Genomic DNA, 141,835 nt, shown 5'->3' with positions numbered 1-141,835 from the left:
TTATTTTATGTCCTGGTTTCAAGTGAGGCTCTGAGTTTCTGGCCTTAAATCACAGAGGACAAATATTCTATCAGCACAACCTTCCTGCACAGTGATTAAAAGTCTGTGTACCTCTTCCCTGGATGGTGACCGGAAGTCCATCACCCGGTCTCGTGGATTCCTTAGATAGGCACTGGGTGCTTTTGATTAAGATGAAATTTTGTGACTAGGCTCTTTCAGACCCTTCATTGTTTCAGATACTTGTGAATTTAACCTTCTTTCAATCAGACCCAGTGAGTGATGGAAATAATATTTATTTAAAATTCCTGTTTGTTTTAAAAAGGAGAGTGGCCCTTTTGATCAATACCAAGAGTATGTCAGGTTCTGTGCTTAGGAGTGAGGCCACCCACTGTGAACACAGTCCATCCTGACCCTCCTCCAAATTCCAGTCTCCCGTGGAAGATGGGCAGTTTTAATTGTGAGGAGAGAAAAGATGAACTAGGAAGACATGATGGGGACTCCTTATACAGGGCCATCAGAGAATGGCTCCAGGAAGGAATAACATTTCAGTTAAGTCTGGAAAATCTTTCTGACAAGGACCAGCCCTCCATACCCTCTTGGACTCTCTTCCCACCCCACCTCAGATCTTACCACTGGGTCTTCACCTGTCAATCAAGCCCCCAGGAGGGACAATTGTGATGTATACTGATGTTCCACTGGGACCCTGAAGAAGGGAAAGGAAGACAAAAAGATCCTGCCTGGTTAACCTAAGCACAATGAGACCCTCCCATTTGATACACAGGTTTCTTTGTGGGACCAGGACCACACCTGCAGAGAAAGTGTTTATTGATTGGAACCACGCACAGGGGAACATGGTGGAGATGCTGGGAAAGTATTTCACCTCTGTCATCAGAGCATCACCTTCATGCTTGAGAGTTCTTAATTTTCTTCACCGATGTTTCAAAGTCTGAACTGCACCCTGGTCATGGGTGGATGCACTGGACCGTCACAGCGTGGGCCTGGGGTCAGTGTGAACGAGTCTACTTTTGTTTCTTAGTCAGTCCCACAGAGGGCAAAGGTCCTTTTCTCCTTGCTCTCTGCTCATCCCATCTCAGCTCCTACTGTCTCACGCCTGCTCCAAAGACTCTGTTGTCCTCTCTCTGCCCCTCTTTCACCTTCTCTTCCACCTTGCCTTGGCACCGATCCTCTCCAGATCCTCCTCCTTCCATTTGTCATCCTGCAAACTCTTTTTCTCCTTCCCTCTGGGACTCTCCTCTCTCCATTGTTTGCATTTTGCCTTTGTCTCTCCCTCTGTTTCCATCTTTTGTCCCCTTTCTCCTCTTCATCCTCTCTGCATGTTTCTCCGTGTGAACCTCTGCTCCTCACTCTTCCTCCTGCATCTTTCTCCCTCAGCCCCTCCCTCCACCTGCCTCCTCCCTCCTCACCGGGCATCTGACTCCACCTCTTTATCCAACTGTGTCTCTTCCCTGCTCAGCCCTGTCTCTTCCCACCCTCCCTGGGCATTCTTACTTTTTTTTTTTTTATTGCTAGCAATACTTCCAAGCTCTATCCTCCTTGAAGTTTGGAGAGAGTGAGCACCAATACCTTTTAGTAACACTCCCAGTTTTTGCGCAAGTCTGATAAGACTTGTTTCCGTGGATAAAGGGGAAGACACATTTAGCACAGTCTGAAAAACAGAAGGAATGGGTGAAAGCATTAATTGTGGGAGGGTCATTTTTAGTCTCATCAAGAGAAAGGGAGTCGTCCCTGGTGGTTAATGGTTAAGGATGCCTTGCAATGCAAGGGACATCAGCTCGATCCTTGGTCTGAAAGATCCCATAGGCGGAGGAGCAGTTAAGCCTGGGCATCTCAAGTGCTGAGCCAACCTGAGGTACCTAATGAAGCCAGCACCCCTTTAGCTTGTGCTCCTCAACCAGAGAAGCCATTGCACCGAAGCCCACACACAACAGAGAGTAGACCCCACTCGCTGCAACTAGAGAAAGTCCTTGCACAATGAAGACCCAGAGCAGCCAAAGAGAGAGAAAGAGAGAAAGGGATGTGAATAGAACACACGGGGCTGGGTCAGAAGATGTCTGAACCTTCTATCTAGGAGGCAGTTTTGACCTTCCCCCTTCATCTGGAAGCCATGGGCTCCTCCTATGAGAATAGTCTGCACACTCACCTGTCTTAGTACAGTATTTCCATCTCCCTGTATAGTTTGCATTGAGAGAACACCAAAGGAATATTGAATCGTGGAATGTGCAGTCAAAAAACTTCATGGGATTACATAAAAATACCCCTATAGATGAACGGAAAAACACATCTCATATCTGAAGGAAGAAAGAGATTGTTCGGTTCTTTGTCTCTTAGGGTTTCATGATCTCCGTGGTAATTCTGGTAAAGTCTCTGTTTCGGCCTCCTGGGTACAGAGCTCCCTGCTAAGCATCGGGGATATCAAGGTCAGTATGGTGTGGTCCCTCCCTCAGGGATTAGGAAGGGTTCTCTAACTTTGGGCAGTGTTTGCTTTATTAATTTTTTTTTGACAGTGAAAAAATTTTACTTAAAAATATATGCCCGTTTATAGATACAAAGAGCTAGATGTAAAGAGTGACTAGCCGACATGTTAAAAATATATAAATTGTGAGGTCTGGTGTATAGATGTGAGATCAGGCAGTTTCTACTTTAGCACTTTAGTGACACCAGCTCTGAAGCCCTGACCCTGGGTTCAGATTCCCACCACACCATCTACAGATGCCTCCACCCTGATGCTGTCTGGGGATGCCCCCTTGGGGGACATGCACACCTGCCTCCTCCTGTGACTGAGAGGGTACTATTAGCTCCTGCCTGTAAAGTATCTCTGGAGAATCCCCATCACAGTTACCCTGCCCACATGTTAACTTGTTGCACTGGGTTGTCGTTTGTTGTCATTCTCTCCTGTTGTTGATTACCTTTGGTTTCTGTGCCAGAAGCAGTGTCTTCCATTTCTTCAGGAAGAATGAAGTAGTCCTCAGACAGCTGCTGATCTGGAAGAAAAGCGGGAGCAGAGGAGATGGATGGAGGAGGAGCAGGAACAAAGCAGAGTTAGGGTTAGGTGGGACAGATCGAGAGGATAACTTCGATACGCACACACCATCCTGTGTGTGCTAGTGGGAAGCTGCAGTTATAACACAGGGGGCCCAATGGCCCACTCTGTGCTGTCAACATAGAGGGGTAGGATGAGGGGCGGGGTGGGAAGGAGATTCAAACAGGAGGAGATATATATATCCCATATGTATATATAATATATTCATATTTATGTATACATATATGTATATATATATTTAAGGGTGATTCACAGTGTGGTATGGCAGAAACCAATACAACATAGGAAAGCAATTATCCTCTGATTAAAAATAAAAAACAAAACAAGATAACAGAAAAAGAGCAACAACCAAATAGAGCAAAGCAGGCCACAGCCAGAATACCTTCTGTGGTGGGACCTGCCCTGCATCTTGAACTTTGATTTTGTTTTATGTTTTGAAGTCCTTGTTTACCCTGACAGATATACTCAAGGACTAGAGGGCTAACAGAACAGGGGAGGGAGACCCTGACCTGCTCTTACTGCTTAGCTACGGACAGACATGAAATCAACCACAAGGTCAGACTCCGCTGTGTCACGCTGTTCATAGGATGTGCCCTGAGTCCACACTGCCCCTCTTATTTTATACGATGTTAAGGGAAAACACAGACTGAACCCAATATTTCAAAAGTGAACTCTTCAAACATCAAAAACTCTTTACTTGAACAATGTAACCAACCCTGGTGTGGGTTGCCCACGTCTGGGACAGTGCCATGGAGATTCAAGGGTGAGACAGCTCTAAGAAAGGCTTTTGTCTCTGCTGCCAAACCCACCTGGGTCTCAATTTCATAGAGGTGCTGGAAAATCAAATAAAATGTGAAGCCCTTCATAGCATCTGGCCCTTCCAGCATACTTAAGCAACAGTAGATGTATTTGCCATCACCATGGCCACCTGATGTGAACAGCCGACTCTTTGGAAAAGGCCCTGATGCTGAGAAAGACTGAAGGCAAAAGGAGAGGAGGATGGCAGAGGATAAGATGGTTGGATAGCATCACTGATTCAACAGACATCAACTTGGGCAAACTCCAGGAGACACTTAGGGACAGGGAGGCCTGGCAGGCTGCAGTCCATGGGGTTGCAAAGAGTGAGAAATCACTTAGCAACTGAACAACAACAAGATTATTATTATTATTATTATGACTTTTGCACATCAATCCACATCTGGGGCAGGGTCTTTCCACCAATTCTAGCCTGTCTCCCCTCTCTCACCTCCAATGACAGAGTCCAGTTGTAGAAACATAGACGCACCAACCCAAACCACAAAGGTTCCCAAACACAGTGCCATGATAACTTGCTATCCTGTGGCTGACCAACGTCGATCTGCTTCTTATATAACCAGTGACCCCAACATTCCTTCAACCTGATAAGAATCAACTTCACCTGGACGGGGCTTGATCATTCCTCAGCAGGAGAGCATGCTGTTCAAGTTTATTTCTCAGATGGAAAGTACAGGATATTGGCTGGCAGTTTAATGTCTCCAAGCCTCAGTGGTTTGAAATACATTTAAAAGGAGACTAAGGTCCAGTCCTTTTGATCTCAAGGAGGCAGCAGAGAGTGCCAGCAGGAAGTGAGATCTTAATTCCCTGCCCAGGAATAGAAGTAGCCTGGATAAGAACCTGGAATCCTAGCCATCAGACAGCAAAGGCTAGACTCTAGCAGCAAATTTTCCCTGGATTTTTGCCCCCAGTGAAAAATCCATTTAACAGAGGCAACTATAAATGTGGGTGCAAAGTGTGTTGTTAGAGACATAGCACAACAAGTGGGAAAGCACTCAGTGAGAAACAGTTTGTTTAATTAAGACAGAAGCAAGGCAGAGATGTACACCCAGAGAGAAAGGGTGTGGGTGTCCCCCTTAGTGAGGAGGACTGCAGTAAAGAGGCGGTTAAGTCATTTATATAAGTCAGTTCTTCAGGGTCTTTGTCTTTTGCCAGTTATCCGGTTTCTTTTCCTACACATGACCTACCGTGGGATCCTCCTCTGGGAGCGCATGCATCCCTCAACCAAGACGGATCTCAAGTGAAGGCTTCCAGGAGGAGCAAGACTCATTGTGGCCTGCTGTTATCCCCTGATTTTTGACCCACAAGGAGCACTTTTGCACAGCTGGAGTATCTCCCTTGTCCCAAAAATCAAGGGGGGAGAAATCCCTTAATTCTGTACTCAAACAGGGTTTTTCCCCTTTTTGTCCTTGCCTTGATTATTACCTTGATGATTGCCATGACTATTTTCTCAAGGTGTTTACAAGAGACAAAGACTTTCTATTAACCCTATCTGTTACTTCCATTGTAGAGAGCAAACTGGAGGCTGATGGTAAATACTTAGGAGTCCATCTATCTCTTGTCTCAGAAAACTTAACAGTTCTAAATATCCAGCCTGAATCTCCTGCCTGAGTTAGGGCTCCATGCTTCCACTGCAGGGGGCATGGGTTCAACCCCTGGTCAGGGAAATAAGATCCCATGAGCAGCATGGTGTGGCCCAAAAAAGACTCTACTGACTTCCCAGTCATAAACAGACCACTGATAGTCCATGGCGTGAACTGTTTTCGGACCAGGCAAAATATCTGTTAGATGTGTCTAATCAATCACTTATAACAAACAGGGTGTTATGTGGCTCTGTAGATGATAATTTTGAACGTTTTGGGGGAAACTAAGGAATATGATGACCTTGGTTTGTTGCTCCTGACATCAGCACACAAAATGGTGAAATAAAAAGATGAGCTCAAGAATTCAAACTTTCAGCCCAAATGCTGCCTAAATGACTTGGGAGTTTCTTGACCCCTTTCTCCTAGAGCTGTGTTTCATTTCAGCTGGAAATGAAACACAGAACCTCATCTGGCCATTGGCTGATTTGGCAGCTTGATTACAATGCAAGTTGAACCCTCAACCTCTCAGGGTGCCTACTCTCTTTTGTTGATTGTTGTTGGTTGGTCCTTTTTGGCCCCCCTTTGTGGCATGGGGGTTCGCTAGTTCCATGACCAGCGATGGGACCCAGGCCTGCAGTGGAATCCTGGAGTCTTAACCACTGGACCACCAGGGAAATCCCTCTATACTGTTTTTATTGTTAGTGTGTAGGATTTATGATATAAATCTTATTTATTTTTTTATTAAATAATTTTTATTGCAGTATAGTTGCTTTGGTCTTCTCTAGTGGCTGCTCAGTGGTAGAGAATTGTCCTGCCAACGCAGAGGACACAAGTTTGGTCCCTGGGTTGGGAAGGTCTCCTGGAGAAGGAAACAGAACTCAGGCCAGTATTCTTGCCTTGGAGATCCCAAGGTCTGAGGAGCCTGGCAAGCTACAGTCCATGGGGGTCACAAAAGAGTTGGACATGACATAGTGACTAAATAGTAACAACATAGTTGGTTTGCCATGTTGTGTTAGCTTCTACTGCATAGCAAGATGAATCAGCCATACATATATGCATCCCCTCCTTTTTGAATTTCCCTTCCATTAGTCCCTGTCTCCTGTTTTCCTCTTTTTTTTTAATTTGTAATTTTTCCTTATTTACTTGTTTTTGTCTGTGATGGATCTTCATTGCTCCAGCAATGAAGAACAAAAACAACAAAAGGCTTTTTGCTAGTCATGACAAGCAGGGTCTACTGTCTAGTTCTAGTGCTCAGGCTTCTCATTGTGGAGACTTCTCTTGTTGCCATGCACAGACTCTAGAGCACAGATTCGACAGTGGTGGCACACAAGCTTAGTTGCTCCGAGGCACGTGGGATCGTCCCAGATCAGGGATCAATCTCGTGTCTCCTGCATTGACTGGCAGGTTCTTTACCACTGAGCCACTTGGGAAACCTTTCCTAGCATCTTTGACTGTTAAATTAAAAAAAAGACAAACTTGTGAAATTCCCTGGCGATGGAATGGTTAAGACTCTGCACTTTCACTGCCCTGAGCCGAGGTTCAACCCCTGGTCTGGGAACTATGATCCCACAAGCACCGAGGCAAAAAACAAAACAAACAACCAGACCAAAAACCACCCCAAACAAAAACAGCAACAAAAACACTCTTGTTTTTTTGTGAAAACCTGGACTCATCAAGAAATTTATACCAGATCTGAGCAATAGAAACAGATGTAGAGAGAAATAGAAACAATGGGAGTAAGGGAGAAATAAAAAGGAAAAATAAGGCAGGTGTTTTTTTTTTTTTTTTTAGTGTGGAATGTGGGAATAGAAACAGTGAGAGGCATAGCAGATTCCCAGTATTAGGAGGAGGATGGAGGTATGCCGGCTGCCAGAGAAGTGAACCTTCTTGCCGCTTGCAATTCAGTAGTACTGGTTACATCATGAGGGAAACAGCCTTGCTGTTCTGATCAGCTTCTGTTCAGTCCACCTTAAATATTAGGAATGGACCACACGTACAACACCAAACACTGCACAGATGAGGTTGACAGCAGTGTATGAGCCACAAAGATCCACAGTCTGGGAGAGGAGAACATTCCACATCACGTGGGGCCACCCAGGGTTTGCACTTAGGGGCAGAGTGAATAAGCAGGAGCTGCAGGAGGCAGGCTTTGTGGCAATAAGAGGAGGAGGTGTCCCCTGGTTCTCTTAGTTTGAAGGAAAAATCCAGTCATGAAAATTCATGAGGTTGATGCAGGGGGGGTAATATGCATATAGATGAATCCCTGGGAGATGTCTAGGACTTTCTGATTAGTATCAAGAACATTCAATCTGTAAAAGAGAAGAACTCATTGTCCACCTCTCCTGCTGACTGGATAATGGTCCGGGCCAGGGGACCCAGTGTAAACACCCTCGGAACTTCCTTTTATTCTTTCTTCTTTTAAGTCTATATTTTTTCTTTCTTTCTTTTTACTTATTTATTTGGCTGTTTTGGGTCTTTAGTTGTGGCATTCAAGTTTAGTTGCCCATCGATATCTGGGATCTTAGTTCCCTGACTAGGGATTAAACCAGTACACCCTGTGTTGCAAAGCAGATTCTTAGCCACTGGACCATCAGGGAATTCCCTATTCTAGTTTTTAAAAAGAGCGTTGCTGAGTATAGTTTGCATGCCTATCAAAAACCCACCTGTTTGATGTGTGCAGAGCAGAAAGAAATTAAGAAGATGTAAATCCATAGAAAGACATTCCATTTTCATGGATGAGAGGACTTAACATTGTTATAATGGCAATACTCGACAAATTGATCTTACTATCATTTCTGCCCCTTTCTTCTCCTGCTGATATACCTATGTGTGCATGTTGCTAAATGGGATAGTGGCCCATGGATTGCCCAGGCTTCACTGAATTTTCTTCATTCTTTTATTTTTTAAAAATTGTGCTTAGTCGCTCAGTCCTGTCCGACTCTTTGTGACCCCATGGACTGTAGCCCACCAGGCTCCTCTTTCCATGGGGACTCTCCAAGCAAGAACACTGGAGTGGTTTGCCATTTCCTCCTCCAGTTTTTCAGATTGGATTATCTTTATTGATCTATCACCAAGCTCACTGATTCTATTGTTAGCTCAAGTCTGCTGTTGGGGCCTTCTAGTGAGGTTTTTTGTTTTTGTTATTGTGCTTTCCAACTAAGGAATTTACATTTGGCCTTTTGAAAAAATTTCTAATTATTAGTATTCTCTATTTGATGTATCAATATCATTAAATTTTCCTTTAAATCTATTTGTTGTTTTGTTCAGTTACTCAGTCATATCCAACTCTTTGTGACCCCATGGATTGCAGCATGCCAGGCTTCCCTGTCTTTCACTATCTCCTGGAGTTTTCTCAAACTAACGTCCATTGAATCGGTGATGCCATCCAACCCATCTCATCCTCTGTTGCCCCCTTCTCCTCCTACCCTCAATCTTTCCCAGCATCAGGGTATTTTTCAGTGAGTCAGCTCTTCACATCAGGTGGCCAAAGTGTTGGAGCTTCAGCTTCAGCATCAGTCCTACAGATGAATATTCAGGGTTGATTTCCTTTAGGATTGACTGGTTTGATCTCCTTACTATCCGAGAGACTCTCAGGAGTCTTTTCCAGCACCACAGTTCGAAAGCATCAATTCTTCAGCACTCAGCCTTCTTTATGATCCAACTCTCACATCTGTATATGACTACTGAAAACCGTAGTTTTGACTATATGGACTTTTATTGGCAAAGTAATGCCTCTGCTGTTTAATACACTTTTATAGATTTGTCATAGCTTTTCTTCCAAGGAGCGAGGATCTTTTAATTTCTTGGTTGCAGTCATCACCCACAGTGATTTTGGAGCCCAAGAAAATAAAGTCTGTCACTGTTTCCAGTTTTTGCCCCATCTATTTGCCATGAAGTGATGGGACCTAATGCCATGATCTTCGTTTTTTGAATGTTAAGTTTAAGCTAGCTTTTTCACTTTCCTCTTTTCACCTTCATCAAGAGGCTGTTTAGTTCCTCTTCATGTTCTGCCATTAAGGTAGTGTCATCTGCATATCTGAGGTTATTGATACTTCTCCTGGCAATCTTGATTCCAGCTTAAGCTTCATCCAGCCTGGCATTTTGCATGATGTACTCTAGCCTCAGATATGCAGATGACACCACCCTTATGACACCAAGATGCTTGTTCCTTGAAAGAAAAGCTATGACAAAGCTAGAAAGTGTATTAAAAAGCAGAGACATTACTTTGCCCACAAACGTCTGTATAATCAAATCTATGGTTTTTCCAGTAGTCATGTATAGATGTGAGAATTGGACCAGAAAGAAGACTGAGTCACAAGGAACTGATGCTTTACAAGTGTGGTGTTGGAGAAGACTCTTGAGAGTCCCTTGGACTGCAAGGAGATCAAACCAGTCAATCCTAAAGGAAATCAACCCTGAATATTCATTGGAAGGACTGATGCTGAAGCTGAAACTTCAATACTTGGGCCACCTGATGATGAAAGGACTGATTCATTGGAAAAGACCCTGATGTTGGGAAAGATTGAAGGCAGGAGGAGAGGGCGATATGGTTGGATGGTATCACTGACTCAATGAACGTGAGTTTGAGCAAGCTCTAGGAGATGGTGAAGAACAGGGAAGCCTGGTGCACTGCAGTCCATGGGGTCACAAAGAGTTGGACATGACTGAGTGACTGAACAACAAAAACTTTGCATAGAAGTTATAAAAGCAGGTGACAAAATACAGCCTTGACATACTCCTTTCCCAGTTTTGAACTAGTCCATTGTTACATGTCCAGTTCTAACTGTTGCTTCTAGACCTGCATACAGATTTCTCAGGAGACAGGTCAGGTGGTCTGGTATTCCCATCTCTTTAAGAATTTCCCACAGTTTCTTGTGACCCACACAGTTAAAGGCTTTAGGGTAGTCAATGAAACAGAAGTAGATGATTTTTGGAATTCTCTTTCTGTTTCTCTGATACAACAGATGTCAGCAATTTGATCTCTGGTTCCTCTGCCTTTTCTAAATCTAGCTTGTACCTCTGGAAGTGCTCAATTCAGGTACTGTTAAAGCCTAGCTGGAAGAATTTTGAGCATTACCTTGCTACGTGTGAAATGAGTGCAATTGTGTGGTAGTTTGAACATTCTTTGGCACTGCCTTTCTTTGGGATTGGAATGAAAACTGACCTTTTCCAGTCCTGTGGCTACTGCTGAGCTTCCCAAATTTCCTGGCATATTGAATGCAGCACTTTCAAAGCATCATCTTTTAGGATTTGAAACAGTTCAACTGGAATGCTGTCACCTCCACTAGCTTTGTTCGTAGTGATGCTTCCTAAGGCCCACTTGACTTCACACTCCAGGATGTCTGGCTCTAGGTCAGTGACCACACCGTCGTGGTTATCTGGGTCATTAAGACTTTTTTGGATAGTTCTGTGTTTTCTTGCCACCTCTTCTTAATCTTCTGCTTCTAGATTGTATGTCATTGGTATTTTCTTTATGTCTAATGATGTTGAACACTTTTTCATGTGTCTATTAGCCATTTGTACATATTCTTTGGGGAAGTATCCATTCAATCACTTTAGCTCATGTTTAAATTGTGTTGTCACTTTATTATTGAGGTGTCAAGTATTCTCTACAAGTTCTAGATTCAAGTTCTTTATCTGATACCTGACCTGCAAATACTTTTCTCCCATTCTGTCAGTTTTCATTTCTCTGAAAACTGAAGCATAAATTTAATTCTGATAAAGTCCAATTTGTAAACCTTTTCTTTTGTCATTTGTCCTTTCAGTGTTACATATAAGAACTCATTTCTTAACCCAAGGTCTTGAAGATTTATATTTTTTCCAAGAATTATATAGATTCAACTTTTAAAATTAAGCATATGACTCATTTTGACTTTACTTTTGCATACGGTATGAAGTAGGTATCCAGTTTATTTAGTTTGCGTGCAGATATACTTGTCTTCTGGAGAAGGGATTGGCAACTCACTCCAGTGTTCATGCCTGGAGAATTCCATGGACAGAAGAGCCTGGTGGGCGATGGTCTATGGGATTGCAAAGAGCAAGTGATGTGACTGAGCAATTATTACACACACACATATGCTTGTCTCAGAACCACTTGTTGCAAAGAGTGTAATTATTATTGCCATGTTGAACTATTTTTTTTTTTTTCTTGACCACACCTCGTGGCCTATGGGATCTTAGTTCCCTGATCAGGGTTAGAACTCGTACCCTCTGCATTGGAACTGCAGAGTCTTAACCATTGGACCTCTAGGGAAGTCCCCACATTAAACTATCTTGATGTGTTGTTGAAGATCAATTGCAAATGTGAAAGATTATTTCTGGACTTTCAGTTAGAGTTCATTGATTTAAGAAATAAAGAATGAAAATAAGGTTCATTTTTTTATATAACATTTTCTATTTTTTTCTTTGTCATGGCCAGTGATATCTAATATACCAATTATTTAGCATGTATTGTCTGAGATGTGCTAGTTTTTTGGTTTGTTTTTGGTAGAAGCATGAAGATTGGTTTTATTTGTGTTTGTTTATTTATGTTTTGGCTGCACCAAGCAGCATTTGAGATGTTAGTTTCCCCACCAGGGATCGAACCTGACCCTGACAGTGAAAATGCTGATTCTTAACCACCAACTAACTGCCAGGGAATTCCCTTAGTGATTGGTTCTAAATCTTTTTTTCTGCCAATGCTGTAGACTTTTCATTATTCTTCAACTGGGAATGCATGTGTCTGTGTGTGTGTGTGTGTGTGTGTGTGATCTTTCCATTTTTCAGTTGTGTGATTTCAGTGCCATAAACCACTGTGTGAAGGGTTTGGGAAAAGACTTCACCCAAAGGGCAATATTTCTATAGAATCTGTTCAGAGAGTCAAAAATGGAAGCTTTTTTGCTCTTTCTCTAGGACCAGGAGAGATCTTCTGATCCCTATTAACTGCATAGTGCTTACATTGTCTGGCTTTCTTTCTTTAAAAAAATTTTTTAAATTATTTATTTTTGGTGAGCTGGTTCATCCTTGCTTCGCAGGCTTTTCTCTAGTTGTGGCGAATTGGGACTGCTCTCCAGTTTCGGTGGGCAGGCTTCTCAGCGCAGTGGCTTCTCTCGTTATGGGCACAGGCTCTTCTGCGGTTGTGGGGCTCAGTAACTGCCTCTGGGGCTCTAGAGCACAGACTCAATAGTTGTGGTTAGGCTTAGTTGCTCCGAGGTTTCTGGGAGCTTCCAAGACCATGGATCAAACCCACATCTCCTATATCGCCAGGCAGATTCTTTACCACTGATCCTCCAGGGGAAGCACAGTTTTTTTTTCTTATTTGTATATTTTTATTAAGCATTTTTTAACATCTTAATTTATTGATTTTTAATTGAAGTATAATTGCTTTACAATATTGTGTTGGTTTCTGCCGTACATCATGATTGTTTCCTTTTATTTGTTTTTATTAAAACATTTATAATGAAAATTTTTTATTTATTACCTTAACAATTATTTATTTATTTTTATGTCCTGGTTTTAAGTGAGGCTCCAAGTTTCTGGCCTTAAATCACAGAGGACAAATATTGTATCGATACCTCCTTCCTGCCCATTGATTAAAAGTCTGTGCATCTCTTCCCCAGATAGTGACTGAACATCCATCACCAGATCCCGAGGATCCTTAGATAGACTCTAGGTGTTTTTGAAGAGGATAAAATTTAGTGTTTAGGCCCTTTCAGGCCCTTCATTATTTCTGACACCTATGAATTTGACCTTCATTCAGTCAGGCCCTGTTAGTGATAGAAAAAATATTTGTCTAAAATTCCTATTTTTTTTTTACAAAATTCATATCAAATTTAATTCTACCACCCAGATTATTCACTTATTTTGCAGTATTTCCTTTTAATTTTTTAAAATTAATTAATCAATTAATTTTAATTGGAGGCTAATTCCTTTCCAATATTGTAGTGGTTTTTGCCATATATTGACATGAATCAGCCACAGGTGTACATGTGTCCCCATCCTGAACTGTTCTCCCATCTCCCTCCCCATCCCATCCCTCAGGGGTGTCCCAGAGCACTGGCTTTGAGTGCCCTGTTTCATGCATCGAACTTGGACTGGTGATCTATTTCACATATGGTAACATACATGTTTCAGTGCTATTCTCTAAAATTCTTATTTGTTTTTAAAAGGAGAGTAGCCCTTTTGATAAATGCAAAGGATGTTAGGACTGAGGCCAGGGCAAGCACAGTTCTCCTTGTTCCCTTCCTGTCAACTATTGTCCACCTGGAAAGATGGGCAGTTTAACTGTAAGCAGAGAAAGGATAAACTGAGAAGACTCGATTGGGCCTCCTTACACTGGGGAGTCAGAGAATAACTCCAGGAAGAAATAACATTTCAGCTAAGTTGGGAAAAGAAAAATCTCTTACGACAAGCACAGGCCCTCGGTGCCCTCTGGGACTCTCCTCCCACCCCACCTCAGGTCTCATCACTGGGTCTCCATCTGTCAATCAAACCCCCAGAAGAGACAATTGTGATGTGTATTGATGTTCCATCAGGGCTCGGAACACTAGAAGATCCTGCCTGGTTAACCTGAGCATGCTGAGACGCTCCTATTTGATACACAGGTTTCTCTGTGGGACAAAGAAAGACCACACCTGCCGAGAAAGTGTTTATTGATTGGACCCACGCACAGGGGGAGCATGGTGGAGAAGTTGGGAAAGGATTTCACCTCTGTCATTCAGAGCATCACCTTCATTCTTGAGAGTTCTTGATTTTCTTCACTCAGGTTTCAAAGGCTGGATTGCATCCATGGCCACGGGTGGATGCACTGGACGGTAACAGAACATAGTTTTGGGGTCAATGTTAACGAGTCAGTTTTGTTCCTCAGTCAGTCCCACAGAGGGCAAAGGTCTATTTCTCCTTTGCTCTCTGCTGTTTCTATCTCGATTCCTGCTGTCTCATGCCTGCTCCAAGATTATGTTGTCCTGTCTTTGCCCCTCTCTCACCTTCTCTTCCACCTTGTCTTGGCACTGATCCTCTCCAGATCCTCCTCCTTCCATTGGTCATCCTGCAAACTCTCTTTCTTCTTCCCTCTGAGACTCTCCTCTCTCCATTGTTTGCATTTTGCCTTTGTCTCTTCCTCTGTTTGCATCTTTTGTCCCCTTTCTCCTCCTCATCCTCTCTGTATGTTTCTCCTCCTGAAACTCTGCTCCTCACTGTCCCTCCTGCATCTTTCTTCATCATCCCCTCCCTCCACCTGCCTCCTCCCTCCTCACTGGGCATCTGACTCCACCTCTTTATCCAGCTCTGCCTCTTCCCTGCTCACGCCTGTCTCTTCCCATCCTCCCCAGAACACTCTCACCCTTTTTTTTTTATCGATCACAATACTGCCAAATGTAATCTTGCTCAAAGTTTGCAGTGAGTGAACACCAAGCGTAACCATACACACTCCCTTCTGTTGTGCAACGGAAATATCATTTCTTGCGATATGTAAAGGGGAAGTGACATTTGGGACGGTCTGAAAAAAGAGTGGGTGAAAACATTAACGGTGGGAGGGTTATTTTTAGGCTTATCAAAAGAAAAGGGGGCTTGCCTGGTGGTCCAGTGGTTAAGAATGCCTTGCAATGCAAGAGACATTGGCTCAATCCCTGGTCCAGGAAGAAACCAATGCTGAGGAACAATTAAGCCCGGGTGCCTCCACCACTGAGTCCACACATGGCAATTACAGAAGCTGGTGCACCCAGAGCCTGACCTCCTCAAGAGAAGTCACTGCAATGAGAAACCCACACACCGAGGAAGAGCAGCCCCCACTTGTTGCAACTAGAGAAAGCCCACAGGCCACAACAAGTCTCAGCACAGCCAAGAAAATAAGACTCAGAAACAGGCATGAATGGAACTCATGGGGCTGGGTCAGAAGCTGTCTGAGGCTTCCATCTAGGAGACAATTAGGAACCAACCCTCTTCATCTGGGAAGACACGTGCTCGTCATATGAAGACAAGCTGCCCGCTTACCTTCATGACTACATGTTTTCCGTCTTCCTACATAATGTTCATCGAGAGAGCACCATTCAGTTGTGAAATCTACGGACGTGCACTTATAATACTTTACGCCTCTATAGATGAATGGGAAAGCACATGGAGGACCTGGAAGAAGAAAGTCCTTGTTCCCTTCTTTGACTCATAGGCTTTCATGATCTCTGGTAACTCTGGCAAAGTCTCCATTCGAGACTGTCACGTACAGAGTCCCCCGCTAAGCCCTGGGGATGTCAAGGTCCATCTATTGTGGTCCCTCCCTCAGGGACCAGGAGATTTCTTTAACTCTGGACAGTCTCTACTTTAGCATGTGGCACCAGCTCTGAAGTCCGGACCCTGGGTTCAGGTTCCAGCCCCACCATCTACACATGCTCACTCCTGATGCTCTCCGGGTTCGCCCCCTTGGGGAATGTGTACACCTGCCTCCTCTTGTGACTGAGAGGATAAAATTCACTTTGCCTGTAAAGTATCTTTGGAGGATCCCCATCACAGTTACCAGGGCACATGTGTTAGTTTATTGCATTTGATTGTTGTTTTCCTGTCATTCTATTCCTTGTTGATTACCTCAAGGAATTGAACAAGGAAAGTAGACTTTGGGATACGTACTTTCGTCCTTATGCGGCTCCTCCACTAGAAGAAAAGCAGGTGTTGAGGAGGTTGATGGAGGAAGAGCAAAAACAAAATAGGGTTAGGATTAGGAGGGAGGAATTGCGAGAGTAACATTGAGATATATACACCATCTTGAGTAAAATAGCTAGCTAGTGGGAAGCTGCTATTTAACACAGGGATCCCAGCCTGGCGCTCTGTACTGTCAACGTAAAGGGGTAGGATGGGGGCTGAGGTGAGAGGGAGGCTCAAGAGAAGGGCAAATGGATATACTTATGGCTGATTTGTGTTGTTGTGTGGCAGAAATCAACACAAGATTATAAAGCAATTATCCTGCAATTAAAAATAAAAACAAAACCAAAATAAGAGAAAAATAACAAAACAAAAGAACACAGCAGAGCCACAACCAGAATATCATCTGTAGTGGGACCTGCCCTGCATCTCTAACTTTTATGTTCTCATTGCTCCCGGAGGACACACGGGATTCAAGCACAAAACTGGGACGCACTGTCTCCCCTATGCCCTTGCTCTTCCCACGTCGACTCCTGCTCTGTCATGCCTACACCAAAGATTGTGCTGTCCTCCCTGTGCCTCCCTCTTACTTTCTCTTGCCACTAATCCTCCCCAGAGTCTCTTCCTTCCATTTATCTTCCTTAGCATCCAGCTATACATTTGAGATGTCAAGGTCAGTATGATGTAGTCCCTCCCTCAGGGACTAGGAAGGGTTCTCTGACTGTAGGCAGTTTTTACTTTGTTTTTGACAGTGTTAGAGATATACATGTGTCTATAGATACAAAGAAATAAATGTGAAGAGTGGCTAGTTGATGTGTTAAAAGTACATAAGTTGTGAGGATTGGTGTACTGATGTGAATCTGGGGAGTTGCTACTTAATCATGTGACACCAGCTCTGAATCCCGGACCCTGGGTTCAGATTCCAGCCCCACCATCTACAGAGGCATATCCCTGATGCTCTCAGGATAAGCCCTCTTGGGGAATGTGCACACCTGCCTCCTCCTGGGACTGAGAGGTTAAAATTAGTTCCTGCCCTTAAGTGTCTTTGGAGGATCCTCATCACAGTTACCAGGACACACATGTTAGTTTGTTGCATTTGATTGTTGTTTTGTTGTCATTCTCTTCAGTGGTTGATTACCTTTACTATCAGCAAAGGTGCCAGGAACTTCTGTAGTGTAAATTTAAGGAAGAAGGTGGTACTCATCCATCAGCGGCTTTTCTAGAAGAAAGGCAGGAGCAGAGGAGATGGATGGAAGAGGAGTAAGAACAAAGCAGGTTTAGGGTTAGTTGGGATGAATTGAGAGAGGAGCATTGTCATATATACACCACCAGGTGTAAAACAGAGAGTTAGTGGGAAGGTGCGGTGTAACACAGGGAGCCCAGCCCGGCGCTCTCTGCATCAACCTAGAGGATGGGGTTGGGGGGGAGGCTTGAGAGGGAGGGGATGGATATATATATATAATATATATATATATTTGCTATACCATAGACTGCATAAATATATATATATATATATAATACATATATATATGTAATGTGGCTGATTTGCATTGTCTTACAGCAGAAATCAACACAACATTGTAAAGCAGTTATCCTCTGATTAAAAATAAAAAACAAAATAAGAACAACAAAAAAATAGCAACAGCAACCAAAAAAGCCCAAAGCAGAGCCACAACCAGACTATTGTCAGTAGTAGGACATGCCCTGCATCTCTTTTATTTTCTTTTATATTCTGAAGTCCTTATTTACCCTGAACAGGTATACTCGATGACTAGAGGGTAAACAGAACAGGTGAGGGAGACCCTGACACATTTGCATTGCTCCCCTACTGAGACACATGGATTCAACCACAAAGTCAGACACTCACTGTTCTTTGGACCTGCCCTGAGACCACGTGGTCCCTGTTACTGGGTTGGCCCAAAAGTTGGTCCTGGTTTTTTTAATACAATGGTACAGCAAAACAGGAAGGAACTTTTTATGGCCAACCCAATATTTCAAACAGTCAAGTCTGCAAACATTAAAAACTCTTCATTTGAACAACATAATCAACCCTGATGTAGGTTGCCCATGTCTGGGACAGTGCAGTGGAGATTTAGGAATGAGACAGCTCCCAGAAAGCCCTTTGGCTCTGTTGCCAAACTCACCTGGGTTTCAAGTTCATAGAGTTGCCGGAAAATTAAATAAAATGTAAGTGTCATAGCGGCTGGCCCTTCTGACACATTCAAGAGATGGCAGTGGTATTGGTCACAGTATTATTGTCATGACTTTTACTCATCAGTCCACGTCTGGGGTGGGCTTCCCTGGTGGTTCAGCATTAAAGAACCCACCTGCCAATGCAGGAGGCGTGGGTTTGCTCCCTGGGTCGGGAAGACCCCCTGGGGAAGAAATGGCAACCCACTGCAGTATTCCATGGATGAGAACATGGGAAATTCCATGGATAGAGAACCTGATGGGTCACAGTCAAGTGGACTGCACAATCGCCGTGTCTGGGGCAGGGTCTCTCTCACCAATTCTAGTCCGTCTCCCCTCCCTCACCTGCATTCACAGGGTGCAGTTGTAGAAACACAGATGCACCAGCCCAAATCAGAAAGAGCCCCAAAATGCGGTGCCATGGTAGCTTGCTCTCCTGTGGCTGACCAATGTCAATCTGCTTCTTATTTAACCAATGACCCTTATCAACCTGATAAGAAGCAGCCTCACCTGGTTGATGCTTGATTATTCCCCAGCCTGAGAGTATGCAGGGCAAGTTTATCTCTCAGATGAAAAATAGAGGACATTGGCTAGCAGTCTAATGTCTCCAAGCCTCAGGGGTTTGAAATGCATTTAAAACAAGGCCTAGGGCTCCGTCTTCCACTGCTGAGGCACAGATTTGATCCCTGGTTGGAAACTAAGATCCTGCAAGTCGCACCGTGTGACCAATAAATAGGAAAAGACACTAATGAACTCCCAGGCTTAAAGCAACTGATCTCGGAGGGAGAGCAGTGAGGAGTCCTCTGGAGAGACCTTAGTTCCCTGCCCTGGAATTAAATCTGGGTCACCTGGATGAAAACTAGGGGTCCTAGCCACTAAACCAGCTTAGGCTAGGGTCTAGAAGCTAAGGAGCCCTGGTTCTTGCCCCTGTTTGAAAACAAGAAAGTTTCAAGGAATCAAAAACTGTAAAAACAAATACCAAGGTTATTATTAGAGACACTGCACAACAGATGCGAGACCACACAGAAAAAGTGTGTTTATCCAATTCAGAAGTTAGGCAGAGATGCACACCCAGAGAGAGAAAGGGTGTGAGCATCCTCTCTAATGAGAAGAATCTAGTAGGTCAGAAGTCAGGCAGAGATACACACCCTGAGAGTGTTGGTCCTTTAATGGACCGGAACTGTTGGGGGAAGCACACTGATTGAAACCGCCCACCCTGGCCAGGCAGCATAGTAACCATTTGCATGAGTTGTTTTATGACAGGAGATCCTGATAAGGAATACGGAACTAATAAGCCACCACCAGCCGGAAGAGTTCGGGAAAGGTCAAAAGGAGACACCGTGTGTCTGTCCACTTCCCAGAATCCCTCTCGCTAGCTTCCATCTTGGCTGAGCGATGCGTGCACCACCAGGAAAGACTCTGAATTAGAGTGATTGGCCAAAGACTACCCAGAAACTAATCCCATCACCATAAAACCCAAGACTGCGAGCCACACGGCAGAGCAGTTCTCCTGGGTTCCCTTACCTCCTGCTCTCCACCCGGGTGCCCTTTCCCAATAAAATCTCTTGCTTTGTCAGCATGTGTCTCCTCGGACAATTCATTTCCGAGTGTTAGACAAGAGCCCAGTTTCGGGCCCTGGAAGGGGTCCCCCTTCCTGCAACAGAACCTGCTGGTCCGGAGTCGACGATAAGAAAGTAAGAGAGAGAAAGAGGCTGATAGTGCTTGTTGGTCTTTTAATGGACCGGAACCTGAAGGTCCGGAGAGTAAGAGAGAGAAAGAGGCTGACATCCCCTGGTTTATGCGGAAAGCCAATAGAGTCCTGTTCTTAGGGCGCTCGCTGCTGCACGTAGGCACCGGGCGCCCTCTCGAGTGGGTGAAGGCGCAGTGTGCCTTCTCGAGAGGGTCTTGGAATCCCGGGCAAGAAAGTGAGCTCAGTGGGCCTCTGCACTCCAAGGAATTAGCCAGAAAGAGAGAGAGAGAGAAAGACAGGAAGAATAGAAAGAAAGACACAGGGACCAAAGCTCTGATGGAGCAAAGGTGTTTTAATCAACATGGCGTGGGCATATATACTGTCTTACAAGGTGGTTATTCTCAGCAAAGACAAAGATTAAAATTTCAGACTTACAAAACATAAGATGATCCCTATCAAAGAGATAGTTGCAAACAATCACCTTTTACCATTTGGCTCATAAAAAGGAAGAGGGTACTTATCACTAATGAGAAATGCCTGGATTCCTCAGCCCCGGGAAAGGCAAAGGCATGCCTCTCCTCTTAATTCCTGAATATTCAGGAATCAATAAGGGCCAGGGACTTCCTGACAGATCCAAAACAGCACACAGGAAGCCTCTTGTTAAAGGCTTCCTGACAGGAGAGGAGCGCAGGCAACCTGAAGGAGGAGGTGTGAGGTGAAGAGGTGATGTACACCACTTTTATAGGACAGTCCTTCCGGGCCGCTGTTCACATTTGGTCAATTATCTTGTTTCTTTCTTCACAGCTGTCTGGTCCATGGACCCTCTGCAAGATGTGTGCTTAACATTTTGCTAAGATGGATCCCAACACAGAGGCCTATGGCTGCTTGTCTACACTTATTCTGGAGTGGGGCCGCTTCCCTCTTTGACTCCAAGAAGCCTTTCTGGACAAGTGCGGATGGGGCAGTCAGCCAAGACCTCTTGACCTCAGGAGTGGGCACCTTATCTCTTTGTTTAAGCAGAGCTCAGCTCCTGCCACTAGCTTTGTCCTTGGACAAAGGACTAGCTTTGTCCTTGGAGTGTCTGAATTCTACTTGAATTTTACTCCACTTCACGAACACCAGGTGTCCAGCCCAGAGACCCACTATCTCCTAGCTTGAGATGACTAATAGTCCATGGTGTGAACTCTTTTAGAATCAGGCAAAATATCTGTTAGATATGCCTAATCAACCACTTAGAACAATCAGGGTGCTCTGTGACTCTGTAGGTGGTACTTTTGAGCATTTGAGGGGAACCTAAGGAATATAATGGTCTTGGGGGCTTGCTCCTAATGTCACTGGTGAAAGAAAGAGGGGAGCTCAGGAATTCCAACTTTCAGTCCAACTGCTGCCTAAATGGCTTAAGAGGTTCTTGATCCCTTTCTACTATAGCTGCTGGGCTGAAACTGCTAGAAATCAAACATAGAACCTCATCCTGCCATTGGCTGATTAGCCAAATTGATTCTAAGGCAAGTTGATCTGTCAGCTTCTCAGGGTACCTACTGGTTTTTTTGTTTGTTTGTTGTCACTGGGCCTCGCTGCCTGGTGGCTCACTAGTAAGGAATCTGTCTGCCAGGCTGGAGACATTGGTTCCATCCCTGGTCTGGGAAGATTCCACTTTTCCCAGAGCAACTAAGCAACTAAGAGTGGGATTTCTTAGTACAACGACCAGTGGAAGCTCAGAGTGTTCACCACTGGACCACCAGGGAAATTCCTGTCTACTTTTTTGTTGTTGTTAGCATACAGTATTTATGATATAGAGCTTATTTATTTTTATTAAATAACTTCTATTGCATTATAGTTGCTTTAGGCTTCCCTGGAGGCTCAGGGGTAAAGAATACCCCTGCCCACGCAGGGGATGCAAGTTCGATTTGTGGGTTGGGAAGATCCCCTGGAGAAGGAAATGGCAACCCACTCCAGTGTTCTTCTCTAGGAAATCCCGTGGACAGAGGATCTTTGAGGGCTACAGTCCATGGAGGTTACAAAAGAGCTGGACAAGAGCTGGTGACTAAACAACAGCAGCAAAAACATACTTGCTTTACAATCTTATGTTAGCTTCTATTGCATAGCGAAAAAAATCAGCCACGTATATCTCCACTCCTTTTTGGATTTCTCTCCCATTAGTTTTATTTATACTTTTTATTTATTCATTTAATTTTTTTCTCTGTTGGGTCTTCATTGTGGTTCAGGCTTTTCTTTAGTTGTGGCAACTGGGGGCTAGTCTCCAGTTGTGGTGCAGGAGCATCTCATTGTGGTAGCCTCTCTTGTTGCAAGTCACAGGCTCTAGGGCACTCAGGTTTCAGTAGGTGCAGCTCCTGGGCTTTAGAGCAGGCTGGGTAGTTGGGATATGTGAGCTTAGTTGCTCTGGGAAAAGTGGAATCTTCCCAGACCAGGGATGGAACCAATGTCTCCAACATGGCAGACAGATTCCTTACTACTGAGCCACCAGGGAAGCCCCTGGTTTCCTTTTATTTATTTTTATTAAAACATTTTCGGTTAAAACGTTTTATTATTTAACTTAAAAATTATGTTTTATTTTTACCTCCTGGTTTCAAGTGAAGCCCTGAGTTACTGGCCTTAAGTCACAGAGGACAAACATTCTATCAATACCTCCTCGCTGCACAGTGATTAAAAGTCTGTGTATCTCTTCCCTGGATGGTGACTGAAAGTCTATCACCAGGTCCCAAGGAGTCCACTGAGTGGAATAGGCCCTGAGTGTTTTTTTTTTTTTTTAATTTAAATTTATTTCTTTTTGACTGAAGGACAATTGCTTTATAATATTGTGTTGATTTCTGTCATACCTCAGTATGAATCAGCCATAAGTATACATACGTCCCCTCCCCTTGAACCTCCCTCCCACCTCCCACCCCATCCCACCCCTATAGTTTGTCACAGAGCCCTGATTTGAGCAATTCCCACTGGCTATCTATTCTATATGTGGGAATGTATTTGTTTCCAAGCTACTTTCATTTGTCCCACCCTCTCTTCCCAGACTGTGTCCACAAGTCTGTTCTCTAAGTCTCCATTGCTGCCCTGCAAATAGGTTTCATCAGTACCATCTTCTAGATTCTATATATATGCATTAGTATACGATATTTGTTTTCCTTTTTCTGACTTATTTCACTCTGGCTACCTACTCCAGTATTCTGGCCTGGAGAATTCCATGGACTGTATAGTCCACGGGGTCACAAAGAGTCGGACACGACTGAGTGACTGAACCACCTTATTAGAACCGACTCAAATGTGTTCCTTTTTATGGCTGAGTAATATTCCATTGTATGTATGTACCACAACTTCTTTATCCATTTATCTGTCAGGGGACATTAAGGTTGCTTCCATGTCCTAGCTCTTGTAAATAGTGCTGCAATGAATATTGAGTTATATGTGTTTATTTTTTTTTCAATTATGGTTTTCTTTGGGTATATGCCCAGTACTGAGATTGAAATGGAGCAGGACTCTATGATCCTTGTGCCCACCCCCACCCCCCAATGCCTTCTGCCTGCCTTTTGCCTGTGGAAAACTTTAGTCAAAGAACAAGTTTAATCAGATAAATAAGAAATGCAGAAACAAAGGGAAACAGTCTAAGGAGACTAAATAATAGTAACGTAGTCATTAAGCATAGTCAAGGACCTTTAGTTCTTTCTCAAGGGCTCTAGATAATATTCTGAGCCATATCCTGTGGGCTGTCTTATAGATATGAAAACACCAGGTGGAGAGGTTCACTGCATGATGACCAGACTGTACCCAGGACTTGAGTTGGCACAATTTCGAGAACCGATCACAAAGAAATGGGAACAAACGGACCCTGGAACTGAAGATTAACTGTACCTAAAACATTCAAGATGATGCAGGTCAGACCACTGATGACCAATTTGAAGATGACTCTTAGAGATGACTGTACAGTTTCTGCATGTAACCCACACACACACTTTGTCTATAAAACTCTCACCCCTTGCTTGTCAGGTAGGGAGTCGGCCTTTCAACAGATGTCCACCACGCTACCACCCCCAGTTGCCAGCATCTGAAATAAAGCAAACTTGCCTTTCCACCAACCTGGCCTGTTTACTGGCTTTTGAGCGGCAAGCAGCCAGACTCCCCATGCGTACCTTTCGGTAACAAGATATGGAAAGGTCATATGGTAGGTTTATTCCTACTTTTTCAAAGAATCACCATACGGTCTTCGATCGTGGCTGCGTCAATCTACATTCCCACCAACAGTGTAAGAGGGTTCCCTTTTCCCCACACCCTCTGCAGCATTTATTGTGTGTAGAGATTTTGATGATGGCCTTTCTGACCAGTGTGAGGTGATACCTCATTGCAGTTTTTATTGGCATGTCTCTAATAATGAAAGAAGTTGAACATCTTTTCATGTGTTTGTTAGCCATCTATAGGTCTTCTCTGGAGAAATATCTGTTTAAGTCATCTGCTCACTTTTTGATTGGGTTGTTTGTTTTTCTGGTATTGAGTTGCATGAGTTGCTTGTATATTTTGGAAATTAATCCTTTGTCAGTTTTTCATTTGCTGTTATTTCCTCCCCAAGATGAAGGTTGTCTTTTCACCTTCTTTTCTTCGCTGTGCAAAAGCTTCTACGTTTAATTAGGCCCGACTTGTTTATTTTTGTTTTTATTTCCATGACTCTAAGAGGCATATCATAGAAGATCTTGCTGTGATTTATGTCAGAGAGTGTTCTGCCTGTGTTTTCCTCTAAGAGTTTTCAAGTTTCCAGTCTTACATTTAGGTCTTTAATCCATTTTGAGTTTCTCCTTGTGTATGGCATTAGGAAGTGTTCTAATTTCATTCTTTTACATGTAGCTGTAAACATTTCCCAGTTCCACTCATTGAAGAGACTATCTTTCCTTCATTGTCTAGTCTTGCCTCCTTTGTCAAATATAAAGTACCCATGGGTGCATGGGTTAATGTCTGGGCTTTCTATCGTATTCCGTTGGTCTATATTTCTGTTTTTGTGATAGGCACTGCGTGATTTTTCAGGGTAAAATTTAGTGATCAGGCCTTTTCAGGCCCTTCATTATTTCTGACGCCTGTGAATTTAACCTTCTTTCAATCAGGCCCTGTTAGTGATGGAAAAAATATTTGTCTAAAATTCCTATGGATGTGTTAGATTCTGCATTTAGGACTGAGACCAGGGCAAACACAGTCCATCTTGTCTTCCCCCACCCCAATTACTGTCCCCCTGGAGAGATGGGCAGTTTAATTGTAAGGAGAGAAAGGATGAACTGAGAAGACATGATGGGACTCCTTATACAGAGGAATCAGAGAATAACTCCAGGAAGAAATAACATTTCAGCTAAGCTGGGAAAAGAAAAATCTCTTACGATAAGCACGGGCCCTTGGTGCCCTCTGGGACTCTCCTCCCACCCCACTTCTGGTCTTACCACCAGGTCTTCACCTGTCAATCAGACCCCCAGGAGGGACAATTGTGATGTGCTCTGATGTTCCATCGGGACCCCGAGGAAGGGAAAGGAAAACAAGAAGATCCTGCCTGGTTAACCAGAGCATACTGAGACCATCCCATTTGATACACAGGTTTCTTTGTGGAGGAAAAAAAAATAAGACCACACCTGCAGAGAAAGTGTTTATTGATTGGACCCATGCACAGGGGGAACATGGTGGAGAGGTAGGGAAAGTATTTCACTTCTGTCACTCAGAGCTTCACCTTCACTTGAGAGTTCTTGATTTCTTCCACTGAAGTTTCATAGGCTTGATTGTATCCATGGCCATGGGTGGATGCACTGGACCATAACTGAACATAATTTTGGGATCAATGTTAATGAAGTCTGTTTTGTTTCCCAGTCAGCCCCACAGAGGGCAGAGATCTGTTTCTCCTTTGCTTTCTGTTCATCCCATCTTGACTCCTACTGTCTCATGCCTGCTCCTAAGACTGTTGGCCTCTCTACCCCTTTCTCACCTTCCCTCCATCTTCTCTTGCTACTGATCCTCCCCAGATACTCCCATTTGTCATCCTGTAACCTCTCTTCTGGACTCGCCTCTCCGCTTCTCTGGCATTTTGCCTTTGTCTCTTCCTCTGTTTCCATCTTTCCTTCCCCTTTTCCTCATCCTCATATCTGTATCGTTCTTCTCGTGAACCTCTGCTCCTCACTCTTTGCCCTGCATCTTTCTCCCTCATCCCCTCTCTCCCCCTGCCTCCTCCCTCCTTCTTACTCTGGCTTCTGACTCCACCTCTTTACCCAGCCCTTTCTCTTCCCTGCTCACCCCTGTTTCTACCCATCCTCCCTGGACACTCTTACCTCTTTTTACTGCTAGCAACGCTTCCAAACTCCATCCTGGTCATAGTTTGGAGAGAGTGAGCACCAATAGGTCGAAGTAACACTCCCAATTGTTATGCAACTGTCATATGACTTGCCTTCATAGATAAAGGGAAAGACACATTTGGCATAGTCTGAAAAAATAGAAGGGATAGGTGAAAACATTAATTGCAGGAGGATTATTTTTAGTGTTATCAGGAGAAAGTGGGGCTTCCCTGGTGGTGCAGTGGTTAAGAATGCCTTGCAATGCAAGAGACACTGGTTCCATCATGGTCCAGGAAGATTCCACACACCAAGGAGAAAATAAGCATGGATACCTCAACTACGGAACCCACAGGCTGCAAGGACTAAAGCCCCTGTGCCTAGAGCCTATGCTCCCCAAAAAGAGAAGCCACCACAACGAGAGACCCACACACCAGCAAAGAGTAGAACCTACTTGCTACAACTGGAAAAAACCTGGGCCCAGCAGCAAAGACTGAGTATAGCCCCCCACCCCCCCAAAAAAAGAGAGAAAGGGACAGGGATGGAACACAGAGGGTTGGATCAGGAGATGCCTGAGGCTTCCCTCTAGGAGACAATTATGGACTTTTCCCCTTCATCTGGGAAGCCAGGTGCTTCTCGTCTGAGGACAGGCTGCATGCTTACCTTTATTAGTGCAGAATTTCCATCTTCCTTTGTAGTCTGCATCAAGGGAACACCACGGGTATATGGCACCCTGGTATGTGCAGTCGAAATGCTTTTTGTTTCCATAGATGAATGGGAAAACACAATTATCATCTGAAAGAAGAAAGACATTGTTCACTTCCTTGGCACTTAGGGTTTCATGATGTCTGTGGTAACTCTGGCAAAATCTCCTTTCACTCCTGCCCATCACCCCCAAGCCTGCTCTGTACAGAGCCCCTGCTAAGCATGGGGGATGTCAAGGTCAATGTGGTGTGGTCCCTCCCTCGGGGACGAGGAAGGCTTCTCTAAATTTGGATAGTTCCTACTTTACTGTTTTTTTTTTTTTTTTTTTGATAGTGAAAAAAAAATTCATTTGGAAATATACACCTGCCTGTAAATACAAAGAAATACAAATTAAAAGTGACTAGTTGACATGTTAAAAGTATGTAAATTGTAAGGATTGGTGTACAAGTGTGACTTTGGACAGTTTCTACTTCAGCATGTAGCGCCAGCTCTGAAGCCTGGATTCTGGGTTCAGATTCCAGCCCTGCCATCTACACATTGTTCATGTTTGATGCTCTCCGGGGTCGCCCTCTTGGGGAATGTGCGTCTCTGCCTCCTCCCATGACTGAGAGGGTACTATTAGCTCCTGCCTGTAAAGTATCTCTGGAGAATCCCCATCACAGTTACCCTGCCGCACTTGTTGCACTAGATTGTCGTTTGTTGTCATTCTCTGCCGTTGTTGATTACCTTTGGTTTCTGCACCAGAAGCAGTGCCTTCCTTTACTTTAGGACGGATGAAGTAGCCGTCAGACAGCCGCCGATTTGGAAGAAAAGTGGGAGCAGGGGGATGGACGGAGGAGGAGCAGGAACAAAACAGAGTTAGGGTTAGGTGGGACGAATCGAGAGAGTACCACTGACATATCTACACCACCATGCATTAAACAGATAGCTAGTGGGAAGCTGTTACATAATGCAGGGAGCCTAGCCCAGCCCTCTGTGATTTCAACCTAGAGGAGTAGGATGGTGGGTGGGGTTGGAAGGAGTCTCAAGAGTGAGGGGATACACACACACACACACACACACACACATATAAACACTGTAAAGCACTTATTCTCCAATTAAAAATTTTTAAAAAACACAAAAAAATAACATCAACAACAACAAACAAACAAAGCAGGGCCATGACTAGAATATTATCTATAGTAGGACCTGCCTTGCATCTCTAACTTTTATTTTCTTTTATATTTTGAAGTCCTTGTTTACCTGAACAATATACTCGAAGACGAGGGAGCTAAGCAGAATAGGTGAGGGAGACCCTGACACGTTCTCACTGCTCCCCTATGAACATACATGAATTCAACCACAAAGTCAGGGTCTGCTGTAGTGCACTGTTCATTGGACCTGCCCTGAGACCACACTGTCGCTGTTACTGGCTTGGCCCAAAAGTTGGTTCTGGTTTTTCCATATGATGTTATGGCGAAACCGAGTGAACTTTTTTCTTGGCCTACCCAATATTTCAAACAGTCAACTCTACAAACATCAAAAGCTCTTCTTTCGAACAACATAACCAACCCTGAAGTAGATTGCCTGTGTCTGGGACGGTGCAATGGAGATGCAGGAATGAGGCAGCTCTCAAAAAGGCCTTTAGCTTTACTGCCAAACTCATCTGTGTTTCAATTTCATAGAGTTTCTTGAATCTTAAATAAAATGTGCAGCCCTTCATAACGTCTGTCCCTTGGGACGTACTCAAGAAATGGGAGATGATTTGTCACTGCTCTTATTAGTATCATGACCTTAATTATCAGTCCATGTCTAGGGCAGGGTCTTCCTCACCAATTCTAGCCCATCTCTCCTCTCTCACCTCCATTCACAGGGTCCAGTTGTAGAAACAAAGACACGCCAGCCCAAAGCAGAAAGAGCTCCAAACGCAGTGCCATGGTAGCTTGCTCTCCTGTGGCTGACCAAGTCATTTTGCTTCTTAAATAACTGGTGACCCCAACATCCCTTCAACCTGATAGGAATCAACCTCACCTGGTCAATGCTTGATCATTCCTCAACCTAAGAGCATGCTGTTCAAGTTTATCTCTCAGATGGAAAGTACAGGACATTGGCTGGCAGTTTAATGTTTCCAAGCCTCTGGTTTGAAATGCATTTAAAAGGAGACCTAGGGCTTTGAATTCTGCTTCAGGGGAACGGGTTTGATCCCTGGTTGGGGAACTAAGATCCTGCAAGCTGCGTGGTGTGGCCGAAATAAAAGACACTAGTGACCTCCCAGTTGTAAAAAGACCACTGATAGTCCATGGTTTAGGGTTAGGCAAAATATCTGTTTGATATGCCTAATCAACCACTTAAAATAACAGGGTTCTATGTGACTCTGTTAATACGTTTGAACATCTGGGGAGAAACTAAGGAATATAATGACCTTGGTTGGTTGCTCCTAATGTCATCAGACAAAATGGTGAAAGAAAAAGGTGAGCTCAGGCACTCAAACTTTTAGCCCAACTGCTGCCTTAATGACTTAAGAGTTTCTTGACCCCTTTCTCCTAGAGCTGCTGGGCTGAAATTGCTGGAAATCAAACATAGAACTTCGTCCTGCCATTGGCCAATTTGCCAACTTGATTGCAAGGCATGTTGAACCCGTAGTCACTCAAGTTGTCTTCTGGTTTTCTTTTTTTGCCTATTTTGGCTGCGTCTTGTGATACAGGGGTTCTTAGTTCTACAACCAGGGGTGGAACCCAAGCCCCTTGTAGTGGAAGCTCAGAGTCTTAACCACTGGCCCACTAGGGAAGTCCTTGTCTACTGTTTTTGTTAGCATATAGTATTTATGATATAAGCTTATTTTTTATTAAATAATTTTTATTTCAGTATAGTTACTTTGGGCTTCCCTGGTGGCTCAGTGGTAAAGAATCTACCTGCCAGTGCAGGAGACACAAATAGATCCCAGGGTCAGGAAGATCCCCTGGAGAAGGAAATGGCAACCCACTCCAATATTCTCTCCTGGGAAATCCCAGGTGCAAAGGAGCCTGGTGGGCTACAGTCCATGGGGTCACAAAAGCGCCTGTTACGGCTTACTGACTAAACAACAGCATCATAGCTGCTTTACAATGTTGTATTAGCGTCTACTACATAGCAAAATGAGTCAGTCATACATATACATATATCCCCTTCTTTTTCGATTTCCCTCCCATTATTTCCTGTGTACTGTCAGGATTTCCAAGTGTCTCATTGGTAAAGGATCTTCTTGCCAATACAGGAGACCCACGAGAGGCAGGAGATAAGGGTTCAGTCCCTGGGTCAGGAAGATCCCCTGGAGAAAGGAATGGCAACCCCCTCTAGTATTCTTGCCTGGAGAATCCCATGGACAGAGGAGCCTGGCAGGTTACAGTCCGTGGGGTCGCAAAGAGTTAGACACAACTGAGTGACTAACTTTCACTCATTCACTCAGACAAATATCATATGATATCACTCACATTTGGAATCTATTTTTTTTTTAAAAAGATATAAACGAACTTATTTACAAAACAGAAGCAGACTGTATAGAGTTTGAAAACAAATGGTTACCAAAGGGGAAACGTGGTGGCTGGGAGGGATAAATCAGGAGCTTGGGATGAGCACATACATCCTACTCTATATAAGATAGACAACCCATGAGGACCTACTGTATAGCACAGGGAACTCTACCTAATACTCTGTGATAACCTATATGAGAAAAGAATCTAAAAGAGAGTTAGCACATGTATATGCATAACTAAATAGCTTTGCTATACACCTGAAGCCAACACAACAGGGTGTGTGCTCACTCAATTGTGTCCAACTCTTTGCTGCCCTATGGGTTTTAGCCCACCTGGCTCCTCTGTCCATGGGGATTCTCCAGGCAAGGATACTGGAGTGGGGTGCCATGCCCTCCTCCAGGGGATCTTCCAGACCTGGGGATCGAAATCACATCTGCCTGCATCTCCTTCATTGCAGGTGGATTCTTTACCCACTGAGCCACCTGGGAAGCCCACACAACATGGTAAAACAACAATGCTCCATAAAATATTAAATATTAAAATATTAAATAAATAAAGGATTTGTTCTTTCCTGACCTATCTGAAATGTTATTTCTTTCTGGAAATATATTGGGACTCCTCAGTATGAGGATCACTGGTCAGGTCCTGCCAGTTTTCTCACTTCCTTCTTGCAGTTAAATTGTCCCCTTCCCCAGCGGACTGTAATCTTTGGAAGAACATCAGATGGATTGGGCTCTCTGCCCTGGCATCATTCTTAAATGTAGAACCTGGCACAAATTTGGTCCCCTGATGTTTTTCAAAGGGCATGTTGCCCTTTAGAGAAATCAGATATTCTGGAAAGCAATATATGAGTTAGTAGCTGAACTTGAATGAGACAAAGTTAAATTCACAAGTGTCAGAAATAATGAAGGACCTGGAAGCCAGAGCCTAATCTTTGAGTGTAATAGAGGCTATGGGAGCTGGTGATGACCTTTAAGTCACCATTCAGGTGTGGTTACCATTCTTGGCTTCTGTGATGTGGAGATTGATAACTAGACTAAAACTAAAAACCTGGAGAAGAGAACGGCAACCCACTCCAGTATTCTAGCCTGGAAGATCCCGTGGACAGAGGAGCCTGGTGGACTACAGTTCATAGGGTTGCAGAGTCAGACACAACTGAAGCAACTTAGCGCACACAAAACTAAAAACTGTGTGATATTAAGGGCTATCCAGTTAAGGAACCTAGAAAACCTTCACCTGTGGTTCCAGAAAAGCAGGAAAGAAATTTTCATTTTTGTCACTCTAAACGGATTACAAAGAAACATTTATTTAGGGACCTGCCTGGCAGTCCAGTTGTTAAGACTCTGAAGTTCCATCCCTGGTTGGGGGAACTAAGATCCCGCATGCTAGCCACTGTGTGGCCAAAAAAAAAAAGAAGAAATATTTCTTTAAGGAAATACACTGAATATCAGTAGAACAGCAAAAGTCTGTGAGATTTGGAATGATGCTCCGCATGTACCTCCAGCTTTGGGTGATGAAAGGAACTTTAACTGGGTGTAGCAAAAAAGACAGGTTCCTGGGCTTCCCCACTGGTCCCATGGTTAAGAATCCACCTTGCAATGCAAGGGACATCAGTTCGATCCTTGGTTCAGGAAGATCCCACACACCTCGGAGCAGCTGAACCCACACACTGCGAGTACCGAGCCCATGGGCCACAGTTACTGAAGCCGTCGCACCACAGAGCCCTCTCTGTGACAAGAGTAGCCACAACAATGAGAAGACTTCAAGCAGCCCTGGAGAGTAGTCCCTGCTTGCCACAACTAGAAAAAGCCCTCACTCAACAAGGAAGACCCTTAAAAACTAAAAAAAAAATTAAAAATTAAAAAATAAAAGCCGGATTCCCTCATCCCCCTTCTCCAGCCAACGACTATATAGCATCATTGTCAGTGGGGCAGGCTTCCAGCTTTACTCACCCTGGTCAATTCCCTGTCGCAGATGGATAGAGGGAAGGCAAGTGCAATCGAGAGGCTAGGGACTGTCTCCTCCAACCCAACTTCAGTCATGGGGCCGAGGCTCCATTCAGCAACAGCAAGCTGAGAATACGGGGGTCTCCATCAGCCTCACTCCAGCCTGCTTGTAGTGAAGATTTTCCACACCGGAAGAAGCATGCCAAGAAGACCAGAGGCTACCACCCCTGCCAAGTGTCCTGTTAATAATAATAATCATAAAGCAGGAGTGGCATTCTGAGAAAGTCTCTCCACTGTCCTTGCCTCCAGCTCCCAAACTGTGGCTCAGAGATACAGATAAGAACAGAGAGCTTAAAGGTTTTTCCCACAGAAAGTGACTTTATTTGGAACAGAAAGGGAGGTGGGGTTGGGGGGGGGGTAGTTCATGACTAAGGACACTCCGCAAACAATGGAGATCAAAAATAAGTTTTTGATGAGGGCCATTTTTAAAGTCTATTGAACTTGTTACAATATTGCTTCTATTTTATGTTTTGGAATATTGCTTCTGTTTTATGTTTTAGTAGGGTTTTTTTTTTTTTTTTGGCTGTGAGGTATGTGGGATCTTAGTTCCCTGACCAGGGATCAAATCTGCATACCCTGCAGTGGAAGGTAAAGTTTTAACTGGATTGCCAGGGATATCCCCGACAATGGGGATTTTGGTGGTATGCAATGAAGAGGAGACTAGTAGCCTACCATGTCAACAAATTAAACCCTAGGTTCCCTGTCTAACAAAAGAGAACTAGGGAAAGAGATAACTAATAGGAGTCCTCCGGGGGTCAGGACAAATTCAAAGCTTGGCCTCAGAAATGACCCTTGACTGAATTTAATAGAATCTGAATGTAAAGCAATTTATATCCCAGGCACTGTCAAAAACAATAGGATAGGTGCTTTCCTGGTGGTCCAATGGTTAAGAATCCACCTGCCAATGCAGGGGACGTGGGTTCCATCCCTGGTCCAGGAAGATTTCACATGCTGTGGGGCAACTAAGCTCATGGGCCATAACTACTGAGCCCTGGGGCCTGTACCCTGCAGCAGGGGAGGCCACAGCAATGAGAAACCTGTGCACGACAACAAGGGAGCAGCCCCTGCTCACCGCAACTAGGCAGGAGCCTGTGCATGGCAACAAAGGCCCACTGCAGCCAAAAATAAATTAAAATTTTTTTTTTAAAAAACCAGTAGAGTAATCAGCCAGAAACTAGTGGAACCTAACAGCTGGGTGTGATAACCAGAGAGATCGGGGGAAAGACAGACAGACGGCTTTGCTAGAACCACTGTCTTTCCAGGGAGACTGTGTGTATGCCCAAAGGAGGTGCCCTGGGAGGAATAACATCAGAGGCTCTCTGCAGAGAAAATAGACATCACCGAAATAGTCTAGCCAAGTCACTGAACAAACAAAAAAACAAGCAAAGAACAACAAAAGGAAGCCTTGTTGTTTATTATTATTGCTGGTTATAATCAGTATCCAGAGTAGGGAACAATATATTATATAAAATGTTCAGGTTTCAATAAAAATATTGGACACTTACAATGATACAAGAAAGTATGACTCTTATACAAAGTTACAGGTTACAAAATAAATTTAAAAATCAATTGTATTTCGATACACTGGCAATGAATACTCTAAAAACAAAACTAATAAAAACAAAAAAAAAAAACAATAAAACCCTTGTCCAGCTGCTAAAGAAGCACAAGAGTTATTTTTAAAAAATCAGGAAATATTGTTGAAAGAAATTAAGAAAGGCCTACACAAATGGGAAGATCCCATGTTCATGGACTGGAAGACCTGAAATATTGTTAAGATGGCTCTTGCCCTTGTGCTTAGTGGCTCAGCTGTGTCCAACTCTTTGTGACCTCAGGGAGGGACTGTAGCCCACCAGGCTCCTCTGTCCCATGGGATTTCCCAAGCAAGAATGCTGGATTGGGTTGCCATTTTCTTCTCCAGGGGATCTTCCTGATCCAGTGATTGAACCTGCATCTCCTGCATTGCAGGTGGATTCTTTACTGTCTGAGCCACCAGGGAAGGCCGTTAAGACGGCAAAACCCCCAAACTGATCCAGAGATTCAACTCAGTCCTTATCAAAACTCCAGCTTTCTTCTTATTCTAAAATTTGTACGGAAACTCAAGGGACTCAATAATCTAAACAGTCTTTTTTTTTAAGATTTATGGTTTAAAATCATTAAAAAAAAATTTTTTTTAACTTTGGCCATACCATACAGCTGTTGGGGTCTCTGTCCCCTGACCAAGGGTTAAATCTGGGCCATGGCAGTGAAAGCCCAGAATCCTAACCACTGGTCACCAGAGAACTGCCTGAACTAGTTAATTTATACGTGATATTTTGCTACAAAATAATTTTCTTACTTTAAAAAATATATATAGTGCAAATTTAATGTGTTGCACACCTAAAGATTATGTCTGCCACATTTTGTTTATCTGTTCCCCTAGTCATGGATATTTGAGTTGCCTCTGACCCCGTACAAAAATGCCCAGAGGGATTATACAAATTGTAGTTCTAAAGTTTTTCGTGTAGAGCAAGAAACAGATAAATTGCCCAGTAAATGATTTTTGTCTTCATTAACATTAAACAATAATAAAAGAATCTGAACAACTAATTTTGCAACCCCTGATCAAAACTCACCTCCCACTCTGACATCACTGCCCTAAACGAGGATGTGCCCACCTGGCTACTAAAACATCATCACAAAATAGAGGAATTTTCAAATTCTTACCTTTCTGCAGTGCTCATCCTTCTCAGACTTCTGCCTCTCTTCTTGTCTACTCTCTAGAACTTACTGCCTTTTTTTTTTTCCCCCTCGTTAGCATCAAGTTTCCGGAGAAGGCAATGGCACCCCACTCCAGTACTCTTGCCTGGAAAATCCCATGGACAGATGAGCCTGGTAGGCTGCAGTCCATGAGGTCGCCAAGAGTCGGACATGACTGAGCGACTTTACTTTCACTTTTCACTTTCATGCATTGGAGAAGGAAATGGCAACCCACTCCAGTATTCTTGCCTGGAGAATTCCAGGGATGGGGGAGCCTGGTGGCTGCCGTCTATGGGGTCGCACAGAGTCGGACACGACTGAAGTGATTTAGCAGCAGCATCAAGTTTCAGATAATCAGCGGCAGTTGGTGGTGGCTAGTTTTGTTGTTTCTTTCTTTTTTTAAAAGATTTCTTTGGAGAGGGTTATTGGAGGAATAAGGAGTTTAGGGCTTTATTATTTAGCCTTTGCATTTTATTTATTTATTCATTTATGTCTGCACTGTGTCTTCATTGCTTTGAGTGGGCTTTCTCTACTTGTAGTGAGCTGGGGCTACTCTTCATTGCAGTGTGTGGGCTCTATATGCCAGCTCAGTACTTGTATCTTACAGGTTTAGCTGCCCCAGAGCATGTGGGATCTTTCTAGACCAGGAATTGAACCCATGTCCCCTGCATTGGCAGACAGATTCTTAACCACTGGACCACCAGTGAAGTCCCTAGTTTTGTTGTTCGAGAGGTATGTGTGTGCATGTATAGCAGAAGTTTGAAAGTGAAAAGTGAAAGTGTTAGTCAGTCATGTCTAACTCTTTGCGACTCCATGGACTGTAGTCCACCAGCCTCCTCTGTCTGTGGAATTCTCCAAGCAAGAATACTGGAGTGGGAAGCCATTCCCTTCTCCAGGGGAATCTTCCTGACCCAGGAATTAAATCCTGTATTGCAGGCAGATTCTTTACCATCTGAGTCACCAAGGAAGCCCCAACAGCAGAAGTTTGGTTCACTTCAATAAGCAGTTCTGAAAGACCCATAACATCAAGTTGCCAGTCACATTTTATGGATGCTAATAAGTCGTAAAGCTGTCGGAAACAATACCTGTCCCTGAAGTGTTGTTATCTTGTCTGGGGAGGTTATACATTGTGTGGGAACAGTATGATATTGAAGGGAAGCTAGCAGGTACGCCAGGGCTCTGCGGAGGGAGATCAGTGCCTGTGAAGTCAAGAAAGATCTGCTGGAGTTGCAGTGAGGCATCTAGTGGGACCCTCCAGGGTGGGTAAGTGGGAACAGGTGATGGAATTTCAGAGAGGAAAGGACATGAATATAGCCCTGGAGGGAGCAATGAGTATCTTGGAGGCTGAATTTGGGTAGGTGAAGTACCCATATGGCAGGGTTATATTTTGCTATCACTTTTATCTGCCCACATTCCCATTCTTTTTTTTTTTTTTTTTTTTTCATATTTTTGGCTGCATGAGGTCTTCATTGTTGCGCACAGGCTTTCTCTAGTTGCGGTGCCTGAGCTTCTCATTGTGGTAGCTCTCTTGTTACAGAGTACAGGCTCTAGGGCATGTGGGGTCAGTAGTTTCCTTCCGCCCGCCCGGGCTTAGTTGCCCCGCAGCATGTGGGATCTTCCGAGAACAAGGATGGAACCAGTGTCCCCTGCGCTGTGAGATGAACTCTTAACCACTGGACCAAGGGGAAGCCCTCCATTCTTTATACTGCTTCTCTTGCCCCTTCTCCTCCAGTCAGTCAGTAGGCCTATTACCCTAGAAATGCAAAGAACCAAAAATACCTTTATGTTGAGCCTTGAAGTTTCAAAATAGATCATGTAAATTGAAATGGAAGTCGATGTAATTCCAAAGGCCTAACTTTTGCTTATTAGACATGGAATTTTTAAGTTGCAGTGTAAGAATGAAGGCTTTATGGCATGATTGGTTTTCGTTTGTTTGTTTGTTTGTTTGTTTTTAAGCTATCCATCTTATGAATTTCAGTTTCTTGGTCAGGGATTGAACCTGGGCCCTAGTGTTTGTTGGCAGTCGAAATCTTGGCTTTCTCTGCCCACCAAAGAGAAATAAAAATACAGAGATAGAGTTGAAAAAAATAGGTGGCTTTAATTCTCAGCTGGCGGAGGGGGAACACTAGGCTCATGCCTCAAGAACTGTGCCCACCCCACCATGAGGAGTCTAGGGGCTTATACAAGATGAGGGCTCGGAATCAGGGGTCAGTGATGAGGATCAAAGGTGTTAGGATCTTGTCTTCTTCCTCTTGTGTTGTTTCATAATAGTCATAGGCTGGCATCAGGTAGCCTCTGGCAGTCTGGTGACCCAGTAGTTGGGTCCATTGTCTTCTCTGTATTGTTACAGAGGCCTTCTTTCTGATATGTAAGAAGAGAAAAACTACAAGGGTTGGTTTGCAGAGAGTGGTAAGCACCAGATACAGGATGTAATTAGCATAGAATCAAAGGATAGTACGTGTGAAATGTAGCTCATGCAGAATTAGGGGTCAGAAAAGAAAATTTAGTTGCAGACTACAAATAAGAAAGTGAAAGTGAAGTCGCTCAGTCCGGTCCACTCTTTGGGACCCCATGGACTGTAGCCCACCAGGCTACTCTGTCCATGGGATTCTCCAGGCAAGAATACTGGAGTGGGTTGCCATTTCCTTCTCCAGGAGATCTTCCTGACCCAGGGATTGAACCCAGGTCTCCCACATTGTAGGCAAACGCTTTACCATCTGAGCCACCAGGGAAACCATACAAATAAGAAACAAAGTAAAAACGTCCCTGGTGGCTCAGATGGTAAAAAATTTGCCTGCAGTGTAGGAGATCCAGGTTCAATCCCTGGGCCAGGAGGATCCCCTGGAGAGGGGAACGGCTACCCACTCCAGTATTCTTGCTTGGAGAATTCTATGGACAGAAAAGCCTGGCAGGCTATAATCCATGCGGGTTCCAAAGAGTCAGACACGACTGAACTACTAACATTTTCACTTTCAAAGTAAAAACTAGGAATGTTCAGGCCTGTTCACTGTTCTGTTTATCTTCTTTGTTCTCAGAAAAGGGAAAGAAAAACTCATTCCTCTTTTTTCCTTTTCACTGCCAACTAGGCCCTCAGCAGTGAGAGGGCCAAGTCCCCAACCACTGGACTGGCAGGGAATGCTTATGGGATGATTGCTGAAAAACAAAAAATAGAAATGAGAAGAATGTATGCTAGTGGCCTGTGTGTGGTGGGTAATAAATTCCAGGGTCTAGGTCCCATCTCTTTCCCAAGGACCTTAGGAAAAAGCAAGTCTCTATGAAATTATCTTTTCTCCAGAACTTGGAGGAATTTCATTAATTGTATGGGATTCCTAGGCTGCTTCAGATTCCTGGAGGACCTCAGTGGGATTTGAGAGCAGTTGGAAGAGGCTCCAAAGTGGTTAAGAGGGATGGCAGAGCTCACAGGGCCTGCATGGAACCCATGAACACCAGACCAGATCGAAGGTTTCCCAGTGGAAGCCAGCAGGAATGGAAGCTGAGAACCAGACATCAGTAAGAACTTGAACTTCAGCAGCGTGAGGGGTGAAAACTAGACAGTCACCTCCTTCCCACCAGCACTACTGCAAAGCTGTGGGTAAAGAGAGTGGAAAGGAAAAGAAGCCCTAAATTGATTTATTAGATCTGAAATGACGCTTCCCCAATGACTCAGGCGGTAAAGAATCTGCCTGCAATTCAAGAGACCTAGGTTCAATCCCTGGTTCGGGAAGATGCCCTGGAGAAGGGAATGGCAACCCCCTCCAATATTCTTGCCTGAGAGAACACATGGACAGAGGAGCCTGGCAGACTACAGTCCATGAGGTTGCAGAGTCAGACACGACTGAATGACTAAGCATGAGCAGGGGATCTGAAATGACTGAGAAAACTCTGGCTGCATTTGTAACAATTTATTCAAACAGGTTAAGTTTCTTCTTCTTTTTTAATAATTACTTGGCCCTGCTGGGTCTTAGTTGCAGCATAAGAACTCTTGATTGTGGCATGTGAGATCTAGTTCCCTGACCAGAGATTAAACTGGGCTCCCTGCACTGGAAGCACAGTCTTAGCCACTGGATCACCAGGGAAGTCTCAAACTGATTAGGTTTAACCTACCACTAGGTAGAATGGGGGACTGTTATAAACAAAAGTATCATAAAAATAAATCATACATTTGAATAGCTTATATATTTACATTCAAAAATTAGAAAGTTTGCATGCTTGAGTTTTTGGCCCGAGAAATTTGTTCATGCCATGTCAAGCTTATTAGCATATGGTAATTTTTAAAATACCAAGACAATTCACAGGCCAAATTTTTTTAAATGGTGGCTCTTCTGCATTCACTCAGGAATGTCTTCTGCAACTGTGTTCAGTGCCATTAAGAAACCAGTGTCAGATTTCAATCATGGTGGCTTCCATTTCTGGCTACCCCTTCAGGGCTGTGTGTTTCCACAGCGCCAGCAGCTATGCTGACAACCTGCAACTCTCTTCTTCCATTGCTCTCAGGAAGGATTTTTGCTGGGAGAGGTAAGGCAAGAGGAAACCTTCAGCATCAGTGACTCCCAAATCAGCAACACGGAATTTCTGCAAGTAATTGAAATCCATAACCATCAGCCTTGTTCAAGACTTTTTAGTTTTTATGACTATGCAAGCAAAGTTAATGAAGAGAACTTGGACAGGATTCTTAAAGATCGAAGAATGAAAGTTATTGGGTGGTACCGATTCCAGTGAAACACGCAGCAGCAGATGTCATACAGACAGCAAGTGACCCATAAGCAGCTCACCCGCATCCTCGGGGCGGCCTACCTTGTCTTCCTCCCCTTCAGCTTCATCGCCACACCAACAATTCCACTCATGCTTTAGAATATGTTCTCTTTAGATAGAAGGTATAAAGGCTATCCCTCACTATCCCCAATCTAGGCAATACTAGCCAACAAGAGTATAAGGTGTCTTCAGTGGCAAATAGTCTCAGAATTATGCCAAAGTTATTAAAGAACATGGTACTGACTTTTTGACTAATGAAAGCCATCAGGACGATTTATCAGGTTTATAGTGCACTTCAGGAGAAAGTGTAGGCAGTGTGTGCAGCCGTAGAAAAGAGAGAGCGAGTTGTTGAATCTTGTCAGGCAGAAGTGAACCAATTAAGAAGACAGACCACTCAGAAGAAAAATGAAAAGGAACAAGAAAGATGATTGCAGCAGGCAACGGTAAGCAGATAGATGCCATCTGAAAGTGTGGACCCCACCTTCAACCCTCAGATGCGCTATCCAGGGTTCACAGCAGAAGGTCAAAGTACACCTGGAGATGCAGAGGCCTCAGACCCGCCTCCACCTAATTCTGATCTTCACCCAAATAACCAAGAAAGTACTCTGAGTCATTCTCACATGGAAACTAGCATCTTTATGCCTCGACCTCAAGCCATGGACTCCTCCAGTTATGCCTCCACCAGTGCTGGACTGAAATATCCTGAAAGTGGAGCAGACCCCCTCCTTCCCACAGAGCAGCTGCAGACAGGGCTGAGTAATCAGACGACAGTGATTGTGAAAATTTGATTGACCCTACAGAGTCCTCTAATAGCGAATACTCACATTCAAGGGATTCTTGACCCATGACACATCCTCACGAGGGCTCCAGGAATGCTCAGACCTCCCAGATTTAACTGAACACAAGAAACTCTCCAGTTAGCCCTGTTTCTCTTAACTGCTAATTGAGAGAGTTTTTGAGGACTTCCTCTGGGGGAAGAACTGCTTACTCAGATCCCTGGACTCCCCAAGACAAGAGTTTTGGGGCACAGACCTTGGAGGAGCCTCCAAGGGGTCCATGCGGGGTCCTCGCCTGCAGATGCAGTGTGCAAGGCTCACAACAGTCATTAAGATAATCAAATTGTCCGAATTCTGGTGCAATTCATGATGTACTGGTAAATTTAGGCAAAGACAAATTTATCAATGCAGTTTCTGTTCTTTGAAGTAATTTGGAAATTAGAGACTAAGCACAATTAGTCTATAAATGTTCTATAAACCAAAACCTTACCTCTTGCACTATCATGCCTTGAAATTTACTTTTTCAAAGGAAAACTAGTTTAGCAGCAACATTCAAAGATTGGAACAAATCAGATGTACCTTCTTCTGTCCGTATGACTTTATGAGATCAAAAGAGGGGGTTTTGTTTCCACTTTTTTCTACTAGCCTGATATGTATTGTCACTTAAAATGGTTGCCTTAAAAAAAAGAAGTATGAATACTAATTACCAGTAAGTAATCATCCAAATAAGTATGTCATAAAATAAATTATTTATTTTTCTTTTGGGGAATTTCAGTGACTGCTATGTTGCACTAGCCATGTTTACGGTCTCTGTTTTGGAGTCTTAAATGAAGGACACACAACAGTATAACTGGAGTTATGTTCTAGACCTGCCTGAGTTTTACGAGGAATAGACTCCAGACACTGTGGATTTAGCCAAGTTCGTACATAAGGGAGATAACTTGTGTAGATCTTCTGACAAATCCTAGTGTTAGTCTTATTTGTGGAAGAAAGACATTTAACAAATGTTTGGGAAGCTTGGTTACTGAATAGAGATTCATTTTCAATTGGAATAACCATACTTTTTTAAGTTACCATTCGGCATATAGCTGCGGAATGTGTAGAGACTTTCCTTGGGGATGCACTTAACATTTTTATTTACTGCTTTTTTCTAGTTTTGCCCAGAATGTGTGACATTCTCATGAACAGATGTTCATGAGTATGACATGCTCCTGGTTTGGAAAAGACAAGACCCCCTTCCCTGTTTGTGGCAGGGTCAGCCCACAAAGCTAATGCCATGGATTATAACTGCCTTTTCTTTGGACTAATTACAACCTGTAAGAATAAGGAAGTTGTTAAAAAGGCTTAAAATCCAGGTTCTGAAAAAGTAGTTTTATTTTGTAAGAAAGAAGTTTTAGTCTGACTGGAAATTAAATGCTCAAACTGCCATTCTTCAGGTAGCCACTCAACGGGTTCTGTATCTTCCTACTCTCCAGTTTTATTGGCCTTATACCACTGCCATTTGATTTGAAATGTTGCAGGTCTTCCCTTGTGGCTCAGCTGGTAAAGAATCTGTCTGCAATGTGGGAGACCTGGGTTTGACCCCTAGGTTGGGAAGATCCCCTGGAGAAGGGAAAGGCTCCCCCAGTATTCTGGCCTGGAGAATTCCATGGACTGTACAGTCCATGGGGTCACAAAGAGTCAGATATGACTGAGCGACTTTCACATCACTTCACTTCAGACTGCTTTGTCTGCGAATGTGTTCCAGTGTTTACCTTCTAGTGGCTTCAGCACCAGTGTGAATTTTTGTTTTTTTAAGTGCCATCGCCATCTCCTCTGTTCAGATTTTGACATTCAGGAAAATATTTTTATTTTTATGCCATACTGAAATCTACAATGTATATCTGACAAAGCAGTTAAATGTGACAATAAAAACTTATTTAATCATGAAAAAAAAAAAGAAACAAGTGTCCTATGGGAAACATCTACTTGGCTTTTTTGATTTATTTGGTTTGTTTCTGATTTTGTGTTTTACCCTGAATAGTATTTACCAGTCATGGCTCTGAATGCTTGTAATTTCCCACATTTCTATGTCCCCTCATTAAGTTAAAATTTTGTTGGTGTTTCTTCTCACTCTTTAGATTTACCAAACTGACACAATAGAGAGCTTCATGCCTAAGAATTATGTGGGGAGGCTTTAACTCCAAAAGTTAGTTAGAACTAGAGAACTTTCTAGAAAGAACTTGGCTGGACTATGCTGTGATCAGGCTCCCCGTCCTTTGTGGGAGGGGTCAACAGTTTACAATAAAAGTCTCTCTTCCCACCTCCAGTGCAGTTTATTGTATGTCAGTTAAACCTCAATAAAGCTGCTTTAAAAAATTTTTTTAAAGTCTGTTTCTCTTTACTCTACCTTTTACTTTGCTCTATACAGCTCCTGTATCACTGGAGTCTTTTACAATAACATAGACTTTATGTATTCTTGAGTAATAAATAAAAGAGTGTAAGAATTTGAAAAAAAACATCTCCCCATCCAAATTATTGTTTGGCTCACACTGACCAGAACCTACAGAGCCCTAGCTCCGTCCTAAGGTCTCTCTGTCCACTGAGGAGGCATTAAGTAGGCAGCAGAGTTGAAAAGGAAAGATGCAAAGTGGGCAAGGAACAAACAGGATAGGGGAGACAGGGCCCATTGTAACTGAATTGGAGTCTGCTTTTTCTGACACACCTCCCCGGGAATTATTAGAACCCCAAAGCACATGATTTTGGCCTTATGACTGGGTTGGGAGTGTTCTAGAGGAGGATAATGTTAGTCTCCTGTCTAGCCAGCAAGAGAAGGAAGCCTACTACAGTGAAAGGAATACCAGACTTTATGGCTTTGTCCATAGCTATGTAAGTGTAAGGAATTCACTCAAGTTTTTGAGATCTTTGATTCCCTTTCTGCAAATGTGTGGGTTGGACAGCATGAATTTTAAGGACTCTCTTAGCATAATAACACCACTTCTAGTCTTGAGGCATACACAAATTACAGCAGAAACTTTATTAGAAATGTCAAATACATTCACAGGAACTGCTCTTCAAATCTCCACCTGCTCCTCAAGCTGCTGATGACCAGTCTGAAGAGGTGATTAGGGACCAGAAGCACTCCCTCCAAGGACAAGCAGTAACATCATCAGCAATAGCTTTAACTTCCAAACTGAAGTGTGAAACCACGTGGCCCCACTGTCAACCTTTCGGGCCGAGATGGACCTGAAGGGGCAAGTTTCCTTCACCCACAGGGGTCCTACTTTAAAGACCCCAGCCATCAGCCTGCAACCAATGATGGATGTACAGCCTTTGATCTCCAAAACTGAGTTTATGTTTCCTGTGGAACAAGGATGGGGAGACACATAGATGTTTGAGGAAATCAGAGAGGAATCCAGTCCTCACCTCATTCCTGGAACTCAGTGTCAGAACCTCTTAGGCTACACTCAGATGCCTGAGGTTTTCTGGCCTCTGAAATTATCAGATGTTCAGCTTACCTTCAGAGACCTCAAGTTTCCCTTGATAGCATCGATCTGTATCGTTGGGGCAGGCAAGAGAAGGAGCACTTAAACAGGATCCCAGAGCCAGACAGGTGGGGCAGCGGAGGCCTGTTGTCCCTTTGGTTTCTGAAGAGGGAGGAGAGAGAAAGTTAAGGATGTGTCCTGCCTCTGGAGTTATCTCTCTTTGCTGCCTTCTCTTCCTCGAGTCTTTCCTGCTGATGCCTCTCTACTCAAGGCCTGTTACTACCACCTCCCCATCCCTCTCCAACTGATATCTGTGCTGTCAGAACACAATCCAACATGACTTCCAAACTGTGTATAGGTGTGGAGGTACAGATATGCAAAGGACACAGCTTCTGCCATCTAGGAACATTGTCCTGAAAGAGACAGACATGTAAGTAGTTACCTACCATACAACTCTGTGGGCACTTTGGCCAAGGTACGGTAGTGAAGAAATGGAAGAATGCATAATTACCTAAAATAATTTGATTTTTTTTCCCAGAACAGATACCTCAGTTGAGATGGAGGATAAACAGAGATTAGCTGTGTGAAATGGGGGTTGAGTGAGGATAAAAAAGGCAACAGCAAGGACAGAGGCCTGGAAGTGTGAGCTGGCTTGGTGGATTTGGGAATTGTGAGAAATCACCAGGTGTTGATATTCAGCTGGTAGGCACAGACAGGCAGGGCTGGACTGTTTTCTATAGCCAGCATCCATTCTGATTGGCCAGTACCATCTCCCTTGTTAAATATTTTGAATCCTGCCCTAGCTAAAACACAATAAATGAGAGAGGGAAGAGAAGAAAATGACCTGAAAAGGTAGGTGTGGCCAGGTTACTGTAGACTTTGAGGACAAATGCAGGAACTGGGCTGTGGCCATGTGGCAATGGGGAAGCCAGAGCAGTTAGACCAATGCCACCATCCTGCTCAGAAACCTCCACTGACATCTTATTGCTTAATAAACCCCAAATCCACTTTACACTGCAGCCTTCACTGATGTCCCTCTGCTTGGAGTACTGTTTACAGATCTTGAGGTGACAATTCAGAAAAAGAGAGACAAGCAAAAGGTCTGAGGTCCTTTTGTGTATGGCCCACTTGAACCTAAACCAAGTAAGAACACAAAGAAGGAAGCCTCCCATTTTCTTTTCAGGAGTGTATAGAGTTTTCCTTAGCACCCATCTCTTCCCTCGCAGGGTACCTTCTTCAGTCTCTTGTGTCCTCCATATATCATCTAATCCCTCTCTGTTATTGCAAAAGGGATCCTCGCAGTAGTTACTGTAAGAGATTGCAACTAGGCCTGGGGCTGCTGCGTGCTGGATAAACGTTATTGCCGGTGTCCCATCAAAGCTGCAGCTCTTAGTGGCCAAAATAGCTGCCTTGGTCCCTGCTGTGAGACAGAAAGGAAAGAAAGTGGGTGGGGACGCTACTGTTTGGCCTGGGGAAGGTGGAACAGTCTTAACATGAACATAATCATAGCCCCCCCCTCACCACCAGCCCAATCGCCCCTTTCTCATTTTACCAGCTCTGATCAGCAGGATGGTTTCCTGGCACAATGCCCCATTGTCACAAGTCTCAACTTTCTTTGAGGTCCAGTTGAACATGTTTGCTGGATTCTCTTGGATACCCACAAAAGTACCCTTTTGACAAAACAATTTCTGTGCCACTGGGGAGAAAAGGAGATAAAGATGAGCACTTGTCCTCCTTTGCTGGGGCCCCAAATCACTCTTTTTTCACCAGAAATCCATCCTCCTTGACCCAACCACTCCCCTCGCCCTCCCCCACCCCCACATCTCCAATACATACTGATCAAGGTCGGAGCTCCTACAAGAAAGAGGAGCAGCAGACCCTGAAAGTGACAGGCTCCCATGGCTTCTTTTAGAGATGTTTGGAAGAATTGGCAGGATCTGTGATTTGATGGACATGGACAGGAAGCTTTTCAGTCACATGGAATAAGATAAAATCTAAGCAAGCACGACTAAAAGGCAGAGTTTACGGGTATATATAAAACGATGACTTCTTAAGTCGGTCTGTCCCTATCTAGCTTGTGAGTTTGGGCAACTTAACTAGTTAACAAGTTTCAGTTTCCATAGCTATACTTCTCCGACTCGGCCACCCAGACCAACGAGCTCAACAACCCGTACCCTCCAACCTCTTGAGCTATAATCTGGCCTACAGGCCCCGCGTCCCTCAGACCCCGGAGTCCAGAATCAAACCTACGCCCTGGAGGCTCAGGTTTCCTTGCCCCCGTCTTCATCCGAACCCGGGATTCTGAGATCTCAGCCTGGTCCTAACTAAGGATCCAGGAGTTTGGGTTCAGCCACCTTTTCTGGCAGGACACGTGATTCTGGGCACCCAGCCTCTCCCCCTCTCAGATCAACGAGCGCAAGGCTCCAGCCTTCGCCCCGCTAACTCCAGGAGTCCCGCCTTATCTTTATCCCAACCCAGCCTTATCTTTACCCAGGAACCTGGAAACTGGGTCTCCAGCCCCTCTTTTTCCCGTTAAGGGACCAAAATTCCTCCTGACTTCCAAATAATCTCACAAGAATATACTGGTGCTGAAGTAACGCCCTGAGACGCCACACTCTCCAAACCCGGTTTTCTCCTTCAAGCTCGCTGAGGCACAGAAGGTGGGACCTGTTTCACCCGACAGCTCACTCGAAGCCCCATTGGTTGACACGAAAGCGTCTGATAGCTCATTGGATGAGCCTGGAGGAACGCCACCCCCCCATTGGCCTATCCCTGACCGGCTTAGAAGGTACACATGCGCAGAATGGCGAGTGGCGGGTAACTGGAGGACCGAGAACTCGCTGGTCTTGGCTGTGCTAGGCCAGCTCAGTGCGGGGGCGGTGCCTCCCAAATGACCTTGCTTAAACTTTTCAGTTTGTTCTATAGAGTTCATATTTCCCCAGCCGCACTAGGAAGGCAAACCTTTGGCTTTCATCCCCCGAACTCTTCTCCTAGCCCAAATTCCTCTCATGGTACCAGCTTGGCCCCTTCCCAGCATCCATCCAGTGGCCATATCTATTGGGAGTCAACTTGGTCCCCTCACTCTTCACTTGCAGTGGTTCCTGCTCAGCCCAGGCCTCATCCTCTGTACACACCAGGGCACCAGCCTCCTCCGTGGTCTTCTGGAAGACTGAATAGAGGGATGCTGGCTTCAGCGTTATTTCTCGCACCCTGAACGGCAGAATGCCATTGTAACCCGCATATTGGTGTCAGTATCATGAACATCATGAATCATTCAGATTTCTTGTTCATGGATGGAAATCATTATATAATATATATATATACATATATATATATATATATATATATTTTACATATATGTACACTTACATATAAGTTTTCTGGATGTAACGAAGATGCCATGTGTTCTTTCAGACTTAATATTGTTTCTGTGAGTTTTGTGGTATAACTGAGTATTTTTCACAGAGAAAATGCCACAGTAAGAATGGTGTTGGTGAAACTCTTAACTTTATGTGAAAATATATGAAAAGCTTCCAGTTGGGGACTGTTAACATTAAGAATATAATTATTAATATTGTTATCCATGTAACTATTAGAAAGAGTTAATATACATAGTAAGAGAGCATTCTGGTCCAAAGACCTTGTCCCTCAGGACCCAGGAATCCGAGCCACACTCCCTTCTTTTGGACTCAGGCCTCCAGAACTCACCTCTTTTGATCTGTAGCAATATGTGGTTTTCCCGGGTTATTGTGTAACTATAGGTCTGGAGCAAGGTCTCAGATCTTGGCCACCATTGCCAGTGCGGGACCAATGAGTTAGGGGGAACTGGAGGGCAGAGAGGGTGGTTGGAAGCTGCATAGACACCTGCTTGGAGCTCCAGAATCTTAAGACCCTCATCCCTTCCCATGCCTCTGAGTAGCACTCACCCTGCCTCTTCAGTCCTACCTCCATACTTGACATCTAGTAACTGTAGTGAAGGTCATCTTAAATAACACATTGGCCTGTTAATTAGTTTGCTGAGGCTGCCATAGCTAAGTACCATGGAATTGAGAGGCTGGAAGACGTTTTTTCTGTGAGCTTTGGACATTGTTCCATGTATTTCTCCCTGGAAGGTTGTTTGCACCCAAATGCACAAGCTTAAATAAAGGGCTTCCCCCCCCACCCCTACTCTATTCTAAAGTAAATTGCCTGTGTCTGCTCACTTAGCCCCAGTAGGGAGACATGGTATTTTACTTGTGTGTTTTAAATTAACTTTTGGCATGGTTAAGATGGCCCCAAACCACCTCTGAATAAAGTAACTAAAAGCAGACATTTTAACAAGAGCTAGTGCTGCTTTAAAATGTTAATCATTTATATAAATATAGTACATCTTTCTTTGGGTTCAGTTTTTAAAGCCATCAGTAACTCAGTAGAAATTCTTTTTTTTTTTTTTAATTTCTTTATATTTGTCTGTGCCGGGTCTTAGTTAGCACACATGGGGATCTGTTAGTTTCAGCATGTGGAATCTAGTTACCTGACCAGGGATTGAACCCAGGCTCCCTGCACCAGGAGGTGGAGACTTAGCCACTGGACCACCAGGGAAGTCCCCATCCTTCTCACATCTTGGGAATTGTAGGTGTTGGTCGTCTCGGGTAACTTCTCAAGACATAATAGGGAGACCCACAGTGTTGATGGCTTCAATGCTCACATACCACAAATCTTGGATATTGAGGTGCCCATGCTTCCGGCAGTGAGCCAATATGGTCCCCTACCCACCCACCATGGGTGAGGTTACCCTGACAGGTTCAGAGATGGAAGGAAGAATAAGGATCTATTCTTTAAGAATTGAGAGCTCAGGGGATCCTTGAGGGCTCTCAGGGCAGGGTGTGCAAGAGCATTTGTACATACTCATTGGCTCTCTCTGGGGTGTGGGCCATGCTGTGCTGGGACTGACTCCACCTGGTTCATGAGAGTCAATTTTCAGGAGTTTTTCAAGCCAGTTGCTAAATACAGCCATTATTAAAGATTAAATTTTGTCAACTTAAAACTAAATTATATTGAAGCAAAGGTAGGACTTCCTTAGTAGTCCAGCGGTTAAGAATCTTCCTGCCAATCCAGGGGACCCAGGTTCGATCCCTGGTCTGGGAAGATTCCACATGCTTCAGGGCAACCAAGCCCGTGTGCCACAGCTATTGAGCCTGTGCACTGCAGCTACTGAAGTTTGCACACCCTAGAGCCTGTGCCCCACAACAAGAGAAGCCAGCACAATGAGAAGCACATACACTGCAACTAGAGAAAGCCTGCCTGCAGCAATGAAGACCCAGCATGGCCATAAATAAAAAAAATTTTAAAACAAAGGTAATAAATACTCAAAAATCATCACTTCCTAAATTCTCTCTCTACTATTTTACTATTACCTATGCTCTCGAGGCTATTTATAACTATTGCATTTGTATGGTGTGTGTGTGTACGCAGTCTGTCAATCATGTCTGACTCTTTTGTGACCCTGTGGACTGTAGCCTGCCAGGCTCCTCTGTCCATGGGATTCTCCAGGCAAGAATACTAGAGTGGGTTTCCATTTCCTCTTCCAGGGGATCTTCCCAACCCAGCGATCAAACCTGTGTCTCCTGCATGGTCATTTCTTCCCAACTCCATAGACAGGGACATCGTGATAGCTTGAAATCAGCCACAGTGGGAGTATTTACACCAAGGACATTGGCAAATGCTACAGATCAGAGCTTTTATTTCTCCCTTCAGGGAGGCAGTTGTTTATTTACCAGCACACCATGAGTGTACATGGCTTTGTGTTCAAGTATGGATTTACATAGAAAGGAGCTCTCTCCCCAATTTCAGTACTGGGCCTTTTCATGCCAGTTATAAATCTATGAAGTGCATGGCACCTCCCAGATGTAGAGCATTTGTGGTCAGAGCAATCTTCTTTGTTATATATTGTTGCAATCATATGTTTAAAAATACATGAAGGAGTTCCCTGGTGGCTTAGAGGTTAGGATTCTGGGCTTTCACTGCCATGGCCTGGGTTCAATCCCTGGATGGGGAACTGAGATCCTGCAAGCTGTGCAGCATGGCCAAAAATAAATAAAATTAAATAAAATATATGATTACTCCCAACTCCTGCACCATCCTTTGTGGCTTTCCTGGATCCAGTATTAACAGTTGTAATCAGCGCTCCCCTTAATAAATTCTACTCAAGTTACCCAACTTGGGTGAACAATTTATTTCCTGCTATCAGGTGGCTCAGTGGTAAAGAATCTGTTGCCAGTGCAGAAGATGCAGGAGATGAGGGTTCAATTCCTGGGTCAGGAAGATCCCTGGAATAGGAAATGACAACCCATTCCAGTATTCTTTCTTGGAAAATCCCATGGACAGAGGAGCCTGGAGGACTTGGCAGGCTATAGTTCATAGGGTCACAAATAGCTGGACACGACTGAGCAACTGAACCTGAAGCCGGGACCCTGACCAATTCAGTAATTAGGATCAGCAGTGGCATCCAGAAACAGACAAACAAAATTGTATTCTGGGGTTAGGTTTCCACTACATGGGAGAGGCACAGGGATGACCACCTTGATGGAAAAAGATAGGGCACAGGTGAGAGAAGCCCTGTGGCAATTTCATAGTTGGTCAAGTTATCACTGGGGTAGCAGTGAAATAAGTGCAGATGGAAAGCAAGGTATTGGGAGCTGAAGTGGGTGTGGCACTTTGTTACTATGGCAACAGTGGTGCACAGGTTGATTGGGGAGTCAGCTGGTTTCTTCGAATGACCCTAGTGAGCAAACATGGGGGAAGAGGAGCAATGGAAAGATGAGACTGTCCAAATGGAAATGTCATGGACAATCAGAAAACTCCCTTGGCAGAGCGTCTCTTGTTTCCAGTAGTCACAGGGCAGATATGGCTGAGAACCAAGCCTAGGACTTGAGTGAACGGGTTGCAGAGATGTACTGCCAGGTAAATGTTCTATGTTGCCAGTCTGTGTTAAGGGAGTGTGACCCTCAGATGTGGGATAGACACCACTCATAGTAAACTGCTTCTCCTCCAGACCCACAAGAACGAATTTCTAATGTAGTCCAAAGAAGCACAGGACTTGGTCTGGCATGAACATGCCACACATTGAGAGCGTTAGAGAACCTCACCAGTTTGCACAGGCAGGAATCCCAGAGCATGTGTGTGAGCAGATTCTGTGCCAGTTATGGCCTCTCAGCTCCAGATCCTCTCTTCATTGCCCTGCTGGATCCTGCAAGCAATTTTCATCATCTCCTGGCACAATGTTAGGCTTTGCCGGTAGAGGGTGGTAGAGGGACACTGCAGGCTGAAGAGCTTGTTTTCTGGCCCCAAGTATGAAGGTTGCTCCCTAGATCCACTATTATCTTTTATCTCTTATCTTTGTCATATGCTAAGTAGCTTCAGTCATGTCCGACCCCGTGCGACCCTGTGGACTATATTCTCCCAGGCTCCTCCATCCATGGGATCCTCCAGGCGTTCTTTACCACTAGCACCACCTGGAAAGCCCTGTGTTCTTTAGGCTTAGTAACCAATTCCCTCTTAATCCTCACCCCGTGTTGCTAGATACTGATTCTTTCTTTCGTTTTTGGCCTTGTGGATCTTAGTTCCTGACTAGAGATGGAACCACGTCCCCTGCAGTGGAAGCTCAGAGCCCTAGCCATTGGACCACCAGGGAATTCCCTCATGATTCTTTTATTTCTAAATATTTCCTGTTTTTTTATATTTATTTTTATTTATATTGTTGTGCTAGGTCTTAGTTGTGGCACTTGGGGTCTTCAATCTTTGTTGTGGTATGTGGGATCTCACTCCCCAACCAGGGACTGAACCCAAGCCCCCTGCATTGGAAGGGCAGAGTCTTAGCCACTGGACTCTCAGGGAAGTCCGATAATGATTCTTTATACTAACTGGGGTTCGATCCCTGGTCAGGGAACTAGATCCTGCGCGCTGCATGGCCAAAAAAAAAACAAAACAAAAAACTTTACCTGTTAAAATTAGCATGTGGTTCCTGACACATGCTTGGACCCTGACTGATACAGATTCTAAGGGTGTGAGACTAGACAGGACCAAGGGAAAGGTTTCATGGGGCCAATATTTTTCTCAGGGAATATAGGATTGGAGGTATTAGTTCAATCATCTGGGGATATAATTACTACTCTATTGGGTTAGTGAGTTAACTAATGTCTCCATGCAGTGACAACAAATGAGCTAACTCTCTCCAGGTGACCTGGCTGTGGCCTCCACTCAGTACCCAAACCCAACAAAGGCAGAGGCCAATCTCAGCCTGTTACGATGTCTTTCTCCAGCAGGACTCTTCAGGACGCACACCCGACTCTCGAGACGGACCTTTCTCCCCACAGGGTAATACATGCTTTTGATGCTGTTCCACCTTCCTTGTGCTCAGTGCTTCTGTCAACACTGCCATCTGGGGACTTAGGAAATGTCTGCTCTATTGCTACAGGATCCCATGAAGTTTTTTAAAATTAATTAATTAGCTAATTAAATTTCTTTTTTGCTGCCCTAGGTCTTCTTTGCTACATGGGCTTTCTCTAGTTGTGGTGCACAGGCTTCCCATTGCTGTGGCTTCTCTTGTTGCGGAGCATGGGCTCTAGGGCATGGGGGCTCAGTAGTTGTGGCATACAAGCTTATTTGCCATGTGGCCTGTGGGATCTTCCTGGACCAGGGGTTGAACCCCTGTCCCCTGCACGGGTAAGTGGATTCTTAATCACGGGACCACCAGGGAAGTCCTCCCATGAAGTATTGCTTCCAACTAGAGGATGTATTTTAAGGCAAAGGAACTGAGGCAATTAACTCCCACCCATGGAGCTCACTGACCTTCCAGATGCCCCACTACACAGACACAGCTGGCTTATCAGAAGGGTCGAAGGGCCATGATGGCTTATCAAGGCACCAGCTAGAGAAGGTACCTTGCCACCCAACAGGAGATGCTCTAGGTCTCAAACTGGCCAGTCTATCGCGCCACCTCCCCTAGAGCCAGAATGCAGGGCTCCATGACACAGGGGAGGATAAGGGAGTGTGCCCCCCCATCAGTACACATGACAACCCACTTAAAGGATTCTGGCTCCTGGTCTCTGTGACCTTGGGCTTGGTGTGGGTGAGAAACCCAATCAGAGCTCTAATGACCCAGAAGCCAGGACTGCCCCCATGCTATCTTGTGTTCCTCGTGCTGCTGAAACAAGAGGCGGAGGAGACCACCAGAGGGAACGTGACCACCAGAGGGAGGCTGGTTTGCTGGGTCAAGGAGGACTACGTTTGGGAGCCAGGGGGTGCACTGGGGGTAATATTTACTTGTCTGTGGCCCTGTTCAGCATAAAGTATCCAAAAGCCAATAAAGACAAGCCTATTGAACACTTACTTCCCTTAAGGATGAAGACTTGTGTCCCAGCGATGTCCAGAGGTGTTGGCAGGTGGTAAGAGAATGTAGAAGGGGTGGTAGAGGAAGGCGGTTCTCATCACCACCAGCTACACAGTCAGGGCCTTTGTAGCCCTTTTATAGGTTTTCCCCCATCTTCCTCTCACTGTGGTTCATGAAGAACTGATTATCTAAAGCTGTGGGTGTGTGACCCCTTGTCATTAGCACAAGATGATTCTATGATTAAGTAACAGATGGGAACTGTGTGTCTTTTGTATTGCGGACTCAAGGGGTGGATTGTGCTGTTTCCTTCTTCACATTCATTCTCTCCCCTTCTCCCCCTGCCCTGTGCTGTAGGGACTGTTAGTGGGATCTCCCACCTTCCAGCTGGGTTCAGTCAATGTGGAGCCCCAACAGGAGACCAGAGGGAGGACACTGAGTGAAGTTGGGGTATTAACTCCCCAGCTCCCTCCCTGTAGCGTCGTTGTGGGTTGGGTGGATTTTTCAGCCTGAGATCATGGCTCCTGTCAGGCAGCCCTCTCTAAACACCACCCCCTTCCAGATTCTAAAAACAGTAATGACTTCTTAGTCTTTCAAGCCTAGGATGATAACAGACCCAATGATATCAGCCTCAGGAAATGGTGCCGATCCTCTCATCTCTCTGCTTCACACAAACCATTATGTCAATTTATTCAAGCAGGGTGAGCCCCCTATTGGTGCTGGCTACTAAAATAGAAGCTTCATTGGTCTGGCACACCTTCACTTCCCAAGTCATTATATGTGTGTGTTCAGTGGCTCAGTCGTGTCTGACTCTTTGCAACACCATGGACTGTAGCCCACCGGGTTCTTCTGTCCATGGAATTTTCCAGGCAAGAGCATTGGAGTGGGTTGCCTTGCCCTCCTCTGGGGGGTCTTCCCCACCCAGGGATCGAACCCAGGTCTCCTGCATTGCAGGCAGATTCTTTACTGCTGAGTTGCCTGGAAAGCCCTCCCAGGAGGCCCTAATACTTCTGCCTGCAAGACCTGGAAGACTCTGCTACCACCCAAACTGGTCCAGGGGGCCTGTGGACCAGACCAGTGAAAGATGACCTGAGAGGGTGACTCTCTCACCGGCTTCCTCTCCTCCCTCGTGTCAGATCTCTGGGAGTCTGCCCTCCCCTCACATAGAGAAACCCCTGCATGTGGGGAAAGAACAGTGTCTTTATTATCACACACAGCTGGCCACTGATTGAATGTCCACCCTCCCAGAGGATCAGTTCAGCTGTTCCCAGGCCCTTCCATATGCTGTCACCAGGTCAGATAGTGTGTGTGTGTGTGTGTGTGTGTGTGTGTGTGTGGTGGGGGGGGGCGGGGAGGGTGGTGATGAGGACTGGGACATGATTCAGTGTCCAAGGCTGTTGAATTATGAGGTCAGAGGGAGAGGTGGGGTGTAGGGGTCAGCAGGAGCTAAGGATCATGGGGGAACAGGGTCAGCAAGGAGGGTGCCCCACACCAAAGGGCTAGGGACAGCCCCAGCCCCACCACCCAAGCCAGGGAAGGGCCAGGGGCGGCTCCACTTGAAATGGGAGGCGGAACCACCTCATCGTCACCCTCACGCTCCTCAAGCACGTTGAAGACCCCGATACTCCGCCTACGGTTCAACAAGGTGCTAGAAGGGTGGGCCACGCAGCCCTGGATGCCCACTGGGGTGGTCACCCCACCTAGAGAGTGAAGAGAGAGAGTGAAGACAGAGCGTTCAACGCTCCTCATGCTTAAGTTCCTAGACCCTATTAATCCTAGACCTTCCCCTACTCCACCTCAGACCAAGAGACCAGGCTCTTAGTCCCCTCCTCCCTCAGACCTAGAAAATCTGGGTCCCCAAGCCCCTCCACCCCCAAACTTGTGAGCCAGGTGTGGAGCCCTGTACCAAGGTCACAGGATAAAAATCTCTGGAACTAACCAAGCCCCATAGCAACTGTTGCCATGAGCCTCTGGATCTAAACCGACCAGTTCCCTGACCCGGTATTAGGTAAAATACCCACCCTATTACCCACCCTATAGCATCCTAACCAATCACCTAATGCCACCATTCAAGTAGGAATTTTCTGTCTTGAGGCTGTAAAAATTGGCTGCTAGCCTGAGAAGGGGTTTGGCACTCCCTTGAGCCAGCCCACTGTTTGGTTTTCCCACTCTGTTAACTTTATTCTCCTCTCTGCCTCATATCTGGAAATCCTTTTCCAACCCGCGCAAGGACCACAACACCAGGGTCTCAAGCACTCTCCCACCTCGGGACCCCGTGAATCCAGGCCCCCAGCCCCTTCCTCCTCAGGACCTGACCTTCGGCACTCACCTCCGGAGAGAAAAATCTGACCCTTGTAACAGTGACTGGTGCCCTGAGGACACGTCACGTTAGGGCTTTCTGAGCAGGATCCAAGGACCAGACAGCTGGGACATTGCAGGTGTCCTGGGGCCGGGGCAGCTGGGGAGCAGAGAGAAAGTTGGGAACACACAGCCCTGCACTTAGCCGCGGCCACCCCCTTGAGCCCAGAGATGTGTCTCTGGGGCCCCGTCTTTCCCTACCCTGGTCCCCACCCAGCCCGCTGGCATCACACACCTGGACGAGGGAGGGCGTTGACCAGGACACTGCTGTCGGCAGCCGAGTTGCAGTAGTCGGAGGAGCAGACCCGAGCATAGGAGGCGACCAGCACTCCGGGGGGCCTCGAGTGGATGGTGATAGCTGGGGTCCTGATCTGGCTGCAGCCTTTGCTCCCCAGCAGGATCGACCTGTGTCCTGAGGGGTGAGAGAGAGAAAGCTGGGCGGCGAGAAGGGAGGCTCCAAGGGCGGCAGAGTCAGGGGCTCGTCAGTCAGGGGACAGGTACGTGACGACGACCGGGGCACGGGGAAGCCTGGGGCCAGAGTCGGGGTCCTCCCCCAGCTCTGCTGCCCCTCATTTCTGGCTCAATGTCACCTTCGGAGTAGAACGTCCTCTGAATTTCCCGTGGGAAGTGAAATGTTTTCTGCTCTACGCCCTACCAGTCAACACGCCTTTTTCAAATGCAAATTTCTGAGCCCAAATGAAACGAAGCCAGGTTTTTGGAAGCCAGCAGGAGCTGGGTGTGTGTGTGTGTGTGTGTGTGTGTGTGTGTGTGTGTGTGTGTGTGTGTGTGTGTGTGTGTGTGTGTGTGTGTGTGTGTGTGTGTGTGTGTGCAGGAGGTGTGTGTGTGTGTGTGTGTGTGTGTGTGTGTGTAATGCAAATTTCTGAGCCCAGGTGAAACAAAGGCATGTATTTGGAAGCCAGCAGCTACTTCCTCCCCACTGAAAGCACTGAGGAGCTGTGTGTGTGTGTGTGTGTGTGTGCGCGCATGTGTGTGTGTGTGTGTGTGAGACAGAGAGAGAGAGAGAATTCTGAGGCAGCCATCCACCACATTTGCCATCTCTTATGATAAACAAGAAATTAGTTTGTGAACAATAAAGAAAGCAGGACTGGCCCCAGATAGCTAGATGCATATGAAGCTCCAACACTCTTGGGGACCTGATACAAAGAGCCGACTCACTAGAAAAGACTCTGATGCTGGGAAAGATTGAGGGCAGGAGGAGAAGGAGGTGACAGAGCATGAGATGGCTGGATGGCATCACCAACTCAATGGACATGAGTTTGAGCAAACTCTGGGAGATAATGAAGGACAGGGAAGCCTGGTGTGCTGCTGCAGTTCAGGGGGTTGCAAAGAGTCGGACACAACTGAGCAACTGAACGACAACCACAAATATGAAGGAAATGATTTCAGCAAGTCTGGACACTTGCATCTTCCTATAGAAGATAGAAGATTGTTAAATCTCTTCATGAGAGAGATTTAGTTTTCTCTTAATTAACAGTGATCTTTTCGTATTCAGATTACCTGCCACTTGCTGCAAATGTGTATAACATTCCCACCGAATAAATAACTAAAATTTTAGGTTCGGGGGTTTTTTAGTTGACAGGGAGCCTTCAGAGCACAAATTGCAACCTTCACATCATTCTCCTGTTCTCCCGTCCCCACTGGACTTCTGTCCACAGCTCTTATCTTCATACATGATACCTTACTCTTTTGTTTTGCCTGCAGCTTCCCACTGGCCTGTAAAGCTACAAGAAGGCAAATGTAACGGGATCTACTGCACCTAAAACACTGCCTGACACATAACAGCAGTTCCTTAGACTTTGAATGAAATGAGTTAAGAGTCGGACAGGACTGAAATGACAGCAAAGCTTTCTCTGTGCCGGCTCTGTTCTCAGCCCTTTGCCTGGACTGCCGGCTATATCCTAGTGACCACCCTGTGAAGTAGATTACTATTACTGCCATCGTCTTTTCCCGGTTTTCAGAAGGGGAAACCAAGGCACAGACAGAGGAAGAATTGGATTTAGGATTGCAAGCCTGAAGGGACCGTGGCAGAAAATTTAGTGCACAGAATTCAGGGCAGGGGGCTTCCCTGGTGCTCCAGTGGTTAAAATTCCTTAACCACTTAAGGAGGATTCCTTGCAATGCAGGGGACACAGGTTCGATCCCTGGTCCAGGAAGATCCCACAAGCCGCAGGGCAACTAAGCCTGTGAGCCTCAACTACTGAAGCCCGCACGCCCTAGAGCCTGTGCTCCCCAACAAGAGAGCAATGAGAAGCCGAAGCACGGCAACTAGAGAGTAACCCTTGCTCTCCGCAACTAGAGAAAAGCCCATGCAGCAGCGAAGATCCAGAGCAGCCAAAAATAAACATAAGTATTTTTTAAAAATCCAAGGCAGGATAGGACCCATTGCTGGGCATACACACCGAGGAAACCAGAATTGAAAGAGACACGTGTACCCCAATGTTCATCGCAGCACTATTTACAATAGCCAGGACATGGAAGCAACCTAGATGTCCATCAGCGGACGAGTGGATAAGGAAGCTGTGGTACATATACACAATGGAATATTACTCAGCTATTAAAAAGAATGCATTTGAATCAGTTCTAACGAGGTGGATAAAACTGGAGCCTATTATACAGAGTGAAGTAAGTCAGAAAGAAAAACAATAATACAGTATATTAACGCATATATATGGAATTTAGAAAGATGGTAATGATGACCCTATATGTGAGATAGCAAAAGAGACACAGATGTAAAGAACAGACTTGGACTCTGTGAGAGAAGGTGAGGGTGGGATGATTTGAGAGAATAGCATTGAAACATGTATACTATCATATGTGAAACAGATCGCCAGTCCTGGTTCAATGCATGAGACAGGGTGCTCAGGGCTGGTGCACTGGGATGACCCGGAGGGATGGGATGGGGAGGGAGGTGGGAGGGAGGTTCAGGATGGGGAACACAGGTACACCCATGGCTGATTCATGTCAATGTATGGCAAAAACCACTACAATATTGTAAAGTAATTAGCCTCCAGTTAAAATAAATTAATCAATTTTTTAAAAATCCAAGGCAGGGAGACACAGGACCCCATGCAGGGGTCTTGCCCTCTTGCGCAGCCCACGCACCTACATCTATGAGCAGAAGGGTCTCCTGACACACCTCCCCAGGGTTACACTGCTCCTCCCCAGTTGTGGACCACGTGACAGGGTCCTGGCTCAGGTTTGGAGACATCCGCAGCATGCTCCCCCGATGACAGGTCAGAATGGCTGTGGAGAAAGAATCACCAGGGTCTGTGGGAGCCAGGCACCTGCTGTGTGCCTTGCTTCCTGGTCCTCCGCTTGGGAAGATGCTCACATTCTTGAGTCACCCTGCAAGCCCGTCGGGCCACTGGGTCCCTCAACCTCAGATTTAGAAGGGACCTTCAGGGCTTCCCTGGTGGCTCAGATGATAAACAACCTGCCCGCAATGTGGGAGATCCAGATTCAATCCCTGGGTCAGGAGGATCCCCTAGAGAAGAGAATGGCCACTCCAGTATTCTTGCCTGGAGAATCCCATGGACAGAGGAGCCTGGCTACAGTCCATGGGATTGCAAAAGAATCAGACATGACTGAGTGACTAACACTTTCACTTCTTTCATTTTGGAAGTCTGAGCCCCATCCTCATTCTTTACCTTGTTTCTGCTCAAACACACTACAGGGATCTTTCTCAATGCCCCCTTGAGGACAGCTGCTCTTTCCTTCAGCTGTGATGGAGACAGATGGCTCTTCCTTAGCCTGAGTCAATCTCTACTTCCCTCTCTGGGCCTCAAGGTCCTTATCTAGATAAACAAGAAAGTAGCCTGACACCATCTATGTCTTCACTGAGCAACTCTATGTTCTAAAGAAATACTCAGATGCCTTGTGTGCACTGAACACTTAAAAGGTGCCCAGCCGCCGTGATCTGTTTCCAAGGATGAACCCTCCCCAGAAGCTCACCTCACCTGGATTGCTTCATTTCCTCCTGGCACCCCCCTACCCCAAGCAGGTTGTCATCATCATCACCCCCATTTTCAAGGGGCGAAAGATTTATTCGATCTGAAAAGAAACCAGAGTATCACCCCCATTTTCAAAGAGAGAAACAGCGGAGTTTTGAAAGCAGCTTGCCCAATATCCCACTGTGAATGAGTTAGGAGCTAGGTTTGGAACTCAGGCATTATTCTGGCTCCTTGCAGGGAGTGATGGGGAAGAGGAGGACTGATTACCATCCTGGGTCACCTCAGGCCCTGTAGCCCTCAGCAGTCTAGTTTGAAAACCATTAGACCGTCTCTTGAGACCATCATACGATCGGCTGGGATGTGTCTCCTGATGCAGAAACCCCCGGGGCTGACTGTGCAAGTAACCCACAAATGTGTTAACTTTCACAACAGCCCCCATGAAGGAGAATGACTCATTCCCCCGCTCCTGCAGCCTCCCTCCCAGCCTGGTTCCCTCCCTGCCTACCTCCATCTTTCCTGTCTTGGCCAATGGCACCTTCTTTCTTGCAGTTGCTCAAGTTGAAGACATTGCTGTTATTCTCGACAATCCCTCCTCTCTTACACCCCATGTTGCGCCCATCAGGAAATCCTGTCCACTGAAGCTGCAAAATCCCTCCCCAACCTGACCACTTCTCACCTCCTTCATGGCTCCCACCAGGGTCTAAGACCCCTTGGTTCTCACCTGCTCCTTCCTGAGTCTCCCTGGAGGGTCCCCTCCCCCATATCCCCTTCCCCTTTACTCTATTCTCCACCAGGCATTCAGAATGATGCCCATAAAAGAAAGGTTGATTCACATCGATCCTTTGCTCAGAAAACTCCAGTAGATCCTCAGCCCATTCAGAATAAAATTCTAAGTCCTTGAAATGGCCCCAAAGGCTCTACCTGAGTTGCCCTCCCTCCCCTGCACTGTCCTCCCATCCTGCTCTGCTCCCGCTTGATGGCTCTGCTGGAGTCCCACTGACTTCTGGTCTTCTCTGAACCACACATGGAGGCGCACGCCTGCCCCGGGGCCTTTGCATATGCTCTGCCACCTCTGACCATCAGTGAGCGTCTCCTCCTCCCTGGACTTAGTGAGAGAGGCTCTGAGCAGTGGTAATCCTCAAAAGCTGGTTCAGTGGCAGAGCCCAGACTGAAACCCATGTCTTTCCATTCAGATGCTAAGCTCTTAACGGCTGGGCCGACCCACTGCTCTAGCTGGAACCACAATCCAGTCCTTAGGGGGACAGTCAAGGCTGTTGAAATCCTGGACCTTTGGTCCTTCTTCAGTCTGGGCTCCTGAGGCGGCCCATTTTGCACCCAGTCCTCTCCTGCCCCGATGCCTTCCAGGAGCTGTTCTCTGTCCCTGGGATGTCTTTCTGTTCTGCACTTCCTCCCTGACATCTTGCTCCACCCTAGCCCCCTTTTGGTCCAGTGGCTAAGACGCCACACTCCCATTGCAGGAGGCCCGGGTTCAATCCCTGGGCAGCGACTAGACCTCACATGCCACAACTAAGAGTTCACATGTCTCAACTAAGACCCAGTGCAGCCACATATATCAATAAATAAATAAACAACTTTCAAAAAAGATATGGCTCTGATGCGGAAAGCCAACAAAATAGGGAAATATATGAGGAATATCCATTTGTGGTGTAATGGCTGTGTTTTATGTAATACATGTGTGGTTTGGGCAGCACACATATGTGGGATATGCGTGGGGTGTGTGAATATGTAGCGGGCCTGTGGAGGGTGTGGGGTAGCACGGGAATGTGTGAAATGTGTGTGGTGGGTGTCTGGTATGTGATGTGTGGTGTGCGTGTATAGTGATAGAGTGTGTTGGTGATGTGTGTGGTGTGTGTCGTATGAGTGTGTGCGTGTCCTGCATATCCGTGCTGTGTGTGTGTGTTGGGTGTTGGGTGTGTGCTGGGTGTGGCGTGTGGTGCAGTGTGGTGTGTGACGTTTGTGGTGTGGGGGGGATGTGTGAGGGGTGAGGAAACAGGTGTGTGGTGTGTAGTGTGTGGTGTGTACATGGAATATGTAGTGCGTGGTTGTGTCTCTCGTGTGTATCGTGTGTTGTGTGGTGCATGTGGCATGTGTCTGATTTGTTTCTGAATGTCTGCTGGATTATGTTACCTAATATTCCTGCTAGTCCCAGAGACGAGGGCCGAATAAGTAAACTAGCATTAATTTAAAAAAAAAGATTCAGACTCTGTCCCTCCCTGATCATGGCTCCCCTGCCTTTAGCAGAAAGGCTAGCCCCATCAGTCTGGCTAGGAAGATATCTGACCCACCACCAGGACCCCCACCTACCCCTCAGCTTCCCCAACAACATTCATTCCCAAGACACAGCAGGACGTTCCTTCTGCTTGGAAGGGCTCTGCCTTCACCACCCACACTCACCTTGTCCACCTGGAAAACTTGTCTTTGCTCACCGCTCCCAGCTGTACCTCATCCTCGCCATGAGCCCTACTCAGGCAGAGCCCAGGGAGTCTTCTTGAAAACAGCGGGCTGCCCCCACCTCCAAGCCTTTGCCCATACTGTCTCTCTGCCTGTTTGTGCCCTTTCCCTCTTCTATGCATGAACTGCAGCTCATCATTAAGACATGGGTCATAGGTCACCTCCTCTGTGAAGTCCTCCCTGAATTCCCCCTCCCAGAACATCAGTATCTTCTTCCTCTGAGCTCCCCCAGGCCCCCTTCGTGACAGCCTCATGGCTACCTGTGTCTGTGATATCTCTGTTCCCAGTCCCAGAGGCCCTTTAGGGCAGGGCCAGGGTCTGAGTCCTCTGACCTGAGTCCTCTCCTGAGTCAGGGAGACCTTGGAATGCTGTATGAACTCCTGTCAGCAAACACATCCTGGGGAACCTATCCTTACCCAGCCCTTGTGCTGCCCGAGGCTGAAAACCTTGGTGTCAGGGACATCTGGGTTCTGTCCTCAAAGCTCCCAGTCCAGCCAGAGAGATCCAAACAGGAACATTTGCTGAACTCACTCAATTCTCTGCCCGAAGCTTGGTCAGGGAGGACCCTCCTCCCACTTTCTCCAGACCCCACTTCCCTCCGTGCCCCATCCCTCTCCTCATCCTGCTCCCCACCATCAGGACACTCCCGGCCACTCTCATCCACGGGTGTTCCACCTGGACTGGGTTTCCACGGGTGAGTGGGAACCCTTCCCGTGTCCTCGTTTGGCTCTTACTTTTCCTGTCACACCCGAAGCACCCTTGACATCCTCCTGATCACTTTTTCTCTGCAGCAGGGCTGCTGGGCCCTCCGGTACCAGGAGTGGGGGTTGGGTGAGGGTGGGATGCCCGAGTGGGGGTGGGGGTCAAGGGGAAGCCAGAGACCCCCAAAGTCAGGGAGGTGGAGAAATGGAATCAGAAGCAGCTAGTCACTGCCAGCAGGGAAACCAGCAGGCACTCCTGCAGCCAATGGGTAGAGTGGCATTCGATGTGGCCCACCCTCTTTGCTTCTCTGACCTTCCTCCTAGCTCCCTTGCTCCTCTCCCACCTGGACAGGCTGTCCTAACTGAGCCAGGCTCAGCATCATTAAAAACACCTGTCCTATAGATCTCCTGTCCTATAGATCTGTTCCCTGGACCACATACCTTCTCTGTTTCCGGGCATCCTCGCCCGAAGTGCCTACTGGGAGAATCCCTCCCATCACACCTGCCTGAGTGAGTAGTAACATCTGAACGACCTGTGATGCTGGTTTTGGTGGGATATGTTTGGATGCCTGCCTTTCGCAGGGTTATTATACCCCAGAACTTTCACCCCTGGCTCGGTCTTGCTGCTGTGACATTCACCTTGAGGATAGCAGGTCTCCTGCAGGCTGATGGGCCCGACTTGCCGGGTTCCATTCAGCAGGTTGCAGCCTGGTTGAGAAATGCATCCTTGGACTGGGAGTCTGGTGGTGCCGCCCCCTGGAAAGTGGGAGAAGGTGGAGACACTGTTACTGGGACCAGCCAACATTCAGGGGGAAGCCAGGCCCGCCCTCCTCAGCGTCCCCATCCTCACCTCCCTTTCCTCCCCAAGAGACTCAGATTTTGGGCCTCGGCCCCCACCCCCCGCCACCCCCGCCTCTCCCAACCCTGGCCCCGACCCCACCTCCCGGTGGCTCACCAGCAGTGAGGTGGAGGACCCCATTGTAGCAGTGTGAGCTCTCGGCCGGGCAGGTCAGCTCTGGGGCCGACAGACAGCTTTCTGCAGACAAGCAGACTGGACACCGCACAGAACCCGGGACTGGAGAGGCGAGAGACAAAGGGAGGGAGGAATAAGGGGGCTCTGAATTCAGGCCAGGCGCCTTCCCTCCACCCTCCTTGGCTTTTCACAGCTCCCAAGAATCAGCTCCCTTAGTCTCCCTGGGCTCCTCTCAGGAAGGTCTGGGGAGCAGGGCATTAGGACCCGCGACTAGAGAGAGGCCAAGGTGGGGACGGAGCATGAGATCTGCGGAGGGCTGCCTGGTAAGGGGAGGGGAGGGGTGCTTGGGGTCCTTGTAGGACCCAGCGGCTCCACTGAACCGTGGAAGATGCCCATGTCCACCGGCGATGCCCAAGAGTAGAGAAATGCAAAGGGCAGAGGGAAATCCGATTTACGATCTCAGACAGAAGAGGACAATGGGAAACCACAGGTCAATTTCAGTTCGGAAGAGGAGATGCCGAAACCCAACGGGCAAGTTCCCAAACCCCAGGGGAAAAAGAAGGAGTGGGCAGCAGGTTAGGGCCAGAGCCGCAGTCGGAGGTGGGTGGTCGAACATGAGGGAACATCAGTCCAGTGTGCTGCTAAGGGGCTGTTAGAAGAAGCTGTGCTGGGGAGGGCCTGCTGGTGAGGCTGGACGGGGTTGAGGGGAGGCAGGGAGGGATTCCAAAAGAACATTGCCTGTGTGCTCACCCCAACCCCCTCAACCCCATTGCCCCCCTCCTCCGGGCAGTGCCTTTCTCCCCCAACCTCCGGCACCTTTGGGTGGGCGCGGGCTCCAGAGAGGGAGGCTGGTGGCGAGATCGTTGCACAGATTCTTCCGGCATACCCGCGTGTAGGAGACGATGGACAGGCCGGGGCCTGTAGAGTGTTCGGTGACACGGGCCTCCTGATTGGCTGCCTCGGTGCAGCCCTTGAGGAGCACCAGATACATGAAGAGTTCTGCGCGGAGACAGAAGCAGGCCACGGTGGGGTCAGGGCTCCAGGGTCATAGAGGGAGGGTGTGCATCCCGAAGGTGCAGAGGAGGCCCCTGGGCAGCTAAGGTGGGCGCCGCTCCTGGTATTTCGGGGAGCGGTCTTTTGAGTTTGTACACAGAATGCAGGTAGGACTGGAGGGTGGGGTGATAGGGGCGTCTCTCCAAGAGAGAGGCTGCAAGTCAGGAGCGGGCCCGTCTCACCGTTCTGGGCGATCATCACCGTTTCCTGGCAGCCCAAACCTTCCCCACAGTTCTTCTGGGAAGTCGTCCACCTCAAGGGCTGTTCTGATACATTCCGCACGGTCTCCGCTACCCCAAAGTGGCAGTCCAGGGCCCTGGCTCCTGAAATGGGAGGAGCAAATCCATCTGAGCTCAGCCTCCAGGTGGATCCCCTCCCTGGCCGGGAATCTCACTTACGGGGCAGGGCGAGGGTGATGACTAGCAGGGCCAGCATCAGGGCAGGGCTCATGGTCTGGGTGGCGGGAAAGCTCATTCCCACTCTTTCTCCTAGGAAACAGCACTTTTATATCTTGTCACACCCAAGGTAGTCCAGGAAAGGGTGGGGAGGAAAGGGTCTTGCTAAACGAGGCCTGGGCCTCCCTCTGAGTCTCCATAGCTTAAAGGTGTTGGGGTGGGGTGAGGTGAGTAGGGTGAGGATCTGGGGGGAGGACGAGGGTGGGGGGAGCCGGCAGGGGGAAGAACCTGTGTCCTCCTTCCTTCCCTAGACCCAGGAGTCCAGGCCCCCAGCCCCTCCTCCCTCAGACCCAGGATTCAGGCCTCTGCTCCCCCTCTGACCCAAGAGTCTGGGCCCACAGCCCCTCTCAACAGTTAGAGACTGAGGCTTCTAACCCCCAGACCTCACTGGTCCAGGCCCCCAGCCCTCTTTCCTGCAGAGCCCAGCTCTGTGGGTCCCCACCCCCACCCTGTTTCAGGGTAGTTTGAGAAGGCGCTTTCCTCATCTCCTAGCAGCTTGGCCACCTTCTGGCCCGAGATGGGGAAATGACCCAACTGCCTGTGAGGACACTGCGCGGTGAGTCTTGCCTGGTCCTTTGGCTGTCCCTACCTGAACCCTTGCCCCCCATGGATTCCTGCTTCTCTTTCCTTCCTGTGTGCGTGTGAGTCGCTCAGTCATGTCTGACCCTTTGTGACCCCCATGGGCTGTACCCTGCCAGGCTCCTCTGTCCATGGGATTCTCCAGGCAAGAATACTGAAGTGGGTTGCCATGCCCTCCTCCGGGGGAATCTTCCCAACCCAGGGATCAAACCTGTGTCTCTTATGTCTCCCGCACTGGCAGACAGGTTCTTTACCACTAGCGCCACCTTCCTACACCGCTGCACTTTTTATTCTCTTTTTCACGAACTTCCTTCACGCTTCCTCTTCTCTTTTTTCCACTCTCAGCACAACACAGGTCCTAGAACCTCCGCGTTCCCACCACCCAGGAGGGAGGTGAGGAAAGGCGGGGGTGGGAGGGGACAGGCGGTGCTGGAGACTGAATATCTATCAAAGAATTAGGATATTCCTTGGCAAAGCAAATGTCTTTGCCAGAAATAGATGGAAGAGTGGTGTGCTAGAAGATCAGCTTTTCAGAAAAACAGCATCATAACATCAGCCTATTTCTATGGTGTAAATTCTCTTATCCTGTCTGGTTTTAAGCTACCAATCATTTTAACAACCAGCTCGAAAAATTCCTAAATATTTAACAACTGGCTTTTGCAAACCTGCACAAACCAGCTCTAGCATGCTGGGTAGGAAGAGACAGGGAAGAATAGGAGGTGTGTATCCGTGACTGCAGAGGCCAGATGTGAGTGTGTGAGAAAGAGAGGGGAAATGGAGAAAAGAGTGAGAACAACAGTAGAGGAGAAAGAAATGAATATGAAAGTTGCAATTACACGTTTATTTCAACATCCTTATATGTCCTATTTTTCTCTGCGTGTGCAAGTGATGGATAGGGAGGCCTGGCGAGCTGCGGTTCATGGGGTCACAAAGAGAGCGACTGAACTGACTAACTGAAAAATAATTTTGTTTATTTATATTTTTGGCTGCCCTGGGTCTTTGTAGCTGTGCAGGCTTTTTTCTAGATGCGGAGAGCAGGGGCTATTCTCTAGTTGCCGTGTGTGGGCTTCTCATTGCGGTGGCTTCTCTTGTTGCGGAGCATGGGTGCTAGGGTGCACAGGTTCAGCAGTTGGGGCCCATGGGCTCAATAATTGCAGTTTCCAGTCTCTAGAGCATAGACTCAATAGTTGCGGCACACAGCCTTGCTTCGAGGCATGTGGAATCTTCCCGGATCAGGGATCGAACCCACATCTCCTGCATTGACAGAGCAGATTTACCACTGAGCCACTAGGGAAGCCTCTGTCTTGCAGGTTTCAAATCTGCTCCATGGACAGAGGCATGTTCCGGTCGTCTGCCACTGCGTCTCCACCACTAACATGGCAGAGCCTAGATGCGCAATAAATATTTATTGAAAGAAGGGAGAGAGGGAGGAAGGAAGGAAAGGTACAAGGGAGCCATCACTACATGTGTATGGGTTGTGTTGCTGTGTGAATGGCGCCCTCTGGAGTTGTGCGCATACTGAAGCAATGTCCCTGGAGGGAGAAGGAAGGGGGGCAAAGAGGCCCATAAGGTTGTTGCTGTTAGTCGCTGTTGTGTTGGACTCTTTTGCAGCCCCATAGACGGAAGCCCATCAGGCTCTTCTGTCCATGGGATTCTCCAGGCAAGAATACTGGAGTAGGTAGCCATTTCTGGAAGAAGCCAGACACAAAAAGTCACATATTGTATGATTCACGGATATGAAATAGTCAGAATAAGTAACTCCACTGAGACATAACTGGTGGTTTCCAGGGGTTAGGGGATGGGGGAATTGGGAGCAACCTCTTAATAAGTAGAGTTTTATTGGGAAGCGATGAAAGCGTGTTAAGACTATCTAGGTGGTGGTCATACAACTTTGTGGCTGAACTGAATGCCACGGAATTGTTCACTTGAAAATGGTTTCCATTTGGTGAATTTCATTTCAATAAAAAATTATTACACAGGATGAAAGAAACCAGATGAAAAGAAAGAGAACGTACTCTAAGATTTCATTTATATACAACTCTGGAAAGTACAAACTAATTTATAGTAACTGAGAGGAGGTGAGTGAGTGCCTGGGTACTGTCGGGGTGGGAGAGGAGGTGAGTGAGTGCCTGGGTACTGTCGGGGTGGGGCTGAGTACGGAGGTAGGGATTACAAAGGCTCAGGTGGAAAAATTTTAGGTAAACATGTAAACTTGTTCAAAATTTCAGATTCCCCATCTCTTTTTCTTTAGTTGACTTAGTTGCCCTGAGGGATGTGGGATCTTCCCAGACCAGGGATCGAATCCCGAGTTCCCTGTATTTCGAGGCAGATTCTTCACCGTGGAGCCACCCAGGACGTCCTCATGTGGAAGTCCCCATGTGGAAACTTGGGTGGAATTGATACATTCACTATCTGAACTGTGTTGATGACCTTACAGAGTGTGTGTGCACATGAAAACTCATCGAACTGTATACTTCAAATGTGTGTGGTTTCTTGCCTGTCCATTACAGCTCACTAGAGCTGTAATCAAGACTTGAGGTTATGGATTGCCTGTGTTGTCAGGAGGAGAGAATATTACTCTACCACTAATATGCCCAAGTTGGTAGACCCTGGATGTGTCCACACTGGTGTGCAATGAGTATAACTGATGGCCTTTATGTAACACTCACTGTGTACAGGGCACATCAGGTGTCTTAGCTCATTTAATCACCCAGGTGAGTCAGTTGAACTTTATTTGACTCAACTTCCCTACCCCCTGGCCTTTGCACATTCTAGGTCCTCTGCCTGGAACTCATTTCTGCCCTTTTGTGAAAAGTGAAAGTGAAAATCTGAAAGTGTTAGCTGCTCAGTCGTGTCCGATTCTATGTGACCCCATAGACTGTAGCCCATCAGGCTCTTCTGTCCATCGGATTCTCCAGGCAAGAATACTGGAGTGGGTTGCCATGCCCTTCTCCAGGGGATTGTCCCAACCCAGGGATCCAACTTGCATTTCTTAGTCTCCTGCATCGGCAGGCGGGTTTCTTTGTTTTTGTTTTTTTTAACCACTAGGACCACCTTGGGAAGCCCCAGGGTGCTGCAGCCAAAAGTATGTGCCCATGACCATGACCTGGGAGGTGAAGGTATACTTCAACCAATATAGATTCTCCCTAGCAGTCAGGGCCCCAGCTCAAAAGGGGACCCATTCCACCTGCATAACTTGAAAAGAGATTTTAAATGAGACAACTGGCAAGAGCATGAGACTGTTGTGGAGACTCAAGGGTTAGAGCAGTTTCCTGGTTCGGATACCACTGTTTCTGTTGCTGTTTTACTGCAACACGGAGGGGTTGCAAGGCAGAGACTCAGAGAGAACCCTCTCTGGAGATGGCTATTTGACAGGAGCTCCAACTTCAGGCTGAAAAATTCACGCAGCCGACAGCGACAGTACAGGGAAGGAGCTGGGGAATTAATACCCCAACTTCACTCAGTGTCCTCTCTCTGGTCTCCTGCTGGGGCTCCGCATTGACTGAACCCAGCTGGAAAGTGGGAGATCCCGCTAACAGTCCCTACAGCACAGGGCAGGGGGAGAAGGGGCGAGAACGAATGTGAAGAAGGAAACAGCACAATTTTTTTTTTTTTTTACCATGCAACAAAACTTTTATTAACATTTTGAACAGGTTCAGCTATTACTAAAACTGGTAATTTCTAAATTTAAATTGGGGTAAATGGCTAGAGTGCCTTGCCTTTGTCCAGATGAAAATCAGAGTCCTCAATACAGAAGACACACAATTCCCATCTGTTACTTAATAATAGAATCATCTTGTGCTAATGACAAGGGGTCACACACCCACAGCTTTAGATGATCAGTTCTTCATGAACCACAGTGAGAGGAAGATGGGGGAAAACCTATAAAAGGGCTACGAAGGCCCTGACTGTGTAGCTGGTGGTGATGAGAACCGCCTTCTTCTACCACCCCTTCTACATTCTCTTACCACCTGCCAACACCGCCTCTCCACATTGTTGAGACACAAGGTTTCATTCTTAAGGGAAGTAAGTGTTCAATAGTCTTGTCTTTATTGGCTTTGGGATACTTTATGCTGAACAGGGCCACAGACAAGTAAATATTACCCCCAGTGCACCCCCTGGCTCCCAAACGTAGTCCTCCTTGACCCAGCAAACCAGCCTCCCTCTGGTGGTCACGTTCCCTCTGGTGGTCTCCTCCGCCTCTTGTTTCAGCAGCACGAGGAACACAAGATAGCATGGGGGCAGTCCTGGCTTCTGGGTCATTAGAGCTCTGATTGGGTTTCTCACCCACACCAAGCCCAAGGTCACAGAGACCAGGAGCCAGAATCCTTTAAGTGGGTTGTCATGTGTACTGATGGGGGGGCACACTCCCTTATCCTCCCCTGTGTCATGGAGCCCTGCATTCTGGCTCTAGGGGAGGTGGCGCGATAGACTGGCCAGTTTGAGACCTAGAGCATCTCCTGTTGGGTGGCAAGGTACCTTCTCTAGCTGGTGCCTTCATAAGCCATCATGGCCCTTCGACCCTTCTGATAAGCCAGCTGTGTCTGTGTAGTGGGGCATCTGGAAGGTCAGTGAGCTCCATGGGTGGGAGTTAATTGCCTCAGTTCCTTTGCCTTGAAATACATCCTCTAGTTGGAAGCAATACTTCATGGGGGGACTTCCCTGGTGGTCCTGTGATTCAGAATCCACCTGCCCATGCAGGGGACAGGGGTTCAATCCCTGGTCCAGGAAGATCCCACATGCTGAAAGGCAACTAAGCCCATGTGCCACAACTACTGAAGCTTGTGCTCCACAGGAGAAGTCACTTCAGCGAGAAGCCTGCCCACTGTAACAGTGAGTAGCCCTGGCTCGCAGCAACTAGAAAAAGCCCATCTGCAGCAATGAAGACACAGTGAAGCAAAAATTAAATAAATCAATTTTTTAAAAAAAGAATAGACCTATTTCTCACAGTTTTGGGGGCCAGAAGAGCTCAGGGTACTCATGTGATCGGGTTCTGGTGAGGGCCCTTTTCCAGACTACAGATGGTAGATTTCTCATTGCATCCTCACATAGCTGGAGGAGAGCCAACTAGCTCTGCCTTCCTTATAAAAAGGCACTGTGGTAATTAATGTTCAACTTGCCACATGTAAGGGGTGCCCGGATAGCTGGTAAAACATGATTTTTGGGTGTTTCTGTAAGGGTGTTTCTGTAAGGGTGTTTCCAGGAGACAATGGCATTTGAATTGGTGTACTGAATAAAGATTTTTGTTGTTCAGTTACTAAGTCATGTCCAACTTTTTGTGACCCCATGGACTGCAGCACACTAGACTTCCCTGTTCTTCACCACCTCCTGGAGCTTGCTCAAACTCATGCCCATTGAGTCGGTGATTCCATCCAACCATCTCGTCCTCCACCATCCCCTTCTCCTCCTGCCTTCAATCTTTCCCAGTACCAGGGTTTTTTCTAATTAGTCAGCTCTTCTCATCAGGTGGCCAAAGTACTGGAGTTTCAGCTTCAGCATCAGTCCTTCCAATGAATATTCAGGATTGATTTCCCTTAGGATTGACTGGTTGGATCTCCTTGCTGTCCAAGGGACTCTCAAGAGTCTTCTCCAACACCACAGTTCAAAAGTATCAGTTCTTCAGCGCTCAATCTTCTTTATGGTCCAACTCTCACATTCTTATGTAACTGCTAGAAAAACCATAGTTTTGACTATACAGACATTTGTTGGCAAAGTGATGTCTCTGCTTTTTAATTTTGCTGTCTAGGTTTGTCACAGCTTTTCTTCCAAGGAGCAAGTGTCTTTAAAGATGAATAAAGATGGCCCTTGTAGAAGCAAGTGGGTTTCTTCTAGTTCATTGAAGGCCTGAGTAGAACAAATATATAGCAGAAGGAAGAATTCATTCTCTGCTTGAGCTGAGACATCACTGCATCCTGCCCTGGGACACCAGTTCAGTTCAGTTCAGTCGCTCAGTCGTGTCCGATTCTTTGTGACCCCATGGACTGCAGCACGCCAGGCCTCCCTGTCCATCACCAACTCCCGAAGTTTACTCAAATTCATGTCCATCATGTCAGTGATGCCATCCAACCATCTCATCCTCTGTCATCCCCTTCTCCTCCCACCTTCAACCTTATTGGGCCTTCTTGTTTCAGGGCTTCTACCTTAGACTGGGACTTAGACCACTTGCTCCCCTAGTTATCAGGCTTGAAGTTTCAACTGTTACTGTCAAATTTTCTGGGCCTCCAGCTTACAGACAGTAGATCCTGGGACTTCCTAGCTTCCATAATTGCATGAACCAATTCTTCATAATAAATCTACATATGTTTCTATTTATCTGTTTGGGCTTCCCTGGTGGCTCAGATGATAAAGAACCCACCTGCAATGCAGGAGACCCAGGTTTGATCCCTGGGTTAGGAAGATCCCCTGGAAAAGGAAATGGCAACCAGCTCTAGTATTCTTGCTTGGGAAATCCCATGGATAGAGGAGCCTGGCAGGCTATAGTCATGGGGTCTTAAAAGAATCAGATATGACTTAGTGACTAAACAACAATAACAGCAAGCCTAGAGTCCCTTTCCAAATAAATGTCTGATTGCAATCTTCAGAAGGCGGCATGAATTTTCTCCAAAACAAGGAGTTCTGCACTGTGAGTCTCCTATTAGACTTTGTAAGATGTTCCATGTTGTAATATACTGGATTTGAAACTTAAACATTCTTACGGTTTTTATTTTCTGAATACAATCACCCAGGAGTTACTTAGAAGAACATTTTAATATTTCCAAGGGGACGATTTCTAGTATAACTCTTTTGTGGTTTAAATGGCTTGTCCTTTTTTCTAATTTATGGCTACTTCCTATATGACTGACAACTTACTATCCCTACTGTTTGATATTAAAATGTATCTGCATTTATCAACTTGCAGTTTTACTTTTTCAGAACCTGTTGAGGATTAGCCAAGTCTGATTTCCTCTTACAGAAAGTTAAGGCTTTTGCCCAAGGATATTTGTGAAATAAGGTTACAAGATTTTAAAAATCAATTTCAGAGAAGTTAATTTGTGAACCGGTTCCAGCTTCTCCATTCTTTGGCATTGAATAAAGCTTGTTTTGTTCTAGTCTTAAAAAAAAAAAAAATCAAACAGAAGTTCCTGATTCATTACAAAAAATCAACAGTGGGTTAAAAAACAAGTATTAGAATTTAGATTTTACTTATTTATTAATAGAGCCTTGAACTAACTAATGCTCCTTTAGTTTCTAAATTATTCCTGTTGGGACTAAAGTCAATTTCAGTTAGCAAAGAATCAACTTTTCAAGCTGTTTAAATTCTTCTAGTCTGAGTTGCAAAGGTGGAGGAGAAAGAAGAGGGATTAAGAAAAAGAGAGAAAGAAGGGGAGGGAGAGAAATGAAAAATAAAACCAAAAGAAAATTTGCTACAGAATGGAGAAGGAGGGAAAATACTAGAGCCAGAACGAGGTTCAGGTTTGTGATATCAAAAGATCAACCTCTCTCTTTTAGACATCAACCTCTCTGATCCCAGAACCAGATTGATTCTTAACTCTGATCCCAGGTCAAGCCCACATTCTATCAACATCTTCTCAATCAGCTCCTGATCCTGACCAGGCTAAGTCCTAACCCTGACCCTAAACCCCAGTTCCCTCTACACTGCGAACTCGAACTTTAACGAATTTAAAACAATCATTCGCCAAGTGGACATTCACATCCAGAGACATGGTTTCATGGTTTCATGGGATTGCTGTCTGTGCCCTGCCAGCCTTCAACTTCCCCCTCTGCATCTGCTTTGTCCCCCACCCCCCACATCCTCTAAAGCAATCTGCTGAAAAAACCCACTTCCTTGATCTTCTATCCTGTTCACTGCTTCTTCCCTTCTGGGTCAAGCATCTTCAACTCTCTGGACACTTTTTTTTTTTTTTAATTTACTTATTTGTTTATTTTATTTGGCTGTGTCAGGTCTTAGCTATGGCGTGAGGGCTTCATTGTTCCACCACATGTGGGATCTTAGTTCCCTGACCAGGGATCAAACGTGTGTCTCCTGCATTGGAAGGTGGATTCTTAACCACTGGACCACCGGGGAAGTCCCTGGACACTTTTTTTTTTTACTGCCCTGGGTCGTCATTGCTTTTGGCTTTCTCTTGTTGCAGAGAGCAGGGGAGCTACTCTTCACTGCAGTGCACAGGCTTATCGCAGTGGCTTGTCTGGTTACAGAGCATGGGCTCTAGAGTGCTGGCTCAGTAGTTGTGGCCCATGGACTTAGTTGCCCAGAGGCATGTGAGATCTTCCCAAACCAGGGATCGAATTCCTGTTCCCTGCATTGGCAGGCATATTGTTAAACACTAGACCACCAGGGAAGCCCACATTTTTTTATTTTTTGCTTCTATTTTTTCACTTTTCACTCACTCCTCCTTGCTTTCTTTCCTCCTCTTCTTCCTCTAAAATTGCTTTTACCAATGTTGATGTAGGAGATGGATGGGCCCCTGATCCGAACTGCTGGTGTCTGTCCGGTGGAGTAAAATCGAAGCTTTGTTCTCACCCAGACACTCTGAGGATAGAGCTAGTGGCAGGAGCTGAGCTCTGCTGAAGTAGAGATAAGACGACCACTCCTGAGGTCAAGGAAAACTTCCCTGTGTGTACATGTGCAGGAAGGCTCCTTGGGGGTCAAAAAGGGAGGCGGGGGGAGCGTCACCCCATAATACGTGTGGACATGCCTCTGCAGTGGGATCCATCTCAGCAAAAAGTTACCCATGTGACTTGGGGAGGATCCTAGGACAGGTCTGATGTGGAAAAAGAAGTTATATAACTGGCCAAAGGTAAACATAGACCCAGAAGGATCATCCTGTATAACTGATTTAAATCATGTCTTAACTGTGCTTCTCATTCAGGACACCCGCCTTCCTCTCTGGGAGTGTATTTCTGCCTTGCTTCTATCTTAAATAAACAAACTGCTTCTCTGTATGTTCTGCCACATATTATGCTGTGTCTCTAATAAAGCTTGTTATTGTTTTTAGTTTTTGCCTCCTTGACACATTCTTGCTTTCAGTGGGGGTAAAGCCAAGGGAACTTTGCCTCTAGCCCCTGGTGGTCTACTAGGATTCCTGGTTTTCATTCAGGCTAATCAGGTTCAGTTCCTGGGCAGGGAATCATTACCCATATACATCCACTACATTTTCATTAGTATTGTCATCTAGAAGTATCAAGTCTCCTAGTACATGAGCACAGAATATCTTTCCACTTATTTATGTCTTCTTTAATTTCTTTTACTATGTGTTCCCCTTTTTAAAAATTGTCTTTTAGTTTTTCTGTGTACAAGTCTGTCACTTACCTGATTAAATTAATTCCTAAGTATTTTATTCTCACTGACGCTGTTGTACATGGAATTTTGAAATTTTCCTTTTCATACTGTTTACTGTTTATGTATAGAAATATGGTGAGTGTCTCTCCCAGGGCCATGTCTCCAGGGAATTTTACATGGCTAGGCAGGGTGTGAGGACTTATCCCAAACTGAGGCTGCAACACTAGAAATTCTAGAGGTAGAGATTCGTTTGGAAACCCAGGATTCCCTGGTAGGGCAGGGAAGATCCGTGCCCTATCGTGGAGGAAGATCATTTCTCAGGATTGGGATTGAATTCACATCCCTAACTGGGAGCCAGTGTGAAGCGTGTTCTCTGTGCAAAGGGGCAGTGAATTCAGAGGGCCTTCCATCAGTAAATCCCCACCCCAAGACACATGAGAGGCACATATTCATACCTGTCACACTTGGTACCCAGAGAAAGCTGCAACCCTGAAAAGGTGGGAAGTTATAACACACAACAATAACCATCAGTCCTTCTTGCATTTCCAAAGCCTTCAAAAATATCTGAGCGCCGAAAGGCCCGATTGGAACTGAGTGAGAACTGGTTTGTTCCACCACGTGCCCTGACTGACCAGGGAACCCCTACCTTCTGAAATATGAGAGGTGATCTCAGTCCCCATTCTCAATTTGGTACAGGTCCTCACACCCTTCCTAGTCATGGAAGAGCCCCCGGAGACATGGCCCCTCTGAGGCCACACAAGCCAGGCAGCAGTGAGATGGCCGAGCTTCCAGGAGCCCTTTCCTCATCCTACCTCCTTCCCCCTCCTGCCTCTGTTAAGGATGCGGACATCTCCTATGGTGAGACTTTCCCTGCCTCTGGTGCTCTGGGTGCTGGGGGCCTCAGCCCGTCCTGCCTCTGGAGCCTGCTGCCTAGACACACACCTGTGAGACCCACCTGGGCAAAACTCAGGCCTTGTGAACTGGCAGAAATCTTCAGAAGTGCACTGAGGCCTCCCCTCAACACCCCCACCCCGCCCCACCACCACCTCGGTCTAATGCACTGGGGTCTGGACCACAGACTGAGGGAAGAGAAATCCTTAAGTCTTACTCATGGGCCCCTGCCCTCCCACCACCTGCCACCTCCTTCAGCTAGAAGTCACATCGGTTTAGGAACAGCCTGTTCTGAGGCCATAAGGCAACTCTGCATTTTCATGGTACAAACACTCTCAGCTCCTAGAAGACCTTCTCAGGTCCTAGGCATGAGGCTCCCTCTATCTCAGGGACTCAGAGAAATAACTCAGAGAACATCCCTTAAATCCAATCCCTCTGGTACTGCTTATCTCACTGACTTCTTTTCTGAGGCCAGCTAAAAAAAAGTCTGCTTTTAAAGTGCTCCTGTGATTACATTAAGCCCACTTAGATCACATCTCTTTTTGTTAAACTCAAAGTCAACTGATGACTGACCCTACTTACAGTATATCTGCAAAATCCCTTTGGCCACGTAACATAACAATCACCCACAGGATTACTCATCACATATTCTCAGTCCAGGGATTAGGAGTAAGTCTTGAGGTTCCATCCTAGAATGCTGCCGACAACAGCACCATACGGAAGCTGTTCTTGTTCTCAGGGAGCTCCTTCAGGGTCTCTGTTCTACAGAAGCAAAAAAGCCAAACCTGGTCGGTCCAAACTCAAGTTATTAGAAGACTCCGAAGACAAATAATAGAGATGAGAAAGCAAGGGCCCCTTCCCTGCTCACCTGTGAATCTGAGTCACAGGTGCATACATTGCCCTCAGACCTTTAGTAACGTTCACAGGCACTGATAGTAGCTAGCCCCAAAGTTAACTCCTAGTTAAAGTCATCAGAAACCAAAAGCCATCCTGACCAACCAACCAAAAGCGACAGTAAGATCACACTAATTCAACCAGGATTTGTTATAGACTTCTGATGGTTCATTCATTCAGCATCATTTACTGAGGATTTACTATATGACAAACACTAAGTCACTTGCTGAGAACAATGTGATGATTACAAAATAAAGCCCTTATTTGTATCTTTATTCAAAAAATTTGACTGTAAAAAAGGGAGGGGAGATATAGAGGAAATGAAAGAATAAAGAAGAATGAGACGGGAAGGGAAAAATGGTGAGAAAATTGCTAAAATTCAAACACTGAATACTTTATGATACTTAACAAAGTATAACTTTTTAGTGGGACAGTGATACTGGGATTATGTTTTTTAAAGACCCCTTCTATTTTAGTAACACAAATGAAATATTTACAGAGGCAGTGACGTGATATCTGGGACTTTTTCTAAACAATCCAGGTTGGGACTTCCCTGGTGGTTTGGTGTTTAAGAATCTGTCTGCCAAGGCAGGGGTCATGGGGACCCCCGGTCCAGGAAGATCCCCCATGCCGAGGGGCAACTAAGCCCATGCCCCACAACTACTGAGCCTGTGCTCTTGCGCCAGTGAGCCTCAACTACTGAGCCCGTGTGCTGCTGCTACTGAAGGCTGTGTGCCAAAGCCTGTGCTCTGTGACAAGAGAAGCCACTGCAGTGAGAAGCCCATGCACCCCAGTGAAGAGTAGCCCCTGCCCACCACAACTAGAGAAAATGTGCACGCAGCAACAAAGACCCATCACAGCCAAAAATAAAACAAAAAAACAATCTAGGTTGGAGAGGAAGTATAGATGCTGCAACACTGGCCACAGGACGATCACTGCTGTAGTTACATGATAAGTAACAGGTAGATTCATTATATTATTGCTTTCAGTTTTGCAACTATTTTTGAAATTTTCCAAAATAAAAAGGAACTTCCTCTCCAGAAGCTTATAACACAAAGCGTCAGATATCCCAAAGTGCTAGTCAAGCTCTGAGGACACTGACCGCCCCGGGATACACCGGAGTCAGACAAGATGTCAAAGGAGTCTCCCTTGACCAGAGTCTGTAAGAAAGAGTCTTCCAGGCAAAGGGGTGGGCAGGTGGACCCAAAGGCATGTGAATGTGAAGTCGCAGAGCTCTGTGGTCTTCAGATGACTTACTAGAAGCTGTATTACTTCCGAGCACCTGTCCTAGAGCCAGACCAGCCGTGCTGGAGTCCCTACTGTGAGACCTCAGGCAAGCTGTGTGTATTCTCTGTGCCTCTGATTCTTCACCATGAAAGGGGACTTGTAACAATACCTACCTACCAGGTCTGTTGTCGGCAATCAGGGAATTAATCCATATGCAGAGCACATGGAAGAAAATGGGGGAAGAATAAACGTTAGCTGTTAGTGATGGAAGAAGTAATCTCAGCCCACGATACCACACTTCTTGAAAACCGCATCTGATTTCTATTCGTTACTATCTTCTTTTGGTTAGTTAGAGTGTACACTTGTAAAGTAGGGGCCATGCCTATTGATCTCTGCAGCCCAGAACCTAGCCTAAGCCCAGAATGTGCCCATAATAGGCAGGGATCAGGCAACTCTTCTTGCAGGCAGCGGGGCTGGGACCACCCAAAGGCTCTGTCTAGCCCCCTCTCTGTTCCCCTAGGGATAGACTCTCACTGCCTACAACTCTTCGGCTTCCTGTGGCTCCCTTCCTTGTTTGCCGCTCACCCTTCACTCTGCGGCAGAGCCGTCCATCCACTCAAGTGCTCTCTGCTCCCCTCCCTGGCACGCGAGCCTCTGCCTCCCTGCTCTCTCCCCACCGCTGTTTTATGCAAACAGACACAGCAACACTTATTCCGCAACTAATAAAGGGTGAAAGGAGGATGAATCTGTAGACCATCGGCCTCATACTTACTAGTAAGAAGTAGACTCCTCTGGAAAAGAGAAACGCAAGTAAGATAGTAGCCAGGACATAAAACCTCCAAACATAGCCCCACTGCCGAGGAGACCTTGGAGACAGATTTGTACAATCAGCTCACATCTCACCGGTGTTTGGGGTGCTCAGAAACTTCTGGGGAGGAGAGGGAGTCACAATGGGCAGGAAGTCCAGCTTTAGGTTGTTATTTGCTGTGCAAACTAATTTATTTTTCCACCATTAGCAGACATCCTCATTTTCACCCCCCAAGAACAGTGAGGAACAGAAGAAGAGAATGTGAAGAGCCAGAGCCTGAGGCCTGAGAAGATACAAGACCACAGAGGACACAGACTCGAAGGTGAAGTGTGAAGCTCAGATGCAGGTCCCTCTGGAATCAAAGCTGTCTGGACAAAGTGCCCTCTGCCCTGAGCAGTGATGTGGGGCTGGAGTATAGTCCTGGCCCCAGACAAGTGGGAAGTGCTGGTAGAACATTAACTAACCACCCAGGGGCAGAAGGAAAGGGAGCCTCAGAAGGGCCTCTCTCTGTGGTTCTCCCTGCTACCCCTGAGAGTTAGGCAATTCAAGGTTATGACCCAGCCCGAGGATTTGATGGCTCTTTTCTGTTATAATGGTGGGTGAGGAATCACAGAGCAGAAATGGGACACAGGAAAGGACAGACTAAAAAGAGCTGCGTAAGCATGCTTTGTTTAAAGGTCAAGGTCTTGTGAACCAGGCCAACTTCCTTTCCCTGATGGGCTCTCCATGACCATTAGCCTTGCCCTGTACTTTGAGCCCCACTGAACCCAGAACTCGTCTTGCTTGGGGACTAGAGCAACACATTAAAAAGTGAACAGGAAACAGGAAGACAAATACAAGCAGAGTGGCAATACTCCTGAAACATTCAGTGTGGTTACAAGGAAGAGAAACTAGTTTTCTCATAGGGCTCAGACAGGTTTTGAGAGTAACTTTTACATGGGCTACCCCGGTGGCACTAGTGGTAAAGAACCCATCTGCCAACGCAGGAGATTTAATAAGAGACATGAGTTCAGTCCCTGGGTCGGGAAGTTCCCCCGGAAGAGGGCATGGCAACCCACTCCAGTACTCTTGCCTGGAGAATCCCATGGACAGAGCAGCCTAGTGGGCTACAGTCCATGGGGTCGCAAAGAGTAGGACACAACTGAGGTGGAGGTGACTTTGCACAGCATGCACTACATGATAAGCGGCCAAAATATCTTCAGTAATGACAGAACTTTTAGAATAAATGCACAGCAGTGGTGCCCATATTTATCTGGATATGACATACTTGTAAGGAAACTGATAACTCATTTGAGTCTCATAATTTTATTGTCTTAACTGACATAAGACTGAGGAACATTTTGATGCAACCAGGAGTTTGAAGAAGAGGAGAAAAGCAGGAATAAAATCGGAGTATATGTGGTTATATATGTGCATATATATATATATATATGTGTGTGTGTGTGTGTGCGGAGTATATGCCTATATGGCTTAGATGTGTGAAGAAGAAAAAAGAAGAGCCAAAAAAAAAAAAAGATTAATACAAAAGGAACAATAAATTCCCATCATGATGCAAAGACGGAAGCAGAAAGTTAATTATGGCTAAAATCAGCTAGCAGGCCCTCTCCCCCCGTTGAAATTTTTCACTTCCATATAAACCCAACAAGGGCTTTATCACCCTACAGTGGAGTGCTAAACTTTGTTGGCTAGTTTACATTAGACGGGGACTTCCCTGGTAGCTCAGATAGTAAAGAATCTGCCTGCAATTCAGGAGACCCAGGTTCAATCCCTGGGTAAGGAAGATCCCCTGGAGAAGGCAGTGGCTACCTACTCCAGGATTCTTTCCTGGAAAATTCCATGGACAGAAGAGCCTGGCAGTCTGCAGTCTAGGGGGTCACAAAGAGTCAGACACAACTGACTAACACGCACCCACTTATATTAGACAGAGAAATTTGATTAACATCAATTCTTCAAAGAACCAACTAAAAATGTGACTCTCACTAAATTAACAAGTTAAACAGCAAGAGTCATTCAAAGTGCTTCAAGTGTTCGTGAGCTTATTCTCTAAGGCAAGGTCTCTTCTTTTTTTATAAAAAAAATTATTTAATTATTCTTGGCTATGCTGGGTTGTCACTGCTGCGTGGACTTTGCTCTAGTTGTGGCAAGCAAGCGGGGGCTACTCTTTAATTGCAGTTCACATGCTTTTCATTACGGTGGCTTCTCTTGTTGTGGAGCATGGGCTCTAGGGTGCAAGGGCTTTAGTAGTTGCAACACATGGGCTCAGTAGTTGAGGCTCTTGGGTTCCAGAGCACAGGCTCAGCAGTTGTGGAGTATAGGCTTAGTTATTCTGACGCATCAGGGGTCGAACCCATGACTTCTGCATTGGCAGGCGGATTCTTTACCGCTGAGCCGCTAGGGAAGCCCCCATATCTCTCCTTACGGATCCCAAGGCCTCCATAAGAGCCAGCACTTTTACCCCCACATTTATATGCAAGAGAAATGAGAACCTTTGTCCACATAAGAACTTGTACACAAGCTTGAAGGGAGATTAAGATGGCAGAGTAGAAGGACAAGGAGTTCATCTCTCCATACGACCCATCAAAACATACATCTACAAATGATACCAACAAACTTACAAAACAGAAAAGAGACTCACAGACCTAGAAAATGAACTTATGGTTGCCTTGTGGGAGTAAGAGATAGGAAGTTTGGGAAGGTCATGTACACATTGCTGTGTTCAAAATGGATAACCAACCAGAACCTGTCGTAGCGCACACATCACTCTGCTCAGGGTTATGCGCCAGCCTGGGTGGAAGGTGGGGGTTTTGGGGGAGAATGGATACATGTATATGTATGGCTGAGTCCCTTCACTGTCCACCTGAAACTACTGTGGTATTGTTAATCAGCTATACCCCGGTATAAAATAAAAAATGTAAAGTTTGAAAAAAATACATCTACATAGTGAGGCTGGCAGAAAGATGCACACAGACTCTGGTAGGCAGAGAAGAGAAGCAATCAGGTCAGGACCTGCACCCCTGGGAAGGGACACAGAGAAGAATGGGGGTTATGGGGGCTACATGGCCTGAGAGATCGTCCCTGGGGAGCAAACTGTTCGAATCACATTCTGGGTGCTGCTGACGTGGGGTCCAAAACTAGGAAGACAAGATTCAACATCAGTGGGACTAACAGTGGGGCTCTTTGAAACCGATAATGTCACTGAAGAACGTGCACACGCTTGCTGACTCCCAGAACAGGAAGGAGGCGGCAGATTGAAACTGCCCAGGACTCTGGCTGGTTTCCTAGGAGTACCTGGGCACGTGACCCTGCCCCATCCAGCGCCCAGCCCAGCTCCTCCTGCTCCAGCCCTGGCACCCTCCTAGGGCGAGGGTGTCAGGGCTGGGAAGGGCAGGGACACACACACTTAGAGGGAACGGAGCCGCTTACAAACCGGCCCTCGGGGTTTCTGCTCCAGCAGCTTGAGACTCACCCCCGGCCCGAATACGGTGATGCTGGCCACTGTGCAGAGAAGCCCCAGCTCAGGCCTGGCTCTGGTTCTAGCCCCTCCGCCTCCTACCAAGTTGATGGCTGTCAGCACAGCCAGGGAAAAGACGGGACTGATGCTCACATCAGACTCAGCTCTCCCACTGGGCACACACGTGAAACAAATAGGGACGGTCCTGCAAGAGGACTAAACAGGTAACGGTTTCACTTAATTTCAGACAGACAGAGACAGTTAAGCAAAATGAGAAGATAGAAGAATTTATATCTCATTTGAAAGAACAAGAGAAGATCCCTGGATATGCAACTCATGAAACAGAATAAATAATTGACCAAATACAGAGTTCAAGGGACTTCCTGGTGGTCCAGGGGTTAAGACTTCACCTTCCAAAGCAGGGAGTGATGTTTCCACCCCTGGTTGGGGAGCTAAGATCTCACATGCCTCAGGGCCAAAAAACCAAAGCATAAAACAGTAGCAATAAGTCACCTCAGTGTGTCTGACTCTTTGCGACCACATGGACTGTTGCCCACCAGGCTCCTCTGTTCATGGGATACTCCAGACAAGAATACTAGAGTGGGTAGCCATGGCCTCCTCCAGGGGATCTTCCCCACCCAGGGATCCAACCCAAGGCTCTTATGTCTCCTGCATTGGCAGGTGGGTTCTTTACCACAAGTGCCACGTGGGAAAATAAAGACTTTTTTAAAAAAGAGTTCAAAGCATTGGTAATAGGCATGGTAACAATTACAGAAAAGGATAGATGGCTATTTGGGATCTTTTGTGTTTCCACACAAATTGTAAAATTTTTTGTTCTAGTTCTATGAAAGTGCTCTGTGACTTCCTAGAGGAACAAGATGGAGGGGGGAGGTAATGAGAGGGAGAGTCAAGAAGGAAGGGGTATGTGTATACTTAGAGCTGATTCACGTTGTATGGCAGAAACCAGCATGACACTGTAAAGCAATTCTCCTCCAGTTAAAAACAAAAATCAAAAAAAAGCAAAGACTAGATGAACACAGTGAGAATTTTAACAATGAATTAGAAAATACGTTTAAAAAAAAAACAAAACTGAAGTATACAATACCTGAAATGAAAAAATACCCTCTATGGAATTACCAGTAGACCAGGTGATACAGAAGAATGCATAAGTGATACAAAAGATAGAATAATGGAAATTGCCCAGTCAGAATAGCAAAAAGAAAAAAAATTTAATGAGAGCAGTTTAAAGTATCTCTAGGATAGCATCAAGCAGACGGACATTAGCATTATAGATGTCCCAGGTGGCGAAAAGAGAGAAAGCTATCCAAAAGCCACTTGGTGAAATTACGGTTGCCAACTTCCCAAGCCTGAAAGAGGAAACAGCTATCCAGGGACAAAAAGCACAGAGGGTCCCAAACGAAATGAATGCAAACAGACCCACACCAAGATATACCATCATGAAAATGGCAAGAGTTGAATAGACAAAGAGAAAAACCAAGAGTTGCATACAAGAAAACCATCATAAAGCTGTCAGCTGATTTTTCTGCAGAAACCGTACAGACCAGAAAGGAGTGGAAAGATACATTTAGACTGCTGAAACAGGAAAACCTACCAGTTAGGATACTCTGCTCAGCAAGATTATCATTTTGAATTGAAGGAGAGATTTTTTTTTTAAAGCTTCTCAGAGAAGCGAAAACTAAGAGCTCATTAATACTGAACTTTATTGTTGTTGCTTAGTTGCTAAGTCATGTCTGACTCTTTATGACCGCATGGATTGTAGCCCGCCAGGCTCCTCTGTCTTTGGGATTATCCCAGGCACAAATACTGGAGTGGGTTGCCATTTCCTTCTCCAGGGGATCTTCCCGACCAAGGGATGGAACCCATGTCTCCTGCATCTCCTGGGAAGCTCCAGGCAAAGGTAAAGCCTAGAAAAGTTGATCTATTAATTCAAGGTCAGGGTTTAGTCACCAGCCCCAGGGCCCAGGTTACTTGGCCCACACTTCTGCTGCTTCTGCCAACAGACCTAGAAAATGCTCCCAAATGCAACCATCTGGGATTTCCATAACCTTTCCCTGGACGCAACACAGGACCCCCCTACCCCACAAGCTTGCAGATTCTAAGATGATCTGGAAGAAACAGAACAGGGAACCTCAAACCATGGCACCAGTTGAGGGTGGAAACTCCTGAGGACAAACACGAGGGCTTTTGACTGTAGGGTATAGTTCTGGCGAGGCAGAAAAGGAAAGACGACCTCAACAGAAGTAGGTTACCTTTATTCAGGCAAGGAGGGGCGACAGTCGGCCTAACGACCAGGCTGAGCGCCGAGAGGGATGAGGGAGGCTTCATACTTATAGGGAGGTTTGTGGAAGCGATAAGGGACATGTTAATCAGGTGGGATATTTTGAGTATTCTTTTGTTGAGATGACATTTGTAGTTGGGCAGGGGGTGATAAGTCTTCTGGGCAGGTGTAGGGGGTGCAAAGTTTCCAGACAGGGAGCTATAAGTCTTCTGGGCAGGTGTAGGGGGTGGAAGGTTTCTGGACAGGGGTTGATAAGTCCCAGATAGATGCAAACGGCCTGTAGCATCAGGGTGGAACTAAAGTTCTGTTTTGTTTTCTCCGAAGTTAGATGATTCAGCAAGGGGCCTTTGAGACTGTTCTCTTTTCTAGGCCCAAAAGACTCCTTCATTGACTATAGAGGAAAAAATAAGCCCCTTGTCTTAACGGATGGAATCAAACTACAGCAGGATCAAGGAAACCAGTTTTATAGCCAGAGATTGGGACTTAGCAGTACAATATCAGGGTGGAGAGGAAGCAAGAGAGACCCACATGCTTTAAGAAAATAAAGGTGATTGCAATAGTTCTTATTCACCCCTGGTTTCTGTTTTTTGTTGGGTTTTTGTTTTGTTTTTCATTTCTCACACAGGCCTCTGAGTTCCCCAGGATCTAGGAAGACCAGGAAAAGGAGTGGCTCCCTGGAGGGTGGAGGACACAGGATGAGATTCAATGGCTCTGTTTTAGAAATGTTTTCTTAGTAGAAAAAGAAGTCACTCTCAGTTCCCTAACTGCTGGTGAGAGAAAAAAACAAAAAACACTCCACCCCTAAAAATACTCCCCCTGCAAAATACAAGGGCCCTATCTGGGGACATGACTAAGCGACTTCACTTTCACTGTTCACTTTCCTGCATTGGAGAAGGAAATGGCACCCCAATCCAATGTTCTTGCCTGGAGAATCCCAGGGACGGCAGAGCCTGGTGGGCTGCCGTCTATGGGGTCACACAGAGTCGGACACGACTGAAGTAACTTAGCAGCAGCAGCAGCAGCATTTGGGGACCAGGGCCCTGCCCCTCTCAGTACTGCAAGAAACAGGAGGGGAAAGCAGAAAGGCCTGAGCCTTAAACAAACATTTCATGAGCACATCCTCCCAGCCACCAAGACCACTTGATTTGATTTCGAGTTGCCGGAATGCCTTGTCTCACTCCGTAAAACGTCTCTGACCATCTTCCTTGATGCCTAGAGACCCATTCCTTTGGGTTTGATCCTTCAAGTGACTGAACTTTTTTTTTTTTCTGCACTGCCTGTCATGCGGGATCTTAGTTCCTGGACCAGGGTTTGAACCTGTACCCACTGAAGTGGAAGTGCAGAGTCTGAACCACTGGACCACCAGGGAAGTCCCTGATTGAACGTTTAGACTGAAGAACAGAGTCTCATGCTCAGCCCCAGACAAAGGCTCCCATCCCCGCTTCCTGCCCTGGCACAAGCCGCTCCTCCACCATGAAGTCCTTCCTTCTCCGGGCCTGGCCCTCGGCGAGCTCTCTCAGAGGTCCACGCGCAGACAAGTAGTGCCGGGTGCCCACAGTTCGTTGAACATACCTCTGTTTGTAACTACACACCATAATGATATTTAATTTTTTGTTTTAGAAAACTAAGATGAAGTATGAAACAGAAAACTATCACCAAGAATTCCATTTTCTACCCATAGAAAGTGAAAGTGTTAGCCACTCAGCCATGTCTGACTCTTTGCAACCCCTTGGACTGTAGGCCCGCCCCCCCCCCCCAGGCTCCTCTGTCCATGAGATTTCCCAGGCAGGAACACTGGAGTGGGTTGCCATTTCCTCCTCCAGGGGATCTTCCCAATCCAGAGATCAAACCCACATCTCTTGCATTGCAGGCAGATTATTTACCGTCTGAGCCATCAGAGAAGCCCTTTCTACCCACAGTCTAGACTTAATCTAGCAACTTGGCATGTTTCTTACAATTTCCTTTTCTGAGGTGGCAAACTGTAACCTCCCGGAATGCAAGGATGATATACCTTTTTTTTGTCCATGTGACATGCAGTATCTTAATTCCCAAACCAGGGATTGAACCCGTGCCCCCTGCAGTGGGAGCACAGAGCCCTGACCACTGGACTACCAGGGAATTCCTAACGACGATATACTTTCCCCCTGTTCGTACAGTTCTGGAGGTTACAAGTCCAACATGGTGTCACTGGGCTCACATCAAGGTGTCTGGCAGATGGTGTTCTTTCTGGAGATCCAAGGAGTGAATCCGCTCCCTCTCCTGATCCAGGCTCCAGAGACGCTCACACTCCCTGGTGCCCCCTGCATCCGCCAACCCATCTGGGATTCTGCTTCCATCTTTCTTCAGATGGAGTCGGATATCACTCAAGATAGCTCACTGCATTTACATGGAGAGATCCTCTTTTTATAAGGGGCTTCCCAGGTGGCACTAGTGGTCAAGAACCCGCCTGCCACAGCAGGAGAAATAAGAGATGCCGGTTCAATCTCTGGATGAGGAAGATCCCCTGGAGGAGAGGATGGCAGCCCACTCCAGTTTTTTTTTTAATAAAGTCCTTTTCTGTTTACATGAAGCTTATATAGACGTCTTCATAACTTATACCTGTCAGTCCTAATTCTGCCCTGATAATTTTTACATGCCTTTTCTTATTTCATCTTTTTTCAGTCTTTCTCTTTCATATTATAATTAAGGATAGTACACAGACAAAAGTAGTGCCTGGGCCACAACAATGAGTGTAAGACATCCCCTCTGAAGACTGTTGCTAGGCTTGGCATTCAGCAAAACCATTTAACTCTAGGACACATTCCCAGAGCCCCAGAGACAATAACTGTGACACAAGCCCCGTGCCTTCTGAATATCCCTGCCTTCAGATTAAGACATTTTCCAGAATGTCACTCTTGAGTTACTGCTACCTAGTCTTTCTAGTCCTGCAAGGTAAGACTTGCCCATCATGTTCGTCTCCAGCTGGCCTGCCCAGACCCTCGGCTACAAGATCCCTTCCCTCGGATGACTAGGGTGACACTTTCACCTGTTACCATAATTATAAGAGCTCACACTCACCAAGTGCCAGGCAAATACCATGAGTGTTATCACTCATGTTTTGCCAGATTAAAAAAAAAAAAACTAAGACAGGACTTACCTGGTGGTCCAGTGGTAAAGAATCTGCAGGGGTCACGGGTTTGATCTCTGGTCTGGGAAGATTCCACATGCCCTGGAGCAATGAAGCCCATTTGCCACAACTACTGAGACTGTGCTCTAGAGACCATGCTCTGCAACAAGAGAAGTCACCGAAATGAGAAGCGCCTGTGCCGAAATGAAGAGTAGAGAAAGTCTGTGCTCAGCCAGCACAAACCAACAAAAACCCAGCACAGCCAAAATTTAATTATAAAAATTTAATTAAAAAAAACACAACAAAAATGAGACAGAGAAGTTAAGCATCAGAAGAAGACAGCATCGTACCACATAATTTAATCTCCTCTCCCACCCAAATAAATGTTAATGATTCCATCTTTGCAGAGGACACCCTAAGATTTCTGAGGTCTCCTTAGTGAAATCCACCTTCTAGAGGGATTTTTGCCCCTTCCATTTCCAGGATTCCACACTCAGCCTTTTGTTTCCTGTCTTGCCCTTCACTTAGACACCTGTTCCCTAACAGCACACTCACAATTACACCTCACTCTACATGAGAGCTTGCTTTTATAAACTGCAGCCTCTGTCAGGGAAGAAACAGGGGCAGGATCCCCGTCCCCATAAAATGCCATTTTTATTGAACTGTCAACTGTTTGCACAGCCATTCTCTGGCCATGGGAAGGGTGCACTGGGAAAAGAGTGTGTAATGAGGAAGAAGCAGGAGTGGGGAGAGTCCCCGGAAGGGTCACAAAGAGCAGGAGATTGCAAATGCAGAAACCATCAGAAAACACACTCAGAGATTGGAGCCTTTCAACAATAGCAGCCCATCTGCCTCTTTCCATAGCTGTTAATTCCGACTTCCTCCTCAGCCCGCCCCTCCTGGCCTCGTTAGACCAGCACTAGAGGCCTGCTGGTGTGTTGAGGGCATGCTCTCCCTCACCTGTATCCAACTCATTGCAGTCCTATGGACTGTAGCCCAGCAGGGTCATCTGTCCAAGGGATTCTCAAGGCAAGAATACTGGAGTAGGTTGCCCTGCCCTCCTCCAGGGGATCTTCCTGACCTAGGACTCAAACCCGCGTCTCCTGTGAATCCTGCACTGCAGGCAGATTCTTTACCACTGAGCCACCAAGGAAGCCCGACATGACGGGTAAGGGAGTAATATCCAACATATATAAATAGCTCATAGAACTCAGTATAAAAAAAAACCAACTGAAAAATGGACTTTTTTTTCCAAAGAAGACACACAGATGGCCAAGGGGCTTATGAAAAATGCTCAATATCTTTATCTTTAATCAGAAAAAATGGAAATCAAAATCAAAGTGAGATATCACCTCATACTGGTCAGAATGGCCACCATCAAAAATACCATAAATAGCAAATGCTGGCAAGAAGGTGGAGAAAATGGAATCCTTGTACAAGGTTGCATGCATACTCAGTCACTAAGCTGTGTCCCACTCTTTGTGACCTCATGGACTGTCGCCCAGTAGGTTGCCATTTCCTCCTCCAGGGTATCTTCCTGACCCAGGGATAGAATCCACATCTCCTGCATTGGCAGGTGGATTCTTTACCACCAAGCCGCCTAGTAAGCTCCTCATAATAAGTAGAGCATAATCTATAAACATATCAAATCACTAAGTTGTATACCTGAGTCTAATTTAACATTATAAATGGACTATACCTCAATAAAAAAGAGAGAAGAAAGGAAGGAAGGAAACAGGATACTTAAAAACAAACAAACAACAACAACAAAAAAAAAACAATTAAACGCCTGCCTTCCTGGAAGTTGCGTGTGTTCAGTTGCTCAGTCATGTCTGACTCTGTGCGACTCCATGGACTGTAGCTAGTCTCCTAGGCTGCAATCCTCACTTGGGCTCAAAAAAGAAAAACAAAAAAAAACACCTCTTTTCTACTCTTATTATAGATAGGCTATTGATTATTTCCATAGACACGGGTTAACCAAAGTGGTGCCCTGAGCAAAGACCAAAGGGGATGGTGGTGAAAATGAGAGTTTTAGGCTACAGAGATGCCATCACAACAGTAAAGAGGGCCACAACATACAGCGGAGTAAAAAGTGGACTAAGAGAGTGAGAAGCTTGGGTTAAAATGTACAAAGCTAAGTGCCGAAGTCATGGCTATGCCAGGCAAGAAACCTTCTCTCTCTCTGGATGTCAGTCTTTCTTCATCCATAAATCGGGGGAAGGGAGAATTAATCTAAATGAGTTTTTGGGCGGGGGAAGGGGGGAGCAATTTTAAGTTTTAATTACTTAGACTAAACACTTTTATAAGCCATCTACAGATAATACAGATAATTTAAACAAGGTGAATACATTATACAATTGATTGCAATATTTTTATTTTAGTTATTTATTTTTGGCGGCAGTGAGCCTTCGTTGCTTTGCGGAGGCTTTTCCTGGTTATGGTGAGCCGGGGCCACTCTTTGTTGTGATGTGTGGGATTCTCACTGTGGTGACTTGACCCAAAGCATGTGGAATCTTCCCAGACCAGGGATTGAGCCGATATCTTTTGGACTGGCAGGTGGATTCCTATCCACGGTGCCACCGGCGAAGTCCAATTACAATATATTATTGATACTTTGGCTTCTGTCTCGACATCTCCTTCAATATATGGCAAACTACACCGATGGATCAGCAGGTAAAGAATCTGCCTGCAACGCAGGAGACACAGGAGCCTCGGGTTCGATCCCTGGGCCAGGAAGATCCCCTGGAGGAGGACATGGCAAGCCACTTCAGTGTTCTCGCCTGGGAAATCCCATGGCAGAGGAGCCTGGGGGGCTACCGTCCACGGGGTCACCAAGTATTGGACAGGACTGAAGCAGATGAACCCGGCACACAGCAAGGCCAGCACAGAGTCCTCATCATAGTAAATATCTGTAAACACCATTAATCTCTAAAGTTTAAGGGAAACAAACTGTAGCTTGTTTTTCAGATAGAGTGGCTAAGAGGCAATTAAGTCATTCTCCCAGCTGATAATCTTTCACGTAGTTCTTTTACTGTTCTTTTTTCACATTCTCTGTTCTTTCACAATTTACAAGTGGTCCTTTTTAAAATTTATTTTAAAAAAATTATTGAAATATAGTTGATTTACAATGTTGTGTTAGTTTCAGGGATACAGCAAAGCGATTCAAATATATATTTGAATCTGCTCTTTTTTAGATTTTTTTCCATCGTAAGTTATTACAAGATAATGAGTATCATTTCCTGTGCTATACAGTAGGTCTTTGCTGCTTATCTATTACAAGTATACTTTAATCCCAAACTCCTAATTTATCCCTTCCCCATTTCCCTTTGGTAATATAAGTTTGTTTTGTCTGAGTCTATTTCTGTTTTGTAAATAAGTTCATCTGCATCATTCTTTTAGATTTCACATGTAAGTGATATCGTAGGATATTTGTCTTTGTCTGACTTACTTCACTTAGTATGGTTATTTCTAGGTCCATCCGTGATGTTGCAAATGGCATTATTTCATTCTTTTTGGGGCTGAATAATATTCCATTGTGTATATATACCACATCTTCTTAGGTTGCCTCCATGTCTTGGCTATTGTAAACAGTGCTGCTATGAACAGTGGGATGCAAGTATCCTTTTGAATTATACTTTCTTCTTGATAAAGGTCCAGGTAAATGACTTCTAAGCTTTATGATTCAGAGTGTGGTCCAATAACCAGTAGGAATGGCATCACTCAAAATCTTAATAAAAATGCAGAATCTTGGGCTTCCCTAGTGGCTCAGTGGTAAAGAATCTGCATGCCAATGCAGGAGACACAGGTTTGATTCCTGGTCTGGGAAGATTCCACATGCTGCATAGCAACTAAGTCCGTGAACCTTAACTATTGAGCCTGTGTCCTAGAAACCAGGAGCCATAACTAGTGAAGCCTGCGTGCCCAGAGCCCATGCTATATCACGAGAGACGCCACCACAGTGAGAAGCCTCTGCACTGCAATTTGAGAGTAGTCCCTGCTTGCAGCAACTAGAGAAAAGCTCGTGCAGTAACGAAGACCCAGCACAGCCAAAAATGGATAAACAAATAATTTTTTAAAATGCAGACTCTCATCAGGATGGGGAATACGTGTAACTCTATGGCTGATTCATATCAATGTATGACAAAACCCACTGAAATGTTGTGAAGTAATTAGCCTCCAACTAATAAAAAAAATAAATAAATAAAAATAAAATGCAGACTCTCAGGCCCCACTAGAAGAATCAGATCTGTATTTGATCAAGATAATCGGGAGATCAATTAGCACCTTAAAACTTGAGTCACTTCCCTAAAGTGCCTGCCACTTTTACAAAGCAATTTCTTGAGACTCACCTCAAGTCTGTCACTTAGCAGGGGGGAAAAAAAAAAAAAGGTTCACCTAGTCACTTCACTTGTACCCTTTTTCTAATCCTAATCAGAGCTCTCAGATTTGCCCACATCCCAGAATAGAGTGGAGCCTTTGTAATGGCTCAGAGAGTAAGAATCTGCCTGCAATGCAGGAGACGCAGCTTCAATCCCTGGGTCTGGAAGATCCCCTGGAGGAGGGCAGGACAACCCACTGCAGTATTCTTGCCTGGAGAATCCCCACTGACAGAGGAGCCTGGCAGGCTACAGTCCAGGGGATTGCAGAGTCACACGACTGAGCGTCTAACAGAATAGAGTGGTTGGAAACACGAGTGGGGCAGTGCTGCCACCTTGTGGGCATGAACATGCAGTAAATACACTTGATGGTGACCATTCTCAGCTATAAAGGCGGCGGGAGGGTTGGCAGAGCACGTGACGTCCAAGTGTCAGCCTAGGTAAGAGAAGCACAACCATCTACACTGGTTGGGAGCCAGAATCACGGAGACCTGGGCTGACATCATAGAGTAGTGTCACTTTTCAAAGGGCAGATTTTATAATACCTAATAAAATGTAGTATTAGTGGAATCCTGGGTTCCAAGCCAAGCTCTACCCTTGGAATCTTCAAGAAACAACAAATCACTGTGACAGCTATTTTCAGACACCCAGCTCCTGCCTGAACTCTGCCAGTAAACCTGTAGTTGTCCAAGGATATTTACTTTCCTCTGACAGTTCTTTCTCATCCTGAGCCAAAATGTGTCTGGTGCAGACTCGCCAAGCCTCCTGTTACTCTCTGTAGGCATGGAAACAAGTCTCAAACCTTTTCACACACAGAACTTCAAATGCTTGTGAATAATCACCATGCACCCCCTATGTCTTCCCCGAGCCATTTCCAAAATGACGTATTCTGAAGCTCCCCGACGCTTTCCGGTCACTTTCTGATGGGCAAGTGAAGTATGTCAACCAGAGCAGAAACTCATATCCTGGGAGTATTCCAAGCACAGCTGCAGAGCCATAGGATGAGCCCCGTCCTCATACTGAACACTTCTCCTGTATTTAGAAGCGAAATTCCACCTTAGTTCACCCGAGGAGATTGGAGTCTTGACTTACGCTGCTGCCCCAGTCATTCCATAACTCTGGACGTGTATACTTTTTGTTCTTTTACTTATTGTCTGTGCTGGCTCTTCACTGTTGCACAGGCTTTTCTCTAGTTGTGGCGATCAGGGGCTACTCTCTAGTTGCGGAGCACAGGCTTCTCATTGCCGTGGCTTCTCTTGTTGCGGAGCACTGGCCCTAGGGCGCTCCGGCTTCAGCAGTTGCAGCGAGAGGGCTCAGTAGTTGTCGATCCTGGGTTGCAGAGCGCGGGTTCAGGAGTTGTGATTGCACGGGCTTAGTTGTTCCACAGAATGTGGGATCTTCCCGGGCCAGGGATAGAACCCATGTCTCCAGCATTGGCAGGCAGATTCTTTTTTTTTTTTTTTTAACTTTTACTTTTCACTGGAAGATAATTACTTTACAATATTGTGATAGTTTCTGCCATACATCACCATGAATCAGCCACAGGCAAACACATGTCCCCCTCCCTCTGAAACCTCCCTCCCAACTCCACACCCCGAGGTTATCATTCCCACTGAGCCTCCAGGGAAACTCTACTGTTTTATTTTTTTATTTTTTTTTTTCTGAGTTTGAAAATTGTAATTTATTGATGAAAGTGAAGTCGCTCAGTTCTGACTCTTTGAGATACCCCATGGACACCAGGCTCCTCCGTCCATGGGATTTTCTAGGCAAGGATACTGGAGTGGGTTGCCGTTTCCTTCTCCAGGGTACTGTTTTATTTTTAAGAAGTAATTAGTGAAATCAGTCAGAAAGAGAAAGACAAATATCGTGTATTAACACATATACATGGAATCTAGAAAGACAGTACCAACAATCCTACGTGCAGGGCAGCAAAGGAGACACAGACGTAAAGAACAGACTTTTGGACTCAGTGGGAGAAGGAGAGGGTGGGATGATTTGAGAGAACAGCTTTGAAACATACACATTACCATATGTAAAATAGATAACCAGCCCGAGTTTGATGTATGGAGCAGGGCACCCAAAGCCGGTGCTCTGTGACAACCTGGAGGGATAGGGAGGGAGGTGGGAGGAGGGTTCAGAATGGGGGGGGACATATGTGTACCTATGGCTCATTCACACTGATGTATGGCAAAAACCATCACAATATTGTTAAGTAATTATCCTCCAATTAAAATAAGTAAATTTTTTTTAAAAGAAATATCTATTAGAGCCTGCGATGCGCTAGAGACACAAGGATGAATCAGACCTGGTCCCTGACCTTACTGAGGGAGAGAATCCAACCCAGCATCAGAGCACTGCAGTCACGTGAGAAACATGTTGATAAGAGGTAACACAGGTGTCTGGGCGCATCTCATCAGCCCCCTGGGTTTTCCAGGCTCTCATATTCCTCATTTCAAGTTCAAAGTGAAAAAGAGAGAGAATGCAAGTGTCCCAGATTTTTGCAGTCATGGTTTAACCAGACATTTACCTCTGGATAATCCAGGGTATTGGTGCCCCGCCCCCCACTGGCGCACATAGCAGCCAGGCAGCTGCCCACTAAGGCATTCCAGCAGGTCGGGAAACTGGAGTTCTTCTCTGGCTTGGAGGCAAACTAACCGTGACCTTGAACAAATCACGGAGCAGTTGGACTAACCCTCCACAGGTCTACGTGTTGGGTGAGAGCCCTTCAGAGAAACGCCACACCTTCTTCTTCTTGGAAGCCACCACCCAAATACATTAGGGACTCTGATGCTCCCTGAGTTGCTTCAGTCCTGTCCAACTCTTTGCAACCTTATGGGCCATAGCCCACCAGGCTCCTCTGTGCATAGGATTCTCCAGGCAAGAATACTGGAGAGGGTTGCCATGCCCTCCTCCTAGGTCTCTTGTGTCACTGACTGTGTGTATGAATAAATGACTCTTAGAGCAACAGGAAGCATGGATATGATACGATCAACAAGCATTTTTAAATGTCTAAGTACACTGTACATGGACAGAGGAGCCTGGTGGGCTACAGTCTATGGGGTTGCAAAGAGTCGGACACGGCTGAGCACACACACACACACATACACACACCAAGTATACTGAAGAGGGGGGAAACCAAATAACAGTAGAAAATGGTTATTTCTCCCACTTTCCCCTCACCTCCTTCCTGGAAGGAGACCTTTGTAAGACACAAAGACTGTGCTTGACATAACTGAAGTTCTCAGGGTGAGCTCTAAGTGTGTGTGCTCAGTCGTGTCTGACTCTTTATGACCCGAGGGACTGTAGCCCACCAGGCTCCTCTAACTGTGGGATTTTTCAGGCAAGAATACTGGAGCGGGTTGGCATTGCCTACTCCAGGGGATCTTCCTGACCCAAAGAGCGAACCTGTCTCTTGCGTTTCCTGCATTGGCAGGTGGATTCTTTACCACTAGCGCCACCTGGGAAGCCCTAAGTGATTGTCTATATTAACAAGAGAAAAGTCTGTCTTGGGAGTGTCTTACATCAGTGCAGCTGAGAGACCAACCCAAAGTCCTCTCCCATGGGAAATAGGACCCAACATCCCTTTTCAAGTCCATAGAGGGGAAAATCAGATGGAGTGAACCGCTTAGGGAGCCAGGACTTGGGGAGACGATGGGGGTGAACAGATTGAGGGGACCTGGAGGAAGCTGCGGGAGGAGCCCCCTGATTAGCAGCCTTGGGGCAGACTGGAGGAGGACTCGATGAGGAAGTAAAACACCACCTCAGGCTCCATGTGTGTGCGTGACCTTCTATCAGAAAAATGTTTTCCTGATAATGGACTGCGCTTTCACATGCTTTCTAACATAGCAGGTCTAGATAAAGGCTTACAAAAATATCAGTCAGTTCAACAAATATTTGCAGAGCACCCACAAAGTGCCAGGCCCTACGTAAGTTTAGGAACTTACAAGTGAACAATTAACAGCCCTGCCTCAAAAATCCCCACCCAGTCAGCTCTGTGCTCCTTCTCAGCCCTACCCTCCTCCCTGCCTTCCATCAACAGAAACCCTACCCCACCCTCCAGACCCAGCCCAAGTTCCACTGAACCCCGAGGTTTTGGAGCTACTCATCGTCCACCGTGAACTGCTGCCACTTCTGAAATTTGATTGCACAATATCCCCAGGTTTTATGAAGTGTGTGTCGTCTCCCTGGTTAGACTTGAGGGTCCTGAGGACAGAGAGCATGGTTAGAAATTTCCAGGGAGTAGTGGCTCAGTGGATAAGAATCCACCTGCCAAAACAAGGGACATGGGATCGATCCCCGGTCCGGGAAGATTCCACATGCCACAGAGCAATTAAGCCAGGGTGCCACAGCTAATGAGCCGGTGTGCCCTGAGCCCATGAACCACAACAAGAGAAACCACCACAGTGAAAAGCACCACAATGAAGGGTAGCCCCCTCTCACTGCAACTAGAGAAAGCCTATGCAAAGCAACAACTCAGGGCAACCATAAGTAAATGAATAAAAAAAAAATTTTTTAATAGTAATTTTCCAGGGAGGAGCCACATTAGTGCTTTACACATTAGACCAAGCTCAGACGGCGCCTTCAACTCAAGGACAGTCTCCACTATCCAGTGAAGTGCCAGGCACCTGCCGATGCTTATAAACTTCATAGCAAAGTCTACAATCAAAGTCTCCAACAGGTCCACAGGTGAAAATCATCTGAAAATGACAGAGTAGGGATGAGCAGACAAAAGCCACGCCTGGCCTCTTCCCTCCTCTGGACTAGAACAAAGTCACACCACCTTTTCTCACACCTGCCTGGAGGAACAGGGAGGACTTCCTTGTTAACCTTCCCCTCAGCCCCACAAGGGCTTCCGCAACGGCTCAGCAGGTAAAGAATCCGCCTGCAATGCAGGAGACACAGGAGACTCGGGTTCAGTCCCTGGGTCAGGAAGATCCCCTGGAGGAGGACGTGGCAACCTGCTCCAGTATTCTTGCCTGGAAAACCCCGTCGATAGAGGAGCCTGGTGGGCTATAGTCCAAAGTGTCACAAAGAGTCGGACATGACTAAGCACTTATTTTCTTTCTTTTAGCCCCACAAACAGCTCTCAGCCCTTAAGACCAGCCTCTCTTCTACTTTTGAGCCCAGTTCCTGAAGTCTTTGGAATGAGTCACGTCAGTAAGTGCTGCCCTTCTGGACCCTTGATGTTTGCTCCAAGAAATATCACTTCTCTCTTTCATCTTGGACTGATTTCAAACAAGATCTCGCACCAGGAGTCCCAGCAGCCTGGGCAGACATTGTCCCTACTGTGGCTTTTACTTCTCAAATCCTCTTGGACCTGAAGCCTTGAGGGTCTTCCGCCAACCCACGTCCCTCTCTGCTGGGGTCCAGCCTCAGCATGATCCAGGGGATACCCTCAGGATGAACGGCGTCAGCGAGTGAGCGAGAGAAGACACGTGAGACCAGCCTTGATAGGGCCAAGTCTGTGAGGGAGAGAGAGAGAAAGAGAGAGAGAGGGTAGGGGTGGGGGGAGAGAATGACCAGATGGGGGGTGCAGCAGAGTCTGGCAATCCTTTATTTTTACCGTGGCTTTTATGCCCTAAGTTAGTACATTTCTAAGGGGAAGATAGTTTAACATTACGTCAGCTTGTCCTTCACGAAACCAGGGTGTTTTCTGCATACTTCTTTATGAGGGTCTTGTATATTATCTTCTGGCCTTGGGGCCTATTAACATTTTATGCAGGTCAGGTGAATGTAAACCTATTTTCTGTTTCTATGGTGACTGAAAGGTAGCAGTCTCATAGGGCAACAGTATAGAGTAGAAGTATAACCTTGTTAACACAAAAATTAATCCTTCTGCAGAAGTTGTCAGTTGCGTTTATCTAAGAAGTTTACCCCAGACTGACTCTGCGACTTTGGTGAGGCAGCTTCTGCCAAGCACTCTTGGCTGACAATTAACAACCATCTCATTGTTACCACACTAGGGCTAAGTTCTTATTTCTCTAGATCTTTAACTATATTAACAACGGTTTCTATAACACAACCTTAGCACATTAAAAGCAAAAACACAGCAAGCAAATGTTAACCCAATAGCTACTTTTAGAATAATTTTTCTTATGTTTTCTAATAGGACTCCTTCACCCCTCAAAAATGCTCTATGTCTATTAGGGCTTTTATATAATCAGGTTCTTTATGCTATTTTATGATTAGGATATTATAAGCAATCATGCATATTAGTACCAAGGGCATAAATGCATTTGGCTAACAAACTACCAGCAAAGGAGTTTAAATTAAAACACTCCTTTCACCCTGAATAATCTCATAAAGTACCACCACCTGGGAAACTTATTGATTAAAGTTCTAAATTGATTTTTATTTGGGAAGAGATCGGGGAAGGCCTTCTGCCTGTGTCACAGAAATTAGGGAGTAGTCTATTGAAGCAAGCATCAGAAAGACTGATATCATCTTTAAGGTGAGCACCGGGGGCAGCTTTTCGAAATCCCTGAAAACCTGATCCGCCTTGCCTGTCAGGCTTTCTCCTCGTGACCTTGTCATGGGTGGGATCTCATGTGCCGGCTCCCAGCACCTCTCCTCTAGGCAGGAGCCATGAGCCCATATACCACGAAGTTCCAATACTTTGGCCACCTGATGCAAAGAGCCGACTCATTGGAAAAGACCCTGTGTTGGGAAAGACTGAAGGCAGGAGGAGAAGGGCACGATAGAGGATGAGCTGGTTGGATGGCATCACCAACTCGATGGACATGAGTGTGAGCAAGCTCCAGGCACTTTGACCCAGTGCCCCAGGGCAGTGTTTGGGCAAGAAGAGCCTCTCCTCCACCCTCTCTGCTTCCTTCCTTATGCAGCCACAGACTTGGAGGACGCTCTCCACAGTGGGGACACCACGACGTCTGATACTGTGCCAAGGCTGGGAGTGGGGAAGGCAGAGGGGAGACAGGCCGTGCCATCCTCTTTGTCAACCCTTAGCCCTCACTTTTCCTGCCAGACACTAAGCTAGAAAACGTCACTCAAACGTATAAGGAAATTCACACAAGCCACAAGAAGAAATCATAACACATTGCGGGGTGGAGAGGCGGGAGGGAGGAGGGAGGGGATGAGCATGGCTGCCAGGTTACCAGTCACCCTCTCGTGTTCCTACAAAGGCTTCATTTGTTTGGCCAGTTTTGCCTCCCAGATTCCCATAAAACACATGGTCCGACCTGTTACCTAACAAGGCCAGCGCCACTCGGCCCTTCCCGCCCTCTAATGAGAACGCTGGTCTGGGAGTAAAGTGCAGACCCCGCCCCCCACCCCAGCGACGTCCCACGCACGGCCTGAGCCGCCGGGAGAAGTGGGGACCCTCTCACTGGGAGCTGCTGAAGAGTCGCCACGGAGCAGCATCGACAGGCGAAATGAAGGTTCTAATCTCCTCCCTCCTCCTGTTGCTGCCACTAATGCTGATGTCCGCAGTCTCCAGCAGCTCACACACAGGTAAAAAAAAAAAAAAAAGTCCACTTTCTATGAAAGATAAAAAGGGGGCAGAAATGTGGCGACACAGAAAAGAGCATGACCACACACGTGGTAAAATGTAGCCCCTGCAGGCTACGGGGATTAGCGGTGAGTTAGCCTGTCTGCGTGCCTGTTTCTTCATTTACAAAAAGGAATGAACTAAACCTAAATCCTGAGTGTCGTGTAGTTAAAAGAGCCTGTGTGTATGGAGTGTCTGCAAGGGTAGCTGGCGGGAAAGGACCTTACCTCTCCCCCAGCCCCTGTTTGGGGGTATTGAGTGTCCTGGGGACCGAGCCTGGAGGCCATGCAAGGAGGGTGTTGAAAGCAAGTGTGCGTCCAGTCAGTCAGTCATCCTCGATTATATTCTTCCTAGTACACCAGACATGCCCCAATAATTCTTAATGCTTTTTCATGGTAAGGTGATAAACCAGAAAAATCACACCACCAGGTAAATACCTGTGTTTGAAGCTGTGACCACACTGAGCTATTGAGGCAATCTGAGCGCCGGTTGGAAAAGAATTTCCAAACATAGAGCATTACAGAAGGGAGTGAGCTTATTAAGAACAAAGAGCAGAGATAACGTGGGCCCTGCGAGCACAGCGGGCCGACAACTCCTGACAGGCCAGGGAGAGTCGACGGTGTTAGTGGGTTAATAGCCAATTTTTATAGCCTCAAGACAAAGACAATTCCTGCTGGAAGGCTGGCGTTAGGGGACTGATTGGGGCTTTATAGGGTGTTTACTGGAGTGGGCATCTTTGACTAATTTGGAGTCAGGAAGCCTGTTAGTGATGATCGTGGGCTTTTGGCAATGGTTACATGTGTGTGTCACGTCACTTCAGCCATGTCCGACTCTTTGTGACCTATGGACTGTAGCCTGCCAGGTTCCTCTGTCCATGGGGTTCTCCAGGCAACAGTTACAAAGGGGCTCAGTCAGCTTTGGGGGTGACCTTGGTTCTCGGCTCTGCTTCTGTGTTCTGGGTACAAGGCCTCGCGCCTGTGGCCTGGGGCGGGGGCGGGGCAGGACTGCACACCAGCCCTGTTTGAACAGCTCACCTTTAGGAAGCAGATCCTGGGTTAGGAGTCCTGAATCCGCTCCACTGTTCCCTACAGCCAGAGTGGCCCAGCCCTTAGCAGAACAACTGTGCAGATGGGACCCCCTCCCCACGTATATTCCCATCCTAAGTGACCATCTCCCCAAACGCTACTTTCAGGTGAAATAGCTTTGTTACACACTCAGCATCGAGTAGGAGAAGGCAATGGCAACCCACTCCAGTACTCTTGCCTGGGAAATTCCACGGATGGAGGAGCCTGGTAGGCTGCAGTCTATGGGGTCGCTAAGAGTCAGACATGACTGAGCGACTTCACTTTCATGCACTGGAGAAGGAAATGGCAATCCACTCCAATATTCTTGCCTGGAGAATTCCAGGGACGGGAACCTGGTGGGCTGCCGTCTATGGGGTCGCACAGAGTCAGACACGACTGACGTGACTTAGCAGCAGCATCGAATGGGTTCTAAAATCAGGAGTCTACCCTCCTGCACCCATTTCCAGAATCTTCTCCCTTATAGAGTTCTCTGGAAGCCACTGGGCCCCATGGCCCGGCGGGGGTGGCCCTAGACCAGCATTCTGGGAGGGAAGTCTTTTCCACCGCTGTGACGGGCCCCCAGGCTGGAGACCTCAGCCTGGACTCCAAGCTCCAGTCATGGCCGCCTTTCCCGACCATCCCCCCGCACCCCCGCACTAACAAGGGCCCGTGTTCCTCTCAGCCGGGATCTCAGAACCTCGGCTGCTCCCCAGCTGCCCTTGCGTCCTCCCACCAGCTCAGTTCTGCTCCCACAGCCGCCCTGATGTGTCCCAGAGGCAGACGTGAGCCCTCCCCTCCCTGCACAAGCTGGGCCCCGACTGGACTCTCTCTGCACGGTCCACGTTCCACCTTGGGTTGAGTGTTGGTGGGTCTCCTACCCCAACCCCTGCCCTTCTGAGCTGTAACCTCGCCCCTGGCACCACCTGGTATCTTGTTTCCATGTCCCTCCCATGACCCGGCAAGGTGCTAGGTAAATACATCTAAGTGGAAGAATAAATCCTCAGGTTTCTAAGTTCAAAATGTTCCCCTTAAGAGACTGGACACCTGGGTTTCATAGCAGCTCTGTTGACATTAGAGATTAAGTCCTCTTGTAAGAGGGGCAGGGTGCACTGTTCTGGTCTTTCTAACCTGTTTAGCAACATCCGAGTGGCCTCTACCCTCTAGAAGCCAATAGCAGCCTTTCCCCGCCCCCACCCTGTTAATACAGCCAAAAATATCTCCAGACATGGCCAAACATCCCCTGGAGGGTAACCCACTCCCCAGGGGAGCCACTGCTTTACCAATAATTCTCAAATATGGTGACACATTTAGACTCACCCAGACCTTTAGACTCAGACTTGAATTCAGGGGATCGACCGTGATCCAAATCTTGGCTCCATCACTCACTTTTTAACCCTGGTGTGTGTGTGTGTGTGTGTGTGTGTGTGCGCGCGCGCTTGCGTGCTTAGTCATGTCCGACTCTCTGTGACCCCATGGACTGTAGCCCATCAGGCTCCTCTGTCCACGGGATTCTCCAGGCAAGAGTACTGGAGTGGGTTGCCATTTCCTTCTCCAGGGGATCTTCCCCACTCAGGGACCGAACCCGCGTCTCCTGCTTGGCTGGTGGATTCTTGACTGCTCTACCACCTGGGAACCCCTTGGAATCCTGGACAAGATGCTTAAGTTTTTTAAGCTTCATTTTAAAATGAGTAAAACACCATTTAGCATGTACAACTGTTGTAAAGAGTAAATGATGGATAATGTGAACCTAGTAAGTGTTCAATAAATCGAGTGAGTAAAATTTCATTCTCAAGTAGCTTCAAAGGCATAAGGGCAATGAGATGCAGAAAGCTCACTGAGGCCCCCAGGGAATGCAATTCCAGGCTCAATTCCCGTTTCCCAGGCAAGGGTAGTTGCAATGTTGGACCCAGTCTGGTGAGCAGAAATAACACTACATAATCCTGCCCAGAAATCTCCAAATAAAATCTGATCTTGCTTTATCTCTTAAAACAACCACGTACCTGCTTAATATGCTTTTCATGGGGAAATGGGGAAAAAATAAATAACTGAGAAGCAATGACAGTGTTAAGAAATAAATTACTTACAATAACAGACTAATTCCTTATAAGATTACCTATTAATTAGAAAATTACTTATGATAAATAGCTCCCATGACATTAGGTCATGTAGGTTCGAAGAAAGACTAAAAGGCTAAGAGCCTTGGACCTAGGTTTTAGCTCCAGATGAGTCACCATTAACGCTGTGAACTTGGGCATTGCATTGACTCTCTCTGGGCCTCGGTTTTCTCACCTCAAAATAAAAGAGATGGTGATTCACTTAATTAGTGCAATGCTATAACAACAGCTTGGTAATGATATCAAGAAACACAAAACGGGCATAAGAGAGCATCAGGTGATACGACAGACTTGAATAGAGACAAAAGGAGAAATGGGTTTGTTCCAGAGGGACAAAGGTAAATACCATCCTCTTATGTTAACAGTTGAACGGGGACTATGGATTCAAATACAACCAAACACAGAGGTCAGGTGAAGTTCTTGACTGGTTTATGGAATAATCTACTCTTTGCTCTTATTTCTTAAGTCAGGAGAATAACGTGTGTAGGGTAGGGACTTTAATGGGGGAAGTTGTCAGGTCTTGATCAATATCCCTACCTTTTGTCCTCTCTTCTATCCAGAAGCTATTCTTTCTCTGCCTACCTCCAGCTAAGCTTTTCTCTAGGCCGGATTTTATGCTTTGATTCCTTATCCATTGACAATACCCCTCTCTTGAAGTACCCTAGCTCCCTCAGTAAATAGGAAGCGCGATGGAGCTGCGCGGACCCAGAGGCACAGGGAAAAGGGCCTTGGCGCCTTCCCTTTCCAGTTCCTGGAAGTGACCAGTTTCCTTCCCACAGGGGTCGCCAGAGGCCAGAGGGACCAACGCCAGGCTTCTGGGAGGTGGCTCCGAGAAGGAGGCCAAGAATGTGAGTGCCAAGGTCAGTAACACAATATCGACAACAGCAGTGCACCGCCGAGATCCCCACTTGCTCCCCTGAATCTTTCTGAGAGCAGAGCAGATATTACCAGAGCTGCCCTTGCCCCCTGCCCTCTCCCCCAGCCCACCACTCATTTCTTCCTGAGTCTCATGTAAGAGCCAGACTCCTCCAGGGTCCAGGGTCCAGGCTGAAGGTCTGGCTGGCCCCCTCTCCCTTACCTTTTCCCCCAACAACCCAGGGCTGCCTTCCAAGACCTTCCTGGACCCCATTCTCAGCCTTATTTTACTCACAGGCAAGACTGAAATCAGAGGGGCAAAATGGCTTAGTCGAAGTAAAGCAGCCACTGAAAGGCAGACACCTCTTATTCCTCATTTTTTAAAATTTATGTTTAATTGGAGGACCATTGCTTTACAATATTGTGTTGGTTTCTGCCACATAACAACGTGCATCAGTCACATGTATACTTATGTCCCCTCCCTCTTGAAGCTCCCTCCCACTCATTGCTCATTTTTTTGGTCTCCCTAATGACACTCTGATGCTTCCTCCAAACCTGCCACCAAATTCTTGCCCATGAAAGTGAAACACGCTCAGTCGTGTCTGGCTCTTTGCGACCCCATGGACTGTACAGTCCAGAGAATTCCCCAGGCCAGAATACTGGAGTGGGTAGCCTTTCCCTTCTTCAGGGGATCTCCCCAACCCAGGGATCAAACCCAGGTCTCCTGCTTTGCAGGCAGATTCTTTACCAGCTGAACCACAAGGGAAGCCCCAAAATACTTGAGTGGGTAGCCTATCCCTTCTCCAGCGGATCTTCCCGACCCAGGAATTGAACTAGGGTCTCCTGCATTGCAGGTGGATTCTTTACCAACTGAGCTATCGGGAAAGCCCATTCTTGACCATACAGGTCAGCAAAACAACTTAGAGACCCTGGTGCTCATATAACTGTTCTGTGTTGACCCTTTCCCACTGAAATATGAAAAACAACTGGGAGGTAAGGAAGATGGCAAGTCAAGTCCTAGCCCTCAAACATGTGAACCTTCCTAAGCAGCAACCCCCTTATTTCAGATTGGTTCCTGAGAGGCCCTAGAAGAACACTCATGACAGCGCCCAGGCTGACAAAGCCATGTCCCTGTGATCATTTCAAGGGCAGGATGAAGAAAACCAGTAAGTTGTCAAAGAACGACCCTCCTTAAACCAGAGTCGCTCTGTGGAATCGACTAGGGATGAGAGTGCAAGCATCAGTCATTCAGTCGTGTCTGACTCTTTGCGGCCCCACGGACTATAGCCCCCCAGGCTCCTCTGTCCTTGGGGTTTTCCAGGCAAGTGGGTTGTCATTTCCTTCTCCAGGGGATCTTCTTGACCCAGGGATCGAGCCTGGGTCTCCTGCATTGCAGGTGGATTCTTTACCGTCTGAGCCACCAGGTAAGCCCCAGCTAGGGATGAAGCAGGGGTTAAGAGACAAGAGAGATGAAATGAAGATCAGGATTAGCTCATCCTACTCAAGGTCAACGAGTGGGGAAACAGGAAGAGCAGGAAAAGCAAAACACAATTCCCCTAATACTAGAAGACGGCTCACCAAAGCCTCTGATGATAGAATGCCATTGCTTATCCAAATGGAGGGAGAGGGGCTGTTGGCGACCTGGTCACTGATCTCTGACAATGACACTGGTGTCGGAGTCAAACGATGAGATCTAGACCTACCCTGGTCTAGGTATAATGAAATGTCATATAAAAAGTATACTGTTAAGTGTTAAACTGATCGATATTGTGGCATTATTATGATATTACATGATCAAGAACGGGATGATACCTGGAGAAAGAAATGGCAACTCACTCCAGCATTCTTGCCTGGGAAATCCCACAGAGGATCCTGGCGGGCTACAGTCCATGGGGTGGCAAAGAGAGGCCATTCAGCGACTAAACAACAACAATTACATTTATATACAAAAGGTTTGGAAAACCATACAGCAAACTAGTAACAATAGTGCTCACCAGAATCAGGAGTGGAAGCAAGGGTTGGGGTATCTTTTATCTCCTTACTGTAGATATTTTTTCATTTACATTGTTCCCCCATGGGGGAAATCATGGGGTGAGTCTCACTTGTAACATTTTAAAAGTTCTCATTAAAAAAAATTAAATTCTAAAAATGTTTCTAACTGCAGTGTCTCCCTTTTCTCTTCACCCTAGGACACCAAAGACACCACAGGAAGTCAAACACGCCCTCCAAAGCCTGCCAGCAATTTCTCACACGATGTCTGCTAGAAAGCATTGCTCTGCCCTTATAGGCGCTCTGAGACCCCACCCTCCCGATGAAACATTCTCAGTCAACAAAGCTGTGAGTGCACCTAGAAGACACTCTTCTCCCACCTCACGTCCCCCCATTCCTGTCCCCACTCCCTAAATCATCCCAAAAGCATTTTCCCTGAGATTATTGCCCCCTCTAGTGCCTTCTTCATTTTCAGTCTTTTCCTGGGGCTGCCCCTGACACAGCCTTAAGCTTACTTACCTGAAAGAAACCAAGAATCTCTGAGTACCTAGAGCTGGTCCTCCCTGACTATAAACACAAACAGGAAAACAGCAAACAAAATCAATAAATATACTTAAATGTAATAGATCAAAATCATTTTCAAATGGGGTCTCGAAACGCACGTTCAATCCAGACGGTCCACTTTACCCTGTTCATTCCAAACCATTTCCAGATTATATACACACCTCTATCCAACACCACCTTCAGTCTCTCTCTGCTGCCCAAATTTTTACTCTTTTACTCATCCAACAAACCTTCCTGAGGTAAGAGCTAGGTAGGGCAAAGAAAGCAGTGAAAGCAATGAATCAGACATTGTCTTACTAATGATAATATAAGTTTAAAAAGAACCTGGCTCCATTTCCTAGCACATAAAATGCCTACCCAGTATTTATGATTATCACCACCATCATCATCATCAATGGTCACCGGACTCTAAGCTTCCAGGCAACTACAGAAGATATATGTGCAAAGGCAGAGCTCAAGGCTAGAGTGTTCAGTCACCAGTCATGACGGACTCTTTGCGGCCTTACGGACTATAACCTGCTGGGCTCTGCTGTCCGTGGGATTCTCCAGGCAAGAATACAGGAGTGGATTGCCATGCCCCGCTCCAAGGGATCTTCCCAACGCAGGGAATCGAACGAGCATCTCCTGTGTCTCCTGCATTGCAGGCGAATTCTTTACCACTGAGCCACCTGGGAGAGACAGTATGTAAGATCTCAAATGCCACTGAAAAGGGCTTTCCAGCTGTAGAAATGGGAAGCTGTCTTTTTTTTCTTTTTTAACATGGGAATAAAATGATCAGAACAATAATATAATGAAATAAAAGTGGGAACCATTAGAATAAATAAAGAGCGGAAAGTTACAGTGGGGTAGATCCCGCTTCCCTCTCTGACCCTTTCCTCAAACATCAGAAGGAGAAGTAAGAAAAGGAACACTCGAGACTTCCCTAGAGGTCCAGTGGTCAAGACGCCGCATTCCTGATGCAGGGGGCCCCGAGTTTGGTACCTGGTCAGGGAACTAGATCCCACATGCTGCAACTGAGAGTTTGCATGCCGAAACTAAAGATCCTGCCGACAGGAAGATGTCAACAGGAAGATCCCACGTGCTACAACTAAGACCCAGCGCAGCCAAGAAAAATTTTTTTTTTAATCGAGAAAGAAAAGGAACATTCCTCCAGAGTCTAGCTTCTGTCATCTGGATGAAACAGAGGACTCAGCTGGGATGCTGCCCTTATGACAAGAAATATTTTATCTGAGTGGGGAGTGGGATGGGGCCCCTTTAAGACATAACCCTCTGGTGGTCAGCCCACTTGCCGACCACCTCCAAAAGGAAGACCAGGGATGCCAGGTTGAAGGAGTGGAACCCAAGATGGTGGGGGAGCCATCATGAGTAACCCATGAGGGATCTGTGACAAAGGAGGTCTGTGGGGACCCAGGGGGATGAAGCTAGGGAGATCAATATCTCCCACAAGGGCTTTCCTGCTGGCTCAGGGATCAAGACTCCACTTGCCAATGCAGGAGACACAGGTTTGATCCCTGGTCCGGGAAGATCCCACATGGCGCGAAGCAGCTAAACCCGTGCACCTTCACTACCAAGCCTGTGCTCCACAAGAGAAGCCACCGCAACTAGAGAGCAGCCCCTGCTCACCACAACTAGAGAAAAGCCCGTGCAGCAGCAAAGACTCAGCCAAAAATAAATGCACAGCCAAAAATAAATAAATACAATTATTTAAAAAATATATATCTCCCTTGACCAAAAAAAAAAAAAAAGCACAGCAGAGCCAGGTTCTAAGTTGGTATTTAAGCCTGTTAGAGAATCAAAGCCACACCAGACAACTATAACCCAGTTGGAGCCTGCACCAGAAAAAACATCCAGACCAGCCAGTATCCAAGGATCAGCAGGGACCCAATAGACAAGGATCCAATAGCCCACTGCACAGCAAAGACCCTCACTCAGCAGGAGCCCCTTGCCCATCACCAAGCTGAAGCCCAGCAGGAACCTCGAGCACAACAAAAGTCTGCTCTGTACCAAGAATTTCATGCCCCACAGGCCTCTGCCCTGCAGACGTCACCTCCCATCCAAAGGGTGCCCTTCAGTAAACAGGAAGTTGCCTCGCAGCACAGACCTGGGCCAGGAAAAGAATCTAGAACTCAACAGGACCCAGAACTGAGACAGGGATCTGGAGCCCAGTCAGAACCTGGTCCTATAGAGCCTCTTGTAGCCCCACAAGAAGCCGGATCAACCACCTCTGGCGCAGCCTAGATCCCCACCCAAAACTGAACCACCAGCCCAGACTAAACCTATGTCCTGAGAAAGATGGCAAGAGTCAGACCCTGCGGGCTCAGCACACAGCTCCAGCCCAGGGAGCCAAAGGCCAGCCGGGGTCTTTACCGTGGAGATTTCTAGCAAAACCAAACCAGGGCTTCTCTGCTGGTCCAGTGGTTAAGAATCCACCTGCCAATGCAGGAGACACGGTTTGATCCCTGGTCTGGGAAGATCCCATCTGTCGAGGAGCAACTGAGCCTGTGCTCTAGAGCTCGGAAGCCACAACTACTGAAGTCTGTGCGCCCTAGGGCCCGTGCTCTGCAACAAGAGAAGCTGCTATGATGAGAAACCTCACACTGCAACTTAAGAGTAACCACAGCTCGCTGCAACAAGGGTATAACCCATATAGCAAAGAAAACCCAGCATAATAATAAATTAATTAATTAAATTATACACACACACACACACACACACACACACCCCTCAAACCTACCACCATGCAGAAACCCACTTCAGAGCGAAGACATTTCTTGAATGAGTAATAGAGTTTGGTGCAGATTCGGATGTGGGGTTTACTTTAGAGACTGATTTGCCAGCCAGGAGAGGTGAACGGTGACCCCCGGAATGAAGTTGGCCTTCAAGGGGCAATCTGGTTATGAAGTGATGCCAGGATTCAATGGGCCAGCAACAGTTCAGTTCAGTCACTCAATCATGTCTGACTCTTTGCGACCCCATGGACTGCAGCACGCCAGGCTTCCCTGTCCATCACCGACTCCCGAAGCTTGCTCAAACTCATGTCCATCAAGTCGGTGATGCCATCTAATCATCTCATCCTCTGCCATCCCCTTCTCCTCCTGCCTTCAATCTTTCCCAGCATCAGGGTCTTTTCCAATGAGTCAGCTCTTCGCATCAGGTGGCCAAAGTATTGGAGTTTCAGCTTCAGCATCTGTCCTTCCAATGAATATTCAGGACTGATTTCCTTTAGGATGGACTGGTTGGATCTCTTTGCAGTCCAAGGGATAGCATATTAAAAAACAGAGACATTACTTTGCCAATAAGGGTCCATCTAGTCAAAGCTATGGTTTTTCCAGTAGTCATGTATGGATGTGAGAGCTGGACTATAAAGAAAGCTGAGTGCTGAAGAATTGATGCTTTTGAACTGTGGTTGATGGAAAAGACTCTTGAGAGTCCCTTGGACTGCAAGGAGATCCAACCAGTCCATCCTAAAGGGAATCAGTCCTGAATATTCATTGGAAGGACTGATGCTGAAGCTGAAACTCCAATACTTTGGCCACCTGATGCGAAGAACTGACTCATTGGAAAAGACCCTGATGCTGGGAAAGACTAAAGGTAGGAGGAGAAGGGGATGACAGAGGATGAGATGGTTGGATGGCATCACCAACTCAATGGACATGAGTTTGAGTAAACTCTGGGAATTGGCAATGGACAGGGAGGCCTGGCGTGCTGTAGTCCATGGAGTCACAAAGAATCAGACACGACTAACCAACTGAACTGAACTGAACTGAGGTTGGTCATAGCTTTTCTTCCAAGGAGCAAGTGTCTTTTAATTTCATGGCTGCAGTCACCATCTGCAGTGATTTTGAAGCCCCCCAAAATAAAGTCTGTCACTGTTTCCCTTGTTTCCACATCTATTTGCCATGAAGTGATAGGACAGGATGCCATGATCTTAGTTTTCTGAATGTTGAGTTTTAAGCCAACTTTTTTACTCTCCTCTTTCACTTTCATCAAGAGGCTCTTTAGTACTTCTTCTCTTTCTGCCATATGGCTGGTGTCACACCAACACCCAGGAAGAAAAGCAGCAGCCAGAATCCCAGACAATACCGGTACACAGGTGAGTTGAGCTTGGAGGAAGGGAGAGGGGGAGGGGCTCCCAGGGATGGTCTTTCATTCAGTCAGGAAGAACTAAGACCTGCCAGAACGTCAGGTGAGCTCAGGTGACCCCCCAGCAGTCCAGACACAGAGCCAGAGCCCCCTTTGATGGAGGAGGAAGCTGAGGCCTAGAGAAGAGAGGGAGCCTGTAGGGGGCTGGGCAGTAGGGGTGGCTGGTGGCACCAGGATCCCCAGCCAGCCTCGGATTCCTTGTTCGGCTCCAGGCCACCTCCCCGCGGGCACACGGGGGAATCAAACAGAAACCAAGAAAGGCTGTGGGCGAGGGTGGGTGCTCATCCCCCAGGCCCAGAACTCTGAGCACCACTGGGGCAGGCGCCTCGCCGACCGGGCGGGTTTCCACGCAGGCCAGGCCAGACACCAGGCAGGGGCAGCCTTTCAGTTCTCTGGGGTGCCCAGTTCTCTGGGATGCAGGAGGACACGCGTCCTGGGGAGTCCCAGCCCTTCCAGGCCTGTGGCCACATGGGGTATGATCTCAGGAAGTAAGTCAGGGGACCCAGCCTGGAAAAGGGCCCAAGGGGGGTCCAAGAGCCACAGCCACCACCGTGATGGCTAAAAGGCAAAGCAAGGGTGAGCGGGCGGGGCTGGGGAGTGGCCCTGATGGTACCTTAGACATCCCACGAGAAGCAGGACAGAGGGCCCTGGCCCGCCGCCACGAGAAGTGGGGAGCCCATGGACTGGCTCACTGGGTGGGTGCGGGGATAATCCATTGAGAGAAGGGGGTGATGTGTGAACAAAATATCACACCCAGCATAGAGACTATTGGATCTTGGGAGGAGAGTCCAGAATGTGAGTGTCCCGAACCAGGGTTCCCTCTCCGGCTCCAGACTTGCTGCATGACTGTGGGCGACTCCTGCCCTCGGCGTTTCCAACGTGGGAAATGGTTCAAGTGCGATTTTCCTGTCTCTGACGCTCTTGAGACGGTAATGGGGGAGAGGTTTAGAAGCTCTGGCCCAAAGAGGAAGTTAGGCAGTGAGTCAGGGAAAGGTAGGAGGAAGGGGCATGCCTGGAGGAGGGGTGAAGTACAGCTTCAAACAGCCCTGTTCCAGCGTTCTTCACTCAATCTGCTCATCTATGGCCAGTCCACCCTCAGTTTCCTGACTCCTACTCTTAGGACAAGGGGTTGTGGGTCGACTTGGGACAGCCTGACCTTCACTTCGGCTTCCCTGGTGACTCAGACCGTGAAGAATCTGCCTGCAGTGTAGAAGACCCAAGTTCAATCCCTGGGTTGGGAAGATCCCCTGTAGAAGGGAATGGCAACCCACTCCAGTATTCTTGCCTGGAGAATCCCATGGACAGAGGAGCCTGACGGGCGACAGCCCATGAGGTCAAAAAGAGTTGGACACGACTGAGAGATTAAACTTTCACTTTTAACCTTCACTTGGGAGAAAGAAGAGCTGCCCCCAAGGTTCCCTAGGGTGTCACATTATTTACAAGTCTCAGCAGGCTGGAGAAACTGACAGACAAGACATGCTGCCAGCCTCAGGCCCACATGAAGTCCTTGCTGGATTAGGAGTGTCGACCCACGTGAAGACCTATGGGAATCTCCTCTGCAGGAAAGAAGCTGACTTAGCCCTCGGACCCAGAGACCCCAGACTCATCGCCCTCCCTGCCATAGACATCATTAGTAGCCAAGGGTAGAAGTGGAGCTGGCTCTAGACACACACAGGAAGGCTCAGAGCTCACACTGGGGCCCGAGGGCATTCCTTGTCACTGCAGGACACAGCTTCACAGACAGGACAGAGTGCCCAGAGGCAAGACAGTGATCAGGAAACGGGCCTTGGAGACCTGGTCCCTCAGCTGTGAGGGGGTGGTACACTGGACAGAGGCTCCCTCCCTCCCTGCCTCAACTTCCTGAGCTATAAAATGGGCATAATGACAGGAGTGCCTATCACTGGGCAATTATGAGGTCGGGAGAGTGTAGGAGGGTGTTTGGTGCTACAAGCCCTCAAGAGGTTGGAAGTGATCCTTACTGTCACCCCGGCTAGCCTGTGAGTTCCCTGCGAGCTGGCTGTGTCCACTTTGTCTACCCCACAATTGCAGAGTCAGGCACACAGGTATTCAAACATTCATTTGATTAATAAGGGAAGGCATGCATGAACTGTAACTGTGTCCACTATATCCAGGGAACTGGAAATTCAAGGACCCTGCACAGCCCCAGACAGGCATCAGGATCAAAGCAAAGGGATGGAGTGTCCCACGTGATGTCTTGGGGACAGTCTGAGTGACAGACTCACTCAGAGTATGCTGTGAGGGCTGAGATGGAACAGTGGTGGACAGATGGTTTCAGAGGGGTGGGCACTGCGGGGAGTGGGGAGGGGTGTCAAGCGTAGGAGTGGTGTCATGAGAGGCGGGGTGGCAGGACCTCACCGTCCCAGCACCCTGGGTCCTAATCTGGGGTTGATGGTGAACCTGGGACCCCACCTGCTCCCTCAGGCCTCGGAAGAACCTGTGCCGCAATGATGGACGCATCTCCCCTGACTCTTCCTGGCATGGGGCTCCTGAAGTGCCCAGGAGGACTCGTCTCCTGCTGTGGGGGGTCCATTCTGGAAGGTTCCTCAGCAGCCCAGCCAAGGCCACATGCACAGATCCTCAGTGATGGGGCTGCAGGCTCACAGCTGTTTCCCCCAGTGCCCGCGCCGGTGGCCTAGGTGTCTGGGCACCCGTGTCCAGCCCACACTGCCCTCTGTGCCTGAAGCTGTCCCCTGCAGCAGTGACTTGGGTCCTGCGATGGGTTCCAGGTCATCCGTCCACCCTGCCACCTCCTCCAGATGAGGTTCTTCCTGGAGGACCCTGATGTCTGTCCCAGGAGCTTCGCCCCCAGCAAACCTAGAGAGTGATTGAGGGCTGTTGGTTGTGGCAGTGAACACACCTGCATTGGCCTCAGGTGATGGCAAAAGCGGAGCGTGAGTGCCCTCTAGTGGACTGATCGTGCTAGAAGAGGTGCAAAGAGGACCCCGGGGAGCTGAGACTGGGGCTGACCTTGGACAAAGGGCACAGTCGGGTTCAGGAGGCATATTTGGGGGGGTTAATTTATGGCTGCCTGTGGCACTAGTGGTAAAGAACCTGCTTGTGAATGCAAGAGATGTAAGCGATGTGGGTTTGATTCCTGGGTCAGGAAAATCCCCTGGAGAAAGGAATGGCAACCCACTCCAGTATTCTTGCCTGGAGAAACCCATGGACAGAGGAGCCTGGTGGGCTACAGACCATAGTGTGGCGAAGAGTTAGACACAACTGACTGACTAACATTTTCACTTTTCACTTTCATTTCCACTTAAAGTCAAGTGAAAAACTGGAGGTTGCTCCTGGGCCGTCTCCCAGAGCCAACTGCCTGTGACCAGTGGCAGGATAAGCTGAGGCTCGGGCTCTGCTGGTCCTCAGGACAACAGAGAAGCCACCCCCACCTGTCCCCTGAGCTGGCTTTCAGCCACGAAGCCCCTGAATTCACTGGGGGGCTAATTGCTGGATGCAGGGCCCTGCGGTTGCCCAGGGCGGTCTCTGGCTCTTTTAGTCGCTCAGTCTAAAACATCACCAGAACCATAGGCTTCACCTCCAGCCTTGTCCAGGGACATCAGAAACTCCTGAAGCTTAATCCTACTGGAAGGCAGTGATTCTACCCTCAGGTCTCATGGGCACCCGAACACCTCAAGCACCTGATCTGCGCCCCCTGCCAAGATGCCACTGGGAGGAACCCACCAGTTCCCTCAAGTGGTGGTCGTCAAGCCTCGGAGGCAACTTCCTACAGACTGCCTGATGCCATCACCTGGACCTTCTCCCCGGTACTAGAAGAATCAGCTGAAGCTCTGGGTTGTGGTCGACTCGGCTTCAAGAGCACCCAGCACCCAGACTGTTGTGCCAGGGAGGCTGTGTGAGACCTCGGGCAACTCAGGGATGGGAGGCAGAGTGATAATGAGGACTCACTCTTCTTTGAGAGCCAACTAGGAGACCTGGGGGCGGAGCCAGGGCAAGGGACTTCCACGTTAAGCCCCTGACGGCAAATGTGTTCATCGGGTCTTCCCTGGTGGTTCAGATGGTAAAGAATCTGCCTGCAAAAAAAAAAAATTTAAAAAATTAGAAAAAAAAAAAAAAAAAAGAATCTGCCTGCAATGCAGGAAACTCGGTTTCAACCCCCGAATTGGGAAGATCCTCTGGAGAAGGAAATGACAACCCACTCTAGTATTCTTGGCTGGAGAATCCCATGGACAGAGGAGCCTGGTGGGCTGTAGTCAATGGGGTTGCCAAGAGTCGGGCACAACTGAGCAACTAACAGTTACTTCCTTGAGACCACGGGGAGCTCTGAACAGAAGGTTCTGCTCTGGAATGATGAAATGGAAGCCAGACAAGATATTCAACAGCATGTGTGCACTCAGTCATAGATGATCAATAAACACTCATAAAATGGATGAGGGATACCACATCCATTTTGGTGGTGGTATGGTCCACCCCTAGTGTGACACCCAAAGGTCAGAGAATATTTCCTGGGGACACAGGGGCACTGGCATCAGCCTGGGAGGAGATCTGCAAGTGTCTACGGCTGCTGCTCCATGACAGGACTTGATTCCTCGAGGAATCAGGAGAGAGGACACGCTAAGTGCTAAGTCGTTTCAGTCATGTCCAACCCTCTGTGACCCTATGGACTGGAGCCTGCCAGGCTCCTCTGTCCGTGGGATTCTCCAGGCAAGAATATTGGTGTGGGTTGCCATCTCCTTCTCCAGGGAATCTTCCTGACCCAGGGAGATGACAGGGTCCTCTTAACTGTGAGGAGTCAGACAGCTGCTCATTCTGAGATAATCACACCCCCTCCCATCTCTACTGGGGAAGAATCTTGTAGTCTCTCTAGAAGGCCTGGGCCAGCAGCTTGAGACCTTCCCCTTCTCATGGAGACCTGACCTGGCTCAGACTCCCAATCTTCCATCCCATCAAGAGTCACCCTGGGGAGGGGGAAGCCCCAGTGTGAACTCACAGGAAAAGGAGAGCAGCTCCTCATCACAAGGCCCCTGATCTGTGAGGACACCTGGGTCTGGACCCTGAAGACATCTCAGCCTCCCCAGGCATCTGGGGAAAGTTGGGGAACTTCCAGAGCAGCGTGGAAGAGGCGAGCCCAGCTTCTGCAGTTGCTCCATCTCAGAGGGGCTGGGGTCCCAGGAGGGTCTCCCATCCCCTGACAGGGGAGCCTGTGTGACAGAGTCTCCAGGTGGAGCTGCCCCAGGTCCTGGTACCGTGGGGAGGCCAAGAACAGACCACTGATGGGGAAACAGACGACTTGAGGGCAGCCCCAATGCTGTGAGAGGGGCAAGAACAGGGCCTTCTGGGGTCCAGCCCACAGGCCGCCACCCTCTCCCCAAAGCCCCAGAGACTCCCCCACCGGCCCTTCCTTTGAAGTCTCAGGGACTGAGAGCTCCTCCTGAGCACACGTCCACCTGGATGGATGGTTCTCCTCACACTGGATAACGCCCATCATCTCCCTGGGCTCAACCTACGCTGGGATGGAGTCAGGAAGCCTGGGCACCCACAGTGACCAGGACCCCAGCTGACCAGCCCCAGGCTGGGGGTCAGAGCCCGCCTCTGCCCGGGGCTCAGGTCTGGCTCACACCCTTTGGAGCCTGATCAGCATACCTGGTACATCCAGACACTGGCCCCAGGTCTGCTCATGACCTCCAGGGGGTGACATCGGGTCAGACAGAGAACATACAAGAAATTAACAGGTGAACTTCACTTTGGTTAAGGAGGCAGAGACATTACTTTGCCAACAAAGGTCCATCAAAGTTATGGTGTTTCCAGTAGTCATGTATGGATGTGAGAGCTGGACTATAAAGAAAGCTGAGCACCGAAGAATTGATATTTTCAAACTGTGGTGTTGGAGAAGACTCTCGAGTCCCTTGGATTGCAAGGAGATCCAACCAGTCCATCCTAAATGAAATCAGTCCTGAATATTCATTGGAAGGACGGATGCTAAAGCTGAAACTCCAATACTTTGGCCACATGATGCGAAGAACTGACTCATGTGAAAAGACCCTGATGCTGGGAAAGATTGAAGGCAGGAAGAAAAGGGGACGACAGAGGATGAGATGGATGGATGGCATCACCAACTCAATGGACATGAGTTTGAGTAAACTCTGGGAGCTGGCAATGGACAGGGAGGCCTGGCGTGCTGCAGTCCATGGGGTTGCAAAGAGTCAGACATGACTGAGTGACTGAACTGAACTGAAGGAGGTGGAGAAGGAGCCTGAAATCCACCCTTCCCTCTAAACAGACCCTCGGGGCCCCTCCTATTGTGCCTGCTCTGTGCCCCACGCTCCTTCTACGGGCCTAAGGACACCCTGCCACACTAGCGCCCATCCCTGCCTGGCACCACCCATGGGAAAGGTCACAGTGACCACAGGAAAATCAGCTAGGGTGACAGGGCTACCTCTAATGGCAGGGAGGAACATGGACAGTTTATGAGCCAAGACATGAAGCAGGAGGGTCTCCCCAAACACTTCCTCCGAGGACCAGGGAGCCCACAGTCAGCCCACCCCCCAGCACCAGGTTCCTCTCTTCCCAGGACACACAGGAAACCTTTCCCTTCTCACCTGCAAACTGCAGCTCTTCTGACACCCAGGTCTGGGTCTCTGTCCCTGAAAACAGACTCCAGGCTGGTGACACTCTAAGGTGGAGGTCAGGTCCCCTCACCAGTCATCACTCAGCTGACCCCTTTCTCTCCTCCAGAGTCATCTATAACCTTAACCTTCTCAGATATTTGAGAACAATGGGAAGACCTGGGGCACCCATCTGGGTTTCTATGTCACCACAGAAATTATCACCAATTTTGGAGATCCCAGGGTTTCTGTGTCATGCTGGCAGACCCCAGACCAGAACACGGCAGAGGCCGACAGTGGGGGGAGGGCGGCGGCCTCTCGGTTGACTTGTCACCATCAGCCTTGCTATTGAAAGTGTGCTCCACAGTCCAGTATGGTCAGCATCACCTGAGAGCTTGTTAGATGCAGACTCTCAGGTCCACCCCACCCCTGCTGAATCAGGCTCTGCATTTTAACAGGATCTGCAGACCCTCCCTGTGCATTGAAGTTGGGGAGAGGCTGCCCCGCCCCACATTATGAAGTCTCAGCCAGGCTGGGCAAGCATATGACCTGAGCGACTGCTAAAACATTTCGAAGGTGTCACCTGGGGGTTCGCAGTCTTCATGAAGCTCCACAGGTGATTCCCATGCATCGTGGGGATGATGTCCCTGTGACAGGAGTTCCTGATGCGCCTCCCCCGCCAGGCTCCTGCTCTGAAGGGAAAAGCCAGAGGGGATGAGGGAGGGCTGTGGGGGAGGCTGTGTGTGCATCTGGTCCAGAGGAATGGGGACCCCGGAACTGGACACCCCAGGTTTGTGCTTGTCCACGCAAGTGTGTGTGTAGGGGTGTATGTGTAGGGATGTGTGTGTGTAGGGATGTGTGTGCAGGGGTGTGTGTGCAGAGGTGTGTATAGATGTGTGTTTGTAGGTGTGTGTGTGTATAGGTGTGTGGAGTGTGTGTGTGTAGGGGTGTGTAGGGGTGTGTAAGAGTGTGTGTAGGGGTGTGTGTGTGTAGGAATGTGTGTGTGGGTGTGTAAGGGTGTGTAGGTGTGTGTGTCTGTTGTAGGTGTGTTGTAGGTGTATGTGTGTGTAGGTGTCTGTGTGGATGTGTGGATGTGTTTGTGTGGGTGGGTGGAGAATCACTGCTCTAGAAGGCAGAGGACTCAGCAGAGTTCAGGGAATAGAAAGACAGAAGGGGAAGGGGGCGGGGCCACTAGGGAGGGAAGGATGATGGGGAGGGAGTGGGAGGGGCCTGCGCAGAGGCCCCGCCCCCGGGCCACGTGACCCAGCCAAGTGCTCCTGCCCCGGGAGGAGGCCCAGCACAGAGCGGGAAGGACAGCAGAGCTCACACAGCGACTGCAGGGACTGTGAGCGTTTCTGGACCGGAAGTTCTCCTCACAGAGAGAGGGGCCAGCAGACAGCAGACCCCATGGAACCCCCGTCAGGCCCTGCAAGCAGGAGGCATGTCCCCTGGAACAGGATCCTCCTGGCAGGTGAGAGGGGCCAATTTTCAGGGGGTGGGCAGAGACTGGAGAACAAGAGACTGGCTGGTCTCTGAGGGAGACGGGGCTCTGAGAGGGGACAGAGGACTTCTGTTCAGGCCTGAGGGCAGAGGGCGGGGAGCAGGGAGGGTGGGGGGCTCAGCCACAGGAGACTCCATGAACTAGAGTTGGTGAGGGGCGGGAAGACCTCAAATGGTGTAGGTTTTAGAAGTTATTTAAGAAATTATTCTTCACCGAGCAATAACTGTTGAAGACTGATGGCAATAATAACAATTTATGTCTGGGTGTTACTCCAGAAAGAATATACCAGGACACTTAGACAACACCCTTTTCTACAACTCCTAAAAGGACAAACACCAGGCTGTAGAGGTTCCTTCACCAGGAATTGGGGTACAAGAAAATCAGACAAGCCCCTGCTCTCACGGAGTTTACACTCTGTGGGGAGGAAGACAGACAAGCAGAGAGATCTAGAATGTGCTGTCAGGTGCTGACAGGTGTCATGCAGGAAACAGACAGGGAAGGGTCAGCAAGTGAACACGGAGGGTCTTTAGAGCAGGTGGTGGGGGGCATCTCCCAAGAGCCCCTGAGTGTGAGCAGGTGTGTGAGGGCAGTGAGGGAGTGAGCCGGGGGACAACTGGGAAAAGAGAGGAAAAAACGACCCCAGAGGGGCTGAAGTGATGGGGTCATGCTGCTGACCTTGAACCACACACACACACACACACACCCCCAAGGCTGAGGGATGAAGAGAGCTGCTCAGAACCCGGGGCACCATTTCCCCATCCCCCACACAGGTCAGAATATTAACTGGTTTCTCTCTCTTCCCTCCAAGTCGTGCTCTTATCCTTCTGGCCCCCGCCCACCACTGCCCGCCTCACTGTTGACACGGTGCCCCCACTGGCTGCAGAAGGGTCGGTCGTTGTTTTCAACATCCTCGGAAAAGAAGGGCTTGTCCTAGGCTATGGCTGGTTCAGAGGGAACAGGGTAGATAGAGCAACTGCAATTGACGTCTACCAGGTACTTAACAATTCATTTACACCTGGGCCTGCAAACACCGGTCGAGAGACAATAAAACCCAATGGCTCCCTGATAATCCAGTCTGTCAAGAAGCGGGACTCAGGAACCTACACTGTGATCACTGTAAAGGCTGATTTAACAAACGTTTCGGCATCTGGAGATCTCCAAGTATACAGTGAGTGCTTCCTCTCTGACCTCAGGGTGTTGGGTGAGGTGAATTCTGTTCACACTCGCAGGACTGACAGACCCGAATGGTGCCTCCATCTCCCTCTACATTACGTGCTGTGTTGGGGTTTGAAGACTTAGTGCAGGACACACACAGTGGAGACAAACTCCAATGGGTCAGAATTCCACTCAGGGGATCTGGACCCTGCAGACACTGCAGAAAGAAGGACGGTCTGATGGGAGGCACTCAGCAGAGGGAGAGAACTCTCAGTCCAGCCCCCCTGGGTCCCTCCCTGAGACCATGACCCTGAGGAGGAACCTGCAGGTCTCAGTAGGGGCCTGACCTGAGGGATCCTCACAGAGAAGCTCAGGCCCACAGGGAAGCCCCTCCCCAGACCCTGTCCCAGGGTCCCGGCTCCAGTGACCACGGAGAACCTGTGCCGCTGGTGGGTGTTGGCCTCCCAGGCGGGGCTGACTGGGGCGGATGATTCCCAGCTCCCTGAGGCCAAGGTCTCTCTGGATGCAGAGTCCTAGGAGGCTCTGGCCACGCCTGCCGCCTGTCTCTCCAGGGAGGGGACCGGTGTTTTATCCTCTGACCACCTGCCCCTAAAGCGCACTGGGAGCCGAGTCTCACCGTGGCTGTGGGGCTGCTCTGCTGTGGGAGGGTTTCCAGGGGTGGGGGGCAGGGGGCCTGCTTCTGGGCAGTGGTGGGGCTCTTGGACCTCTGGATGTTTGAAGTCACTTGAAACCCCCACTTTAAAGTCGCTTGTAAATGGACATTTCTCACTCTCTGATCTTTCCATGTGTCTTACCTTCTTTCTCCTTCATTCCATCAAGGACTGGCCCTGCTCTGCACAGCTTCCCTGCCCTTAGATGCAAACATGTGCGCTCAGTCATGTCTAACTCTTCACGACCCGATGGACTGTAGCCTGCCAGGCTCTTCTGTCCATGGGATTCTCAGGGCACAAATACTAGAGCAGGTTGCTGTTTCCTTCTCCAGAGAATCTTCCCGACCCAGGAATCGAACTCACATCTCTTATGTCTCCTGCATTGGCAGGCAGGCTCTTTACCAGCTGAGCCATCAGGGAAGCCCCTGCCACCGCCACCACCCCCCCTCCCCCGCCCTTAAGCCTTCCACAGGTATTTCCCCAATTGACTGACTACCCTGTTCCCAGCCTGGCTTGTGGCCAGGCACACCCTCTTAGGCGATAGTAAAGGACTCAGAAATCTGGGAGCAGCAGCCTCTGTGGGGCTCCAGCACGAGCCACTTTTCCCAGGTTACCAGGAGAATGAGCTTCTGCTGTCATCATTTTATGATGGGAGTAACACATTAATGTCTCAGACGCAGAGTGATGGAAAATGAGGGGTGGTTGTGGTTGGAAATCTTTCCAACAAGATTGTACCAAGCTCAGAGGGTCACTGTCACTATATACATCTAGACCGGGAGACTGGACATGGTCATCCTCATTCCCTAATAAATTATTTTGTTGTTGTTTCTTAGTTGCTCAGTCAGGTCTGACTCTGTGACTCCATGGACCATAACCCTCCAGGCTTCTCTGTCCATGGGATTTCCCAGGCAAGAACACTGAAGTGGGTTGCCATGCCCTTCTCCAGGGGATCTTCCCAACCTAGGGATCGAACCCACGTCTCCTGCATTGGCAGGCGGATCTTTTACCTCTGATTCTCCGGGAAAGCCAGTAATAAATTTTTTAAAGAGAAATAATTGCCTTTCCTGCTTTGTGTAAAGTTCTCTCGGCCCCACAGAAACACAGGTGTGGCACAACTGTCTTCCATAACATACACAGAAGGGTATATAACGAATGAGACCTGAAACTTTTTAGAACCAAAGGAAATTCTAGGAAAGGGTCCATCAAAGTTCACAGGAAAAATTTCACTTTAGGCTGAGGATGCTGTATACACAGGTTGAGAAGGTACTACAGAGATGTCTCATGGACGGGTCAGGGTCATCGAGGTATTGTTGGGGTGAGGGAGGAAAGGGAGCCTTCTCCTTACACATCCTCTCTTGAAGAGAGACCCACGACCTTGTTCACAGGCTCAGGGTCCTCCTCGGGGTCGCCTTTGCAGAGCTCACTGGGCCCCGGCAGTGGCTAAGACACCTGAGGAAGGAGCATGGCCCCAGGCCACTGACCTAGTCTCAGTCACCTCTCTGTTCTCTCCACAGGCCTGCTGCAGCAGCCCTCCATCCAAGTCAGCGACCCCATGGACAGAGATAAAGAGAACAAGGTGGTCATTACCTGTAACACAAACGAAACTGACATCAGCATCCAGTGGATCTTCAACGGCCAGTATATAAAAGCCGCAAAGAACATCTTCCTGTCCGAGGACGGGAAGAAACTCACCATAGACCCCATCAAGAAGGAGAATGCGGGGAAGTATCAGTGTGAGATCTCCAACATAGGCACTTTCAACAGAAGTGGGATCTTTGAGCTGAAGGTGAAGAAATGTAAGTGACTGCGTGTCCTGTGTTCCACCTTCCCAGCAGGATGGCTCCACCAATGGGAGGCACGATGGCTTGAGGTCACAGCAGGCAGAATATCAGTGAGGAGACCATTACAATAAAAAGCCAGCAAAATCTTAATAACTCCATCTCTGAAAAAAAAGGTGGAGGGGCTTCCCTGGTGGCTCAGAGGATGAAGAATCTGCCTGCAATGTAGGAGATCCAAGTTTGATCCCTGAGTTGGGAAGATTCCCCTGGAGAAGGGAATGGCTACCCACTCCAATATCCTTGCCTAGAGAATTCCATGGACAGAGGAGCCTGGCGGGCTACAGTCCAGGGGGTCGCAAAGAGTTGGACAGGACTGAGCGACTAACACACACACAAACATGCACACACACACACACACACACAGAAAAAAAAATACAGTAAGTTTCTAATCCTGGGGCTGGCATTTACTCTGTGACCTTACACAAGATTTTTTTTTTCTGGTACACTGTCTTTATAAGGTAAAAAAAAAAAAATGTAAGATTTATCATGTAAATAATTTTGAAGTTTATAGCTCAGTGGTATTAAGTCCATTCATGTTGTTTTGCAGTCGTTACCCACATCTATCCAGTACACCTTGCTTAGTACTGTCATCTAAGCAATATTAAGTCTTCCAGTCCATAAACACTTTACATTTATTCATATCTTCTTTAATTTCTTATACTATGTTTTTCCTTTGAAAAAAATTTTTTTTTAGTTTCTCTTGTACAAGTCTGTCAGCTCCAAGATTCCTAAATTTTATTCTTGTTGATGCTGTTGTAAGTGGAATTTATTTTTATAAAAATGGTGGTTAGATACTATGATTCAGGTAGCAATGCCTTAACTGTATGCATATTGTCAGGTCCAAAGGCCTCTGCCATTTTTGTTAAGGGGAGTGTTAGGCTTATCTCCTTCGTAAAATATATAAAGGGAAGTTTTAAAACTTTCTTTTCATATTGTTCACTGTTCATATATACAAATACAACTGCATTTATGTGTTGGTTTCATATCCTGAAGCTCTATCAAAAATGTTTATTAGACCTAACAGTTTTTTGTGAAATTAGGGTTTTCTGTTAATATATAAGGCCACATCCTCTGCAAACAGTTAATTTTGCTTCTTAATTTACAATTTCAGTATCTTTTCTTTTTTCTTTCTTTGGCACTGGTCTATTACTTTTTTTAAATGCTATTTTTTGTAATTCACAAAGTTTTATTAGAATTAAATGAGATACCTGGTATAGGTTCTTAATGCAATGGGCACTTTTTTATTAATTAATTTTAAAAATAATTTTTTAATTTATTTTTGGCCGGGCTGGGTCTTTGTAGCTGTGTGGGCTTTTTCGCATAGGCTTAATTACTCCATTGAATATGGGATCTTCTCAGACTGGGGTGGAACCCATGTCTCCTGCATTGGCAGGTGGACTCTTTACCACTAAGCCACCAGGGAAGTCCTGTCTATTACTTTTAATATTGTTTTGAATAGAAGTGGCAAAAGTAGGCATCCTTATCTTGTTCTTGATCTTAGAGGGAAAACTTTCAGTCTTTCACACTTAGAATGGTGTTAGATGCGGGTTTTAATATATGGCCTCTATAACACTGGAGCTTCCCAGGTAGCGTGAGTAGTAAAGAACCTGTCTGCCAAGGCAGGAAATGTAAGAGCCACAGGTTCAATCCCTGGGTCAGGAAGATTCTCCTGAAGGAGGGCATGGCAATCCACTCCAGTATTCTTGCCTGGAGAAGTCCATGGACAGAGGAGCCTGGCGGGCTACAGTCCATGGGGTCGCAGTCTTTGTGATTCCACTTTGGTAGCATCTGTGTTTCTAGGAATTTGTCCATTTTACTGAAGTTATGCAATTTGTTGGCATGCAATTATTCATAATACTCCTATAACTCATCATTTCTTGAGAATTAGTAGCAATGTCCCGACTTTCCTTCCTGATTTTAGTAATCTGAATCTTCTCTGTTTTTCTTGATCAGTCTAGTTAAAGTTTTGTCAAAATTGTTCATCTTTTGCCCCCAGTTATTTATTTTCTTTGCTGTGCTGGATCTTCATTGCTGTGTTGGCTTTTCTCGAGCTGTGGTGAGTGGGGTTTACTCTCCAGTTGCAGTGCACGGGAGTCTCATTGCGGTGGCTTCTCTTGTTCTGGAGAATGGCCTCTAGGGCCTGCGGACTTCAGTAGTTGCAGCCCATGGGCTCAGTAACTGCAGCTCCGTGGCTCTAGAGCACAGGCTCAGTAGTTGTGGAGCACAGGCTCAGCTGCTCTGCGGCGTGTGGGATCTTCCCAGATCAAGAGTCAAACCGATGTCTCTTGAATTGGCAGACAAATTCTTTACCACTGAGCCACCAGGGAAGCCTTTCTTATTCTTTTCTGAAGAACCAATTTCTTGTTTTATTGTTTTTTCTCTATTACTTTTCCATTCTCTATTTTATTTATCTCCACTCTGTTATTTTGTCTTTCCTTCTGCTAGCTTATGGTATGGTTTGTTCTTCTTTTGCTGGTTCCTTCAGTTGTAACATTTGGTTTTTGATTTGAGATCTTTCTTCTTTTTTAATTGTAATATAATTACAATTATAAATTCTTGCATGAGATTCTTAACTTCACTGAGCCTCAGAGTCCTCAACTGAAATCATACTAAAAAGTCTCTGCTTCATGTCATTGTTTCAAAGATTTAACGTACTATTCAATTAAACCCTTAGTAAAATGCCACACGCTGAGGAAATGTTCTGTAACTATTAAATGCTATTATTACTATTACTACCATTGGGCTCTATAAAATCAGGTATTCCTACAGTCAAGGACTACACTAGATCCACCTCTTATTAGTTATATGACTTTGGGTACCTTTTTTTTTTTATCATCACTGGAAGTCTCGGGTTTTTCATCTATCAAGTGGAATAATGTTGACCTGCACTCAATATGCCAGCAAACTGGGAAAACTCAGCAGTGGCCACAGGACTGGAAAAGGTCAGTTTTCATTCCAGTCACAAAGAAGGGCAATGCCAAAGAATGTTCACACTACCATACAATTGCATTCATCTCACACGCTAGCAAAGTAATGCTCAAAATTCTCCAAGCCAGGCTTCAACAGTACATGAACTGTGAAATTCCAGATGTTCAAGCAGGATTTAGAAAAGACAGAGGAACCAGAAATCAAATTGCCAAAATCCATTGAATCATAGAAAAAGCAAGAGAATTCCAGAAAAACATCTACTTCTGCTTTATTGATCACACCAAAGCCTTTGACTGTGTGGATCACAACAAACTGTGGAAAATTCTTAAGAGGTGGGAATACCAGACCACCTTACCTGCCTCCTGAGAAATCTGTATGCAGGTCAAGAAGCAACAGTTAGAACCGGACGTGGAACTACAGACTGGTTCCAAATTGGGAAAGGAGTATGTCAAGGCAGTATATTGTCACCCTGTTTATTTAACTTATATATAGAGTACATCATGTGAAATGCCAGGCTCGATGAAGCATAAGTTGGAATCAAGATTGCCAGGAGAAATATCAATAACCTCAGATACACAGATGATACCACCCTTATGGCAGAAAGTGAAGAGGAACTAAAGAGCCTCTTGATGAAAGTGAAAGAGGAGAATGAAAAAGCTGACTTAAAACACAACATTCAAAAAACGAGGATCATGGCATCTGGTCCCATCACTTGATGGCAAATAGATGAGGAAACAGTGGAAACAGTGACAGACTTTTATTTTCTTGGGCTCCAAAATCACTGCAGATGGTGACTGCAGCCATGAAATTAAAAGACTTACTCCTTGGAAGAAAAACTATGACCAACCTAGACAGCATATTAAAAAACAGAGACAAACAAAGGTCCATCTAGTCAAAGCTATGGTTTTTCCAGCAGTCATGTATGGATGTGGGAGTTGGACTATAAAGAAAGCTGAGTGCCAAAGAATTGATGGTTTTGAACTGTAGTGTTGGAGAAGACTCTTGAGAATCCCTTGGACTGCAAGAAGATCCAACCAGTCAATCCTAAAGGAAATCAGTCCTGAATATTCATTGGAAGGACTGATGCTAAAGCTGAAACTCCAATACTTTGGCCACCTGATGCAAAGAACTGACTCATTGGAAAAGACCCTGATGCTGGGAAAGATTGAAGGCAGGAGAAGGGGACAACAGAGGATGAGATGGTTGGATGGCATCACTGACTCGATGGACATGAGTTTGAGCAAGTTCTGGGAGTTGGTGACGGACAGGGAAGCCTGGTGTGCTGCAGACCATGGGGTCGCAAAGAGTCGGACACGACTGAGGGACTGAACTGAACTGAGTGTTGACCTGGCAGGGTTATTATATGAATCAAATGTGGTATGTGTAAAGTATATAGCAGAGAGTCTGTCATATAATAAGTACCTCATAACAATAGCTAACATCAGCATTCATCTTCAGATTTGAGTTAGCTAGTGAAGAAAACAGAAATAAGAGAAAATGATGCAAACAACATTACATATTGGAAGGGAGGGAAAGGATAAAACAAAAGACTCATAGGAACATGTTACTGACTAAATATGGGAGAAGAAAAAAAAAGGATTTGACTGCAAGGTTTCTTGTCTGATATGATACTTTTCATCCTTCAGATGCAGCCAAGATGGCACTAGACATACAAGACATTTACTGGGAGAATGCCTGTTTGGAAAGTGGGGCAGGAGTGGGAGGAGCCTGGGAAGGTCCTCAGACCACAAGGCATATCTGACCCAAGTGAAAAAGAAAGAGAAGGAAGGAAGTTTTAGGCTGCAGTGCAGTTTTAGAGAGTGTCTGCAAAGCTGATGGGGAGTCCTTGAGCTAAAGTTACCCATGGAGGAAGATCATTTCTCATCAGTTCAATTAAGTCGCTGGAACTGGAATTCCATCACCTCCACTAGCTTTGCTTGTAGTCATGCTTCCTAAAGCCCACTTGACTTTGCATACCAGGATGTCTGGCTCTAGGTAAGTGATCACACTATTGCGGTTATCTGGGTCATGAAGATCTTTTTTGTATGGTTCTTCTGTTTATTCTTGCCGCCTCTTCTTAATATCTTCTGCTTCTGTTAGGTCCATAACATTTCTGTCCTTTATTGTGCCCATCTTTACATGAAATGTGCCCTTGGTATTTCTAATTTTCTTGAAGAGATCTCTAATCTTTCCCATTTTATTGTTTTCCTCTATTTCTTTGCAGTGATCACTAAGGAAGGTTTTCTTATCTCTCCTTGCTATTCTTTGGAACTCTGCATTCAGATGTGTATATCTTTCCTTTTCTTCTTTGCCTTTGGTTTCTCTACTCTTCTCAGCTATTTGTAAGGCCTCCTCAGCAACCATTTTTCCTTTTTGCATTTCTTTTTCTTGGGGATGGTCTTGATCACTGCCTCCTGTACAATGTCATGAACCTCCATCCATAGTTCTTCAGGTACTCTGTCTATCAGATCTAATCCCTTGAATCTGTTTGTCACTTCCTCTGTATAATCATAGGGGGTTTGATTTAGGTCATACCTGAATGGTCTAGTGGTTTTCACTACTTTCTTCAATTTAAGTCTGAGTTTTACAATAAGGAGTCCATGATCTGAGCCACAGTCAGCTCCTGGTCTTGTTTTTGCTGACTGTGTAGAGCTTCTCCAGGTGAGAATAGTGCAGTGGATAGCCTATCCCTTCTCCAACAGGTCTTCCCAACCCAGGAATCAAACCGGGGTCTCCTGCATTGTAGGGAGATTCTTTCCCAGCTGAGCTACCAGGGAAGGCCCTATCATTTCTCATAGAATTATTGAATTCACATCCTTACCGGGAGCCAGTGTGAAGGGTGTTCTCTGTGCAAAGGGACAGTGAATTCAGAGGGCTTTCCATCAATAAATGCCCACCACAAGACACCTGAGAGGCATATATTTATAGCTGTCACACCTGGTACCCAGAGAAAGATGCAGTCATGAAAAGGTGGGAAGTGATGTGTGGGTTAGTCACTCAGTCGTGTCCTACTCTTTGCGATCCCATGGACTGTAGCCCCCCAGGCTCCTCTGTCCATAGAATTCTCCAGGCAAAAATACTAGAGTGGGTTGCCATTTCCTCCTCCAGGGGATCATCCCGACCCAGGGATCAAACCCATATCTGCTACATTGCAGGCAGATTCTTTATCAACTGAGCCACCAGGGAAGCCCCAGGAAAAGGTGGGAAGTTATAACGTACAAAACCATGAAAAGGGGGGAAATAGTAACATACAAAAATAACCATCAGTCCTTCTTACATTTCCAAAGCTTTCAGAAATATATGTGTGCAGAAAAGGCCAGATTGGAACTGAGGCAACTCTGGCCACCAACCTAGAAATACATGGAGAGAGAAAGAAAATCACAAGGATCTAGTCACCTAATCACCACACAACAGCTGTCCCAGAGAAAATCGATTTCTTGAAGGCCCAAGTAGAGACTACTTAATGTTGACGGCTCTTTCGTAGAGCACCTCCCACTGTAAAATAATGTCACTTTCATTCATTCTTTTCTTTTCTTTCCATGACAGCCTCTCTGTTTGACCTCACAACTGGTACTGTTGTCGGCATCCTGACTGTAACCTCAGTTTGTTTGGGTCTGATAGCAGCCCTGGTGTATTTTCTGTTTTTCAAATAAACAGTAGGGTATGCTGCCTTTCCTCTTGTTCCACTTTCTTCGAGACTGACTGCCCTGCTTGGGAGAGGGAAGGAGACTTCGTCTCCATCTCTGGCCTGGATCTGTTCCTCAGTCTTCCTAAAGCCCTACTTCTCAGCACTGATTTTTATGGGTCTCCTCTTCCCTGGTCTTCATGCTTCCTGAACCCCCCTCTCTCTTGGACATGGCTATTCCCACCCCCATCTGATTTAGAGGGGTGTCAACTAAAAAAGGTGAACAACTTGGAGAGCTGCGAGTTACGTTTTATTTGGGGCAAAATGAGGACTGCAGCCCGGGAGGCAGCACCTTGGATAGCTCTGCTAACCTGCTCTGAAGAGGCGGTCGGGAAAGGTCAATATGTAAGATTTCGTTGAAGGGGGAGTTCAAGGCAATTAAGCGCTTACTTTATAAGAGGCTTTCTGCAAGACATGAGGAGGTAATGTCATCATGACGGGATTTAGTGCTTTTCTAGAGATGAGGAGATGCAAGGATGGAAATCATGAAATCAGTTCCTGAAAATATCCAGCTACCCCACCAGATTCCCTGGAGCACAGAGTGCCTCATGCCACCCTGAATTCCCTCAGTGGGTGTTGAAGGTCAACAGCTGCAGTAGCACAGGGTTCAGTCTCCACAGAAAGTGAAAGTGTTAGTCATTCAGTCGTGTCCAACTCTTTGTGACCAAACGGACTATAGCCTGTCAGGCTACTCTGTCTATGGAAGTCTCCAGGCAAGGCGACAAGGGAAGCCACCCCAGTGAAAAGCCTGCACACTGCAATGAAAAGGAGCCCCGGCTACCCACAACTAGAGGAAAACTGTTTGCAGCCACGAAGATCTAGCGCAGCCAAAAATAAATAAATTTTTAAAAACCTGTTTCTAAAAAAATCTATGAACTTTCAGGAGTTGAACAATCCAGGTTAGCAACACCGAAATCAATCAATTAATGTGTCATTCCTACCCTAAAGAAGACCTCCAGTTAGTTCCCTTCAAAGAGTAACCAGCATCCTCACTTCCAATGCATGAGATAGGTCTGCCTGTTCTTGCTCGTCTACACAGGAAAAACACAGTACGTCCTTAATGTGTCTGGTTCTCTCATTCAAAATCATGAGAGTCCTCCATCTCATTGTATGCTGTTGTGCTTAATTTATTCTCATTGCTCTATCATTGTATCTGTTGTAACCACGAGTTCCGGGAAACAAACTCACTCAGAAGGACGATGCAGATAGTGGAGCGCAGTTTACTACACTGGCGGGCACACGGCAGAGTCTCTTCTTAGCCAAGGACCCCGACCAGTTTTTGTGAAAACCTTATATACCCTAAGTGTACATGCCCAAACCCACCTCCCCAAGATTCCCTGAAACTAGTCTGAACAAGGGAAAAAGAAAGATACAATCAAAGTTAACCCATGATTCATATGTCTTAAGCCTAGGTAGTTAACAGTGGACAAATACCAATAGGCTTGTGATCATACCCCAATAAACATAATAGAATGTATGATTCTATTCGGTTACACAGATATTTAGGGGTTTTTTAGGTGATGGAGAGCCCGGCTCTCCACCCAGGGGGCCTGGTTTTCCAGTTGGTATGTCGTTTCCATAGATACTGGGCATATAGCTCAAAGTCCACAGTACGGCCCAAGGTGGAGTCCTGCTTTCAAATGGAGCCTGTTCTGTTTCCTCCTTCATATCCATTGTAGAATTTCATAATCTATCTCTTCTAATGATCACCCAACAGAACGTTAGAAAGCAGAAAAAAATGGGTAATAAAAGCCTTTCTCTGAAGCTAAAAGTTTCAAAGGGATGGAAGCCTGGGGTGCTGAATCACCCCGCACATGGTGAGGGCCTGGCCCGTGACGCTGACTTAAACAACCACTGTTGATGCCTTTCAGGCTGACAAAGGTGCACAGTCTTCTCTGAACTTTAATGCCCAGGAATCAAACAAAGCAACTTCAGGTCCCCCATCTCCAACAGCCACAGAAGCAGTTTATGGAGAAGTGAAGAAGACGGAGGAGGAGGGGAGAAGAGAAACAAAAAGGAGGAGGAGTGCAAAAAAAAGAAGAGATAGTGCTTATGACACTGCTGACATCTCAAGGTTCTTATTCCATCACCAGGAGATTCTTTCACCATTAGGGAAAATGGAAGACAGTCTTTCCCCAACTCTCCTGTAATCCCCTAACAAGGCTCCTCCAGGCTGCCTGGTCACAGTCCTTTCCTTTGGTGTCAGTAGATGAAAAGGCACATCCACGAGGAGGTCTGTAGGAAACCCAACCTTCCTGGTCATTGAACTTTGGCAGAGAGGACCTTAGGAGACAGTTGTCAGAATCTCTGCCCCTCCCCGTTTGCTGACCTAGACCAGCTGTAAATTTGCTTATTCAGAGCACACTGGCTGAGTAGTATTCCATTGTATGTATGTCCCACAGTTTTATCCATTCATCTTGTGATGGACACCTAGGTTGCTTCCATGTCTCAGCTATTGTAAACTGTGCTTCCCACCCCAGTCCTGGCCTATTGGGGTCTAACTTGAATTTGCCACAAAGTTGCAAGTTATGTCCTTCTCACTGAAATGCATGTGTCAGAAGAGGCGAGAGAAGAAAAGGAAAAGCTCTTCAAAGTCCAGTATGAATTCAACATCCACAGGAAATACATATATAATCGAGTTAGGACTACAAATTTGACAGCTTTGTCCCCTATCAAGGTTGTCTACATGCAGGACCAGGGCTTAAACACCTTGATGCTTACCTAGAAGACCACCTGAAGGAAAGTTACATGGCTCAAAATAGCCTGGAGTTAAAACTCCCCTCTGGGTCCTCCCCACCATTTTATGCAAAACAAAGAACTCTCTCACTGAAGGAAAAAGAAAATGGACATTAAGGTTGATTACGCCCAGCTTCCAGCAGGTCCAGCCTCTGGCCGATCTCCAGAATTCCTTGCCACAGCCATTTAAGATATAACTACTCCAAACAACTTGGAGAAGAACAGGCCCCCTTAAGACAGTAGATTTCCACAAATATGCCTATATATACTTACTCTTTTCTTGGGTTAGTGCAGCAGCTCACTAATCTGACTGTTGCCTCTTCTCGCCTCATTAAAAGTGATCTGTTCCTGTAAAGTGCTGGTCTCATTCTTTTCCCTAACCTCGCCTTCTCCAACTCCTTTACCCTACACCACCAGTTCCTTTGGAAAGCTTGTCTTTAGAGATCCTACTGCGTGAGTGCATGCATGCTCAGTTGTGTCCTGTTCTTTTGGTCTCCATGGACTGTAGCCAGCCAGACTCCTCTGTCCATGGGATTTCCCCCAGGCAAGAATACTGGAGTGGGTTGCCATTTCCTCCTCCAGAGAATTTTCCCAACCCAGGGATTGAACCCGTCTCCTCATTGGCAGGAGGATTCTTTATCACTGAGCTACCAGAGAGCCTACTAAAAGTAACTAAACAACTACCTGTCTAGGTCCATAAGTAATTCTTAGTTTTAAAAATGCAGGTATGTTTAAAAAACTTCATGGGCTTCATTTCAAGAAATGCCCACAGAAGAAGGGATTATCACTTTGGGGTGGAGGGGGCAGTCAACTCTTGGTGGTGGTGGTTGTTCAGTCTCCCAGTCATGTCCGACTTTTGTGACCCCACGGACTGCAGCATGACAGGCCTGTCTGTCCCTCACCATCTCCCGAAGTTTGACCAAGTTCATGTCCATTGCATCGGTGATGGCATCCTGCAGTCTCATCCTCTGACATCCTCTTCTCCTTCTGCCCTCAATCTTTCCCAGCATCAGGGACTTTCCCAATAAGTCAGCTGTTTGCATCAGATGACCAAAATGCTAGAATTTCAGCTTCGGCATCTGTCATTCCAACAAGTATTCAAGGTTGATTTCCCTTAAGATTGACTGGTTGGATTTCCTTGCTGTCCAAGGAGCTCTCAGGAGTCTTCTCCAGCACCACAGTTTGAAGGCATGGAGTCTTTGGCACTCTGCCTTCTTTATGGTCCAGCTCTCACAACCACACATGACCACTGGGAAGACCATAGTCTTGACTATATGGACCTTTGTTGACAAAGTCATGTCTCTGGTTTTCAACACACTGTCTAGGTTTGTCATCACATTCCTGCCAAGAAGCATATGTCTTCTTGTTGTAGCCACACGTTCTGGGAAACAAACTCACTCAGAAGGACAATGCAGATAGTGGAGTGCAGTTTATTACACCGGTGGGCCCAAGGTAGAGTCTCCTCTTAGCCAAGGACCCCGACCAGTTTTTGTGAAAACCTTATATACCTTAAGCGTACGTGCCCAAGCCCACCTCCCCAAATTCCCTGAAACTAGTCTGGACAAGGGAAAAGAAAGATACAAAGTCAACCCGTAAATCATATGCCTTAAACGTAGGTAGTTAACAGTGGACAATTATCAATAGGCTTGTGGTTGTTCCCCAATAAACATAGAGCGTATGATTCTATTCGGTCACACAGATAATTAGGATATGCTTTTAGGCGATGGAGAGCCCTGGGGCTCTTCCTTGCAGGGGCCTGGTTTTCCAGTTGGTATGTCGTTTCCATAGATACTGGGCATATAGCTCAAAGTCCACAGTCCGGACCAAGATGGAGCCCCGCTTTCAAGATTGAGCCTGTTCTGTTTCCTCCTTCATTGTGATTTCATGGCTGCAGTTACCATCTGCAGTGATTTTAGAGACCAAGAAGAGGAAATCTGTCACTATTTCCACCTTTTCCCCTTCTATCTGCCATGAAGTAATGGGGCCAGATGCTATGATCTTAGTTTTTTTAATATTTACTTTTAAGCCAGCTCTTTCACCCTCCTTCACCCTCATCAAGAGATTCTTTAGTTGCTCTTCGCTTTCTGCCATTAGAGTGGTATCTGTATATCTGAGGTTGCTGATGTCAACATCAACCAGATACAATCTGGTTTCATCTATCACCTCTTATCAGATACAATCTGCTGGGACTGGGGAAAGGACTCAGAAATTTACCCTCTAGAGATTATTTAAATAATGGTCAAACAATGTACAATTTGGGTTATTGTTTTTTTCCCCCTTCCTTCTGAGATATTCTGCCATTTTAATTTTTGTAACTGCTTGTTTATGTGAAAGGGGTTCTGTTTAACTTGCTGCATAAGCCAGTCTGACTGCTTTAGAGGAAAGAAGCCACCAAAGTCCTGCACGTCCCTCTGACCAGGAGCTCCCCAAGGCTTCTGTGTGAGGGGCCCCACACAGAAAATGAGAAGCAGCAGTTTTCTACATTCATGCCCGGAAATGGATCCCACTCCCGTTCTCGGCACCTCAGGCCAGTCATCTGCTCAGTTGCTCAATTACATCCGACTCTGTTCGACCCCATTGACTGTAGCCCGCCAGGCTCCTCTGTCCATGGGATTCTCCGGGCAAGAATACCGGAGTGTTTTGCCATTAGCTTCGCCAGGGGATCTTCCCCACCCAGGGATCGAACCTGAGCCTCCTGCCTTGGCAGGCCGGTTCTTTACCACTAGCACCACTTGGGAAGCCCCAGGCCAGTCACCAACCCCCTCCTCTTGCGTCCGTCTGCCCCGCTCACCTTCTCAGGATGCCTTGGTCTCTGCTGAGGGGTGTTTGGTCCTTGAGAAGCTGGAGCGCCCTGAAGGGAACACGGCCCCTTGCGCTGTTAGCATTGTTTACAGCCCAGGAGGCCGCACTGCTGCGCACGCTCCTTAGGACACAAGGTGCAGATTATGACTCAGCCCTGGGTTTCTTGAAGAGCCTCTGGAATTCTTCTCCCATGGGGTGCACGGGACCCAATGTGTCTGCAAAGAAAGGGAGGACGGGAGGAGGAGAGGTGCCCCTGCTTCCCACCAGCCTTCTGCACAGACGGGGCCTCCTTGGGCTGCTGAGAGAAAGGCTTTATTCCACCTTCATGACGGACCTCCTGCTGTGCGGAACTGGCCCCCGAGAGGGGTGGCTGGGAGCGCTCTGTACTCAGGTACTTCTTTCAGGGTTTTCTCACCCTGATACAGACTGTGTACACCTCCCCTCATGCAAGCACTTCTGCGTAATTTAATTTTGCCTGGCTAAGGCCACTTCTGAATGATTTGTAAAATTTGCTTTATTTTATAATAAAAATTATATATCAGACACCAACATGTTGCCTCGCAGTTGGTACTGCTTTCTGCATTACCTTCTTTACAGGCAGAAGAAACAGAAATTGCTCAACAGAGAGTCAGAGTAAGCCTGTTTCTAAGTCCAGAGGTATTGGATCCTGGGATCCGAGAGCTCAATCAATTCATGTGCACACCTGCTGACAAAGTGCGTCCACCTAGAGCCACAGGTCACTGCTCTAGGTGGACCTGTGGAGGACCTGCCTGGAGGACCTGCCTGGAGGACCTGCCTGTCTTCCTCTGGGAGAGAAGGAGAGAAGATGATTTCATGAGTAAAAGGTCTGCTGGGCTCTTCACTAGGGACACACCACACTGCCGACACAGATGGCTCCAGTGCATCCCATGTCTGATCCAGCGTTCACTCCCACAGTCTCCATGGGCTCAGGTGTGTAGAAATCTCTCCAGCACGTCCCACCTCCTTGTTCCGTGTCCCTTTTTCTGCCCCTCAGAGAGTCAGAGCTCTTCCAACAAGGATAACCTTCCTTTATTAATTCCACCAAGAATTAGCCTGTCATCTCATTTCCTTCACTTCCAAGCAATTGGAACATGTGCTGTCTTTCCCCTCCTCAGCCCCTGACTTCTCCTGGCCCTCTGCTGTGGTGCCTCCTTCCCAAGACTGCTGGAAGCAGCACTAAAATCAGTACCCAGGGGACTTCCCTGGTGGTTCAGTGGTGAAGAATCTGCCTTCCACCACAGAGGGCACCAGTTCAATCCCTTGTCCAGGAAGATCCCACATGACTTGGAGCAACTAAGCCCATGGGCCACAATTACTGAACCCATGCTCTGCAACAAGAAAAACCACCCCAATGACAAGCCAAGCACCACAACTAGAGAGTCGGCCCCCACTCACTGCAACTAGAGAAAGCCTGAGTGCAGCTACAAAGACCCTGTGTAGCCAAAAATAAATAAATTTTTAGAAAGAAATAACATGCTGGCTTCTAAGTCTGTAAGTGAAAAAAGAGTCAAGCAGACTTCATTGTGGTCTTATTCCAAGAAATTGCCACTGACACCAACCTTCAGCACCCACCAGGTGCTTCAGATGGCCCAGACGCCCCCACCACTTCCTCCTCAAACTCCTGTTACCATCCAGAGGAAAACCTCATCTCTCCTGCCACACAGCTTCTAACCCAGCCACACAGGATCCTTGGCTTGTCAATGCGAGGCCCCAGAAATAAACCCAGGTTCTCTTTATCCCCAACCACACCATGTACTCAGATCCAACATTACCTGACAGGCCTGGATAGCACCACAGTCAGAAAACTGGGGTCTCTAATAAGTGGTCCCTTGAGCATTCTGACTGAGCCTCAGGTGGAGATCTCTCTGGTTTTCTTTCTTCTTTCTTTCTATCTTCTTTCTCTCTTTCAAGAGAAGGTTGGAGGGGTGGGAGGGAGAAATAGAGAGGCAGAGACAGAGAAGTGAAGTGAAAGTGAAAGTCGCTCAGTCCTGTCTGACTCTTTGCGACCCCGTGGACTGTATAGTCCATGGAATTCTCCAGGCCAGAAAACTGAAGTGGGTAGCCTTTCCCTTCTCCAGGGGATCTTCCCACCCAGGGATCGAACCCAGGTCTCCTGCATTACAGGCAGATTCTTTACCAACTGAGCTATGAGGGAAGCCCAGAGACAGAGAAGGGAGAGAGAAATAGAGAATTGGGAGAGAGAAACAGGGAGAGAGACACAGAGCGAGGCTTCTCTGGTCTTCTAAAACATCCTGGGAGTAATTATTAACCAAGCAGTGTCCCATAGACAGTTCCCCTAGTTTATAGAAGGACTAGTTTTTACAGCCTTTTGTTAAAACCATAACCACTTCTCTCTAGAGATTTCCTTCACCATGATATTCACTCCACAGGCCAGGATTAAAAGACTTCTTCAGATTAAGAAATCATTCAACTATAATCTCCCGTGGTCCTAAGATCATGAAAGCTAACCAGATCATCTTCATTCCCAACTAAATTATTTCACAAATGGGAACACATTCCTTAATAATATAAAGCTGTTCTGCCCAAAACATGGAGAGAGCTGGCAAGCCTGCCTCCCCAAAATAAACAGATGTGTGAAGGTCCATATAGTCAAAGTTATGGTTTATCCAGTAGTCAGACTTGTGTGAGAACTGACATAAAGACGAATGTGAGAATTGACCATAAAGAAGGCTGGGTGCCAAAGAAATGATGCTTTCAAACTGTGGTGCTGGAGAAGACTTTTAAGAGTTCCTTGGACAGCCAAGAAATCAAACGAATCAATCCTATAGGAAATCAACCCTGAATATTCATTGGAAGGACTGACGCTGAAGCTGAAGCTCCAGTACTTTGGCCACCTGATGCAAAGAGCCGACTCATGGAAAAGACCCTGATGCTGGAAAAGACTGAGGGCAGGAGAAGAGGGCAACAGAAGATGAAATGGTTGGATGGCGTCACTGACTCAATGGACAAGAATTTGAGCAAACTCTGAGAGACAGTGGAGGACAGGGAAGCCTGGTGTGCCGCAGCCCCTGGGTCACAAACAGTCAGACATAACTGAGCAACTGAACAACAGTGTACTGAATGAAAGGGGCTAACATTTATTCTGTCACAGAAGACCTTTGGATAGGGTCACATGGAAGCATCCTAGAAGATTTCCACCTGATGGTGAGGTTGCTGGATACATGGGCTGAGAAGAGGTTCCCAGGGCTGATACTACAAGCTGTCCAATACTACAATGTTGTCCCAGCAACCAGGCAAGAGTCGCCCTGGTGTGATCTGGGGGTCAGAGGAGATGTGCGATCATCTCTTTTCCATTGTCACCTGAACAAAGACCCAGGGCCTTCCTTAGAGTTGCCTTTACAGAGGTCACTGGGCCCCGAGACTGAGGAGGGAGCATGGCCCAGGCCCCTGACCCCCTCTCAGCAGTCACCCCTCTGTCTCTCCACAGACCCAGTGGCACGGCCCTCCCTCCAAGTCAGCAGCACCACAGTCACAGAACATGAGGGTCCCGTGGTCCTGACCTGCCTCAGAGATGAGACTGGGGTCTCCACGCACTGGTTTTTCAAAGGTCAGAGAAGATGACAGAGGGGATGACCCTGCCCCCAACAACAGCACCCTCACCATAGACCGGGTCAGCACAGAGAATGCCGGGAATTATCAGTGTGAGGTCTCCAGGGGGGGCAACTCCAGAATAAGTGACCCCCGTAGGCTGAGTGAGTAACCATCATTACCTCCTGTGTTAGTCGTTCAGTCCTGTCCGACTCTTGGCGATACCACAGACACCACAGCCCACTAGGTTCCTCTGTCCATTGGATTTCCCAGGCAAGAATCCTGGAATGGGTTGCCAGTCCCTTCTCCAGGGGATCTTTCTAGCTCAGGGATTGAACCCGTGTCTCCTGCATTCTTTATTGTCTAAGCCTCAGGTGAAGCCCATTTTAACCTGGATAAACTTCTTTTATTAATTCCACCAGGAATTAGCCTATCATCTCATTTCCTTCACTTCAAGCAATTGGAACATGTGCTGTCTCTCCCTTCCTCATCCCCTGATTTCTCCTGGCCCTCTGCTGTGAAGCCCCATTGCCAAGACCACTGGAAACAGCACTAAAATCAGTACCTGGGACTTCCTGGGCAGTCCAGTAGTTAAGACTCCACCTTCCACTGCAGGGGTTGTCGTGCCCTCCTCCAGGGGATCTTCCCCACCCAGGGATTGAATCTGTATCTCTTACATCTCCTGCAGTGGCAGGCAGGCTCTTTACCACTAGTTCTACCTGGGAAGCCCCAGTGAGGTATTAAAGTCTAAACCTCCCTTTTTCTTATGTGTACAGTGGTGTTTATATGCACTTTTATAAAATTTTGTGATAGGCTTTCCAATGAAGGTGGAAATCACACGGCAGATGTGTATTCAGGAGGTAGGGCTTCTCTGGTGGCTCAGCTGATAAAGAATTCGTCTGCAGAGCGGGAGACCTGGGTTCAGTCCCTCAGTTGGGAGGATCCCCTGGAGAAGGGAAAGGCTACCCACTCCAGCATTCAGGCCAGGAGAATTGCATGGACTGTATAGTCCATGTGGTCTCAAAGAGTCCAACAGGACTGAGCGACTTTCACTTTCACTTTTTCGCTTTCAAGTGTTCAGTATGTTAGTTGGCACTGGTGTTATTATTGGCTTGCTGTCACATTCAACTCCAGGTCCCTCCACTTGTCTTTCTTAGTTGCACCATCATCTCTACAGTGGAAGTGACACCATTTCTTCACAGGATGGACGGTGGTCATGTGTGGTGAGAGATGGGAGCCTTGAGGCTGTAATTTGCACAACATAAACTCCCATGATTGTGTGTTGCCTATTGGTTGGTTAGGTCTCTGCTTACAGTGCTTTCATGTTCTCTAGTTTCTCACTGAAATTCTCTCGGATGCTGTGTCCATTATTGAAAGTGGGGTGTTTTAGTGTCACTATTATGACAGAGCTATTTCTCCCCTCGATGATGTCCATTTTTGATTCACAACTCTGGTGCTGTGTTGTTAGGTGCATGATGCTTATAATTGTTCAATTTCCTTGATGAATGGAAACTTTTCTTGATATATAAGGTCCAACTTTGTCTCTTGTAGGCTTTTTAGATTTAGAGATGATTATGTCAGACACTCATACAGCCACCACAATTCTCTTTTTATTACTATTTGCATAGAATATCTTTTTCCAATCTTATTTCAACCTTCTATGTCTTTGTATCTAAAGTGAGTCCTTTGAAGAGAGTAAAGAGAGGGTCATAATTTTAATCCATTCTGTCAATCTCTGCCTTTAATTAGAAGGTTGAATCTATCTATGATTCAAATACTTCCTGGTAAGAAAGAGCTTCTGCCATCTCGCTACTTGTCATATGTCCTACAGGCTTTATTCATTAATTCCACTATTACTTCCTCTTTGGTATTTAAGTGATTTCCTTTCTTAAGTGTCATTTTGGTTCTATTCTTTCCCTTTCCAATGTATTTCAGTTTTTTTCCTTAGTGGCTAACTTGAAGATGACAATATCTTAAACATGTATCTATCGAGTTGAAATAGCAATTAGATTCTATAATGTATAATATAAACAATGTGTAGTATACATCTCCATTCCCCCCATTCTATACACTTATTATCATAGATTTCAGCCATCATTATACAATGTATTTCCATTATATAGATTTATAAATATTGTTTCATGAAATACCTTAGAAATGAGAAAGAAAAACAAGTGATTACAAAAAAGACAATAATACTGGCTTAAATAAGATATTATGTCACTTTGACCACTGTTCTTTATATATTCCAATGACTTTGAGTTACTGTCCAGTGTTTCTTCAGTCATCTTAAAGGATTCCTTTTACATTTCATATGTGGCTTGCATCCAAGGAATTCACTCCCTTGACTATCGTTTATCTGGGAAAGTCCTAATGAGCTTCATTGAAGGAGACTTTTTGTGTACATTGCTTTCCTGGTTGACAATCTCCCTTTTAGGACTTAAATCAGTGGTCCCACTACCTTCTAGCCCCTTTTCTCTGATGTGAAATTTGTTTTTCACATTATTGAAGAACCATTGTGCATGATAAGTCACTTCTCTCTTGCTGCTTTAATCATCCCCTCTTTCCCTCGGTCTTTCAGTGATTTGACTGATTTGTGTCAGAACATCTGTATCTTGAAAGATCCTTTTCTGGAGTTCCTTAACCACCCTTGATATGTAATCTCTCATCTAGTTTAGAAAGTTTTAAGCCATTAATTTTTCATATTTTTTTTTCATTGCTTTTTTCTCTCTTCTACTTCAGGAACTGCCATACTGCATATGTTTGTCCACTTGATGGAGTTCTGCATAATATTTTGCCTGGTTTCACTATTCCTCATTTTTTTCCTTTCTACTCCCGAGTCTGAATAATTTTTTTTCTATCTTCATGTTCACTAATTCTTTCTTCTACCTGCTCAAATGTCCTGATGAATCACTCTTGTAAGTTATTGCTTTCAGTTCTTGTACTTCAGCTCCAGATTTTCTTCAACCATGGATAAATAATTTAACAGTAAGAAAGAACATGTTCTTCTTGAGAAGCAGGTTCTTCTCAGACCTCTCCAATATGGATGCAGCCATCCTCCCACACTAAGGACTCCAGTGCTTTAGACATGAACACTGATTATAAAGCTACCTGGGTCAATCTCAGACAAGCACATTAGGAGTAGAAAAACAGAACAGAGAGGAGGCTAGTTTTGGACCCTGAGAAGGAAGGCTCATCCCAAGGAGCACTCAGATGGCATCGATCAAGGAGCTGGACTTGTCCTCAAGTTTGATGTACCTTCTTCCCTCTCTAAATGATCAGGAACCACAGACAGAGTCATGCTCTTCAGTAGTCAATTCCTCCCTCCTAGAATTCCCATGCACATTCCAAGCTGGGTGCAAACAGGCCAAGTGACATGGGGACATGCATCCAATGGTCAGTGAATCAATGAGCAGAGTTTACGGCTCACGGAGAAGATGATGCTGGTCTGAGACAAGCAACCATGTCAGGATGGAGGATGCAGGGTCCCATCAGTGTGAAGTCTTCCCCCAGTCAGAATCTGTAGTTGTGACCCCAGCTCCCCAGAGGAGCACCGTGAATGACCCTCAACACCTTACATCTTCCCTTGTAATTTCACTGGAACTGGGTGTGTAATGAATGCAAATAATGAGGGTGTGGGTAGTCTCCTTTCAGAGCCTGTAGAAGAATGTGTCCAGTTAATTATGCAAGA

General features: G+C 46.7%; 4 protein-coding genes, 1 long non-coding RNA gene, 1 other non-coding gene and 1 pseudogene across 14 annotated transcripts; 3 read left to right on the top strand and 4 right to left on the bottom strand.

The window, feature by feature from the left end:
• Positions 1–25,571: 25,571 nt before the first annotated feature.
• LOC122421108 lies at positions 25,572–35,334 on the bottom strand. Of its 2 annotated transcripts, XR_006263444.1 has the most exons (6): positions 35,156–35,334; positions 32,396–32,628; positions 27,679–27,714; positions 26,911–27,042; positions 26,248–26,399; positions 25,572–25,742 (listed from the first exon to the last, which is right to left on the bottom strand). It is a non-coding gene; the product is annotated as an uncharacterized LOC122421108 (long non-coding RNA). The 2 variants fall into 2 exon arrangements; XR_006263445.1 differs by lacking the exon at positions 32,396–32,628.
• A 4,247-nt stretch (positions 35,335–39,581) lies between these two features.
• On the top strand, positions 39,582–40,835 carry LOC122421582 (annotated as a pseudogene).
• Positions 40,836–43,705: 2,870 nt separating this feature from the next.
• Positions 43,706–53,714, bottom strand: TEX101 (testis expressed 101). 4 transcript variants are annotated; one of them, XM_043437723.1, is made up of 7 exons: positions 53,551–53,574; positions 47,142–47,349; positions 46,017–46,117; positions 45,733–45,876; positions 45,412–45,600; positions 44,214–44,342; positions 43,706–44,056 (listed from the first exon to the last, which is right to left on the bottom strand). In XM_043437723.1, the coding sequence occupies exons 3-7, from the start codon at positions 46,078–46,080 to the stop codon at positions 43,821–43,823; spliced, it is 762 nt and encodes a 253-aa protein (XP_043293658.1). In that variant the 5' UTR covers positions 46,081–46,117; positions 47,142–47,349; positions 53,551–53,574; the 3' UTR covers positions 43,706–43,820. The 4 variants fall into 4 exon arrangements, with proteins under 4 accessions (XP_043293658.1, XP_043293660.1, XP_043293656.1 ...); XM_043437725.1 differs by lacking the exon at positions 47,142–47,349 and having other exon boundaries at positions 53,551–53,714; XM_043437721.1 differs by lacking the exons at positions 47,142–47,349; positions 53,551–53,574 and adding an exon at positions 46,754–46,845.
• Positions 53,715–54,729: 1,015 nt separating this feature from the next.
• Positions 54,730–88,148, bottom strand: CD177 (CD177 molecule). 4 transcript variants are annotated; one of them, XM_043437717.1, is made up of 10 exons: positions 88,096–88,148; positions 65,474–65,563; positions 65,258–65,398; positions 64,839–65,021; positions 64,005–64,124; positions 63,689–63,805; positions 59,029–59,169; positions 56,141–56,317; positions 55,877–56,005; positions 54,730–55,247 (listed from the first exon to the last, which is right to left on the bottom strand). In XM_043437717.1, exons 2-10 carry the CDS (start codon positions 65,547–65,549, stop codon positions 54,994–54,996), a joined length of 1,338 nt encoding a protein of 445 aa, XP_043293652.1. In that variant the 5' UTR covers positions 65,550–65,563; positions 88,096–88,148; the 3' UTR covers positions 54,730–54,993. The 4 variants fall into 4 exon arrangements, with proteins under 4 accessions (XP_043293652.1, XP_043293654.1, XP_043293653.1 ...); XM_043437719.1 differs by lacking the exon at positions 88,096–88,148 and adding an exon at positions 83,041–83,049 and having other exon boundaries at positions 65,474–65,560; XM_043437718.1 differs by lacking the exon at positions 88,096–88,148 and adding an exon at positions 79,174–79,319.
• A 10,956-nt stretch (positions 88,149–99,104) lies between these two features.
• On the top strand, positions 99,105–106,590 carry LOC122421579 (C-X-C motif chemokine 17). Its single transcript, XM_043437715.1, has 4 exons — positions 99,105–99,908; positions 103,903–103,983; positions 105,046–105,144; positions 106,168–106,590. Exons 1-4 carry the CDS (start codon positions 99,830–99,832, stop codon positions 106,263–106,265), a joined length of 357 nt encoding a protein of 118 aa, XP_043293650.1. The 5' UTR covers positions 99,105–99,829; the 3' UTR covers positions 106,266–106,590.
• An 11,985-nt stretch (positions 106,591–118,575) lies between these two features.
• LOC122420209 (carcinoembryonic antigen-related cell adhesion molecule 6-like) lies at positions 118,576–129,413 on the top strand. Of its 2 annotated transcripts, XM_043435097.1 has the most exons (4): positions 118,576–118,729; positions 119,568–119,927; positions 122,100–122,381; positions 128,898–129,413. In XM_043435097.1, the coding sequence occupies exons 1-4, from the start codon at positions 118,666–118,668 to the stop codon at positions 129,002–129,004; spliced, it is 813 nt and encodes a 270-aa protein (XP_043291032.1). In that variant the 5' UTR covers positions 118,576–118,665; the 3' UTR covers positions 129,005–129,413. The 2 variants fall into 2 exon arrangements, with proteins under 2 accessions (XP_043291032.1, XP_043291033.1); XM_043435098.1 differs by lacking the exon at positions 128,898–129,413 and having other exon boundaries at positions 122,100–122,656.
• On the bottom strand, positions 123,199–123,323 carry LOC122421855. The gene has a single exon (XR_006263662.1). It is a non-coding gene; the product is annotated as a U6atac minor spliceosomal RNA (small nuclear RNA).
• Positions 129,414–141,835: the final 12,422 nt, after the last annotated feature.

The sequence above is a fragment of the Cervus canadensis genome, chromosome 18 (genome assembly GCF_019320065.1).
Source record: "Cervus canadensis isolate Bull #8, Minnesota chromosome 18, ASM1932006v1, whole genome shotgun sequence".
Lineage (NCBI taxonomy): Eukaryota > Metazoa > Chordata > Mammalia > Artiodactyla > Cervidae > Cervus > Cervus canadensis.
This window is presented reverse-complemented; position numbering and strand designations above follow the sequence as displayed.

What these genes read in the sequence shown, in the direction of transcription:
- TEX101 (XM_043437725.1), bottom strand. Translation starts at nt 46,080, where the DNA reads ATGGGAGCCTGTCACTTTCAGGGTCTGCTGCTCCTCTTTCTTGTAGGA. An exon ending in CATCCTGCTGATCAGAGCTG is followed by an intron (nt 45,601 to 45,732) that starts GTAAAATGAGAA and finishes TCTGTCTCACAG; the next exon opens with CAGGGACCAAGGCAGCTATT. An exon ending in GACACAAGAGACTGAAGAAG is followed by an intron (nt 44,343 to 45,411) that starts GTACCCTGCGAG and finishes CTCCCTCTTCAG; the next exon opens with AAACCAAAGGGACAACAGGC.
- CD177 (XM_043437717.1), bottom strand. Translation starts at nt 65,549, where the DNA reads ATGAGCTTTCCCGCCACCCAGACCATGAGCCCTGCCCTGATGCTGGCC. An exon ending in GGTGATGATCGCCCAGAACG is followed by an intron (nt 65,022 to 65,257) that starts GTGAGACGGGCC and finishes GTCTCCGCGCAG; the next exon opens with AACTCTTCATGTATCTGGTG. An exon ending in CCTTCTGCTCATAGATGTAG is followed by an intron (nt 56,318 to 59,028) that starts GTGCGTGGGCTG and finishes CTCACCCCTCAG; the next exon opens with GACACAGGTCGATCCTGCTG.
- LOC122421579 (XM_043437715.1), top strand. Translation starts at nt 99,830, where the DNA reads ATGAAGGTTCTAATCTCCTCCCTCCTCCTGTTGCTGCCACTAATGCTG. An exon ending in CTCCAGCAGCTCACACACAG is followed by an intron (nt 99,909 to 103,902) that starts GTAAAAAAAAAA and finishes TCCTTCCCACAG; the next exon opens with GGGTCGCCAGAGGCCAGAGG. An exon ending in CCAAGAATGTGAGTGCCAAG is followed by an intron (nt 103,984 to 105,045) that starts GTCAGTAACACA and finishes CCCTTATTTCAG; the next exon opens with ATTGGTTCCTGAGAGGCCCT.
- LOC122420209 (XM_043435097.1), top strand. Translation starts at nt 118,666, where the DNA reads ATGGAACCCCCGTCAGGCCCTGCAAGCAGGAGGCATGTCCCCTGGAAC. An exon ending in GAACAGGATCCTCCTGGCAG is followed by an intron (nt 118,730 to 119,567) that starts GTGAGAGGGGCC and finishes CTTCCCTCCAAG; the next exon opens with TCGTGCTCTTATCCTTCTGG. An exon ending in TGAGCTGAAGGTGAAGAAAT is followed by an intron (nt 122,382 to 128,897) that starts GTAAGTGACTGC and finishes TTTCCATGACAG; the next exon opens with CCTCTCTGTTTGACCTCACA.